The sequence below is a fragment of the Orcinus orca genome, chromosome 4 (genome assembly GCF_937001465.1).
Source record: "Orcinus orca chromosome 4, mOrcOrc1.1, whole genome shotgun sequence".
Classification (NCBI taxonomy): Eukaryota; Metazoa; Chordata; class Mammalia; order Artiodactyla; family Delphinidae; genus Orcinus; species Orcinus orca.
Window position 1 is genome coordinate 103,011,087 of NC_064562.1, and position 117,883 is coordinate 103,128,969.

Consider the following 117,883-nt stretch of genomic DNA (forward strand, 5'->3'; position numbering starts at 1 on the left):
ATCTGCCAGAATCCAGGATCCACTGGATCTTCACCACTATTGGGTGAGGACTTCAGCAGGCCCATTGCATGATGTTGCATAGGTTGTGGACTGCACAAGAGCTCCCCACCAGGAAGGGCTCTGCCTGCCAGACTCCTTGCAAGGCCATGAGCTCCCACCTGTTCCTAATTCATCCAAACGGGCTGGATGAGCCACTGGTCTCTCTGCCTTTGACCTAGCCTATTTCCTTTTGCTCTCACAACAACCCTTTCAGGAAGGTACAGTAGCCCCCCAGAGTTCACAGACAACATTGACAGGCTTGATTATCTGCAGGACCCCCCAAAGCAAAGCCGGTCTGTGATGTGAAATCATTGGTCTCCTTGCTGGGGCTTAAATCTAAATCCTTGTGGGAAGGTCACGGCTGGCGAGTGGCTCGGTAGCTCACAGGCCTGATTCAGCTCTCAGTGTCACTTGGTTGTGTCCCATTGTTTCCTCTTTTATGGGGAAAACTCGATGGAGGATAGTATTCATAAATATTAGAATTATTTAAAAAATCAAAAAGTGTATCATTCAGGGAAGGATGGAGATGGCATACTCCAAGTGTTTAGTTACTATTTATAACGAGCGGGCTGATGAAGGGAGCTAGTGAGCTGGTGCAGACCCCAGAGACCAGCATCAGTGGGGAGCTGGTACCACCTGAGGCCCAGAGCGGTGAGAGGAGAAAACAGCATCCCTAGAAGCAGGCGGAGCTGGAGCTGGCCCAGCAGGGACTGAGACCAAAGAAGAAGGCCGCCTCTGCCAGGAGGGGGGTGGCAGGAATAAACACCTTGACTTCTGTCTCCTCTCATCCCCTGATCTCCTGTCCCAGCCTCTCTCTCAGGTCAAACCCAAGGGGATGGCCAAAAACAGAAAGACAGAGTGATTCGATCCATAGAGATCAGGCAGCCCCACAAAGAGTTCAAGGGTGAAAGATGGAGGAGCAATGGGGCTGGGAGGAAGGTAGAGTGTGGCCTCTGCTTCCCTCTGAGAACAGAAGGATGCTTTCCTCAGCTTCTGGGGGTGTTGCTGCCAGACCGCCATCAGCCATCAGCCCTTGTGGGGGGATCAAGGCCTGGAACCCTCACCTCCCAGGGATGAAACACTTGAGCAACACTGAAGAGTCAGGGAGGATGTAGAGCAACAGGAACTCTTATGCTCTGCTAGCGGGAATCTAGATTGGTATTGACCAACTGGAGACCAATCCGGCAAAAGTAAATGAGGCTGGATATTTGCAGACCTCTTGAGTTAGCAATTCCGCTCATAGATAAATACTTTGAAGAATCTCTAGCAAGAACACAAGGACGCAGTATGAAAATGTTCATTGAAGTATTGTTTGTAATAGCAGAAACTTGCAACAGCCTGAACGGCCATCAACAGAAGAATGGCTAAATAACTTGTGATGTATTAACATGATGGAATGTTTGACAGACTTGCAACGACTGAACTACAGCTCTGTGGATCAACCTGGGCAAATCTCCAAAGCATAATATTGAACAACAAAGAAAGGTAAGTTACAGAAAGCTGCACATTGTAGCATAACAGTGTATAATGTATGTACATACACAGTATATATTATTACATAATAAAAATTTTATGTTATAAATGATATGTAAACTTTAACAACATATACAATAATAGAATTATTTATGGAGACAATATTTGTATTAATAATATAAAAACAAGCCTGGGAGTAATAACCAAATTCAGAGAGAGGAAGGAAAGGGAAGGGAACATAGGGGACTCCAATTATGCCTGTAACGTTTGGGGTTTTTCTTGGGAAATCTGGCAAAATGGGAAAATTTTATAAACCCGGGTAGCAGGTGCATGGCTGCCGGGCTCTTCTGCTTGCTGGCATCGTGCGTACATTTATAAGGTCTCTAATATTTCATGAATTTCATTCTGGGACCCTTGGGCTCAATATTTCAAATCACCCCTCTGATTAACTAATTTCACTCACGTGTCCCTAAACACTTCGACTCTCCTCTAAAACCCTGCCCTCCCAGCTCCGTAAGAGAGCTCTCAGTCCTCACTCCACGGCCCCGGAATTCGGGTGAGTGCACTCTTGTTAAATCCAGCATTTGCTTCAGTTTGTTTTCAGAATCCTCTGATATGCAGGCTGCCCCCAAGAACACTTGACTTGTTTCTGCTTCATCACTGGAGAAGTTTCAGGCTGTGCAAAAGGACTCAGGAAAACACTGCCTCCTCCCCCAGGGAACTCTGCCCAGTCCCAGGTACCAGGAAACCTGAGGACACAGGTCTAGAGGGAAAGGCTTTTCCAGTAATTGTGGCACTCAGAGGGCCTGGTTTCCTCTCCAAGCCCTCAGCTTATCTTTATTTTACCCTCAGGAGGTTTCTGGGGGTTGCCGCCTGCCTTTGCCAAAAGCAAAAACCAACTCCAGAGTTTCAAGAACTTCACAGCGGGGGCAGAGCACGATGCCCTCTGAATTATTTCCCGAAATCTGCACTTAAGAAGGCCTTCAGGGAAATATCTCATCAGACTTGGTCTTTAGTCCTGACAAAAAACCAAAATCGCCTTTCAGTTCACTGCCTCAGAAGCCCCCATACCTCCTCCAGCCCCTTCTAAATACAGAAGGGGAACTCAGCCACTCCAGGGAGGAAAGGGCGGAAGCTGGGAGTGCGGGGCGATGGCCAGTCCATTCCGGTCTTGCATGCGTCGTCCCCGTGCTCCCTGAGGGCACACTGCAGGGCTGCCACTCACTCTCTGCTCCTCACTGGGCACCAGCCGGGCTGCTGTGCCTGCCGGGCAGGCGGCTGTGAGTCAGGCCAAGGAGCCATGTCTGGAGGAGCTTACCTTCCAGTGGGGGAGACAGGTGATTTACAAGTAAACTAACAGTCACACAGGATCACTGCAGGCGGAGACACGTGCTGGGCGGAAAAGCAAAATGGAGAAAGAGGCGGAGGGTGGGAGTAGTGAGAACAATGCCTCATCAACAGGGTCAGGAGGCCTCCGTGGGAGGTGACTTCAGAGCACAGTGGACATCTGAACACGGGGTGGGAGCCAGATGGAGACATCTGGGGGAGAATGGGTCCAAGAAGAGGGGCCAGCAAGGACGTGATGGGAGATGCAGGTGGTGACTCAAGCCAGGGCAGACCTTGTCCCAGGGCTGTGAGAGCACTGTCATGGCTGCCATTTGACAGATAAAGAGACAGAGGGTCCAGGAGGTTATAAGGCTTGCCAAGACCGCACAGCCAGTATGTGCGTTCTAGCTGAAGCCGGGCCAACTGACCCTGAGAGGCGTTACTCCCTCTGCCTCTCTGTCATAGGACACACACAGATCCACAGCCCGTATCCAAACCCTGGGTCAGCTGTGGGTTGAAATCCAGAAGACTCCGATTTAAGAATGTTCACACAGTGCAGTATGGCACGGTCCATGACAGCCCCAGGGAATCCGGGACAGCACACAATTAGACATATTCGTATTTCTGCATCAAAACATACTAATCTTCACTTTCAGTGGACTAAATAAAGAGCTATTAATAGCCTCCATTCAGGTGAGGTTTTTGCCACCAAATTCAGGTCACTTCTTTTTTTTAAATTTTTTTTGGCTGCCTTGGGTCTTCGTTGCTGCACACAGGCTTTCTCTAGTTGTGGTGGGAGGGGGCTACTCTTTGTTGCAGTGTGCGGGCTTCTCATTGTGGTGGCTTCTCTTGTTGCGGAGCATGGGCTCTAGCCGCGAGGGCTTCAGTAGTTGCAGCACGCGGGCTCAGTAGTTGCGGAGTGTGGGCTCTGGGGAATGTGACTCACGGGCTCTAGAGCTCAGGCTCAGTTGTTGTGATGCACCAGCTTAGTTGCTCCGCAGCATGTGGGATCTTCCCAGACCAGGGCTCGAAGCCGTGTCCCCTGCATTGACAGGAGGATTCTTAACCACTGCGCCACCAGGGAAGTCCCAGGTCACATTATGATGCCAAGTTAGTTATCAAAGTAAAAAACAACTTTCGGTTTTCAGAGCCTTTAGGATTTCTACTAAAAGGACTGGGGGAAGAACGTTATAGCTTCTGAAAATGACAGCTCTGTGAAGACAGGAGGTGGAGAAGTCAGCTGGAAAGGAGGTCACCCACGTTCCCATCTTGGCATGGCTCAGACTGCGGGAGCTGTCACCAAAGTGGCCGAGCGCTCTGGATGCAAACTTCCTCCTTGACAAAGGACCCAACAGCAGCTCAAGAGCAGCTGGCAATGTGCAGGAGAAAGGTGATGCAGAAGTCCAGATCCAGGTGAAAATGGGTGACAGGAAAGCCCAGCTTTCCCAATAAGGCACCAAAATGAAAGTTTTCTTTTCAATTCTTCTTATTGTGCCCTTGCTAGACTGGGTTGGGTTTGAAAACCTAGCCAGAGGCAGAGAAGTTAAAGATGGGAGAGACAAGGCTTCCCTGGTGGCGCAGTGGTTGAGAGTCAGCCTGCCGATGCAGGGGACACGGGTTCGTGCCCCGGTCCGGGAGGATCTCACATGCCGTGGAGCGGCTGGGCCCGTGAGCCATGGCCGCTGAGCCTGCGTGTCCGGAGCCTGTGCTCTGCAACGGGAGAGGCCACAACAGTGAGAGGCCCGCGTACCACAAAAAAAAAAAAAAAAAAAAAAAAAGATGAGAGAGACAGAAAAGCATCTTTCTTCAAATTAAAAAAAAAATTGTTGCCTAAGTCTTGGTCCTCCTGCCCCTACCCCTACCAAGAAATGCAAACCAATTTTGGTCCCCCTCCCTGGGGTCCTCCCCGCCACCCTGCCTTAGAAGGGCCAGAACTGGAGTAAGGCTGAGGGCGCTGGGCAGAGAAGCCATGCTCGGAGAGGCCATTTCTTCCTTCTGCCCCTTAGCCTAGAGAAGAGGCCTTGGCCGTCATCCCCACCCAAAGTCAGGTTGAAACTCACAGTCCACGTATGGCCTCCACTTCTCTCCTCATTAGCTTTAAGATTCACTGAGAAATGAATGGCAACAGAAGTAAGAAGGAAATGATACAATCCCAGGCTTTCCTTGGGAAATTGGGGAAATATCCATTCATTCATTCAATTAGTCTACAATGTTTATTGAGCACCTACTATATGCCAGGGGGTTGGGATACATCAGCGAACAGAACAGCAAAAGTCCTCATCCTCACAGGAGCGGGGAGTCAGACTTGGATCCAAAATATCGTGGTGGGCAAATGTGATGGGTGTTTTGGGGGGTAATATCACAGAATAGGGAGATCAGGGTTCCCGGGCAAGGAATCAAAGTTTTAAATAGGGTGTCAAATTGAGCAAAGAGTCAAAGGAGAAGGAGGAAACCACCCCAACAGTCTGAGAGAGAGTGTTCCAGGCAGAGGGCACAGCCAGGGCAAAGGCCTGGAGCGGGGAGTGTGCCTGTGAGTTCTAAGTACAGCAAGGAGGCTGGTGAGGCTGGAGGTGAGTGAGTTCTAAGTACAGCAAGGAGGCTGGTGAGGCTGGAGGTGAGTGAGTAAATGGGAGGAGGGGGAGTAAGTGTCGGGGGGAGGGGGCTCAGACTCACTCAGGGGCCGACCCCTTAGGGTGTTTTCTTTTATTCTGGATGAGAAAAGGAGTCGTTGGAGAGTCTTGAGAAAAGCCCACTAGCATGTTGGTTAGAAGAGTCACTCTGGCGTCTCCAGAGCCTGGGGATCATCATACTTGGGGAACCAAGCTGAGCTCTCAGCTTCCGAGTAAAGAGGTCCACTATGACCCCAGGATTTTAGGACTGTAAGTATGGCTTGGAGAAGAGCTGGGAGGGAGCCTGGAAGCCCCAGGAGGAGGCTGCTGGAGGTTCTGGGATGAGGAAGGCCCACTGTGGATGGGGAGCAGGGCATGAAACCAAAGAAATATTTCACAAGTACAGTTCAGACTGGATACAGTGGATCAGTAAAAGGGAAACAGAAGAGACGAGCCGTAAGCGTTCTGATCTGGGAATCTGGACCACAGTGCATTTTAACAAAATGCCCCAAATTAATAAATTGACATGATTACTCGTTAGATGACCCACCCTCCAACCGTGTCCAATCAAGTCTACCTCTTACACAAACCACGGTGTGGATGAGTTCAGAACTGGGTTCACTCTGCCCGAGTTTGAATTCTGCTGTCTCACAGACAAAATGGTGTGGGGTTTTTGGTGTGTTTTTTAAAATTTTGTTTTAAATTGCAATAACATATATGTAACATAAAATTTGCTATTTAGTCATATTCAAGCACACAATTCAGTGGCACTAATTACATTCACAAAGTTGTGTGTGTCGGGCTTCTTTTATAACTTCAACCAGCCTCAGTTTCCTCCTCTGTTAGGTGGGAATGATGATAAAACCTACCTTCCTTCGAGGGCAATGCAAGGATTACACAGAATAATCCAAGTGACACAGCACAGTGCCCAGCATATAATTGACACTCAACAAATATTAGCTATTTTATACCTTACTGCTTGTCTCTTACTTCTTGCATCATCCACAGGCACACTGGCCTTCATGGTACCCTCATCACCTCGTGCTAATTACCAGGTCCCCAACTCCTCCCTCCATGGGGAGTTATCCTAACAGGCAAACGAGATCCAGGCCAGTTTCTGCCTCACAACTCCACAGGACTCCTCAACCTCATCATCTCGAGCGAGCAGGCAGTGTCTCTCTCACTTGCCCCAGAAGAGAAATCAGATCATGTTCTTCCTCTGCTTAAAATCCTCCAGCAATGTCCCATCTCATTTAGGATGAAACCCACAGGCCTCACCATGTCCCCCAAGGCCCTGTGATGCAGCCTCTCCCACTGTGGGCTGCCCTCCTCCCCTGTCCTCTGCACACACCTCAGGGCCTTGGCAGATCCTGTCCCCTCTGTCAGAATAAATCTATCCCAGATACTCTCTGGCCTCCTCTCTCACCTCCTTCAGATCGCTTCTGGAATGTTCCACCTAACCTAAAACAGCAACTTCTTCCCTCTTCCTTCCTTCCTCTCTAACTCTTTAACTGGCTTCACATTTCTTTTTCTTTCTTTCTTTTTTTTTTTTTGGCTGCACTGCACAGCTTGTGGGATCTTAGTTCCCTGACCAGGGATCGAACCCAGGGCCACACAGTGAAAGCACCGAGTCCTGATCACTGGACTGCCAGGGAATTCTCTGCTTCACATTTCTTTATTAATGGTGCCATTCTCTGAAATTATCTTGCTCACTTATTTCTTTGCTTGATTCTTGTCTACCCCTCCCCCACCATTGGAATGTAAGACCACAGGGGTGAGGATTAGGGTTGATGAATACGTATCATCAGTGTCCACAGCGATGAGAGCATGTTTGGTTGTTTTCGTGTTTTGATTTTTGTAATTATTTCTCTATTTTTTTCCAGTTTTATTGAGAAATAATTGACATTCATCATTGTATGAGTTTAAGGTGTAGAGCATGGTGGTTTGATTTACATATACTGGAAAATGATTACCACAATAGGCTCATCAATCTTCTCATACAGATACAAGAAAAAGAAAAGAGAATTAAATGAATGAGTGAAGAGGAAGAGCAGGAGGTGCAAGAAAACAAGGCACGTGTTGCTGTGGAAATCCTGCATCTCGGGAGCATGAGCTCAACAGTCACGGAAGAAAACAGAAATAAACATCCAAGGCAGAAACTTGGGCCTGAATGATGAGCCACACGGACTCCGGGGGATACTCAGCTGAGGAGAGGTCACTGCCCATCTTCATAAGCCTCTCACGATGGTCCATGGTTGACCTCTGCTCCTCCTCGAAAGCCCTACGCTTGGCTTCCTGACACCCACTCTCAGGCTCACTCCTACCTCCCAGCTGTTCCTTCTTGGTTTCCTTTCCGGATTTGGTCCTTCTCCAGAGTTCCACATCCAGAAGGCCAGTAGCCAGGTTCTACCAAAATCCCATCGTCTTCTCGCTCTCTGCTCTCTCCTTAGATGACCTCGCCACACCCAGGCCAATGTATGAATTTATATTCCAATTTAGACCATTCTTTTGAATACCCCCAGAAAGCCAACAACCACACTTGGATATATCAAGGGCATCTCCAATTCCATGTATCCAATATCAAGCTAAACATAGTTCACGGAAATAAAAACTAAATGCACTAAAAACACACACATAATGTTCACATATATTTTCAGAGACATTACACAAGATACTGCAGATCTATAAGAAGGAGGAGGTGAATGAAGAAAATAATAATAATCGAGGAAGAGGAAAGAGCTCTTGGAAATTAAAATATTCTAGAAAAAAATCAAAATTAATTAGAAGATTAGAAGACAAAGTTGAAGAAATCTTTTAGAAAATAAAGCAAAAGGCTTCCTTTTATTTCTTTTTCTTCTCTGATTGCTGTGGCTAAAAGGAATCCAAATCAGAAAAGAAGAAGTAAAACTGTCACTGTTTGCAGATGACATGATACTATACATAGAGAATCCCAAAGATGCTACCAGAAAACTACTAGAGCTAATCAATGAATTTGGTAAAGTAGCAGGATACAAAATTAATGCACAGAAATCTCTGGCATTCCTATACACTAATGATGAAAAATCTGAAAGTGAAATCAAGGAAACACTCCCATTTACCATTGCAACAAAAATAATAAAATATCTAGGAATAAACCTACCTAAGGAGACAAAAGACCTGTATGCAGAAAATTATAAGACACTGATGAAAGAAATTAAAGATGATACAAATAGATGGAGAGATATACCATGTTCTTGGATTGGAAGAATCAACATTGTGAAAATGACTGTACTACCCAAAGCAATCTACAGACTCAATGCAATCCCTATCAAACTACCACTGGCATTTTTCACAGAACTAGAACAAAAAATTTCACAATTTGTATGGAAACACAAAAGACCCCGAATAGCCAAAGCAATCTTGAGAACGAAAAACGGAGCTGAAGGAATCAGACTCCCTGACTTCAGACTATACTACAAAGCTACAGTAATCAAGACAGTATGGTACTGGCACAAAAACAGAATTATAGATCAATGGAACAGGATAGAAAGCCCAGAGATAAACCCACGCACATATGGTCACCTTATCTTTGATAAAGGAGGCAGGAATGTACAGTGGAGAAAGGACAGCCTCTTCAATAAGTGGTGCTGGGAAAACTGGACAGGTACATGTAAAAGTATGAGATTAGATCACTCCCTAACACCATACACAAAAATAAGCTCAAAATGGATTAAAGACCTAAATATAAGGCCAGAAACTATCAAACTCTTAGAGGAAAACATAGGCAGAACACTCTATGACATAAATCACAGCAAGATCCTTTTTGACCCACCTCCTAGAGAAATGGAAATAAAAACAAAAATAAACAAATGGGACCTAATGAAACTTCAAAGCTTTCGCACAGCAAAGGAAACCATAAACAAGACCAAAAGACAGCCCTCAGAATGGGAGAAAATATTTGCAAATGAAGCAACTGACACAGGATTAATCTCCAAAATTTACAAGCAGCTCATGCAGCTGAATAACCAAAAAACAAACAACCCTATCCAAAAATGGGCAGAAGACGTAAACAGACACTTCTCCAAAGAAAATATATAGATTGCCAACAAACACATGAAAGAATGCTCAACATCATTAATCATTAGAGAAATGCAGATCAAAACTACAATGAGATATCATCTCACACCGGTCAGAATGGCCATTATCAAAAAATCTAGAAACAATAAATGCTGGAGAGGGTGTGGAGAAAAGGGAACAGTCTCGCACTGCTGGTGGGAATGTGAATTGGTACAGCCACTATGGAGAACAGTATAGAGGTATCTTAAAAAACTACAAATAGAACTATCATATTACCCAGGAATCCCACTACTGGGCATATACCCTGAGAAAACCATAATTCAAAAAGAGTCATGTACCAAAATGTTCATTGCAGCTCTATTTAAAATAGCCCGGAGATGGGGCTTCCCTGGTGGCACAGTGGTTGAGAGTCCGCCTGCCGATGCAGGGGACACGGGTTCGTGCCCCGGTCCGGGAAGATCCCACATGCTGCAGAGCGGCTAAGCCCGTGAGCCATGGCCGCTGAGCCTGCGCGTCCGGAGCCTGTGCTCCGCAACGGGAGAGGCCACAACAGTGAGAGGCCCGCGTACCACAAAAAAAAAAAAAAAAAAAAAAAAAAAAAAAAAAGCCCGGAGTTGGAAACAACCTAAGTGTCCATCATCGGATGAATGGATAAAGAAGATGTGGCACATATATATAATGGAATATTACTCAGCCATAAAAAGAAATGAAATTGAGCTATTTGTAATGAGGTGGATGGACCTAGGGTCTGTCATACAGAGTGAAGTAAGTCAGAAAGAGAAAGACAAATACCGTATGCTAACACATACATATGGAATTTAAGAAAAAAAAATGTCATGAAGAACCTAGGGGTAAGACAGGAATAAAGACACAGACCTACTAGAGAATGGACTTGAGGATATGGGGAGGGGGAAGGGTAAGCTGTGACAAAGTGAGAGAGTGGCATGGACATATATACACTACCAAAAGTAAGGTAGATAGCTAGTGGGAAGCAGCCACATAGCACAGGGAGATCAGCTCAGTGCTTTGTGACCACCTGGAGGGGTGGGATGTGGAGGGTGGGAGGGAGGGAGACGCGGGAGGGAAGAGATGTGGGAACGTATGTATATGTATAACTGATTCACTTCGTTGTAGAGCAGAAACTAACACACCATTTTAAAGCAATTATACTCCAATAAAGATGTGGGAAAAAAAAAAAAAAAAGACAGGATCAGGCAGGAGAACAACCATGGACAACCACTTCCCAGAGCCAGCAGGGAGAGCTGCTGAGTCCAGCTTTAAAAATCAGAACTGAGCTCCACCTCCACCCTGGCCTTTAATCTTATCTCCCAGATGGAGGAAGTACCAATCTCTGGGTGATACAGGACTGGAAAACACTGCAGTGCTCACAAGCTGACTTTTTATTCTTATCCTGCACCAGGTCCTCTACAACCGTGGGTTCTGCTTCGAGCCCCTCTTGGGCAGTCGGCGTGGGGCTTGGGAGCCTGGCCCTGCCTCAGCCCACCTGGGCTTGACTCCCTGCCTCATGACTTCCTAAGCGACCTTATGTAAGTCACGGACCCTCCTCTGGGCCTCTCAAAGCCCAGGAGCCTTGGAAGCACAGGCAGCTTTTCCTTTCCCTCCTGTTCCGCTCACAGCTGTCACCGCATCCTCCTCCTGCCCTGGTGACCTCAGCACCCAATGCACGGTAACCTTCTCCACCTGGTTGCTGTCATCTCCTTTCTCAGCTTGAGCAGCCACAGGGATGGATGAGCCATCCAGAAACCCCGGGCACTCAATTCTTGATCTACTGATCCCCAGTGATTTTCTCCTTCCCAACAGCAGCCACCATGGCCACAGTTCCCCTTGTCCTCATCAACTCCACCACCTCTGCACCACTCACTGCAAACGGCCCCTCTGGCTGCCGCCTGTCTCCCCATCCTTCTGGTTCCAAAACCCCATGATCCTCCACCTTCTAACCCACTGGCCCTGTCACAGTGGTACTACCTTCTCTAAGCCCCTCCTCCCTCTCTGCCTTGTCGCAGTGGTTTGACAAAAGCCCAACCCAGATTAAACCCAATGTTCCACCTAATCCACCTGACACCTGAGCAGTGGCAGAAAATGATTCCATTAATTGGACTCTTTGAATTTATGCCACGAATCTCCAGCAGACTCTCAATGCTAACACTTCCTCAGCAAAATTCACTTTCCCGTTGGAGGTCAACAATTTCACACATCTCCTCCCATCTCTCTCTGCTGAGACCTTACCTCTTGGGGGAAATTGTTCTACTACCCACAGTTCCACCACCCACCAGCAACTGTCCCCACACACTCCTGTGAGCATGCGTGGAAGGAACACCGTGCTCCAACCCAAGACAGATCCTTCTGCTGACCAGTGGGTCTTAGCTCTTTGCCTCGAGGGTTTCACTCTCACATATTCCCCACCTTCTCTAGAATGGTCAATTTCTACCCCTTTCGTGGATTACTCCTATGGTTGTATAAATATGCCTTCACAGCACCCATATTTTTTAAAGAGCCCTGATGCCATGTCTCCCTCTGGCCACCACTCCATTCCTCTCCCCTCTTGCAGCAAGATTCTTCAAGACTTGCCTACTTCTGTGGTCGCCACTTGCTCACTTCACATCTATTTCATACCCACTCAAATAGGGCTGCTGCTGCCAGCACTCCTCTGGAACACTTCCTGTCAGGGTCACCACTTTTTTTTTTAATACTAAAAATCATCTTTCTAAATACATCGTCTCTATCCTAAATTCACAAGAATGAAGGCCTTAAAAATTATGTGAAGGCTGAAAACTGGGAATCCTGATTTGGAAATCAAGGCTGATATTTGGATAGAGGTGAGCTTGCAGATCTGTAATTGTTATTTTCAGTAGGTGCAGACCGGGACCAGCAATGACAGTTTTTCTACAGAAAAATAGAAATTAGAGAAATCTAATCTGAGTGTCAAACAATCAGTTTGCAAATTTTGTAATACAGCCCATTTGTGAACAAATTCAACACATTGCAATGTTGTTAAGACTTCAGGATAATTTATCATATTTCAAACCAGTGTCCATTTTGCTGTATATTTTGATAATTGAATCGAGTATATTTTGAGCACCTACTATGTGCCAGGCACTATGCCAGATACTGAGTATAGAGAGGTAAACAAAATGGACATATACTCTGATGCTACAGGGTTTATAATTTAATTTAGACAATAAAATACTAAGCACCAAATTAATATATAACTACAAAATTGTGACAACTGATCTGAAGGGAAGGGGTCAGTAAGAGAGACTCCTAAAAGCACAGTAGGCTTCTCTGAGGAAGAGACACTGAGCTGAGAAATTAAGAATAAGTGTAAATTAACTTTGTGACGGATTAGGAAACAACATCCCTAGCAAAGGGCGTATCCCAAAGCCCCGGAGTAGGAAAGAATTTGGTTCATTCAAGAAAAACAGAAAGCAAGCCCATCTGAGCTGGGGGAAGAGCCCCGAGCTGACGGGAGAGTGCCGGGGCAGAGCCTGAAGAGCCTTGGAGAAGATGTTAAGGAGACGGAGGGTTATCTGAAAAGCAACCACCACCAACTCTCAGCTTTTCAGAGGTAACAGCCAATCCCCCACCACGCCCTTTCTCCACTTGGCAGCATTTCACGCGGCTGACTGCTCTCCTGACTGGGCTTCCGTCAGCCAGTTACCTGGGTCTCCTCCTGCCACGTGGGTCACTCTTTCCAAGTCTCCCTTGATGGCTCCTCTTGCAGTAGGGAGAAAATGGCACCCAGAACAATAGCCTTGGCCCCTTGGTTATCCACATTCTGCCACCCGGCGGAGATCTTGACTTTGCACCCCAAGAGAGCAAACCAAATCTTTTTTTTTTTTTTTAAATCCTTCACATGCCTTCCTGCAGGAATTGGGCAGGACAAAATAAGTGGTGGAAAGGAAAATGGGAAGGAACCTGTTATCAATGTTAGAAAGTTGGGCAGCATCACTTAAAATGTTGACAATCACATCTAGCTGGGCTCCTAAACACCCAGTTTTACCATCTGAACAGTGGGGAAATTTAAAATAATAATGTTCCCTCTGCAACCGGAATCAGGAATCCAGTCTGGTTGGGGGAACATGACAACGTCGGAATTCGGAGGCAGGAGGCTTGGACTACAGACTTATCTCCTTGCCTGAACGTTTAAAACATCTATCAAGCCGGTAAACACAGTGTCATTAAGTCATGTCATGGGACAGTTTTATCATTGGTACAGCGGTAACCACACAGCACACTTCATGTCCAGAAGCACTGTGACTTCAGTCTGATTGCACACACCTGAGGAAAGGTGACAGTTATGAACTGAAATGGACTATTACCAACTCATGGCCCACAGAGACCCAACTGAGCATCTATTACTTGGTTGAACCATACCTTCCTTGGGCTGAAATGTGGCCTTAAGGGATTCATTTATACATGCCATAGTACATAGAGAGTTGGGGTACAATTAGGTCCACCGCCATCTAAATAGACTTAATGGAAGTATGAGCACCTTGCATGTGAAATTCATCACCAGTGAGGGTTATTTTTAAAGGAAAAAAAATACATCAATTTTCAATGCATCTAAGGGAGCAGCTTTTAACCTTACAACAACAACAACAAAATACTAAACATCTAATTACTAAAAAACAGCTTCTGTGGAGAATACTGGTTCTTACCCTTGGTGGGCATAAGATCAGGTGAGCTGGTTAAAAATGCAGACATGGGCCCCACCTTCATATTCTGACTGAGCAGGCCTGTGGAAGCACCCATAAATTTGCATTTTTAATCACTGGCCCAGGTGATTTTTATGTGGTGGCCTGTGCTTCATGGGAAATCCTGTTCTAGTTCACTCAGAAAGTAAAAAACATTGATTATCTACCATATTAACAGTTCACTTCTTAGCACTAACCCTTCAACAACTGAGAACTTCTGATCACAATATTCCTCCTACGAGTTCAAATACTATTTTCTGCTCTAATATTATCGAAATATTAATATCTTACTCTCACGTTATAAGGTTTTTGTGACCCTGACTTTGTGTAATCCTAGGTACCATCTCCCTCCGGCTCAGTGAGAACTAAAGATGATACACGCAGTCAAACATAGATTCTAATAAATGCAAACAGTCTATAGATAATTGTCACAACTTCAAGAGGTGCCAAAGAAACTGATTTGCCCCTGGTGAAATCATGCAAACCATAATTTCAGGTATAGCATCCTCTAGAAGTTTTTAGCGTACATCTGCTTGCTGGGCCTCCTCAAGAATGGAAATTTAGATTAATTCAGATATATACAGACTCCTCTAGTTATGGCATCATAAACTCAGGCTATACCCTAATAGTTTTCTTCACATTTATATTCAAATGTTCTGAATAAAACATGTTTTAGCATCTTTTGGAGGGTAAAATTTTTATTTTGGAAAAAAGTGAACAATAAAACGAAAAAAAAAAAAGAAACCCAGAGACTTAAAAAGACTATTGTCACTGTCCAATAAGTCTGACAGAGGAAGAAAAAAAAAACGGCTATTTAAATTTCTAAAAAACTAACACAATTTAACACAGAAAAGAGCAGCACAGAATACTGTACTAAGAAGTGCTAATCTATCAGGTGTCTCCTACATGCCAACCACAATGCTCTACTGAGCCCTCATTAGTCCTCAAACCTGGGACAGGTTCTCACTTATCCCCACTGTACAAACGTCAGGGCCCAGAGTTCCGCACACAGCCAGTAACTGGTGGAGGCCCACGGCCCAGGGTGCTCACGTCCCCACACCTTACTTGTCATTCACTAAATTCAAAACTCAAATTCAGCATGTGCTGCTAAATACACTAGAAATAAAGTGATAATCTATAATGATCAGATTGCTTCTAAATATTAAAAGCAAAGTTTCTTATGATGTGGAAATGATAGCACGTATCTAAAAATACAATGATAAACAGAAAATTGTTTTATACTTATTAAAACATAAAAAAGATATATGCAGATATCAGTTTAAACTTTTTCACTTTGATATAATACAAACCCAGTTCCAAAATAGGTGATTTATCATGTACATTAAAAGCATTAATGAAAAAACTATACTCCTATAATTAGGAATGATTCACAGTTTTTTAAATTGAAGTATAGTTGATTGACAATATTTTGTTACTGGTGTACAGCAAAGTGATTCAGTTATATATATATATATTTTTTTTTTCATATTCTTTTCCTTTATTACAAGATATTGAATATAGTTCCCTGTGCTATACAGTAAGTCTTTGTTTCACATTTTATATATAATAGTATGTTATCTGTTAAGCCCATACTCTTAATTTATCCCTCCCCTGCTTTCCCTTTGGTAACCATAAGTTTTTCTGTGTCTGTGAGTCTACTTTATAAATAAATTCATTTGTATTATTTTTTAGATTCCACATATAAGTGATATCATATAATGTTTGTCTTTCTCTGTCTTACTTCACTAACTATGATATTCTCTAGGTCCATCCATGTTGCTGTAAACAGCAATATTCCATTCTTTTTTATGGCTGAGTAATATTCCAGTGTGTGTGTGTGTGTGCGCGCGTGTGCATGTGTGTATCATACATATTCTTTATTCATTCATCTGTTGGACGCTTAGCTTGCTTCCATGTCTTTGCTACTGTACACACTCCTGCTATGAACACTGGGTGCATGAACGAGCGACTCACATTAATTTAACTCAATGTTAAGGGACAGCTAGTGCATCAACAGAACTATTTCTGATCCCTGGCTCAAGATAAGGGCAGAGTCTAGGAGTCCCAGTTTCAATCTATCCCTACGCTGGAACCATAGAAAGCAAATATTCACATATCAAAAAATCTTTATAAATTTAATGACGTCACATGAGACAGATTAGTCTAACAAAGAACTGGCTGCTTATTTTGAGACTGTAATTCATTCTAAGAACAATCTGTAATTATTTGTCCCTAAAATCCATCAAAGTTATTTAAATGTTATGTGGTATATCTGTGCAATGCATTCACCCTAATTTGCTCCACATACCTACAACCTGTACTTTCTCTGTAATGTCATCTGACAGTTCACCTTTCTTGCTGACAGAAGTTAATTCAAGGCATTCTGCACCATGCCATCAACACTGACCAACCATTAATAAACATATATATAAACTGTATATTAATCGTATTTAAGGACTGTTAAGTGCAAGGCTGAGGGCTAGCATGGTTGGTCTCCTGAAGAGAGTTCTAATCTCCAAGCTCATGCACACAACAGTGGATTCTCTTCAGTTTTCCCTTCGAAACCAACAAAGATCAGTCCAACTGAGGTACCTTGAGAATCTTAAGTGTGACGTACCTAAAATCAAAGTACAACAGATCCCTATTAAAGAAACAAATGACACAGCAATCTTGCAATTACCCACTTACCTGGTTATAGTATATGTTGCTGCCTAAAGATATTTAAAGCTTTCAAAAGTGATTCTTTTACTTACCAGTGAACTGATATTAGAATTCACATAGGACTTCCCTGGTGGCGCAGTGGTTAGGAGTCCTCCTGCCAATGCAGGGGACACGGGTTCGAGCCCTGGTCCGGGAAGATCCCACATGCCACGGAGCAACTGAGGCTGTGCGCCACAACTACTAAGCCCGCACACCTAGAGCCTGTGCTCTGCAACAAGAGAAGCCACCACAATGAGAAGCCCGCATTCCGCAACGAAGAGTAGCCCCCGCTCGCTGCAACTAGAGAAAGCCCACGAGTAGCAATGAAGACCCAACACAGACAAAAAAAAAAAAAGAATTCATATATGAAATGGGAACTTTGAAAGTCACATGACAGTACCATTCTACTTTAGAAACGAGCATTAGGAAATCAACAAGCGCTCATTTGCACTAATGCTAAATTATGTTTAGTTGATCCCTATTTCTCATGTTCCCAAGGAATCAACCACACAGACAGCCACATATGTCCTTGACCAATTCTGAACAAGGGAAAAATACACTTCTAAACACTGGTGATTCAAAGAATTCAGAGCTCAAATAAAGTAGCAGTGAGAAAAGATAATCATGCAGGTGTCAAGCAATGTTTTTGCTATTTAGATCATAAAGATAGTACCCATCTCTTGGCTTATTTAGGGTTACAGTAAATCAGTATAAAAACATAATTTTGAAAGCATTCTGGAGATCTAAAGTGAACTAGAAGAGGAAGATGGAAAAACAGGAATAAATGTTGTCTGCGTTTTAAAAATACTAAATGCATCAAAACTTCCAGTGATGAATGACTAAACGTAATTTCTTCCTGATACAGGAATGATTCCTGATACCTACCTTTTGACAGAAAAGATTAAACTTTTTCTTCACATTCAATTTATATTTTCTTTAACACTAGTTCTGCACACAGTATTAAAAAGAAATCATGGTGAAAAGAAAATCTATCACAGTGGCTATACCACTAAAACAAGATGACGCAGAACAAAAAAAAATAAAATTTACTGTTTATTTCACAAAGAAAATTAAGTGGTCCAACACATCTTCGATCATCATCTGTGTCCTTTCTGACAAGAGAACATACAAAATAATGGCAAGCTAGATCATGAGTCTAGCTCAGGGTCAAGTTTTTCTACTTTAATGACCATCTCTGGAGCTAAAGCAGCAGTGCCAGCTTGCTGGTTCTCTGCTTCCGACTCAGACAATACTTCTTCCTTTATTTTTACAGGCTTATTACTGGCTTCCTCCTCTTCATCCGAAGACTCATCAAGCTCCCATTCATCATCTATGTCCATTTCAAATACTCTCACATGACGGAGATTCGAGCTTAACTAAAGAAAAGGCCAAATAAAGAACTTTTAAAATGGCTTAACTAATACATTATATATAAAAAATTAGAAATAAGAAATCGGAAAAAAGTGGTTTTATAGGAAAGTTATTTTCCAATCAATTTACAACAAAATCACTAAACTCAGCTTTCATTTTGTATAAAAGGATCTCCACATACAATTTCAAGATTACTAAAATCTAAAATTGTTATTAATTACTTAGTAAGCTTTCTCAGAACAAGAGAACTAAATAGCTAAGGTCACTACCTGCTCATAATCAATAAAAGCTTGACATCACTAAATGTTTGCACTGAGAGGACTTACAGATCCTGTTGCTTCTGTTACTCTTTGCAACAATTTAATACTTACCACACAGGACACTTTGCGAAAACCATTCCCAGCAACATACTGTGCTTTCATACTTTCCAGTAATCTCCAGTGCTTTTCAAAGTGCATGGTACGGGTGGGAATAGCACTACGCTGTTCATCTAGCCTAGAAAGGGGAGAAAACCAATCCAGGAGTGAAATGGGGCTGTTCTCCCTGGTTTACTAGGGGTGGTATCAGGGTTTGATTTCTACCAGTATTCCCATTTCCAATATAATTCTACCAGCTACTGTATAAAAAAGCTGTGATACTATATTCTATGAAAAAAACTGCATTTCCAAATAGTCAGAATACCTTTTTAAGGCAGAAACCTTAGTAAGGTTTTTGATTCACTTTCAAGGTAAGCAAATGGACTCATTTTAAAAATTAGAGATCTGCCTATTTAAATTTCAATCTAAAGCCATCTCTTTCAACTGACCTTGAACCTCTATGTGGCTACTGAAGTCCTAATTCTGAAAGGAAAATACTAAAGGCAAATCTAAAATAACTCTACTACAAACTGGGGTTCATGCTATCCTTGAAAACAGAAGTTCCATTCTCCACACCAAATAATTCCCCACCTTGTTCCAGCAAATAATTCTTGACAGAGGAGCTGTTGAAGCCAGTATTTTTTCAATAAAAAAATAGAAGCATTTCTGCTCAGCTGAGTTTATTTATCTATCAAACCTAAAGAACCAGAATGTACAATATACATTAAAAAAACATTTAACTGTTCTATCAGAAAGACAATCTTACTAATGTAAGTTACCTTGTAGAGTAAGACCCAGTGAACTGATATTCTGCAGAATCTTCACTGTTATACACTAAAGACAACGGCAACTGGACCAAGAGTCTATCTCTTCCTTCACGTCCTACAGTGTCTTTAAGAACTACTGTGACAGTTTCATCATCATAAAACTGTGCATCTAAACAACTGTAGGTGCTAGAATTAAAATAAGTTTTGTTATATCAAAGATGTTATCATGACTGAGAAAATACTGTATATATAACATTATACTGGTACCAAGCAGAAAACTGACAATGAAAATATCAAGTGACATTCTATACAGTAACATTTAAAATATATCATTAGTTTACACTAAAGTCACAGTTCCCTGTTGTACTCAGTAACATTTAAAATATATCATTAGTTTACACTAAAGTCACTGTTACCTGTTGTACTGATTATTCACAAATATAACTAGGCCCTGAAAATAGATAATCATGAAAAAAGAAAAACCTGTGAACTTGGTTCACAGCTCCAGAAAACTCTTGACATCAATGGTCAGGCCTTAAGCCTGTAGAGATTCCATGAATGACACCATGTATATACGTATGTGTGTGTGTGTGTGTGTGTGTGTGTGTGTGTGTGTATATACATATATACATATATATAATAAACAGAGTTTACTAGAGTGAAAAGTAAAAATAAGATTTACATATGAAAAGACACAACTTCAAAGACATTATCATAAAGAACTTCGTTTATGTAAGGAAAAGAGTAAGGAAAAGGTTGGTTTAGGATTAGTGTCAGTTCTTTCTCTTGCAAAAGCCTCAGGATGACATCAAGTATTGTTACCCTTTGTGCCCTAAGAAAATCCCACCCCAGTGAGAAGGATACCACCTCACACCTCGCTGGTCATAAGAAGACCTTCAGCCATCTGCCCCCGACCCACATTACTTTCTTAGTTGACAAAGAGCTCAGAAGTATTAATTGTAGGAAAGCACACTATAAAAATTCCTGCAGGCCAGTAAGGTTCCTTTCACTGTAAGTCAAATCATCCTCTAAGTATAAAATACATAACCAACCCAGCCCCCTAAGTTGCAAATGATGAAGGCCTTCTAAGAATATCATCACTGTAACTGAGTCTAGCCATATTCCTATAATTGTATTTATTATATAGACATCTCACTCAAACAAGATTCAAGATTTACCTTCTTCTCACTTTTTCAGTTGTGGCATATGTGAAGCTCCCAAATTTAATAGCAATTAGTCCATTACTTACAGATCTTCAAGAAAGAAAGGGGGTGGGGGAAGAGACTTTGTAGAACAAGTTGGATAGGCAATAATCTATATATGCTTGAAAGAACATGATTGTTAGTACATTTACCTAATCACCAAACCTCAGACCAAAATACTATTACACTCACTCTAGAATACTGATAACTGATATAAACCCCTGATAGATAAAACTAACATCAAAATTACAGCTTAGTTTAAAATCTTATAGTCACCAAAGTAGCAAGATTCCTTATAAAATAGGGATGTTTGGGACAACAAAATTATTTCTCTCGGGCTACATCTTGGTTTCAAAAACTTTCCCTCAGGTTTAGACTTAAAATCATTTAAGATCCTAGTGACATCCTGAATATGATTTATTTTTCAGAACTTTTATTTGCATTCTCAAAAGAAGTCTCTATATGCAAGGCTTCTTGTTTAATGAAAGGCATACTTAACCTGAGGTAAAAATCCTTTCTATAAGGAAGCCAAAATATAATTTTGAACTTCCACAAGTTGATGAGATATAATCCTGACTATTCTGTTGTTATATTTTTCCTAACCCTAAAAATATCCTACATGTAACAGCTATATACCAATACAAAATTAAATAATCTAGAATTAAAAGGGATCACATAGCTTCCTAATTTGGCATTACCACCTTAAAAATGTGAAAACGAATCCAGAACAGTTAAGTTAGCAAGCCTAAAGTCATAAGGCAGCTTAACTAAAACCTGAAATGTAGGGAAGGGAAGTGGTATGTTTTATGATTAAAAATAATAAAATCTTATCTCCTTGGTTCAAACTTCAGATTAATACTTACTGGGAAATATCAGTATGTCTCCTTAAGATGCACATTTTATAAAGTGAATCTTCTAAAATAGTAAAAAGAAGATAATGCAGATTTGAGGTTTTATTATTCCACCTAAGGAAAAAAAGTTAATGTCAAAACATGATTATTTAGCTACCAATGCAGAGAACCAAACTGTATTATTCACATGAGATAGGGGAGAGACACTTACAGAAAAGGGAATTTGAACAATCTACGTGTGGAGTCCTCACTAAAACAAAAGAAAAAAAAGAAGTAAGGAAAATTTTAATTGGCTGCTGAATTATATGACCCAAAAAGGTAAACAGAATTACCTTCTAGCATCTCTATATAATGGAATACATATTGCTTGATTCATCGATTTTCCAATTACATCCTAAATAAGATTTAAACATATAATTAAAGCATATACATACACAAAAATAAATACTCCACAGAAAGTGACTGCTCGTCACTGTTTAAGTCTAGTGCAAAATCATCTATATCACCAACCTTCATGCAAGAAACTTTAATGACAGTCATGGCAGTAAGGAAGAGAGAAAGTTCTGAGCTGAAAAGGACCCTGGAGATAAGTGATGGCAGGTTAGAAACCACCTCTTCTAGTCCCATAGCATCAATCATCCATCATTCATTCAGTAGTTAACAGACACATCAGCTCTGTAACTAAGACCATTTATAATAAGTCTGTCCTGGGCACAAGTAAAATACTAAAGGACGTCAACACATTCAATAACCATGTATTTATTTTTTAATTTATGTAAGAAAGCAACAATAAGAGGAAATATTAGAGTGAACCATATGAAACTGCCATTTTTGTTAGTCAGAAATAGCTGAATACCAGCATTTTGATATGGTTCATCTTAATAACTACGACCATTTACATAAGCGAGCCGCATATCGCAGATGTTCTTGCTCCTACACAAAAACATGCATTTCTTTCAAACTTACTGCTGGCTTTTGCAAGCAATGATCAATAACGTTCTCCATCCGCCTTTTCACAAAATGCAATGATTTTCGAGGATAATAAGGAAACAGCAGAGGACTTTCTGGTTTGAAACAAAAACAAAAAATAAAAAGCTATAACAAACCAGATAACTAGGAGAAACTGATCTACTGCTAGAGCCAGCCCACACAGCTCATCTGATGGTGGAACTCTCCCTGGCCACTTCATTACACCTTGGCACGACCTCACTAAAGATGACCGTGGCCTTCTGCCTTGCATCATCCCCTGCTGCCAGTCCTTGCAGCTTATTCTATATTTTATTTTTTCCCACCAAAATCCAACAGTATGCTTCTGCTGGCTATAAGAAGAAAGGGATGATTTGGAAACCACAAGACATATAATGAAATAAGTTCATTTTTCTCTCTTCTTTGCCATAATGGTATAACAGCAGCGCTTGTTTTGGAAGAGTGTGATAGTGAAAACAAAAACAGGAGACAAGAAACTGGTGCTATGAAAATAAGCTCTTTACTTTTGAAAAGACTACTTTATCAGTAGAAAGTAATATATAACTTTTCATTTAGTGACACCAAGTATGCTAGGTTCTTTTTATATCTGTTATTTCTATTGTTTATAACAGCTGTATATATTAAGCATCATACTCTTTATATTTTACTGATGAAAACAAGAAAAAAAATGAGGCTTAGGAGGTGTAGGCAATTGCCCAGCGTGAGAATGACTAGGAAGCTAGACTCTGAATCTAACCCAGGTCCAACTCCCAAGCCCACCCTCTTCCACTGTGCTCTGTAGGCCTCCCTCACAGCACCTCATGTCCCAGCTATACTGGATAAGAGGAGCTTTAATCGTGTTAACATTTTAAGCTCCCAACAGGGGACAGATGCTGTGGTATCATAGAGAGATATTTGGTCTTTGTCCCCAGTTCCTGGCCCAGAGCTCCTTAATGAGTTTTAATGAGGCCCTTAGATAGCTTCAGGATGGGGGCTGGTCTCCATAAAGACCAAGCCTTGATTAGAAGCTTGGAACTTTCAGCCCCTTCCCTCGACCTGCGGGTAGGGGAGAGAAGCTAGCGTTGAGTCCCGTCACCAACGGCCCCTAACCCCTACATAATGAAAACTCCATAACGCCCCTAAACAACAGAGCAGAGGGCCTCTGGGTCGATGCTTAAGGTGCTGGGAGGGCAGTGCGCCTGGAGAGGGGATGGAAGCTCCATGCCCCTCCCCATACCTTGCCCCATGCGTCTCTTCCATTTGGCTATTCCAGAGTTGTATCCTTTATAATAAACTGGTAGATGTAAGTTAAGTGTTTCTGAGTTTTGTGAGCCATTTTAGCAAATTATTAAAACTGAAGCATGGGAAGCCCCAACTTTGTAGCCAAGCGGAACAGAAGTGTGGGTAACCTGGGGACCCCGTACTTGTGACTGAACTCTGAAGTGGGGGCAGTCTTGTGGGACTAAGCCCTAACCCTGTGGAGTCTGGTGGTAACTCTGCAGAGTTAGTGTCAGAATCGAACTGTAGGACACCCAGGTGGTGTCAGAATTGGTCTCAGGAGGGAAAAAAGCCTCTCATTTTGGTGTCGGAAGTGTTTTGAGTAAAAACAGCTCAGATGCATACTGCCTGCTTATATGCTATGTGCCGGGCACTATCCTAAGTGCTTCATCTAGGTTAATTTGTTTCATCTTCCCAACAGCTTTTTGAGGGAGGCGCTCTGATCACCCTCACTTTACAGAAGAGAAAACTGGGGCACAGAGAGGTCAGGCAACGTGCCCTCAGCCCCACACCAGGGAGTGGCAGAGCAGGACTTCAGCCCAGGCAGCCCGGCTTCCAGCACGCCGACCTCTGCCCACGTAACAACACCGACTCTCTCACATCCCCTGGGAAGCTATGTGTGCTAAGCAGTTAGCACTTGATTTTTGCAAAGTGCTAGGAAGAAGTTTCATTAAAGGTTTCTTAATAGCTCCATAATGACAGTTGGTATTACTTCATACTAGACTAAGAAACTGGGAGATTAATGAGCTTGTCCAAAGTCACACACTAGCAAACTCTTAAGCATTTAAGAGATGGAGTTAATCTGAAGTTAAACATGAGACCTGTAACTAAGATTACACCTTTCTATTCAGCCATAGAAGATGTGGGGAGAAAAAAGGGTAGAACCTGTTTTTAGTCCAAAGTCCCCAGGATGGATATTAGCCCAACAGTGACAGGGTCCAGGTGCCACACCCCTGCTGGTACACTGCCATCAGCCCTCCCCAGGCATCCTTCCTTACTCCTTGGACATCCTGATTAAATACGGTAAATGAGCTGAGTCAGCTGTACTTTTATTTTCCCTCTATTCAATAGCTAACTTACATCAATACGTCTCTCTCAATGGATCTTAAGACTCTCAAACAATGTAAAATACGTCCTGCTCTGAAAAAGGATTTGGGCTTGTAGGGTTAAATCAAAACAGCAGTAAGCAAAGTTCTGGGCCTGAGATTTCTCTGCCTCCCCCCACTCACTCACTCATTCAGATACACAGCAACCACACAGAGCAGAGGTCACTACTAAGTCCAGTTAAAAACTCAGGCTCTCAAGTTAGCAGAATCCTAGCTCTATCGCTTACCACCTTGGGGCCTTCTCTAACCTTCAGTTTCCTCACTAGCAAAATGAAGATAACAAGTACCTACCTCATAGGTTCTTGTGAAGATTAAAAGAGGTAATATATGTATGTGGCTACTACCCCAAGGATCTAAGAAATAGCTAAACTGTGGTCAGATTATTCTTTGAGAAAGCAAAGAAACAGATGCTTTAAAAATCTTTTCATCTAAAATGGAGACGTTTCGACATATTTAATGGTTGCTATTTTGTGTTGTATTCCCAGTAATGTTGGCTAAATAAAGTTTTACCAAATCAACATCCTAGAGAATGAAAGGCATAACAATTAAAAATACAACCTCAGAAGAATACAGTGATGCATCATTAGAGGAGTTAAAAGCATCATATGCTCTTAAAAGCTAATAAATTGGAACTGGCAAAACAGACTTCTCTGACTGATAGGCTCTACAGTTTTCTTCCCAATATCCTATTTTTTAATACATATTTTTTATAATGGACGATACTTAAGCAATCTTACTACATCACAGTTAGTATCAGAGTGTTTTTGAACATGGTAATGTCATATACTGTTATTATTTTACTGTTTCTATAATCAAATAAAATGGACACAAAAGATAAATCTAAAGAGCTTAGGTAAGTATTCAGCAAGTACACTTGCTGATGTACTGGTCTCAAATAAATATAAACATGGCCAAAATCCATGTCGGTTCATGAAATACCTTTAAGGTGGCTGCTGTTTTGAAGAAAGTCATACCACTGGTTCCCTTCTGTGTTAGGGGGTGACACAAGATCATCATCTTCGTCTTTCAAGTACTAGAAGTACAGAATTAGAAACTTAAGTTTTGTAAACCAAAGCATTAGGCTCCGAAATTGTTTATATTTAACATTATTCTACTTATTTTGTTTTACTTCCAAGTCCTCTGAAAGTGCATTATTCTGTGAGATGACCAAAATCTGCTAAATGCCAAGCAACTGAACTGCAAACATTAGAATGCTGTAGATTTAGAGACTATAAATTGAGTTTAAATTTCATGTTCTATTTTCAGGAAGCACATTTTAAACTTACATATGTAAGTTTATAAATTAATTTGAAAAGTATCAACTGTCAGTCTAATCTATGGCAGTAGTTCTCAAAGTGTGATCCATGCAGCTCTGAGAGTCTTCAAGATGCTTTCAGAGATCCATGAGGTCATTACTATTTTTATAATAGTATCAAGATATTATTTGCCCTTTTCACTGTAATGACATCTGCCCTGATAGTCAAAACACAGGTGGAGAAAACTGCTGGCACTGTCACCAAGAATCAAAGTAGTGGCCCCAAACCATACTAGCAGTCACTATATTCCTTTTTGCCACATACAGTTTCACTAATCTCTAATGAGGCTATTAAAATGATTAAACTAAATCTCAACAAAATCTTTTTAATATTCTGAGTGACAGAATTGGGAAGTATAAATAAAGCACTTTTGCTGCCTACCAAAGTATGACAGTTATCATGAGGGAAAGCATTTATGAAAATGTAGTTGTGAGTCAGGCCAGGCACTTCTTTGTTATTAATGGAATTCCATTTTCACTCAAAAGAACAACTGGCAGACAAACTATGATTATTCATTCTTGGGTATTTGGCAGATATGTTCTTGAAAATAAAGAAAGTGATCCTGTCACTTTAAGCAAAACAACTGACAGGGGTTTCCCTGGTGGCGCAGTGGTTGAGAGTCCGCCTGCCGATGCAGGGGACACGGGTTCGTGCCCCGGTCCGGGAAGATCCCACGTGCCGCGGAGCGGCTGGGCCTGTGAGCCATGGCCGCTGAGCCTGTGCGTCCAGAGCCTGTGCTCCGCAACGGGAGAAGCCACAACAGTGAGAGGCCCGCATACCACAAAAAAAAAAAAACCCACAAAAACAACAACAAAAAAAAACTGACAGTATTTATTACCAATGATAAAATTTAAACATTTAAGCCAAAATTAAAATTTTTGAAAAACATGTATCTGCCACTATGTGCTTGACAACCTCACAGTAGTTAAACATTGTCTGATGAGATTGGTAATGACATTAACAAAATCTGACTTTTGGATACTTTATGAAGAAAGGTGTCAGCATATGGAAGATCGTTGTAATTCAGCGAATCAGTATTTTCCAAATGACCAATACATGATATGGCAAAATCACATGCACAGCGTAGAAGATCCATCCAAAGTGCAAGGTAGATGAATGAATTTTAGTGAATCAGAATGTGAAAAGTCCATGATGCAATTTAGATTCCATACTGAAACTAACCTAAGATACTACCACTTGTCAGGATCTGGTGTAGTATCAAAGAATATTCACAGTTATCTAAAAAGCTATTAAAATACTTTACCCTTTCCAACGACACCCCTGCGTGAAACCAGGCTTTCTTAACCAAAACAACACATCACAATAGATCGAATGCAGAAGCAGATATGAGAATATAGCTGCCTTGTCTTAAGCCAGACATCAAGGAGATTTGCAAACATATAAAACAATGCCATTCTTCACTTAATTTTGTTTTGTGAAGTATAGTTACTTTTCGTTAAAAATATTTATATTAACGTGTAACGGTAAGTGGGTTCTTTTTAAATTAATTAAGAGATAATTCTTTATTCTGTTTAATTTCGAATACCTAATAATATCTACTATTGATAGATACAATGCACATAAAAGCTCTCCGGAGTCTTCAATAATTTTAAGAATGTAAAAGGTTCTGAGACGAAAAAGTTTAAAGCTACTCTTCGGTGACTTTACTCAAAGGGCACGGTTACTATATACTGTGGCATTATACTACTTTCAAAAAGTTTTGTATAATAAAGACTAACACTGCTGAAGTTTTAAAAATAAAAAAATTAGTAACTAGATTCAATCCAGAGCCCATACCTGACCAACTTTTTCAACGTTAAAATATTTTCCTTTTCGATTATAAAGATCTGGAGCCTAGAAAGAATAAATATAGTTTAATTCTTAAGTCAACTCACTGAGGAAAAAAAATCTTATATATTTACACCAAAAACTCTATTGTTTAAGAAAGCTGTTGGTGGCAATTACTCTTTTATATGTAGTAACACACACACAAACAAAAGTTCCATTTATATGCTTTACATTTAATAAATAAGTACTGCCATTAATTAGCTCAATAGTTTAAAAAGCATACAGAATTGCTTAGAACTTCAATTAAATTGGATTAAATTTGATTACTTCCTACCATTATCCCGATTTATTGTGATTGTTTTTTAAGAAGCACTATAGAAATACCAATTTCCTACCTCATTGAAATGTTCAGTAAGAAATTCAGCAACAAATGTGATGTCTTTTTGAGTCATCTATCAAAACCAAAAGGAACAAAAAGAAAACAGATTAAGATAAGAGAAAGCTTGCCAATAAAATTCTATGTAATAATAAATGTGACTTTTCTACTATCTACTAAAAGTTATGGGACAAATAAGCAAAGTTCCTTCAAAGAAAATGTCAACAGAAATTCAGGAGATTATGCAACTCTGAAAATATGAAATCCTAGGGCTCTGAGAAGCATGTAATTAAATATTTTAAACCCATTTTCCAATCAGCGACGCCAATAGCTACAGAACTCTTTATGGCCTAAGGCTGTTTATTATTTTATGCTTTATGCTAAGACTACGTGTGTAGAGTCCCTCCTTTGGGAGTAGGGGACTGTCAGTCCAGATAAATGACCTCAATGTGAGTTAAAGGCTGCAACCCAAGAGCGCTTCAGTGTTGGCCCTCTGCTTCTTTCAATGACCCTGCCTTCTCCCTATCCCGGTTCTTCAGCCCTCAAAAAATTACACATTGAGGGCTCTCCCAACAAGTAACATATTATGTTTCCCCAAATAAAGCTAAGAGTGATATCAGAGAAACAGCTAAGGTGAACGCCTCTGGTTTGCAAGGCCAGTCATCCACAGCACAAAAGATCTACTTTGTGTAAAAGCTGTGATCCTTTACTCATCTGGGCCACCAAGGTTAATCTTTTTTTTTTTTTTTTTTTTTTTGCGGTACGCGGGCCTCTCACTGTTGTGGCCTCTCCCGTTGCGGAGCACAGGCTCCGGACATGCAGGCTCAGCGGCCATGGCTCACGGGCCCAGCCGCTCCACGGCATGTGGGATCTTCCCGGACCAGGGCAAGAACCCGTGTCCTCTGCGTCAGCAGGCGGACTCTCAACCACTGCGCCACCAGGGAAGCCCAAGGCTACTCTTAATGCTCTCCATTTTTTCAGACTCAAAATTACCTAATCTATCTGAATCAGACAGTTTGGGCAGGGGTGAGGATGAGCGAGCTGCAGGAACCAAGTGGGAATTTTGCCTTATTCTGTAAGATTTTTCTAGAAGAAGGTTCCATTGCTACTTGTCACAATCCTTAGAGTCAGAAAGAAACTGGTGTTTGCCAGACCTCAACATAGGTACTAATACCTAAGTACTAGCTTTCCAAGGAAAATAAAAATGCATTTAACATTTTAGGAAGTTAAAGTAAGGAATCCAAACACCCTATGTTACATAGATTACAAAATCTTACACAAACATGAAAACAATAAACTTAGCCATAATAAAGGTGTTCTGTGAGATTAAAAAAAATATCAAACACGCAAATTAAAAAAAAAAAAGGCTTACTAGGATCTGTCTTGTGTCTAGAGCCTAACATCTTGTTAACTAATAACTGCATAAGACTACCAAGATGACCAGCAAAGCTGAGCTCAACCAGGGCAATATTAACATATTAGGAGAGGGGCGGAGTCAAGATGGCATACTAGGAGGATGGAGAATTTCTGTCTCCACACAACTAGGGCACCTACCAGGCACAGTGGGGGACCATGGACACCTAAGGGGATGAGAGGAACCCCCAGCGACCGGGTAGAACGTGGGGTGTGGGGGGAGTGAGGGGGGAGCAGAAGTGGAGGCAGGACGGGACTGGCGCCCCTGAGGGGCAGCTGGGGGATGGGAAGGGATCCCACGCCCAAAGGGGGGAATTGTGGGACCATTGAGAGGGCAGAGGATCAAAAGGGAGCGTGGCCAGGTTTCCCCTGCCCACCGAGGCCCCCTCCAGCCGTGGGTCCTGAGGGAGTAGGAGGGAGGGAAGGGGGAGCAAAAATAAAGGCCAGACCTATGGGACCGGCACCCCTGAGGGGCAGCTGGGGGAGGGGAGGAGTTCCTACAGCCAGAGAGGCCCTCCCATGGTTAGGGGTCCAGTGGGGATGAGGGAGACTGTTGGTGGGGGGGCGTGGAGGAACGGAAGGGAATGTGGCCAGTGCTTTCCCTGCCCACTTAGGCACCAGGGAGCCTCTTGGGCTCCTGGGCCTAATCCTCTGCCCTCAGAGCCTCCCTCCTGCCGTGCAGAACACAAGCCCCGCTCCTACACCCCCACCCAGGGCCCCGCCTCCACACTCAGAGATGCCCTCTGAGAACCCCTCCAACTGCGCTGGGCCTAAACCCCACCCACACTCCCCCACCCAGGGCCCCGCCTCCACACTCCGGAACTCCACAGCTGGAAGGCTCTCCTTTGGAGATGCTGCCTCTCCCCTTAAGGCGCAGGTCCTAAGCAGAGGCCCCGCCCCACGCTCAAACACCACCTCCAACCCCACCTAGGCTCCGCCCCACCTTAAACCCCACCCCTAAGTTCCACCCCTGCCTAAACTCTGCCCCCATAGCCAAGGCTTTTTTTTTTTTCTTCTTTTTTCCTCTTTTAGACTGGGGTTCTGTTTTACCTTTTTGATTCATTTATATTTTATTTTTTTCTAATAAATCTTTTACTTTTCTAATTTTATATTATTCTTTATACTTTGTTATTGTTCTCCTTTTGGCTTGTTCCCTCCCCCCCCCCCCCCCGCTTTCTTTCTGTTGTGGTTTTATTTTACTTTGTTGCAGTTGTTTCAATTATACTTTTATTTTTCCTAATATATTTTTTATCTTTCTAATTTTATTTTGCTTTTTATTCCTTGTTATTATATTGCTCCTTGTTTTATTTTTGTTTTTTTTTGTCACGTCACACGGCTTGCAGGATCTTGGTTCCCGGGCCAGAGGCTGGGCCCGAGCTCCTGCGGTGGGAGCTCCGAGTCCAAACCGCTAGACTAATAGAACCTCAGACCTCAGTGAATATTAGTCGGAGTGAGGTCTCCCAGAGGTCCTCATCTCAGCACCAAGAGCTGGCTCTATCCAACTGCCTTCAAATTCTAGTGCTGGAGACCTCAGGCCAAACAAACATCCAATAAGACACAAATACAGCCCCACTCATAAAAAAAAAAAAAAAAAAAAAGAAACGACAAAAAAATATGTTGCAGACAAACGAGCAAGGTAAACACCTACAAGACCAAATAAATGAAGATGAAATAGGTAACCTACCTGAAAAAGAATTCAGAGCAATGAGAGTAAAGATAATCCAAAATCTCAGAAACAGAATGGAAAAAATAAAACAAACATTCAACATGGATCCAGAAGAACTAAACAGCAAACAAACAGTGATGAACAACACAATAAATGAAATTAAAAGTACTCAAGAAGGAAGTAATAGCAGAATAACTGAGGCAGAAAAACGGATACGTGAGCTGGAAGACAAAATGGTGGAAATAACTGCCAGGGAGCAGAATAAAGAAAAAAGAATGAAAAGAATTGAGGACAGTCTCAGAGTCCTCTGGGAAAACATTAAACACACCAACATTTGAATCATAGGGGTCCCAGAAGAAGAAGAGAAAAGAAAGGGTCTGAGAAAATATTTGAAAAGATCACAGTCGAAAACCTCCCTATGTGGGAAAGGAAATAGTCAATCAAGTCCAGGAAGTGCAGAGAGTCCCATACAGGATAAACCCAAAAAGAAACATGCCAAGACACATGTTAATCAAACTATCAAAAATTAAATACAAAGAAACAATTTAAAAGCAGCAAGGGAAAAACAACAAATAACATACGAGGGAATCCCCACAAGGTTAACAGCTGATTTTTCAGCAGAAACTCTGCAAGCCCTAAGGGAGTGGCAGGGCATATTTAAAGTGATGAAAAGGGAAAAACCTACAAACAAGATTACTCTACCCAGCAAGGATCTCATTCAGATTCAATGGAGAAATCAAAAGCTTTACAGACAAGCAAAAGCTAAGAGAATTCAGCACCACCAAACCAGCTTCACAGCAAATGCTAAAGGAACTTCTCTAAGCAAGAAACACAAGAGGAAAAAAACCCCACAAAAAAATCCTCAAATCAATTCAGAAAATGGTAATATGAACGTACATATCGATAATCACCTTGAATCTAAATGGATTAAATGCTCCAACCAAAAGACACAGACTGACTGAATGGATACAAGACTCTGATATATGCTGTCTAAAAGAGACCCACTTCAGACATAGGGACACATACAGACTGAAAGTGAGGGGATGGAAAACGGTATTCCATGCAAATGGAAATCACAAGAAAGGTGGAGCAGCAATACTCATATCAGATAAAATAGACTTTAAAATAAAGACTGTTACAAGAGATAAGGAATGACACTACATAATGATCAGGGATCAGTCCAAGAAGAAAACATAACAATTATAAATATTTCTGCATCCAACACAGGAGCACCTCAACACATAAGGTAAATGACAACAGCCATAAAAGCAGAAATCGACAGTAACACAATAATAGTTGGGGACTTTAACACCCCACTTACACCAATAGACAGATCATCCAGACAGAAAATAAATAAGGAAACACAAGCTTTAAATGAAACAACAGACCAGACAGACTTAACTGATATTTTTAGGACATTCCACCAGAAAGCAGAAGAATACACTTTCTTCGCAAGTGCACACAGAACGTTCTCCAGAATAGATCACATTTTGGGTCACAAATCAAACCTTGGAAAAGTTAAGAAAACTGAAATCGTATCAAGCATCTTTTCCAACCACAACGCTATGAGATTAGAAATCAACTACAGTAAAAAAACAGTAAAAAATACACAAATACTTGGAGGCTAAACAGTGTGCTGCTAAATAACCAAGAGATCACTGAAGAAACCAAAGAAGAAATGAAAAAATACCTAGAAACAAATAACAACGAAAACACGATGAGCCAGAAACTAGGGGATGCAGCAAAAGCACTTCTAAGAGGGAAGTTCATAGCTATTCAAGCTCACCTCAAGAAACAAGAAAAATCTCAAATAAACAATCTAACCTTACACCTAAAGCAACTAGAAAAAGAACAAAGAAAACCCAAAATTAGTAGAAGGAAAGAAATCATAAATCAGAGCAGATATAAATGAAATAGAAACAAAGAAAACAATAGCAAAGATCAATAAACTAAAAGAATACTCTTTGAGAAGACAGACAAAATTGATAAACCGTTAGCCAGACTCATCAAGAAAAAATGGAGAAGACGCAAATCAATAAAATTAGAAATGAAAATGGAGAGATTACAACTGACACGGCAGAAATACGAAAGATCGTAAGAGACTACTACAAGCAACGATATGCCAATAAAACAGACAACCTGAAAGAAATGGACGAATTCTTGGAAAAGTACAACCTTCCAAGATTGAACCAGGGAGAATTAGAAAATATAAACAGACCAATCACAGGTAATGAAATTGAAACTGTAATTGAAAATCTTCCAACCAACAAAAGTCCAGGACCAGATGGCTTCACAGGTGAATTCTATCAAACATTTAGAGGAGAGTTAACACCTATCCTTCTCAAACTCTTCCAAAAAATTGCGGAGGGAGGAACACTCCCCAACTCGTTCTATGAGGCCACCATCACCCTGATACCAAAACCAGAAAAGGATATCATAAAAAAATAAAATTATAGACCAATATCGCTGATGAATATAGACGCAAAAATCCTGAACAAAATACTAGCAAACAGAATCCAACAACACATTAAAAGGATCATACACCATGATCAAGTGGGATTTATCCCAGGGATGCAAGGATTCTTCAATATACACAAATCAATCAATGTGATACACCACATTAACAAGTTAAGGAATAAAAATCATATGTTCATCTCAATAGATGCAGAAAAAGCTTCTGACAAAATTCCACACCCATTTATGATAAAAACTCTCCAGAAAATGGGAACAGAGGGAACCTACCTCAACATAATAAAGGCCATATATGACAACCCACAGCAAGCATCATACTCAATGGTGAAAAACTGAAAGCATTTCCACTAGGATCAGGAACAAGACAAGGATGTCCACTCTTGCCGCTCTTATTCAACATTGTTTTGGAAGTTCTAGCCACAATAATCAGAGAAGAAAAAGAAATAAGAGGAATACAAATTGGAAAAGAAGAAGTAAAACTGTCATTATTTGCTGATGACATGATACTATACATAGAAAATCCTAAAGATGCCACCAGAAAACTACTAGAACTAATCAATGAGTTTGGTAAGGTTGCAGGATACAAAATTAATGCACAGAAATCTCTGGCATTCCTATATATTAACAATGAAAAATGAGAAAGAGAAATGAAGGAAACAATCCCATTTACCATCACAACAAAAAGAATAAAATACCTAGGAATAAACCTACCTAAGAAGGCAAAAGACCTGTACTCAGAAAACTATAAAACACTGTTGAAAGAAATCAAAGATAACATAAACAGACGGAGAGATATACCATGCTCCTGGATTGGAAGAATCAATAGTGTGAAAATGACTATACTACCCAAAGCAATCTACATATTCAGTGCAGTCCCTATCAAATTACCAATGGCATTTTTCACAGAACTAGAACAAGAAATTTTACAATTTGTATGGAAACAAAAAAGACCCCGAATAGCCAAAGCAATCTTGAGAAAGAAAAATGGAGCTGGAGGAATCAGGCTCCCAGACATCAGACTATACTACAAAGCTACAGTAATCAAGACAGTATGGTACTGGCACAAAAACAGAAATACAGATCAATGGAACAAGACAGAAAGCCCAGAGATAAACCCACGTACATATGGTCACCTTATCTTTGAAAAAGGAGGCAAGAATATACAATGGAGAAAAGACAGCCTCTTCAATAAGTGGTGCTGGGAAAAATGGACAGCTACATGTCAAAGAATGAAATTAGAACACACCCTAACACCATACACAAAAATAAACTCAAAATGGATTAAAGACCTAAATGTAAGGCCAGACACTATCAAACTCTTAGAGGAAAACATAGGCAGAACACTCTATGACATAAATCACAGCAAGATCCTTTTTGACCCACCTCCTAGAGTAAGGGAAATAAAAACAAAAATAAACAAATGGGACCTAATGAAACTTCAAAGCTTTTGCACAGCAAGGGAAACCATAAACAAGATGAAAAGACAACCCTCAAAATGGGAGAAAATATTTGCAAATGAAGCAACTGACACAGGACTGATCTCCAAAATATACAAGTAGCTCATGCAGCTCAATATCAAAGAAACAAACAACCCAATCCAAAAATGGGCAGAAGACCTAAACAGACACTTCTCCTAAGAAGATACACAGATTGCCAACAAACACATGAAAGAATGCTCAACATCACCAATCATTAGAGAAATGCAAATCAAAACTACAGTGAGGTATCACCTCACACCAGTCAGAATGGCCATCATCAAAAACTCTACAAACAATAAATGCCGGAGAGGGTGTAGAGAAAAGGGAACCCTCCTACACTGTTGGTGGGAATGTAAATTGATACAGCCACTATGGAGAACTGTATGGAGGTTCCTTAAAAAACTAAAAACAGAACTACCGTATGACCCAGCAATCCCACTACTGGGCATATACCCTGAGAAAACCATAATTCAAAAAGAGTCATGTACCACAATGTTCACTGCAGCACTATTTACAATAGCCAGGACATGGAAGCAACCTAAGTGTCCATCGATAGATGAATGGATAAAGAAGATGTAGCACATATATACAATGGAATATTACTCAGTCAAAAAGAAATAAAATTGAACTATTTGTAGTGAGGTGGATGGACCTAGAATCTGTCATACAGAGTGAAGTAAGTCAGAAAGAGAAAAACAAATATCGTATGCTAACGCATATATATGGAATTTTAAAAAGCGGTACTGATGAACCCAGTGGCAGGACAGGAATAAAGACGCAGACATAGAGAACAGACTTCAGGGCATGGGGGAAAGGGGAAGCTGGGATGCAGTGAGAGAGTAGCATTGGCGCATATACACTACCAAATGTAAAATGGGCAGCTAGTGGGAAGCTGCTTCATAGCACAGGGAGATCAGCTCAGTGCTTTGTGATGACCTAGAAGAATGGGATAGGGAGGGTGGGAGGGAGGCTCAAGAGGGAGGGGATATGGCGATATATGTATACATATAGCTGATTCACTTTGTTGTACAGCAGAGACTAACACAACAATTGTAAAGCATTTATACTCCAATAAAGATGTGAGAAAAAATACTACTATATACCTTATTCAGCTCAGGAAGTACGTGGTCTTCCGTCATTCTCAACATTGCTGGAAATATAAATTTTAAAACTATCTTTAAAGGGAAACTACAAACATAATTTTAATTATAGATGCATTTCAAAAAATAAATGTATTTCACTGGACTACATTTTCCATTTTCAACAGCTTCTTGTCACCAAGGAAAACTTATTTTTCTTCGAAGAACTAAAAGAATTTAAATTTGATTTATATTTTCAGGATCAAAATGGTTGGGTATAGCCATCCTAAACTATTACTTTTCATTTTCTCCTTCAATTCAACCCACTGCCACTCCAGACAAAGAAACCTAACTGCTGCCTTGAGCTAAGACTACGTGTGTAGGGATTCCTCCTAACTCGGTGATGTTTCTTCTCTTAAAATGTGCAAGCAGTTCTTTCCTCCAAAAGTCTCAGAATACCAAAAAGATGTATTTCTTTCCCTTGGGCTTTTTTGCTACATGAAGATATTTGCACTAAGACTTATGTGTGTAAACACACACTTACATGTGTGTATATATATATTTATATACTTTCTTTAATATTGTGGTTGGTTCTTTTTGTCCTTTCATAGGGGTGTCTTTATCAATACCGTGTTTTCTATACATTACATCCACCTAAGTCAAGAAGTATGCTGCATGTGCTTTTGCATAGTTTTGAATATGCTTATATTTGGCTGAGAAAGAGCACGTTGGACATTATTCTGCAAATATGGATTATTTTAAGAAACTGTTTTTAATTAATTCAAACTTCTAAATTATCTGAAAAACCAGCCATAATCTAGGTTCCACTAATTCATTTATCCATCCAAAAATTAATTATTGAGTGTAATATAGGTACTAGGGATACAGCAGTATAAAAGAAGTCCCTGCCTTCAGGGAGACTGCATTTTACACAAGAGCAAACCAAGGTTAGAGCGCTAACTAGTGGCAGCACCCAGTTACAGTTAGGTCTCCAGTTCTCCAATCCAGTGTGCTTTGCTCTAATGATAAGGACTGAGCAGTAATTCATTTATCTTCTTATGCAGCTTCTTATTACAGTTAGGACAGGCAATAAGAATATAAACTGCCTAATTACTCCAATAATTATCAGTAAAACCAAGCTACTACTTCTGTAAAAGAAAGTCACTTCTAAGGTTCCGTTTAATTTTAACATTGTAATTTATTCTAATTAACTCTGATATTAAACAGGCTGGCCTGATAAACACTTTGGCTCCCCATTCTGGCTAGTGTTGGTATGGTTTTGAGAAAAATATAAGAATTTTAAATGTCAACATCTACAGATCGCTTTCATTTTTTTATTGAAAGCAATTGTACTAGGCTAACAAATATGAAAAGTCTGTTTTAAAAATATGAGAATTAAAGATCTGGGCATTTGTTTCAAGGATATTAGCATATTATAGGTAATTTACTTTCTATTTTACTCTTTAGAATTTTAACAAATATGGGATAAATTCCATTTACGACTAAATTTTGCATATGTTGGAGGGAAATGTATGCTAAATTATTTCAAAGATATTAATAGAGGTCACAAAAATAGCAGTACAAATGGACCTAAATAAAATATGCATATCCTGTAGAGTGAGCATTAAACCATTTAGTATCAAGTCAGTAACTATTTGTTAATTACCTACAAATGCAAAGATACTGTGGAGACATAAAGAAAGGCCACAAGTGGTCTGCATTCTATTTAGCTAGGGCATCACTGTCCAATAGAAGAGATAACGGAAATGTTCTAGCTCTGTGCTGTTCAACATGGTAGCCACTAAACACATGTGGCTCCTGAGCACTTAAAATGTGGCTAGCATGACTAAGGGACTGCGTTTATAATTCTACATAACTTCAGCTAATTGAAACAGCCATACATGACTAGTGGCTACCATAATGAAGGGCACAGATCTAGAGACAGAAGACCAAAGTATAAAACAGGAGCTAAGCTATTCAAGGGCAGAGGTTTTGTCTTATTTTTTCTCCCCCTTTTCCCCCAAATCTAACACCTAACAATACCTAATACAAAGCAGAGATTTAAAGAATGTTATTTTAACCTAAGGAGACATTACAAGGTAAATAAGGGTCAATTCTCAGTGAGTGACAGAGACAATCAATGCTAGAAGGTGTATCTGCGGGGGTGGAGATGGGTGGGTGTATAGAAGAAATAAGACTGGCCATGTGTTGAAAACTGCCGAAACTGAGTGACTAGTAGAAGGCAGATCACTTATACTATTCTCTCTACTTCAATAGGTATTTAAAATTTACTACAGTAATTGAAATATGCTAAACTGATACTCCCACAATTTTTTTAAAAAGTGTTAAAAATACAAGAATGCTTCATTCAATTCACTTACCCACATACAGCCACCGAAAAAATGCTTTGAAGTTTTTCATACTGCTATCTATAACTCTAGAAGATAAAAATAAATCAGAAATGAAATTATTATATGGGGTTCATGTATCATTGTTCAATTACTGTAGAATATAATAATCCTTTCTGTTCTACTATATCCTATCTGGATGACACTTAAGCCTTTACAACAGATTTAACAAATAAAACACATACCCAAAAATAAAATTTCAAAAATGCAAATCCTGATTCTCTTAAAAAAAAAAATGCAACTAACTCAGATTCTAACTGATTATAACAGCCTTGCCACAAACTGTGTAACAGTCTTTCCTTTCCGGGCACCCAGTAAAGTACGAAATCCTTTTCTAACTTTGGAAATAAAAGAAATCAGAAAAAAAGTTTCCGGCACCATTCTCAGTTTAAAAAAAAATACTCACTGATCAGTAAGAAGAAAAAAACATCAAACACAAAAGAAAATCATTATTATAAACTTGTAATATGTCACTACCACTAGCTCTGATATCAACAGACATTACTTTTGGAAGTTGATTTTTTATCCTTACAGTAATGAATCTCAAAATTTGAATTTCCTTGGGCTTTACACAAATGTACCCCCAAGATTAAGGGTTATAAGTGGAAGTCATCTTCCCTTTGATGAAACTGTCTCTGAATATAAAGATGGATATCATTTTTTTAAAAACCTCTTTAAGCTCACATCTGTAAGATAATTACTCTAAGCAAATAATATGTGCACTTTTCACCCCTAAATCTCAAAGTCCCTTCCAAGCATTAAATGTCATAAATACTACTGGAGAAGTAGGTCAGCATCATTAACCTTTCTGTACACAGTAAAACACCTGACATAAAAGACTGTAACATCTCTTGTGTTACCAAGCACTATGATCAAAATTGCCTTGCAGCAAAAATGAAAAACAGAAAAGACGTTCCTTTCTGTCTTTCCCAGTCAATACTCTCACCTCAACCCCCAGGCAACCACTGATCTATTATAGGCTAACGTCAAAGTTCTCACTGCCTCAGTTTCTCCATTATAACCTAAAATAATGCTATATTCTACTTAGCTCAAAGGAGGAAGAAGTTAAATCAAAAACTACCTTCCACTGAAAGGTGATCACAGAAAGCTTAATATTTTATGTTTACTCTCTGCAAATACGAAGAACCAAAAAATTATTCAACATTCAGGAAAAGGAATATCATTTCTCCTCCTGCTTTGTTCTTTGAGTACACACATCTGTAATAAGCTCTACCTTCTAAAAGCCCATTAGGGGCTTCCCTGGTGGTGCAGCAGTTAAGAATCCGCCTGCCAATGTAGGGGACATGGGTTTGAGCCCTGGTCCAGGAAGATCCCACATGCCACAGAGCAACTAAGCCCGTGTGCCACAACTACTGAGCCTGCACTCTAGAGCCTGCGAGCCACAACTACTGAAGCCCGTGTGCTTAGAGCCTGTGCTCTGCAACAAGAGAAGCCACTGCAATGAGAAGCCTGCGCACCGCAATGAAGAGTAGCCCCACTCGCTGCAACTAGAGAAAGCCCGTGCACAGCAACGAAGACCCAACGCAGCCAAAAATAAATAAATAAATTCATTAAAAAAAATAAAAGCCCATTAAAATGATGGTGGATTGGTGGGGAGAGGTGGATGTGTTATAAACTCACACACAAAAAGAGGACACTAGAAAAAAAATTTTTTTGAGTTTCAGAAATGTCAAAAGCCGACAGAAGACTAGTGATTTGGTGAAGGTCACCAGAGGCGGCCACGTGCCAGGCATTGTGGAAAGAGAGCAGCAAGGAGTCATCCACCCGGCAGACGCCAAGGATACTCAGTCCTTAGAAACATCAAGTTCAACAGAAGACATTAGGATGACATCTGGGGCTGGACAAAGGAGGACAAACTGAAACACAGAGCGGCCAATACACTCTTTCCCCCAAAATATGAATGCCTAGGCATTTACTTCCTTCCAGACAAAAACAGAGTTCTTCAAAGAAGCTGAATAAACTGGGAAGAGCCAAGGCAGTTCTGGGTCGGCACTGGCTGCCCACAGCACAGGTCCGCATGCTCTGGCACTCATGCTGGCTTTGGGCCGCCCTGCACCCAGCAATTCCAGGCAACTTTAAACTGCCTCACAAATAAATATGAGTAAACAATCGGGCATCAGGTTTTTAAAGAAAGCTTGCAACAAGAGACCAAAATAAACAGCAAAGTGACACACAAAGAGGAGATAATTCAGGGAGCAGCAGAGATTTTTTAAAACTCTAATTAACGTCCTCAGAGAGCTGTGGGAAGATGTCACATCCACAAAGCAAGAGCACAGCTTTGAAAGATGATTAAACAAATAAGAAAACGCTTAGAAATTAAAAGACGGGACTGCCATAATAAGACATTCAATAGCATGGTTCAGGTCAAAGATCTCGTCCTCCACTCCACCTGGGCTATTTATTCTAAAGTTCACACCCTAGACCTTCATTACCAACGTGAACCTTTTGTAAAAATGTATTTATTTATTATTTTTGGCTGCGTTGGGTCTTTGTTGCTGCACATGGGCTTTCTCTAGTTGCAGCAAGCGGCGGCTACTCTTTGTTGCGGTGCATGGGCTTCTCATTGTGGTGGCTTCTTTTGCTGTGGAGCACGGGCTCTAGGCACGCGGGCTTCAGTAGCTGTGGCACGCAGGCTCAGTAGTTGCAGCTTGTGGGCTCTCTAGAGCGCAGGCTCAGCAATTGTGGAGCACAAGCCCAGTTGCTCTGTGGCATGTGGGATCTTCCCTGACCAGGGCTCGAACCCATGTCCCCTGCATTGGCAGGCGGATTCTTAACCACTGCGCCACCAAGGAAGTCCACCAACGTGAACATTTTAAATCTCAATTTAAAGCACCCTGCTCACCAACAACCAGCAACTATCTTTCCAGCGACTTTTCTCCAGTAGCCCAACATTCATCCCACCAAGACTACCACCTACTAGTTCTACCACCTTTCACTGTCTCACACCCCCTCTGTGTCCTCACTTCCCTCCTAAATCAGTACAGATTTGAGGTTTATCATTTTAATCATGCCCTTGCTTCAATTTCTTGCCTCCCCTTTGCTTCCTTTTACTCACCAAGCCTAGTAAATCAAACTGCTCACCTATTCTGTGCTCCCACTCGAGCAGCTGACCCTGGCTGGAGAAAACCACACAGCCATGTTGGCTGGTCTCATTTTAACGCTCCTGGGAACGCTAACCAAGCAGCCCTTAGCACTACTGACAATCCTCCTGCTTCATCAGCCCATTCACGCTCCTACTGTACTAGACAAATGGCTCACACCTCTTCCTTTATTCTCAAAGCTCAATACCACTTCCCCATCCTTACCTTCAGCTGATGACAGAACATTTCATATTTCCACTAAGATAATAAAAACAATTAGAAGTGAACATCCCCAAGCCCTCATCTGCTCATATACCAGCATCTGTGACCCCTGTCTTGGCCTTCTCTCCTATAACTATGGAGGAACTATTTTTCCAGCCCCTTCCCTGACCCACTAAATCCCATCCCCTTTTGAATCCTCTTGTTCTAGCAATCTTCCCTCTCTTTGCCATCTCAACTGTTCCCCTTCAGAAGAACATTTCCATCATAAATAAATATGCTCTAATTTCTCCCATTGTAAAAAGAAAGAAAAACCCAACGACTATTTTTAAATGCTGGCCATTCCCTTTACAGCAAAACTCAAGAGACTACATTTGTTGTTTTCTTTGCATCTGCTCTCACTCTGCATCATACCTGCTCCCATGACGCCACAGAAGTGGCTCTCATCGAGGTCACCCATCATCTATTCTGATAATATTCTGATCTATTCCACTTCTGGTCCTCACCTTACTTGACTCAGCAGCATTAGACAACCAATCCCTCATTACTTCTTGCAATGCGTCCTTCACTCAGCCTGCAGGACACCCACTCCTTGGTCTTTCTGCCTCTCCAGTTTCTTTCGCTAGCTCCACATCAACCCCATTTCTAACACTGGAAAGCCCATCACCCAGTCTTCAGATCTCTCCTCTAAGCGCACTAACTATCTCATCCAGGTTCGTGGCTTAAAATAATACCAATGTGCTGATGGCTCCCAAATTTACATTTCCAGCCCTCACTTGAACATAATCTCATACAATCAACAACATGCTGGACAGCTCCACCAGGGTATCTAACAGACATTTCAATTTAATATGCCTAATACATTGACCATGTGATCAAAATTAACATCAATAAGAAGAGGTAGACGGACACTGTTTGCCTCTGGATCTGACACCTTGAGAAGGACACTCCACCGATTATGTAATATTCTGGCCAGGGATGTATAACTTGAATCAAACCATGAAAAAATCAGATAAACCCAAATTGAGGAACATAAAATACATATATATTTCCTATATTCTCCCCCAAGCCTTCCCCATTTCAGTAAATGTTAGTCATACTCTACCAGGTGCTTAGGACCTAAACTCGTAATTATCCGTGACTCCTCTATTTTTACCATCCACACAACCATTCAGCAATCTTGTTATTTCTACTTTCAAAACATACCCAGGTTCTGACCATTTCTGATTCTGACCACCATTTGTCTCATGGCTTCTGTCCCTGCCCTCATATAATCTATTCTCAATACCAAGTAAATAACAAGAGGGATCTCTTTAAACCTAAGTCATATCCTGTCACTCCACTGCTAATAACTCCCTAAGAGCTTATTATACCCAGAGTAAAAGCCACAGTCCTTACAATTGCCTACAGGCTCTATACAACCTGTCCCATCCTCTGTGATCTCTTTCAATTCATCCCCTACAACTTACATTGTTGTTCAAGTCACTTTAACTGTAGTGGCTCCTTGAGGTCCCTCATATATACCAGGCATGCTCCAAACTCAAGGCCTTCATACTTGCTGTCTCCTTTGCCCCCAAAGTAACAGGGCTCACTCGCTCCTCTCTCCAACATCACCTTCTCAGTGAGGCCTTCCCTGGCCAAAAAATTGCACCTCTACCTCCAGCATGCCCTAGGTCCTCCTTCCCTCATTAGCTTTTCCCACCACTACTTATCACTATCTGACTTGCTGTATGTTTTAATTATTCATTTCTTTATTGTCTGTCTCATCATGTAAGAATATAATATCTATGAAGGCAAGATTTTTTTTAAAATCAGTTGTTTACTGCTATACCCTCAGCATCTAGAATAGTGTTTAAAACATAGTTAAATGCTCAATAATTGTCTATGATGAATGATAGCATTGGATAATTAAGTCAAGAAAATTTCACAGGAAATAGAAAAGACAAAGATATTTTAAAAAATGAGAGTAAAAATAAAAGACATGGAGGATCAATCCATGAAGTCTAATATCTGACTAACTAGATTTCTAGAACAAAAATCTAGTTAAAAAAAAGGAGAGGGAGAAATTATCAAAATAATAATACAATATAGAATTCAGGTTAAAATGGCATTTTCTTATTATGAGTACAACAAATGAGAAGACCCATATTTAAAACTCTATTGTGAAATTTCAACATATCAAGGATGAATAAAGCTTTTTGAGAGGAGAAAAAAAACAGCACACAAAGGAATGAGAATCAGAAGCACCAGACCGTCCACTGGCAACAAAAAGGCCAAAATACAATGGAGCAAAGCTTTGAAAGTTCTATGAGAAAATGAATCCCCCTTCATAATCTATACCCAGTCAAAACCATCAATTAAGTGTGGCAGAAGGAGAAAAGACCCAAAAGGACACACAAAGCTTACCCTCACACATCTGTTTTCTAAGTTACTGGAAGATATTTTCCACAAAGTGATTAAATGAACCAAGAAACAGAGGAGATCCTGGAAGTAAGGATCTAACCCATGAAAGCAATGAAGAAAACGCCAGGGCGGTGGCTGCACGAGATGGAGCCTGCACGCAGGCTGGTGCAGGCAGGGGGAGGCTAATGGAAGAGGCAGCAGGGACAGAGGCAGTTCCAGGGGTGTGACACTGCCCCTGAGACGGCGGAGAGCCTGAGGATGTGAGCAAGGCAGAACTGTGCAAGGAGAAAGCAAGCAGAGTCTAGGAAAGACAGACATACAGAGAAGAATAATTTCTCAAAACTGGTTAAGTAAAAGAAAGGCAGTACAGTCATACAATTTAGAAAAATGGAAGTAACCTACAGACCTAAAACCAGAAATAGTTAAAAGGATTCCCTCTGGAAAGAGGACCTGGGGTGAGGATGGGCGGGACAGGAATATACCACTTTAATGTATGAAACTGCTGTGCTATTGGACTGTTTTAATCATGTAAAGGTATAATTTTGATAAAAACTTAAAAACTCATTTTTAGAAAATCACAATTTGCTACGTTCTTATTTATAAGTAAAAAGTAAAACATTTTCAAGTTAATGATTCCAATATTCAAGTATCCCCAATACTTACTGAAGAAGTTCATTTGCCTTGAGTATGAAAGAACCCACTGCAGTAATAGCATCTAAAAGGAAGTAAATAAATAAATATCATTTGTCAAATAAGTAGAGTGGATTTAATGCATTCTATTGAGGAATTAAATTACCACCTTCAATTCCTGAAGCATCTAGTCCAAGAGGTTCATATTTTTGCTTCCATGAAGCCATTCCTTTCAGTTCACTCAAATGGTATAATAAAGACTCTGAGCCACTATCGAAAACAGAGCAGAAACACCATCGTCAAGGCGGCAGGCAGCTACTATCTTGCTTGAATATTTCTAAGTTTTCAGAAATAAAAACTGAAAGTAACTTTTTCTTTCTATGAGAAATAATTATTTCTCAAAATTATTTTGAAAAGCTGTAGAAGAACATTTGGTTGTCATGACTAGTGAGATGAATATATGACCACAAGATTAAACTTTGTAAGATCAAATTATGCTCCACAGTTAGTCCTGGCACTTTTAAGATAGTCGTATTGTTCACCCAACAGCTATGTATTTAACATTCAACCAATATTTATTAAGCTCCAACTTTAGGTCTGGCACCATGCTAAATACTGGGGACTTAATGGCGAACAAAACGAAAGGGTCCTCATGACACTGCCAGTCTAATGGGGGAGACAGTCATAACCATACAATCAGACAGTATATCATTCCAACGACCATAAATGCCTTAAAGGAAACACACCAGGTGCAGGTCTAACAGAAGAACCTGATCTAATCTGGGGATTAGGGAAGGCTTCTCTGAACAAGTGAGATTTGAGCTGAGAGCTAGAGAATGCAAGTGAAGAACAGGGTGGGAGTGTTCCAGAAAGCAAAAGGGCTGTACAAAGGCCCCGGGTAGGAGAAAAACTGTCAAGTTTGAGAAGGCCACCAGTGTAGGTGAAGCAGATGGGCAGCCATCCAAAGGTATTAGTCCTAAGAAATGGGAAGACACTGGAAGTTTTTAAATAAGAGTAACATGATCAGATCCACTGTGGAGAATATATTTGAGGGGCATAGTGTGGACTGGAAGAGACCAGGCCAGAGGGTCCTAAAGTGATCAAAACGGGAGGTGATATAGTAAGGCCCAGGGGCTCAGCATGAAGAAATTTATCAAAATTTAAGTCAAACACTGAACATCTACCTGCAAACTGCTTCACTGAGGTAGCTGTAGCTAGAAACAGCATGAGACTTGAAGATCTGGGACAGTCTTGGCTCTGACACTTAATAACTTTGGGTCAGCCATATATAACCATTCTGAACTTCAGTTTCTTCTAAATGAGGATAATCATAACCAACACCTTGCCAAGGAGTTAAATGCAAAAATATATACATGCTTTTACATAACATATAAAATGATATACAAACTTACTTAATTTCACCACTCAAAAAAGGGTATATGCCCTATTCAAGACATACCTCATGGCTGTCTGGGTGAGATAAAAGCCCAGACAGGGCCTCGGGTGGTGAAAAGATGTTGGAAAGTTATTTCATAAAGCAGAACTACCATTATTGATTCTTTAAATCTTGGGCACACCAAGAGTCCCCTCAAATGCTAATGCAACAATTTTAGCCAGAAGAGGCTCAAACAGAGAATGCCAGATGATGAAAAGAAGGTTGCGGAAAGAAGACCAATGCCAAGTACGTGTAGATGCAATACCAAAAGAGTCTACATCACCTTCATACCTCTGTAAGTGACTTATAACCAATTTTTGTATACTGGAATATGATGACTCTATAGATTGGCCAAGCTTTTTTAAGCCCTAATTAAGAGAAAAAAAAGTATTCAGCATACAAGTAAGATACTATATGCCATTCTAAAAAAAATTAAGAATGTGTTCATAGCCATTAAAATACAAAGATAACCGCACCTTTACTGTTAACTGGTTCATTAAGAGGGTCTGAAGTTCAGCACTACAATGAAAAAGAAAGTATTTTTAGTCTCCTCTATTCAAAATCTGAATGCGTCACTTAAAACGTTTAAATTTCAAAGAACAAACAAGATTTTTAAACAAAATTAATAAAAAGAAATAGCCCAACAAAAATTAAGACTTTGTTGTACTCACAAAGAAATGGGCAAAACAGGAAACAATAAAGTCTAGGAACAGACTGAAGTAGATATAAGAATGTACTATATGCTAAAATGGTATTTCACACCAGTAAGAAGAAGGTGTAATACTCAATGAATTATACTGGGCAATTACCTGAACACTGAAAAAAAAAAAGAAGTTAGTCTTCCACAGCATATGACCAAATAAATCACATCTGGAACATGTAAATGGAATAAAAACATAAACCGCAAAAAAATCTCTGGAGGAAAATACAGATCTTTGAACACTTAATATGGGAAAGATCTTTTTAAGAATAATGTTAAGGCAAATACAATAAAGGAAAAGACTGTTTTGGCTACAAAGAATTTTAAAATTTGTATACATTTAAAAAGTACATATATAATATATTTACATATATTATACATACACTCAGAACAATCACATTTATGTAAAAAATAAATACGTGAATAAAAATGCCTAGAAAAATATATACTACTTTTTTGGTCTTTGTGCACCAGAATTTTCTTTCTTTTTTTTTTTTACAATGAATGTGAATTGCTTTTGAAATAAATTACTTTAAAAAGAGAAGGAAAAGCAAGAGTACCTAATATGAGCTCATTACCTTGCTTTCCCCCACAACAGCAAGTCCATGAATTCATCTTGCACTGATGTGGTTGTATTCTTTTCCTAGAGAAAGATCAATAAAATCATAATAGGTATTTTTTAAATTATAAGCATATTTATTCAAAATTACAGGAACATGTCTCCCTTTCTTATTACCCTTAGCCTTCTCTCAAATTCATATTTAAATTGATTATCTGAATAGCAGTTACAGGAAAACAACCAGTCAGCTCTTCCAACTCCTGTCCTTAATCCCCAAGCCCTACCAGCTCCACTTCACAATCCTGTCCCCACCTAAGTTGTACCAAGGGGAAGAGCTGGTGTATCACTCTCTGAGATAACAGTATGAGGTTAGACCAAACCGTTTGAAAGAAATCATGATCTGAGCCTTTTACAAAACAGACTGATTTTTCTCATGTCCTTCATGAAGTAAACAAGGATAACGTGCATTCTTTAACACCTTCCATGGGAAACTCCAGGCATATTACCTGCACAAACTTGGTGAGACGAGAATCCATCTGCATCAATATTTCTTCCCATGCTTCACACATACATGTCAGTGACAAATTTATATACTATTAACAAGAAGACAAAAATATTAAAGTAGCAAAAAATATTTAAGTCTACATGCTAACTAAATAATACATGTTTCTTACTGTCAACTGTCTCAAAGAAATCCAAAATTTACTATAAATCACTTTTAACTCAGTTAAGCCTGAGAAAGAAAAGACTATAGCTAACACTTGATAATCATTTAACTATCAAACTTTCTCAAATTCAGTTTTTATCTGGTAAAACAGATATTTTCCAGCTTTCTACATATAAGATGCATTTTATATACAGTAACTGTCAAAATGCTGACTGGTCAACTATTCAATTTTCAAACAGTATCCTTTTAAAAAGACACTAATCTCCGGAAATCTTTGACATGAAGTACATGTAGCTCCTCTATGCAGATGCAGACTCAATTTCTCCAGTCCTTCAGTCGGGCTGGCTTTGGGGCTTAGTGTGACGAAAGCAGAAGTCTAAGGCCCCAGAAGGTTTTGCATGCTTCCACTTGCACTCTTGACACCCCTGCCGTGGCCACCACTTCATGAACAAGCCTGGTCCAGCCGGCTGGGAGATGAGGAATGTGCAGTCCAGACAAAGCCATCACAGCTATGGGACACTTGGACCAGCCAGCTGACCACCAATGTACGACCAAGCCCAGCCCCGAATAGCTGAACCTGGCCCAGAACAACAGAACCTTCTAGCTGAGCCCAGCCCAAATCGTCGACTAAAACACCAATCACAAGCTAATTTGGGGTGCATTTATCATGTACAAAAGCTAACTGATATGATGTTTTCCATACTACTTTATTTGTAAAAACACTTAAAATTCAAAATATTGTTTTATTTATGAGAATGTTTAAAAAGGTTTAAACTACTTTTTTTCTTTTCCTTTGGAGAAATAGAGATGGGTAAGAGTAGATTTTCAATTAAATTTCTCTTTCTTGCTTTAACAGACATTATAAACTTGTCTATCAGACTAGACACCTCCGCCACATAAAGTTGGCTTTAAGAAGTAAGATTTTCAAGTTTTTTATTTACAGAACATTAGAAATTTATAGTAAACAGTCACATAAAACAAGCTATAAATAAATACCTGTAAAAGAGCCGAAATGTGAGTAAACTTTCTGGCCATTCGAGTTACTTCAGGTAAGAAAGAGTACAATAGATTGGTTTCAAGCTGTCAAATCAAAATAATAAAGTAAGTTACAAGCAGACATATTTACTTCTTTTAAAGAAGAGTCAAAGTCTAACTACATATCAGAAAGACTATGCCAGACTCTGCTCCTTTTGAGCATAATGGTTTGGAGAGCAGAATATAATCTTAGGATTTTCTAATCTGCAGTGTCTATCTATGCACAGATCACCCTCTCGAGGTTAGCAACCCCTTCTACATAGTTAGAATAAATGTAATAATCTGTTTTATAACACTCTTACGAGGAATTTAAAAAAGATCACAAATTTCTGTAAAAATGTTAAAGGAATTATAGTTATTGATAAATACAAGTGAAATATCTATTACAATGGTACATGAATTATCTCAATAGAGTTGTTTGAAAAATACCTATTACAAATTTCACATTAATAGTGAATCATTTTATTACAGCACCAAATGCAATCCTGGAAATCACATTTTCACAGAACCTTAAGATGGAGAGCAAATATGAACAACTGTTCCAGCAAACGTCAGGAAGTTAAGAGTTCTCTGATGGTCTGAATACAACGAATGTTGGAAGGCATCACATGCATCACACCTTGCATCTTTTCACCCTACTTTTGTTTGAGAGTTCATGCGTTCTTAGGCTAAGTGGCTGGGTTATCTGCGATGAAATTTTAGGGAAGGTTTTCTTGAAGACAAGGCTACAATCTAAATAATCTACAGGAGCCCAGTTTCCACAATCTATGATACAAACAGCACACAATGAAAAAGGGTTTTCCCAACATTAAGTAGTCATCTTACACAAGAGGCAATGTGTTAGTTAAGAGCACTAACTCTGGAGCCAGACTGTGCAGCATCACTTTCCAATGCTCACCAAGCAAATTACAGTTTGTACACCCATTTACTCAACTATAAAATGGGGATAATAGTACCTACTTATTAGGTTATTGTGAGGATTCAAATGAATTATACTGAATCACTCAGTACTAGGCACATATTAAACAATTAATAAATATTAGCTTTTATTATTATTAGGGTCAGAATCCTAAGAAAACACTTGGTACAAAGATGGAACTGGTATAGCAATGAGTTAATATAGTCATTAATAGACCATATTAATTATGCTGTGCCATTGGAATAGTAAGGTATTCACCAGTAGGACTCTATATATGTCTTAGAAGCTCCAAGTCGATTTTTTTGCTTTGTTTTGTTTTAATGACCTTAGAATCCAGTGAAATGGATAATAAAAAACTATAAAACCTTTAAAAATATATATTTACCCTCTGCTGCTATTAGGTTCCAGTACTCACCTGAAAGTACGAAACTTCTGGGGCACCACTGGTGGAAACTTCTGTGACCACTGACAATGATTTCAAATCACTTGATAGACATAATGCAAGACAAGTACCAACAATCTGTAAAACAGTCAAATCTCCATTATATGTAGTGTTATTGCTAGACTGCATCTGCTTACAATATAGGAGGCAAATATTCAGAGCTCTAAAAAGCAGAAACACATGCCTGGCTCCTGCCACACATGTGGCACATGAAGGCATGTATCCTCTTAGTTGCAAGGACACAAACACACACCCCCAACAAGGGGCCCAAACTAAGTGTTGGAGAACTAACATTCCCACAGAGCCTATAACATTTTCTATCCATTTAGGGAACTGTAAGAATAAGAAGAAAAAGATATGGAGAAGACTGAGACTGAGCATAAGATTGCTTCTGATGATGTTTATCAAATTCCAATCACAAAGTGTAGCTCTTAAACACAAGACTAGAAAAACATTAAATCATAATCCAGTGTATCATACCAATCTTTTTGTTAAGAAAAAAATTTTTGACTAATTCCACTAAGAGCCCCTGATCTTCATAGACATCGTATCACTATTCTTAGTAGGAAAATTATCCTTTTAACACTTAAGAACAAATAATTCCAATAACTGAAATTAAGAAAAAAAGTAATGTTTTATTCTTTTTCCATAAATCAGTCAGCTGCTATATTCTAAGAGAAACAAAAAGGAAGATTTTAAAGAAAAACTTACCCCAGTGACTCGAGCAATTTTGAACATTCCATAAGCATAAAGCTCAATAAATGCAGAGCTTCCTCCAAGGACAAGAATATTAAGCCTAATTAAAAATAATGCAACAAGCTGAGGACAACAGACAGGAGCGAGTTCTTACACCAAGACATGCTCCTGCCCTCACATAATCTGCATGTTCAAGCTTCCTTGTGGGGGAACTGAATCCCACAACAAATTCACCAAGCCTCAATCACATTGGGCTTATTCCTTTCTTTCAAAGGAACAACATACATTTCATCCAGCCTAAAAAAACATCAGTTTACAGTAAAATAAGAATATATTATTTTAATGATGATTATATTTGTATACTCTCAATAACAAAATCATCTCTTTTCCAGTTAATATAAAGCGCCAACAGTTTTATCATGGCTCTGATGCTAAATGCATTAAGTGTGCTTAAAGAACCTGAACATTTAAATTTAAATTTTAGAAACTCTAGCACTTCCACCCTCCTTTACTTTTTAAAATGAAAGTACATCATAATATTAAACTTGACACAACCAAGTATCATAGAATAAGAACGAGTAAATAATAGATATTGTCTGTTTATTGTTCAGAGGTATTTGTCAGCAATGAAATAACATGACAAATAAGGAAATTGTCCTTGGAACTTTAGTCTAAAAACTGCCTCAAATATCAAATATCAAATTTAAGAAAATAAGACTTGTTAAATATTTAAGATATCTGCAAGATTTACCTGACGTCTCCCAAAAGCTTAATAATTTCATCAGAATTTTCTTCACTAAAATATAAACATAAATTGGGTTATCTTTAACTATATCTTTCAAATAATAAAAGAGTATCTTACTTGCAAGGAAAAAAGGCATATCTTACCTAAATATTTTTGAGGTGTTGTTATAACTAGAAAAAAACCAGAAATGCATTTTTTAAAACACATGAGAAAATTGTCAGTGTTAAAAGGAAAGGAAAGAAATCTGCAAGATTAATTCCAATGAAATTAAACTCTGATACTTACTTTTTGGGCAGTGTAGGAAGTTTCGGTAAGAGAAGATTTGATTCATCCTCAGAATTATAAAAGGACGTTAGAACACTAAAAAGGTGAAAACAAAACAAAAACAAGTATTATAAAAACAAAGATTCTACTTTTCTTTCCATTAAAAAATACTAATTTTTTTAAATGCCCAATTTTATACATCACACATTACCAAGTAAACAGATGCCACACACAGTTTATCACTGTAAAATAGTCACTATAACAATCACAAACAAGAAATAGAAAAGTTGGAATTTCTTCATTTACTTATAACGTTATTTCTGGGGAAAAAAAATCAGCCTACCCACTTTACATTTAGAGGAACAAATATTTATAAACAATTTTCTCAGCATATGAAATGTATTCAAATGTATTCAGTATCAGCACCAGATACAGACTGACTGACTTAACTCTCCTCTAAGAACCAACACTGAACATATGAGTTCCAAGAGTAACTGTAAAGAACACTGCAATTATTATATAATGTAATGATGGCTTCTATAGCTTACATACATATGAAGATGTAAAAACCCAGCAGGTACACAAGATGACACCACGTATTTTGAAACAGTCTTATTTATCCCCCCCCCCTTTTCTTCAATCCTACCTCCGAATATGGCTGGAAATAAATGAGTAAGAAGGTGAAAAAGTAGTGTCCTGAGAGACCCTGGAATCTCCACATAATATTTCTGAACTCTTAATGAAAAGCGTGTTAGGAATACACTTAGCAGGTAACTGGACTGAGATAGAAATTACATGGTATATTCTGTTCCTCTAATCTTCTATGAATTCACATGACCATTTACAACCTTTATTTGATGATGGATTAATCACTGTTTTATCTACAGTGAATTTCAAACCCCAGGCTAGACCTTGTTATCTAATGCTTTACAGTCCCTTTCTTAGGAAATTTGTCAATTAATAATCAGGATTTACAAATTCATTTGATATTAACTTAAAACTTAATTAGAATGAAAAGAAAATTATCGTATTTCCTCAAAAAAGAAACTTTTATTTTCAGTATTCACTAAGCCCATTGATTCTTTAAGCCATCTTTACTGCAAACCTGGCGTAGTACTTGACTTCACAGACTAAGGCAAAACTATTTTCACAAAATAAGGAAACTATAGGGACCATGAACACAGAAAGAACCCATTCAGCATCAAAACAGAATGCTCAATTCAGCACTTTTTGTACTCTAAGGATATTCACTGGGACACAAAAACACAAAGCTCCAGGTGAAATATATGGTGAAAAGGAAAACAGAACCTCAATTTGCTAATCAATGATTTTAATTAATATTCCTTGAATGTATAAGTCATCGATACAAACCGTTAAAAATAACTGAAAAGAAAAATCTTGGCCATTGAGGCGTTACTGCTCCAATAAGAAAAGAGATTTTTTCAAGAGAAAAAAAACCCAACAGAGCATTAAAAAAACTGCATCTTGATAAGCTTAAAACAAAAAGTTAAATGCAATGTACACATACTCAACACCCAGATACTCCTAAGTTTCCACTTTTAAAAAATGAGAATTTCAAAAACATACTACTGTGACTACTGGGGTTTTTCTTTTTTTATTACTCAACCTGCTCTCGACGGTCACTTCCATCCAATGCATACAAGAAACTGGAGCCTCCACAGAAAAAGAGTGCAAGCTTTCAGGTTTTTCTACATCACACAAAACGATTTTCTTGGTGTCAGCAAGAGCAAAGGCCAAAACTAAAGAAGAAATAATCAGAATAAGTTAGTGCAATATTTGAGAAAAATAGGTATTTCATTGCTTCCCCAATTTTACTATTTTAAAGACAACATAATCATAGAAATGATTTAACCCCCAAATCCTTGCTTTAAATAATTAAAAAACTAAAAGATATCTTTGCATATAGTTATGCTGTTACCTACGCTTATTTTCAAATGCTCAAACTTTCATGAGCAATCTACTACTTTCTCGTGTACTGTTCTTAACATCTTACGTATCACAGCCTCTAGACTGGAACCTTGATGCCAAGCAGAAAATACTGAACAGGCATCAACAAATAAACAATAATATCGTTATCACCAAGACATATTGGTCCCCACCCAAAAGCGGAAAAGTGATTCCATCTGCTTGGTTCTTGGAAGGTTTTTTATTCCTTTTTTATTTCTAACCCTTAATGAACAGGGCCATCAAATACCGATGGGTCTTCTTCCTTTCACTGTGGCTGAATTATCTAGTATAGTTTCTCTACATAAGTCATTAACATCGTCCTAACATATCAAATTGAAGAATTTCTAAATAGAGGGCTGTGAGTTTCACTGTATACCAATATATGCAGCTTTGCTAGATGTGAGGCAATCCAAGTCTCCTCTTCTTCAAAACGATTTAAAGCAATCTTGAAATAATCATTACCAAAAAAAAACCCTATTTTACTGTCGAAAATCACAAGACATTTTTTAATGATAAAAATATCATCTACTTAAATACATTTTCACACACACTGACTTTCATAATTTTTGAGATCGTGGCATTTTTGGATGAATAGTGCAAGATCTCAAATTATTACTTACAAAAGTTCTCTAATTTTACACATACTTTGTTTTTATGTAAAAGATGAAACAAGAACGGAGCAAAATGAGTACAGACAAAAATAGTTGTTAACTGTAAAGTGACAGGCTTTCAGGGCATTTTTACATACTTATATTTATCTAGAAAAAAAGTAAGCAATGAGGAGTACATATCATTTTACAAAAACAATTCTTTTTCTTTTTTTAAGCACCAATGATACAGATGAACTTTAAGCTGTATGATTTGTAGCATTTTCCTGTGCTGACTGGACATGTACAACAGCTCAAACAATGACTGTCCTTGTAACAACACATGGAAGAGGAGAGTTCAGTCCTCAGAGCTACAATGCAGCAAGCTACAACATACAGGGCACCAAAAGGAGTAAGATCACACAGAAGTTGCAGGAAGCGGGTCAGAACTGACAGTCCTCCAGGTGAGGCAAGCAAATGTGCAGAGAGAATATTTATGAGCCACACATTTAATGCTAAAACACATTCTGGGGAGAAAAGGGCCATGATGGTACTGAACTGACTAGTGAGTGACAAATGAAGCTTAGGGCAAACAGTGCAGGACAACACGACAGCGAAAGAACAAAACCAAAGTACTCTGTATATTCCTATCAAATTTCTTTTCAGCCTTATCTTTGCCAAGAAGTCAGATTTCGTTTTAGAGATATCTTTGCCAAGAAACAAGATGGTAGAATTAATCTGAGTTCTATGAAAACACTTTAAAGCATTTGAAAAAAAGGCAAAGTTCCCAAATTTAGAATTCTAGTATATAATAAGAACAATAAATTCTTTCTGGAAATAAATTCTCTTTACAGAATACTCCTTCTGAAAAACAAAAATGTATTTTTTACAATACTATCATTACGTTTGCCATCTGGTCTCCAAGCCAGACAGGTCACTTCCTTTCCTGTATTTTCATTTGGTGGAAAACTCCAAACTCGATGAAAACTTGCAAGTCGATGAAGTAAAACCTGAGACAAAACAGATAATAATGGCAAATAATAAAAAATCCGTTTCCAAAAATAAAATATACCTAGATCCCCACTATAAATTTTTTAAAAAATCATATCAAATATAATATTTAGCTATCAGAAGAAATTCGAAGACAAAAGTGTCTGAATGAACTTAAGGTATTTTCAAAGAAATGGCTGAAACAAGGTCTAATTTAACCCTGTACCCTATACATTTCCTAACTTTCATGTCAATAAGAGACTTACCTTTTAGAAAAGGAATAAGGCTGTCCAAGAAGATAACGAAAAAAGCAATAAAGGACACAAACAGAACCAGAAAGGCAGCTGTGTAAGATCAAGTAACACTAAACTTGGAATCAGACAATTTCAGCTGTGTCACTTACTGGCCATGGATCTCAGACAAGTCACTTAGTCATTCTAAATTTCCATTTCCACCGGGTATATTCCCACCTTGGAGGATAAAGATGATGCCCTGGAGCTCCTTGTGCTTCAAAAGTAAAACTGTCCCTACTCTCTCCTCTATACAACCGGTAGAAATGAAGAAAAGGCCTCGAACTGCATGTGCTCCTGAAGATTCCCCCCCCCACACACACCTTCTTAGTTTCCTGTACTCACAGCTTTACCACTCCCTGCCTTATCTCATAGCATCCTTCCTTCACTCTTGGTTACAGGGAAGCCAGGACTCCCAAGGAATCGCTCATCCCCGAGACCCAGTGCTCTTTTCTGAGCCCATCTCTGACTTTCCTTACTTCTGAAACCCTTCCTCTGTGCCCTCTGGAATTCATGGTCAGGTATCAAGATCCCCTGTATCTTCACTGTCTTCCCTGAAATGTACTTCTCACCTGAGGACACTGATTCCCTACAGGATTCTCAGGTGGTGGCCGTTTTGCACACCATGTGCCCTATACTACTACTGGGCTAGGAGATAAAGATTTCCTCCTTGATGTCATTTCTGGCTGGTTTTTCTTCTCTTCTCTAAAATCCTCTAACTTTGAATCATATGCAATCAGACCATACCACCTGCTATCCCTCTTAACTGCAGTCACCTATAGCCTCCTAGGCCCCCCCCGCCCCTGCCCCCCCCCCCATTCCTGGGAGATTTGGACTCCTGTCTGGCTCACTCACGCTTTCCAACACTACTCATCATCATTCTTGGCGATTTCAAGAGATACAATGTCCTGGCTTTTTGGTGCTCAACTACCTCTTCTTCAATGATCACATCCTCTACCTCACCTCAGTCACTCTCAGGGTCATGCCTGTGACCTTGTCATTACCAACAACTACAAATGCTGCCATAATCTTCAGTTGCAAACCTCCCACTTTCCATCACCACCTGTATCTCTCCTGCTCATCCCAACTTCAATTCTTCAACCTCACCAAGACATACAAGCCATTGACTCTACCACCGACCAACTCATTGTCCCTCACCCAACACGTGACCTCACTTCCCTACTTAATCAGGTTACAATCCAAAGTTCATCATTACAATCATTCCTCTTACATATAACTTCAACCCCCTTGCATCTCTCTTGCTTTGTCACAGTTAGTCACAACAACTCTGGTTAAACCCAACCACGCCTGCACCCATACAGCTGAACGGAAGAGACATACAACCATGCTCACTAGTTTCACTACAAAATCACTAACCTCACGTGGCTCTTAATACTGACGAACAATCCTACCAAGTTTCACCAGTCCACTTGTCAGCTTTTTCATACCTCTCTTTTCTCCTCAAAATTCCAATATTTTCTTCTCCATCCTCACTCCTAAACAGCGCCCCTTCTTCTTCACTGAGAAAACGGAAGCAACAAATGCCCACAATTGATTACATCTATCCATTTATCACAGTGATGCTCCTATTCTCTCCCTTCTCTCCTACTGCTGTGGCTGTACTAACTGCACTCCTCTCAGGGCCAGGACAGCGTTCCACAACACCCTGGCAGTGGAGGGAGACTAGAAGATTTCATAGAGGGCCTTGAGAAAGCAGATATCAATACCCTGACAACGAGGTCATGAGAGTCAACACAGTTTTGCAGGCTGCTAAGTTTCCCTGACTGCTAAGTTCTCTTTACCACCTAGTTTCCAAGGTTGGCTGCACACCACACAACTCTCACCCGGCCAGATAACTATCAGGAACCCTGCCAAAAGGCCAAAGGAGTAAAGAAGCCAAGGTGAAGGTTTCCTTACAAAATGGCTGCCAAGTAACAAAACTCTCAGCAGAAAGCCACAACCCGGTTACACCTGATGAAGCGTAATACAATGTGAACTAGAAATGCTAACTGACAACACTCGTGCACATTCCATCAGGAATCCAGTGATGTCTATCCAACCCATTCTGTATAACTTGGACAACAGAATAAAGATTCTTAAACATCCTCTGTGGCAGCTATAGACACGCACATTTCGCAGCTCAAGTCTGACAATAACTCATCTTCCGCCTAAACTGCAAGTAAACTAACTGCAGACTCTGTGGACCTACTACTATGTCTAGCTCATGAGTGACACATGAGCCTTTAAAAAGCCCATTTAACAAATAACTGAAAGTCTTGGGGATGCAGGACTGTATGACTGCGTTAAGCTGCATGAAAACTGTTGTTCTGGCCATAAAATGCGGGAGGTGGGCGTATAAATGACCTTTCCCATATGTGGCCCCTTAGATTCACTTAAAGTTTTCAGCAGGGCTGGAGGAAGGGGCGGGGTACACAGGTGGCCCGGGCTCGGTGTCCTCGGGGCTGCACGCCGGTTCACTCACCTCGCCCGCCGTATTGGCCAGAGCAATGAGATCCCGCTTGGGTGACCAGACCAGGAAGATGATCTCCTGCGGAAGCTGCTTCTCTCCCACCACCCGGAAGGACGGGAAACAGGTCGGGAAACGCAACATGGGGGCGGCCCTGCAACTACACCCCTAATCGGAGGCCGGCAGGGGCCCCCCGGGCCGCCCTGCCCGGGCCCGGCGGCGGAGCCCCCGGCCCTTCGCACAGAGCCCGGAGGGTGGCGGTACTTGCCAGATGCCCCACGGCAGGCAACGCGACCCGGGAAGCCTCTACCTCCAGTTCTCCCCCAGCACGTCGGCTCCCGCCGCCGCGCGCGCGCGCGCTCCGAGCACTTCCGGTAGCCGGACTTCCTCGCGAGAGCACGGAGGCGCGCTCTCGAACCGCCGGAACCTCTTCGATAGTTTCTAAACCAATGGGTCTCAGCCTTGGGTGCTCAGTAGAGAGGGTTGTGGGGTTTTTTTGTTTTGTTTTGTTTTGTTTTAAAACCCTGCCCAGGTAGAACCCCAGACGATTAAAAGAGAATTAATACGGAATGGGGCCAATATTTATTAAAACGCTCTAGGTGCTGCCACTTTGCAGCCAAGGTAGGAGAGTCATACTCTAAAACCTCTGACGTAGGCAAATATCTTGATTCTTTATCCCATGCCTACAACTTATTAGTAGTATTAGCCCCCACCATGATAAATGAGGACTGTGGGCTCAGCCAGGATTTGTCCCGTAGCTATTGGAGCATCTACTATGTGAAGGAGCCTGAGCTACACAAATGCACGGGACAGAGGCTCTGCTCTGTAAGGCTCACAGATCAGCCTGGCGGCTTATGTGAATCAGAACCCATCTGATGCTTCTTGTCACACATATAAATGTGTTAACTTGTTTAAAAGTTTCCACAAGTTATGAACCTGGTTAAGAGAATGTGACAGTATCATCCTGTTATTCTTGATCTTAAAGTCTGTGGTAGAAAGCCATCTATCTAACTTTCACTTCTTTTACTTGTTCAAAGTAGAAAGGAGGCAGGATCTTCAATTTGCAACAAGCCCCGTCTTCCTGCCCTCTGTCTGGATCTAGCCCCTGGGATGAAGGTGACAGGTAGACTAATTCATTCAGCAACAAATATTCGAGGCACTCTTTTGTGCCAGGCAATTTGTAACTCCTCATGTTTACCCTGCTTCCTGAGATAGGCTTTTTCCCTTGCCTTTTCTGCAAACAATTTAGAATGTCCCCCAAATTCACCCACAGGCAATATTCTAAGGTGAGAATGGACTTGCCTTTGTTATTCATGAAATGCGTTTTTGGGTATTATTTAATGTTCTGGGGTGGTGTGTGATTGCTAGCACAACTGATGCCACCTTGGGCACATACAGTTCCTCCCGTCCTTCCACTGCCCTACCCAGGACTGTACTGTGCAGTAAATCACTTCTCTGTCAAGGGCATTGTAGTTAATTGTTTAATAATCATTAGGATCAGGTGGCCTCTATGCTCTGTTAGTCCCCAAGCAATGATGAAGACCTTCCCTGACGTATTCCTGGCACCCACAAGACTACTTACCCATTCATAAATCTTGACTTAACGAATGCACTTCCTGTTTCTCTGGGTGAACTATAAAATTGTCCCAGTGGTCCTTCGGCGATGCCGAGTGCAGCTGTGAATGCTTTCAGACCGTTGTCTGCTTGATCCCATCCTGTAAGTTACCGGATAAGCGTATCCATGGATTATATAATAGCTGCCTGCCTCATAGTCTGATCTCAAGATACCTTCTCCATCCTCCAACAGATAGATAACCTACATGGCAATAGATAACCTACATGGTGGGGGTCCAATATCTTTATCCGCTTAACAATCTTATGAAAACTGAATGCCATTTTCCTGAAACTTATCCTGAATATGAACCCTCATACAACACATGGAAAGGACTGTTAATAGAACTATACACTCAGTGCTACAAGACAGACGAGAGTAACTACCTGCATATTACGAAACCTTCACAGAAGAGTATGAATTACCCAGAAGGCATGTATAACAACACAGGAAACAGCATAGGTGTGAAGTTCCAGATGTGGCCATAGCACTTCATGCGTGTCAGCGGGAGTGGGTGGCAGGGATTGTTACTGGAAATGATCCGAAGTAGCCATAGGACAAGAGCTATTAACACACGGTATTTCCAGCCTTTTCTTTTCCTCACTGCCCCATAAAGGAGACTTTGGCTTTACCCACTCCATTTCTTTGCCTTCCCCATTCTCTAAGGAAAACACTGCTTAGTCAAATTGGTTTACTTGTGCTTATGTGGCACAGGATCAAAAGGAAAAGGGGGAAAGGCCCAGGGATCAGGCATTGGTGCTTTTTAAGAAGGCAAAGACAGGAGATACAAATGTGCAGAGTGGGAAGTGGGAAAGGGGTGAGGGAAATGAAGAGAAAACAGACTTTAAGAATTCCCATGATGTATATTAATCTATCCTCTTCCTAGTGCTTGAAAAGAAAATGCAGGGGCTAGCTCTTTTGAAATAACTTTTTGGTAGCTAGGCTGTTTCTTTGATCACTACACCCCTTGGGCTAGCTCACACCGACGGCACCTTTCCACGTGTTATAACGGTGTGGGGTTAGATTCTGAAAGGCAGGAAGTTGAGAACAGAGGTTGTTGGCGGAGGGGCGTGTTGTTGACGGCATCACACTGGTTCATCAGTCATGCAAGACCTTAATTCTTGTGCCAAGCCTGATGATAGGTTAGAAAGGAAGGAAGACTAGTTGGGTAGAGGCGGAGGGGAGAGGGGGGTTGCAGGAGGTGATTCCAGAGACATTTCTGAAGTAGGATAACATGAACAGATTATTGATTAGATCGGGGGAATGAAAGCAAGGGAGTAGTCAAGACAGGTTGGGATATTTGGGCGCACAGACTCAGGGAGTAGAGAACTGGTTGTTGTTGGGTGGGGTGGGATATGAGGGAAGTATGAGGGGAAGGGAGGGAAAGTAGACCAGAGCAAAGGAGTTCAGTGGGGACTGTGTTCAGGTGGAGGTGTGGTGTGAAAATCCATCTGTGATGGCCAAAAGGCAGCTGAAAAGGCAGGTGTGAAGGGGAAAGGTCAGGGCCCGAGCAGAGATGTGGGACTCACAGTGTACAGGGATGGAAGATGGGAGTTGTGTGGGATGTGACTGATCTAGGCCAGGCCAGGTGGAAAGGCTGTTATTTTGAGAGGCCTATTTTGAAGTCAAAAAGTAAGTGAAACATACAAAATAAGCAAATTAACTGGATTTGCTGGAAAAAGAAATAAATGTTAGTGATAGAATCTCTCTGCCCTGCCGTGGTCCCAGTGGCACAAGTAATAACTAGAATGTGTCGGCTCATGTAAATTACAAGTCCAGTCATGGGGCCAACTTCAGGGTAGACTAGATCCAGCAACTTGGAGTCACCAGGGACCCAGCTGAAGGTGTGCACTACCATAAAGCTGGCTCCCCATGTGTTTGCTGGAAGACTGCCGACAGCACCTGGAGCTACAGGCTTCCTCATTCAGAAGGAAGAATGAGCGTCTCTTCACCAGTCACAAGACTAAAGTACTGAGCTGCGTTGTAATTAGACCAGCCCCTATCCTGAGCCTCGCTGAAATCACTCACAGGTAAAGGGGGTGGAATTATGCCCTATAAAAAGTCCTCCCCAAGAGCGGGAGCGGATGTCAGTCAACCCTCCCCCAAATCCCACAGCAGGCACACGATGGAACGGGTGGGAGTGATGGTGGCGAAGCGGCCCATGCATAGTGTTCAATATGACAATCAATCATTACTACTCAAAGGGTGGTTTTACGTTTGAAGCGCGTCTGGGAGATGTGGGTCTAGACTGTCAGTTCGTGGTGCTTTGCTTGTCTCCCACGACCACTTCAGATGCTGTTCGGAGACCAACTCATGTGACTCCCATCTGGAAAAAGAGTTCTAAGAGCTACAGAGCCAGTATTTGTATGTATAGGAACTTACCTTAAGGAAATAAGAAAAAATTTAAGTATGTTCACCATAGAGTTGTTTACACTAGTGAAAAATGCAAACAATTTAGATGTCCAACCATAAGAGACTGATTAAATACAGTACATGCATACTGAAGAATAATACCGTTGTTATAGGTATAAATTGATGTTCACAATGTTTATGAGGAGAGGATTACAAACAGTATATTTTAATAGTTCCATTTTTGTGGGGGAAATTTTAGAGTGTCTATATAGCTTTTACACAAGAAACAATCTTTGGAAGAACACACACGTAAGTGTGACAGTGGTTATGTCTGGGTGGTAGAATTAGAGTTACTTTTCATTTTATTTGACTCACCTGGCTCATGTATTAATTGTAAAGTTAGCAGGCAGCAACTTTTATTTCCTTTTGTCCTCTAAGCATGTGGAATGTTTAGGCTGTCTATCTCTAGTTTTCTCCCTTTCCTCACCTCCACATTTTCAGATGAAGAAGCTGGCCCATCTAATCAGGCTTCGTTTCTTAGAGATCACCGGATGTCACACTGCTAGTCTGCAGGGCTACTAAGCAACACAGTAGTGTGAGAATCTTGTGACTGTCCAGCTAATGGGATAAAACTCACCCCTCAGATCTCTGCGATCTGCTTGCTTACTTTTGGTGCTTTTTCCCCCCTCAGTCTTGCTGAGTTAACATTTATACTAAGTCACTTGAAATCAAATAGTAGAGTTCTTATCTTCACTTTTTTGCAGTGACTTTCTAGCTGACCCTCAAGTAATTTAACCCATGTCCTAATGTTCCAATTAAAACCGCATCAAGTAAGTCAAATTGGATTTTGCTTTGCATTTTTTTAAGCTTTTCTTCCTTGGGGAGCTCTAAGTGTATTAGTGTCTTACTGTCAGGCAGCACAGCTGGGTTTGGAGGCATAAGTGGCCATCTCCATTCACCCGGTCCGTATTTAGGAGCAGCTTCTACTTGGAGGGTGGAGAACGGTGTTAGCCTGGGCGCCTGCTTCCCAGGCTTGTGGGAGGAGGAATGAGGCCATGCATACTGCAACTGGTTGTCTCTGATATCACCATGTGCAAGACACAGCTCTGGGAGCCAGTGAACGTTCACGATGATGTCCACAGGCCCCTGCCATCAACGAGTTTCTAATCTACACAGGGGAAACAAGCACAAAGAGCTGTTCTAATGCAGGGCATGATTTAAGTACCTGAAAAGAAGTAGAAATGAAAAGACACACAAACACACACCTATTTTTATTTCACTGGTAAGAGACATACTGTTCCACTGGAGACACCAACAAGGACATCACGAAGGAGGTGGTATCAGACAAGCACCTTTTATAAGCTGTGATTTTATATTTAAAAATTAAATATCTTGTTTTATTGTGCTTCGTAGATATTGTGGTTTGTTTTACAAATTGAAGGTCTGTGGCATCCCTGTGTTATGAGATGATGTTTTAGCATTTTTTAGTAATAAAGTATTTTTAAATTCAGGTATGTGGATTTTTTTTTTTAGACAATGCTGCTGCGCACTTAACAGACTACAGTGTGGTATAAATGTAACTTTTAGATGCCCTGGGAAACCAAAAAATTCATGCGACTCCCTTCACTGAGATACTCAATTTATTGCGGTGGTCTGGAACCAAATCCACAATATTTCTCTGATGTCTGCCTATAGTCAAGCTTCTCCCAGATGCCTAGTATTTTATAAATTGCTTCGAAAAGGGCAGAAATCAACTTAAGTGTTTTCCTTAAAATAACCTTGAAAGCTGAATTATTCTAAGTTTAAAGACTTCCAGATAAGGCTGCTGATCTCGCTCACACAGCACATCCCAACATTTAAACCCTCCTGTTGGCTCGGAATTCCTCCCCATATTGTTTAAGTCTGTTTTCCTATTTTCAGTCCTTCTGAGAAAGAGAAAAAAGCAAGTCCTCTCCATATCTTAGGCATGCTTACTGTTAGGGAATGAATTGTGTCTCCCCAAATCTGCACGTTGAAGTCCTAACCCCCAGTAGCTCAGAGGGCGACTGTATTTAGAGACAGGGCCTTTAAAAAGGAGATGACAAGTAAAATGAGGCCATTAGGGTGGGCCCTAATCCAATCTGACTAGTATCCTTATACAAAGAGGAAATTTGGACACAGACAGACACCAGGAATACACACACATAGAAGAAGGACCAAGTGAGGACACAGTGAGAAGGTACCATCTGCAAGCCAGGAAGAGAGATCTCACCAGGACCTGAATCAGCAGACACCTTGATCTTGGACTTCCAGGCTCCTGAACTGTGAGAAAGTTAATTATCGTTGTTTAAGCCACCCAGTCTGTGACTTTTTGTTATGGCAGCCCTAGCAAATGAATACACCTACCACCTGAGAACCTCTAGAAAATTCCATGTTTTCATCAACATTTTACTGAGCACCTACAATACATAAGAAAGACATGAGAGTATAAGAAGTGGGTACTGACCTGAAGAAACTGGAACCTTTCGGGGAAACAGAATCTGTCAATATAATCACAGAATAATACATGAAAAGTGCCTCAAATGTGGCGCAGAATAGCAAGGGGTTTGGAGAGGAAGGTACTGGCTGCTATCAGGGACTCATGTGAGGCTTCCCAGGAGAGAGTGGGACTTGGGCCAGGGCGTAAAGGCTCCATAAGACTTTAACAGACGGCTGTATGGAGGGAAATGTTCCAAACAGAAAGAAGAGAATAGGATGAAAAGATTGGGGCATACTGGAGAAATAAATTAGTCTAAATATCAGACTAAATGTAGGCAAAAAAAACAAATCTGATCATCCAGGGCCTACAAAGTAACTCTGTATTTCATTACATTTTATAATATAAGCAAGAAGTAGAATGAAATTTAGCTGTAGTTATTTAAGAAAAATATCCTTTTAAAAAGCTTAGAAAGTTTTATCTGTCAAATTTCAGGAATTTTTTTCTATTGCTATTTTGAGTATCTTAATGTTCAGATAGGCAGATTTCTAATTAGAACAAATGACTTCATCTCCCATCACACTTTACCTCCCAGAGACATTTTTACATTCTATTAGTTTATCCTCTGAGAAAAGAAAGGGATTAAGTCCTTAAAATTAGTATTAATTGAACAAAAAAAAACAGAACCATCAAATTTCCTATTTTTAACTCTCTGAGGTAACGAAGTTTTTAAGTACAGAATTCCTGATTATAAGTAATACCCTATTTGCTCAATACTAAGATGGACATTTTTTTCACATTTCAATATTTCTGAAAAAAGAGACATCTAAAATTTAATATATACAATTAATGAGATAAAGGTGTTTTCTCCCTGAAAAGCTATGATTACATCGAAAATGCATTTTACAATTGATCGTATCTTAAAACTAAGAAAATATGGTGATGATAAAAACCATTGGCCATCAGGACCCAATTCTTCAGCAGTCATGGTCCCACAGCTGTCTGAGTTTCGGGGGACATTTCAACAGATTTTAACCACAGTATCGTGGACACCATGAAAGTCAGGCAATGTCCACATCTATGCCTGAATCAGAGAGGGGAACTCTCACAATGATTGTACAAGGTTCATATCTCATCCAATCGCATCAAAATCTGCCCCTTCTATCACCACAGGAACCCATGTTAAAGAGGGGGCAAGAGAAGAGTTTTCTGATGCTTGTTAAGTCCAGGAGCTTAGCTCATTTTTTGATATAGCCTGATCTACCAGGACCACACTGATCAGGGCCACATGTGTGTATTCCACATCAGGCAACAAACCATCCTAACTTAAATACCAGATGGAGTGCAGTTCTTCTACCTTTACTCTCAGGGCTCTAGCTAAGCCCAAGCAGAGATGCCTCCAAACCTGCTCTAAAGCAGTCATTTGGGAAAGAGAGAAGAGTCATTGTGCAAATGCAAGCCATTCTAAACTACTAAGAGTTGTGAAATGCAAGCCATTCTAAACTAAGTCTTAAGGAGACAATGAACTGTTTGTTCAAACTACTCCATTCCATGCTACAATACCTGACCACCCGGTGATTACCATTAGTGCTCGTAGCCATCTTCATTTGTTAACGTTTCTCACGGGTAGCAGGAGAGCTGAGAGCCAGGGGCATGTGCCTCATTTAATTTTACCACAAACAAACCTGAGGTCTAACTATTATTGTCCCCATTATAATAACGAAGAAACAGTAGCTTCTAGAGAACGAATGACCTGGCTAAGGACATACAACCAGGAAGTATTAGAATAGGAATGAGGATCACCAAAATGAAAACCAAAGTATCCTGCCTTCTGCTACTACTTGTACAAAGAGAGAAACGTACTGCCTAGGTTAAAAGACACTAAGATGACAGGGCAAGTCATAATTCTAAATACCTCACTCATTCAACAAACATTTAGGTGATTCTATACCATCAAAGGACAACTGCAAAAAGTATTTGAAAAATAAATATTTAATAATAATAATGTAACCATAATCATAATCTTTATATCTTTAGACTGCCTTTGTCAAAATTCTTTCCATCATCTTCAGATTCTGTCTAAAAAAAAATTAAACACTGTATTTCTCTTTACAAGTGGGGTTTAAGCCATTGTACAATACTTTAATATTTAAAATATCGAACTTAACATACTCTTATGTTCAATGTAAACAAAACCTCAGGTTTTCATTCTCATTTTCTTCTTTCTTCTAGCAAAAGGACACTTTATGCCCATTTATCAGATAAAAGAGGCTAAAATAATATGACTGGAAGAGATTTAAAGAGAGAAAAAAGGCACTGAGAGCTGGCAAACCAGCTAAGGATGAAACAACTCCCCAGGTCTCCAGAGGGGCTGCTGGGGGTGAGGAGGTCTATAAACCAGGAAATACCACCTGCCTACTTTCAAGCTTAGAGAGGTGCATACCTTTGAAAGCAACAGAATTTAAGTCCAGTGAGGCACTTTCAGAAAATGGCATCAAATAAATCTATAAATCTTTCTTATTCGCAAGCCACTGGACATTTAAGAGCACAGATATTGATGAGCTCTTTCTCTTCTTTTCTTCTTCCCTGTAACAGTTGTATGATTCATGGACTGTCCTTTAGTGGTCTCCATTTTCATCTTATTGCTCTTTCTTTGCTTCTGCTTTCTGACAGCTCTGAAAAACAAGGTGCTAAATTATTTTGTAGAATGAGCACAGTGAATTATGTAATTATGTTGAAGTTTAATTAACTAGCTAACCAAATAAGAAAACAGAAGGGAAAGAATTTACTGTATTATAAGCATAAATCCTCAGAATCCTAACCATAATAACAAGGAGATAGAGTCCTGACCAAGCAAAATGTTTGAGAAAAGAAATTCCTTTGAAACATGGTGACTACAAATTTAGAACAATCTATTCAGGACAAACACACCACAGAAGTAAATAGTCAGGCCAATGAGTTGGGAAGTTTTTTGGTTGGTTTTTCTTTCTTTCTTTTTTTTTTGGTACATCTGTACTGCTCAGCTCAGCACTTCAATCTCCAAATCCCTGAATTACATTTTTCAGAAAAAAGACCAATACACTGGCAGTTAGCAGTGGTAGAAAAATGAAATAGCACAATGGGAAAAACTGAAAAGACTTAAAGAGGCCCATCTTATAGTCCTACAGCTAATTTTCCTTTCCCAGTAGATCTAAAAGTCCTGACAAGTGCCATACAAGATGCCCACATTTTGTGGTCTCTTCTTGAAGACTAGCTTCAAAATGAACAAGTTGAAGCCACTATGGAGAACAGTATGGAGGTTCCTTAAAAAACTAAAAATAGAACTACCATACGACCCAGCAATCCCACTACTGGGCATATACCCTGAGAAAACCATAATTCAAAAAGATACATGTACCACAATGTTCACTGGAACACTGTTTACAATAGCCAGGAAGCAACCTAAATGTCCATCAACAGATGAATGGATAAAGAAGATGTGACACATATATACAATGGAATATTACTCAGCCATAAAAAGGAATGAAATTGAGTTATTTGTAATGAGGGGGATGGACCTAGAGTCTGTCAGAGTGAAGTAAGTCAGAAAGACGAAAACAAATACTGTATGCTAACACACATATATAGAATCTAAAAAAAAAAACGGTACTGATGAAGCTAGTGGCAGGGCAGGAATAAAGACGCAGATGTACAGAATGGACTTGAGGACACAGGGTGGGAAGGGGAAGCTGGGATGAAGTGAGAGAATAGCACTAACATACATACACTACCAAATGTAAAACAGATAGCTAGTGGGAAGCTGCTGCATAGCACAGGGAGATCAGCTTGGTGCTCTGTGATGACCTAGAGGGATGGGATAGGGAGGGTGGGAGGGAGGCTCAAGAGGGGGGGGATATGCGGATATACGTATATGTATAGCTGATTCACCTTGTTGTACAGCAGAAACCAACACAACGTTGTAAAGCAATTATACTCTAATAAAGATATTTTTTTAAAAAATGAACAAGTTGAAACTCACTCTCTAAAAAAACATTAAATCACACCAGGAAAAAAAACACCCAGATCGGGCTTCCCTGGTGGCGCAGTGGTTGAGAGTCCGCCTGCCGATGCGGGGGACACGGGTTCGTGCCCCAGTCCAGGAAGATCCCACGTGCCATGGAGTGGCTGGGCCCGTGGGCCATGGCCGCTGAGCCTGTGCGTCCGGAGCACAGGCTCCGCAGTGGGAGAGGCCACAGCAGTGAGAGGCCCGCATACCGCAAAACAAAAAAAACAAAACAAACAAAACAAACAAACAAAAAAACACCTAGATCCTTTGTTTCAGGTGCTCTCTGAACTACATTACAGGCAATCTATAGCTGAGGAAGATTACTGGTCTATCCATTCACTTTCTCCAAGCTAGCAGAATCATGCCATTTATCATATCATGAACGAAGGGATGGGCTGGGGCTGCCAGTAATGGCAAACCTGGGCATTTCCATGGCTTCCCAGCAATATCAATTGTTAGATTCACTTCTCCTAAACCACCACGAGTCCTAGGGAAATGCTCCTTCTTGATCTTCCCAGAACCAAAACCTGGGAAAGGAGCTTCATAAACAGTATATAATCTCCTAGTGGACCAAACTCAGCCTCTCCTTTTGTTCATTCAGTATATATGTTAAGTGTTGGGAATACAAAAATGAATGGACAAAGTCTTTGACTTCAAGGAGCTGGGAGACTGAGCCAAGGCAGATGTCACTCTTCCCTTTCCTTCCCCCCATTTTTTTTAGGGGAAGAAACAGAGGCTATGAAATCATCCATGAGAAAGTGGCAGAACTAGTTTGATTCAGGAAATTGTGTTCTTAATTACCTTGATACTACATACTCTACTATAAATTATTCAGGTATGTAAAATGCTAAGCATACAGTAATTAATAAATAAATATTAGCTATTATTAGTAGCTCCACATGACTACTACTCAGAATTTTGCTTGGCAATTTTATATTTTTCCATGTTTAGATTTTTCACCATGGACTGGGGTATCCTATAAGTTCAAAATAAAACAGTCATCTTTATACTGTTTTGTGCATGTTACATAAATCTCCTTTCCCTCCAGCCATTTTTTAGAAGTAGGATAATGTCCTGATAAGTGATGATCTAGCAAATTTTTTTTTTTTCTTTTTTGCGGTACGCGGGCCTCTCACTGCTGTGGCCTCTCCCGTTGCGGAGCACAGGCTCCAGACGTGCAGGCTCAGCGGCCATGGCTCACGGGTCCAGCCGCTCCGCGGCATGTGGGATCTTCCCGGACCGGGGCACGAACCCGTGTCCTCCGCATCGGCAGGCGGATTCTCAACCACTGCGCCACCAGGGAAGCCCAGATTTAGAAAATTTAATGAAGTATAATCTCTTGATGGCAAAGTCAATGAAGCTATGCATGTCTGTATACAAAATTTAAACAAATTTTCTTTGGTTTGTCCACTCAGAAGAACTAAACATGAACCAGATTTCACTAGAAGATACAGTAAACAAAAACAGAAAGAAAATGTTCATTTGTAATATGAATAAACAAAACTTTCCAGAGATAACGTCTCTCAACAGTGATAAACTGAGTATAATAAACTGATTGTTTCATTTTGCCTTAAAATTAAATTGACCTAGTATTTGTCCTCTAAATTATAGGTATTTATGTAACTGATAAAATGAGCTCTAACCACAAGAGGGAGCCAGCATCATTCCAGATCACAACCACAGGAAAATTAATACCAAGGAAAACCAAATTAACATGACAGCTATAAAACATATAAGATGAAAAGATCTTTTATGCCATATATGCTAAAAAAGCTATTAAAATTATTTTTTACTATTATAAAGAAAAAATTTTGCATTGTCAATTTCATTGTAAAATTTTTTTGAAAGCAGTATCTGAAGATCACTGTTCACAGTTTAGGAGTCTTCTCTAAGAGAAGAAAGTGGTACTATTTAATAACTATCAGGTATACCACATCCTAAGGAATTTGGTCTTGAATTAAAATTGATAAAATCTAGTACTAAGAGATACTACATGATTTCCCTCAATGAAAACAACATATTACTATCAAATAGACTAGTCAGGGCTATTTAAGAACCAATAAAGAGCCTACATTGTATTACCAAAATGCAAATTCGGTTTCCACATGTCATAAGATCACAGAATCAAAGGCTGAGCATGTTGTTTGCAAGCAGAATTACATTGTAATAGTGCAACAACCCCAGATCAATCCTTTATTAGGTTGTATTCTATTCTTAAAGCTTTATAAAAAAATATTTTATAAGACTCTTCAATACACCTCTTTAATTAATTTTTAAAATTCCACTTCTACCCTAGATTACTTAGTGGAAATAATTATTAAAGTAAATTTGATAAAAAGTAATAGAAAAGGTAGTTTAAATACTAGGCAGAATTCAAGTGGCTGGGCTTTAATGGAAAAAAATGATTTCTACTGACCAAAAATAAAACAAATGGAAAAGAATTCTAATACAATCACAAGTAGCTACTAAACCATCAGATACTTCTAATAATAATAGATTTTTTTTCATCACAAGTCATATGATAGCTCAAAATTTTTATCCTGATCTCAACGGTCATATAATGTTAAACTTGGCTATCTGGTTTTCACATCAGTAAAACAAGAGGACTCAATAGCTATAAGCCCTTCAGTTTAAAAGGAAAAAAGTGTAACATTCAAGTTAGCCCAGTTGAAATACCAATAGTTTTTCTAAATATACTATTGTCATTGGTGTAACCTTGCTCTGAATTACACAGCTATATTACACAAATATATAGGAAGTGAGTCACTTTCTACCTTATATTTTGGTTATTTTCATGCCTTACCTGTAAAATTTTTAGCTCTTTGACTCACCTTCATATCCTCCCTCTCCCCATCTATGCAAACAATACCTAACAGTGAAAGCAACAATTAATTTAGCATTTAGCATTTCTGGATCCTCTGATTATTGTGTACTTCTGTGGATTGCTCTGTACAAATACACAAGGAAAATTTTTTCTAGTAAATAAAAGAATTCAACTAACTTGTTAACTTTCTTAGACGTAAAGATGTTAGGACAAGTACTCCGTTTATGATCTAATTCACCACAAATAAAGCAGCCATCTTTAGGGCCGTTGCAAGAATGATCTGGAAGAGCACAGTGATTGCAAATGTTACAGTGGATCCAGGCTGTAAAATAAAAATTAGGTATTAGAAGAGGTTCATGTAATATAATTTTTCATTTGATTAACCTTTATGATAAGGAAGCATGAATAGTGTTTACTTCAAATACTGTGATTGCTTTGCATAGCTAATTATAATTTGGCTAAAGAGGCCAAGGTTAAGAGGTTGGAATTCCATGTAAACCAGCTAACTTCTTTCTGATACATGGCAACAAATTCAGCCCTTCTGCCCTGAGTCATGAGCTTAGAGCCACTGACAAAATGGGGGCTGGCTGAGTGATACAAAACCCTGTTAAAAAAAGCCAAAGCAAATGCAACACTGAAACAGGGTTAAAGTCATGTCTCTCTTTGAAGGAGAGAACGTACATTTTGGCAAGTGTAAAAATTAAAAAGCAAGTAAATTAAGGCAAGTCTCTATTATTTTTTTCTTTTGTAAATACAGTTAAATAAAAACCCTAATTAGATGAAGAAAAAGTCAAATATTTTCAGAAGATCTCAAACACTTAAGTCTGAATACTTACAAGGCTTTACACACTTTTTGCAGAGAAAGCAATGATTCCACTTCCTGCCATCCTACAAAAACAATTTTTAAATTATGTTTAACTTGTCACTAAAAATCAAATTTCCACAATTAAAAATTAAAATGTCTTATTAAAATCTGTGTAAATTATTCATTCCTTATTTCTCACTTTCCTGGGCTTTACTATTAAATACTTTGATTTTAATTTATGCATTTCTCTACTCAACTCAAACGCCTCCTTGATGGGCCCCAATTTCCTTAACTCTAAAACTGGAGGATTTAAATGATCTTGAAAGTCCACTCCAGATCGAGCAACCCAATCTGCATAAAGAAGGACTCAATGAAAATTTCAAGAGAATTAATGATTCATAGTTTTTATGTGTCTAGCTGGTATAATCCTTAATAACATTCATATTTGAGAACTTAATGTAATTTAGAAGGATAGAGATTACTATTTGAGTAATTTAAAAACTGTGAAATAAAACATACCTAAAGAAGTACATGAGATGCATATGTCCAGTTTAACGAGTATTATAAAGTGAACACTGATGAACCCAACAAGTCAAGAGACAATACCATCAGTACTCTAGACACTTCCCCACATGCCCCTTCCCAACCCAGCATTCCTCCTTCCTCACTGAAACACCTATCTTGGTTTTTGTGATGGTCACTTCCTTGCTTTTGTTTATTTTTTCCACTTACGTGTGCATCTCTAAATAATAAAATTTTGTTTTCCTCATTTTGTACTTTGTATGATCTGAGCATAATTTTTTTTAATGAAGAATACAGATAATTTCTAAACTAATTGGAAATATATAATCAGATGTGTTACCATAGTTAAAAACCAGTATAACCAGTAATATAATTATAAAGTTATAAAAAATGTACTTTCCAATAGTTTTAAAAATATAGCCTTTCCTCTGGCAAATAATACGTGCGTATCAGCCAACTAAACTTCACGTGTTCTTTCTGACTGGATTTAGTTAAAATAACCGAGTAACCTAAAGGTGATCCCACCTTCCTAAAAAAATAACTAGGAGGTGTGTCCCCTGTAGTCCTTCCTCATCTGTAAAAAGCCCTGTCTACTAGTGATGTGAGGAGTAAATACACAGCACATGTTATTAATTATTGCTTCATCAGAACAGTGATGGTATCTAATAGTTCAATTCCTTATTCGAAACACCTTAATTTTGCCCTCAACAAAATTTAGCCCTTATTTAGTGCCTTATTTGAAACACTAATAATTTTAGCAGTCATACAGTACCATATAAAAATAACTCAAATAGTTGTTAATGATGATGAAGGCAACTAAGTATTTTAAAAGCCTGCCATACTTTATAATTAGAGAAAAAATATTATATTAAATTATAATTAATAAATGATAATACATAATACAAATTAAAATATTAATAAAATAACATTAAACAAATGTAATGAAACTAGTGACCTAAAATAAAACTAATATGTTTGAGTAAAAACACATTCTAAAGAAAACTGTACCTTGGATGTGCAAGAATTACAGTGTTCACAGTGCTGATTCTCTAGAGAAACATATCGTTGACAAAGAGGGCAAAATCTAAGGAGAAAAGAAAAGACTCGAAGAAATCAGCTGCATATACTTATTGAGATTCACAAGGTAGATAAAAGTTCACAAGGCATTTGTTACAAAAGTTCGGTGTAATTCAAATTAAATTCAATATAACATTATAGGCCAAATTTAAAAGTAATAAAAGAACTACATGAGTCAGTATGAAAGGCATTTGGTGCTAGATATATGGAACTTTATTTTCAGTGACTTGTGTACTTCAAGGTCTCTCTTACCTGTACCCTTCTTCAATAGGAAGGATTATTTTGTTGGGTGGGATATTGGTGAAAATACGCACAGGAGACTGTTTCCGTCCTGTCTTTCCATGTTTATAAAGTGCATGATTATCATAATCTACCTAGAAAGTTTAAAAAAATTAAAAAGGAAAAATTTCTCAAATGAGTCAACATTCGTTAAGATTCTTTAACCAATAAATGAACAAACTGATGCCAAGGTACAAATTAAATCAGAGTATTTAATAAGAAGTTCTCAAAAGCAGGAGTTTACTTATTAATCAACAGCCTCAGAGGGGCCTCTATGAGAGTAAAATTTCATTATAAAGAAGGTAAAATTTGTTATGACACATTCATGTTACCTAGGATTCAAAAAACAACTCTAATCTTTTATCCAATGCAACAGACTTTGCAGGAAAGGCTTTTATATAATTAAGACTTTAGCTTTGGGCATTAAAACATTCCACCTTTGATGATCTGTGCCAGCTTGTATAGGGCTTTTCATTTTTTCCCTGTGAAATTCACTGCATGCCCGTTTTCAATTCCCCAAGGCTCAGTGCAGCCTCAGTGTGGCCCTCCACCATCACTCTCTGACACAGCCAACCCAGCATTCCTCCTTCCCCACTGAGAAACACCTATCTTGGTTTTTGTGATGGTCACTTCCTTGTGGGGGCCAGGCAGTGGCTCTGCCACTCACTTTTTATGTGACCTCAGGCAAGTCTGCATCATTTTCATCTGGAAAAGGAGGTTACTGATACTTACCTTAGAGTTGTTATGAAAGTTAAATGAGACAATGTATGTAAAACACTGAATTCAGGACCCGGCATATGGTGGAGACAGATAGAAGGATGGAGTGCAGAGGGAAATCAATAACTATAGTTGTTTTCCCCACAATGACTATTTCGAATGTTTACCTCTCTCCTCAAGATCCCTAACTCAACTTTCCATTTCTGCAGATTATCTGGAAAGTAAACTGAGGCCAACAAGCATGATTTCTATTAGCTTCTTGCTCCCTTCTCCTCCTCCACCCTATCATCCATACACATTCTCAATTTGGTTTTAAACCTGCCATGAATCCACCTGGCCACTGAGTCCATCCATCTTCAGATCAGTAATTCTCAAAGTTTGGTGTCTGGATCAGCAACGTCAGCATCACCTGGGACCTTGTTAGAAATGCAAATTCTTGCCCCACCTGGGACCTAATAACACAGAAACTCTGGAGGTGGGACCCTGCAATCTGTTATTTTTAACAAGCCCTCCTGGCACACTAAAGTTTGAGAGCCACTGCTTTACATGACCCACAAGAATACCATGAGATTTTTATAAGGTTAATACAGGTAGATCGCAACTTTTAAGTAAGTTGTAATAAATTCTTTAGATTCTAAATAAGGTTACACTTAAGAATTTACAACAGAACTGACTTGCAAAGTAGCTATTTAATGAGAGAATTACAAAAATGTAAGGAATCGGTGACAATGGAAAGAGAGGACTTTAATGGGAGGGAGATTCCTAAGCTCTCTCTATGGCTATGCCAATGCCTGCTAGATTTACAGGTGAACAAATTTAGGAAGACTGATTAACAAGCTTCAGCAGTGGGAAAAAAATAAGTACAGGATGAGGAGACTCAGCTAAATGAGAGACAGTGCGGAAAAAAAAAAAAGCCCTAGGGCGTTCGGCATGTGAGCACGCACAGTCCAACGTGGGGAGTCCACAGTCTATCACAAAGGTGTAAGACTGGTGTGGGCTCACAGCCGGCTTACACAGAACTGTAATATTGTAACAAGGAAGGGAGACGAAGTTAGATCACATTTGAAGCCCTCCATTCAGCTGCTACATTTTAAGAGAGACATTAATAAAGCCAGTTCATTTCTATTGAAAGTAATGGGAATAAATAGGGCTTATAGTTTAACAGATTGGGGGTGTTTATTCAGAAAAGAGAAGACTGGGAGGATCTGATAGCTATGTTATAACTGAAGGGGTGTCATGTGGAATAGAAATTAGACTTATCCTTTATTGCTTCGGAAAACAGAAGTAGGACCAATGGTTAGAAGTTAATAGGGAGCATATTTTATCTCCATATGAGAAAATTTTCTAACGATTAGAGCTATTAAATAAATTGAGTTGCCTTGTAAGGCTGTAGGACTTTGCTCAGGGAAAGCATTCAAGTGAGACTAGATGACTGCTTGTCACGAATTTAGTGGAAAGGATTATTACATTGGGAAGTCAGCCTACGTTAAGGCTATGCATCTTTACAACTTTAAAATTCTATGAATATACGTTACCTATTAGAGGCTAAGATACAAAAGTAGATTTTACTTCAAAATCACCGTAAAATAGTACCTTAAGTAGTTTTCTTTTAAAATGATTTAAATTCATTATTTTTCCCTAATGCACCTTCTCTATGTATTCAGTAAATATATGGTACCATATTAAATTCAACAAAGATATTTTGAACATTTATGAGTGTCATAAGAAAAAGAATTCTTCCCAAGAGAATCTTATGAAGATTTTCAAATGCTGGAAAAGAGTATCTTAGAAAGATTTTTAGTAAATGGAATAGTCCATGCAATATAATAGATAGCAGATGGAAGAGAGGGAAAAAAAAAGAATTTCTTTATGGTTACCTAAGGAGTCAGAGAATATGTGCGTCAGGGAGCTGGTTGATTACTTGATCTTGCATAACCTAATTGAGATTATTATTATTTTTAAATGTGGGTTTGTTGTGCTAATTAACTATAAACATATGGTACGTAAAATGCATGCTGCTAGGGTAAATTAATGTACCTCTAACATACATCCATATTTCATAGCTTCATCCACACAAATAAACCTCCTATGGAAGTGCTGTAAAGCAAACACAATTTTGCAAATTGCGTATCACTAGTGGTAGAGCTGATACACCATTTTCCCATCATTATCCCTGACATTTCACTCACAATGATGATGAGAGGCATTTTTGAATAGAAAATTTCTCCCATGGAACTGATTAATGTGATGAAGTACTGTATAGAAATGAGGGAAAGCACAAAATCTCTGCAATTCCTAACTTTTAATTTTATCTATACACAAATTTCTTCTGCAACATGAGACTGAAACTAGTTATACGGAAAACAAGACATTCAAGTCGACAAACATTTATTATTCTGCACCTACTATGCTCCAGGTATCATGCTAGGAAACAAAGCTTAAATAAAACAGAGTACATGTTTGTATTTTCATAAATCCCTAAAGTGTGTTCTGTTTAATTTCAATATATTCAAAAGATTCCAAGTGAACTCTTCAGCTCCATCAATCAACTTCTACCATAGCAATAAGGTTTTTTAGTCACACCATATTCCATGTAACCTCTTATTTTAAATATCATATGTGTTACACAGACATACACATACATATATGTGTGTGTGTTATTCCTCATCACTTCAAATCCATTAAATGTTTTATGTTTATTGTATATTGAATTTTGAGAATTTCACGTGTCACCTTATAGTTTACAATCATTTCTCAGAAATTCCTGTCAAAACCTCTTCATTTCTGAACATGAAACCAGACTCGAAAAACAAACAGTTTTCTAAACAGGATGATTTTTTTAAAGACAGCTTAAAAAAAAAACAAAGATCTCTACTTTTAACAATCCAGACAAATGTCCCAGACTAAGCAGAAACAAGAGATCATAGCATGTTCAAGGTGGAAGGGAAGTGTGAAGATCTAGTTCAGATATGGTAAATACAGGACCTGAATGCCATCACTCCCTGACCCTGACCCTGTGGCAGACATCACTAATCAGTCACGCTACTCTTTGCCACTGAGCCTGGTATTCTCAACAAATTCTCCAGAAAGTCACTACCAATTTATCAGGCTTAAGTCTAAAAGTAAAACTTATCTGGCATCCTTTTTCTGGTTTAGTCATTTTATTTTATAGGTAAGGAAACAGAGACCTGGAAAGATAAAGTGACTTCCCTCAAGATTATATTTAATCTTCTAAAAGGCAGTGCTAAGACTCAAACTTCTTCTGACTCTAAATCAGAATTTCTTTTCATTACCAAATCCTTCCTTTCTAATCTGCCCTTAATAAAGCTCTTGGTTTTCTACGTCTTTGATAGCTATTTTATTCTGTACTCATCAAGTGCTTTATCACTGAAGAGTCTACATGATTTATAGTTTATGAAGATTTGCAGCATTTCCGCCTTCCTCTTACCTATAAAGTATTTCCAAAAAAAGAGATTTAGTGATTTTTTTTTTTTTTTTTTTTTTTTTACTGCATTGTGGTTTCAGGGCTTATAATCATCTCAGGCAAAGTCAGAAAGAAGGCCTAATCAAGGTCTATGGGAAAAGACCTGTGAAGGAGGAGAGGAAACTTTCAAATTTTTCATTTGATGAAGGTGGCTAATATAAAAGGAAAAAAATTATCACAAAATGAAGTTAAAGTAACAAAAGAAAAAAAAAGAATGCAAAAGGCTCAGAAAGGATAATAAGTCCAGAGAGAGTTTCAAAAAAAAAAAATAGTAGAAAAATCATCAAAGGGGAGGTACAACAAACAAAGTTTACATATACCCTAGGAGATCTGGCAAAATCAGTTTCTCCCACTGAGCATGTAATGGGCAGTAGTGTTCTTATCTTTAATAGGAATCATGAAAAAATGAAGATTTTTTTTGTTTTATAGGTTTTATTCTAATTCTTCTTCTCAAAGGTTGGCTTTCTCTTTATTGGAAAGACTGCTTTTCACCCTGATACACATGGCCTAATTAGAACATTTTCCACCAATGCACTGAATCATATGATTACTTTCAGTAAGCTTGGACCTTGGAACTAGTTCTTAAAATTAAAACTACAGTATTTCGAAAAGTTCTTTCCTAGTAACACAGGCTGTCTAAACAAACAATAACTGGTTACTACACATTAATAATCACTCTCATCTGCTTTATTCTGGATCTGCCTTCTTCTGCCTCCTCACCAACTGAAACTCTTGCCCACAGTGAAAACTCATCTCTAAATTGTGGATGAAACAGTTTTCTGAGGAACGATGTGTTTTGCAGTTAAAATAATGTGTTTTCTGACATAAAAATTGAAGAAAAGTTTTACCCCCATTCTGGGGCCATCTGAATGATGACTATAGTGATGGTTACGACAATGCTTATAGCAATAACCTTTTTTCTATATTTGCTGTGTGTCAGGGATGAGGCTGAATCTTTTAATGTATTATCTCAAATAATTCTTAAAACCTTATGAAGCAGATATATTATTACTATGCTCATTTAACAGGTAAGATGAGTTTCAGAGAGTTAGATAAAATGTGTAGGACTAGCTAGTAGGTGGCAGAACCAGCATTATAACCTAGTTCCTTTTCAACTCCAGAGTTCGTGCTCTTTTTCATTCAAATATTCATTCAACATGTACAGGGCACCTACTACGTGCCAAACATTGTACTAGATGATTATTCACTGTCAAAGGCAGCAGGTGCTCCTGGAAACCAGAAATAGTTTACTTAGTTAACGTCTTTAGGATATGTCAGCTATCTCTGCATTGCAAATGTCCATATTAGAAGCATCCTTCAGATAAGAAACAGAAAACTGGATGCCCTAAAAAGGAAAGTAAACCAGCTTTGAGAAGATATATGGTATGGATTTGCCTAAAGCAGAGCTCAAGAAGTCAAGGTTAAAATGACTTGTGCTACACACTTTTGGAAAGGACACTGTTAATATGGTTCAAGAGCCATAAAAAAGTCCATTAAATTTGATAATGTAACTTTTATAATTCTATTTTAGTTTTGGAAATTTATTTTAAGGGAGTTATGGAAAATATGGAAAAATTATATGAATAAAAGATGTTCATGGCAGTGTTATTTATAGTACCTTAAAGGTGGGAGCAACCTCTAAGTCCAAAAAGAAGAGAATGATAACATAGCCTATTGATGGAACAATTTACTTGTTAAAAGCATAAGATTATGTAGCTACATTTTAAAATATACACTTATATAAGGCAGAAATGAAGAAAGCAGAATTCATATTCATCTTCTATGATTACAAATATGTAAAAGTGTTTTTTAAAAAGACTGGATGTGAATACAGCTGACCCTTGAACAGCATGGTTTGAACTGCGTGGGTCCACTTATACGTGGATTTTTTTCAATAGTAAATACTGAACCAAAGTTGGTTGGATCCCCAGATGTGAAACTGCAGATATGGAGAAACCTCACATACAGAGGGCTGATTATAAGTTATATACCAATTTTCAACTGCACCCATAATCCTCCTGTTGTTCAAGAGTCAACTGTACCTCAAAATTATAATATTTGCTATGTGAGGTAGAATCACAGGTAGGATCTATCCCCTCATTTCTGGTAACACTGTTTCATTATTTCTAAATAATTTTCATAATACTGTATATCTTCAAGACTAGAAAGATTAGAACCAAGTGCTATAGGGAATTATACCCATTATCTTGCAATAGCATATAATGGAATATAATCTGCAAAAATACTGAATCACTATGCTGTACACCTGAAACTAACACAATATTGTAAATCAACTATATAAAAAAAAAAGAAACAAGTGCTATCTTGGAACAACTAGTGAAGACGTTTACAGTTCTAGAGCTGAAAAGCCTGAATCAGAGGCTAGTCAACTGCTCAGAAAAATCAAACAGAAAAATGTCATTACAAACCTGGAAGCAGTGCCCACTTGGTGACCACACATAGTGATGGCGACAACAGGGTTAACCTCAGAACCCAAGGAAATGAATCCAGGAGAGTGGACATTGAAACAGAAGGAGTTGAAGGACAAGGATGCAAAGGAGGAGGTCCAGTCAGTCTGCCCTGAATCAGCACACCCACACCTCAGCATCTCTGCTTCTCTGACATGCCACAACCTTGGGCACACCCCTCCTTAGAGCTCCTGGCATCCTCTGAGCAGCAAAGTTAAGTGTACGTGGCATTCCACCCACCAGAAAAAGCAATTTACTTCTCTACAACCTCTGAATGGAGAAAACCCATGTTCATAATGATGATCCTGGGGTGCTGCACAATCTTCTGGTGATGATGAAAGATCAGATCATTTGGTCTAAAACCTGGCTACAGTTCAGAATCACCTGGGAAACTTGGTAAAATATTTTTTCTTAGGGCTTTACCCTCTGATTTTGATTTAGTAGGTTTATTTTGGTACCTAAGAATCTGTATTTTTAATAAGCACCCTAGAGATTACAGACGTTTAGGAACTACTGCACTAAGTTACATATGATATAGTTTTAGTGTTTCATACAGCTTATAGTGTTTGCATTTACTAAAACTGATGAATCATCTTATCAGAATATTTATTTAAGCAGAATATCCATTCCCCAACCATGTCAGAAAACAAAATATTTACTATACCTGGTAATCCAGCATGCAGAAGCTCGGGAAAAACTGACAAATTCGGGATTCAAAAAAATAGGGAAAAATCCAGAATATGGGTAGTTCTTTGTGACTGTTATCTAATGGATCACAAAAAAAGAGAAAAGAAAATAAGAAACTGATATTAAAGAAAAAAAATAAAGTAGAAAGCTGTTACTGAAAATATATGGTATTGGGAGAAATTGTAATCCTTCAATACATTTAAATCATACAAACGAAGAGATGATTTACCAGAGTACCATTTACAACTTGACCTTTCCCAGAAGTCAATGGAAACATTCTTTTATATCTAAACACAGCTATACATGGTATGTAAAAGTTATCTTTACATGCATATCACTACAGTCTAGGTAAAGGCAAAGATATTACAAAAAAAGTGGGAGATAAAAAATGAGCATCACTTTGAAGCACAAAGGTGGTTATGATATGGAAGAAGGAAACCTGGACCAAAATGCAGAAGGCCTTAGGTCTGAATCTTAGCTCTGCCATAACTCACTATGCCAGCTTTCAGGGTGAATCCATCTTTTCTGAATCATGGAAAATTCTTATGAACAATTTTATCCAAATTAATTTTTATGAGAGACAGGGGACACAGCTATTAATTACAGAGCACCTGATACAGGCTAGTACAATGCTAGGTGCTTTCTGTATGTTATCTCCTTAAATAACCCCTGGAGTTAGATGTTAATATAGTAATCTCATTTCACAGATGCGGAAACTGAAGCTGCAAAATTTAAGCAATTTGTTCAAATTCATGCAGCTAATAAGCAGCAGAATCAGTTCAAGCTCACAAAGCTTTTTATTGCTTTCCCAACAACAATGACTTTATCCACTCTGATAAGTAGACTTCAGAACCAAAAATAAGTGGAATACTTAGCACTGTGAGTCACGTTTTAAATTTCATTTGCATCCTGTCCCCAAAGCACACTATTTATATAGCACAATTAATGGAGAAGCTTGATCACAAATTCCTGACACTCTTACATTTATCAACTTGCAGGTTGGAAACTGAAAAATGATTATACTGACTAATTAGATAATTACATAAAATACTTTGAAGTTCTAAGCCATTTTAAGCTGAATATCCCCCAGTCATTAACCCACTTCTAAGCTTGGGTATCCATGTGACGCTGATAACCACTGTTAGGCGACTGGACAGCCAACCTTCCCACACAAATCTTGGCACAGTTTAGAGCTGTGGACCAGGGGCTGGGTGCCCTCCTAGAGTTCTGGGCAAGACTTTTGGAAGAGGAAATGTAAGGTCTAAGTGGGCAGAGATAAGTGTCTGTCTTGTTCACCCTTCCATTCCCAGCACCTAAACAGTACCTGGTACATAGTGGCCATTCAGGAAATATTTACTGAAGAAATGCCAACAGTTCACGGCTATTCTTCATAATGTCCCCTTATGCCCACCAAAAACAAATACTTTACCTATGAGCCATTTTTAAAACACATGATTAGAATAATACGAAGTGTATCATGACGATAAAGTTATTATCAAATAAGCCTATTTTTAAAAAAAGAAGAGAACGCAAGACATGTATATTTTATCAGTGCTCTGATTCACTGAGCTCTGCTAATATTTGACAGGAAGTATATACATAGATACATGTTTATTTTGCAGTAAGTAATAAATTACACACCTTGGCTTTGACCTTCTTTCCACATAGCAATTAACTTCTTGAATGTAACAGCCAGAGGTTCAACCAAGCCACCAAAAGGAGGATCTGTCACCATAATGACTCCTTCACCTTTATCCTTCTGTAAAAATGTTCTGCATACTTCAAGGGCAGCCTGGAACAAACAGAAATTCATTTCTAAATTAGGACTAAAGGGAGGTACTTCATCCTATTGGGAGGAGAATGCATTAGGCTCAGTCTCACTCTTCGGACTGAACTTCACCCATCCTGCCACCCCAGAGTCCCTCAGTGACATCCTGAAGCCTCTCTCATTCAGCTCCCATAAGATTTTATCTTTGGGTTCCTTGATAAGTGGGTTTTTAAAATTGCAAATTCAAACACCATCACTATCAGAGGACTACACATTCAAATGGTTAAATTAAAAAACTAAATTTAGTAACCTAAAAGAGAGAAACTCATTACCCATGAGGACTATCTAAAATGCTAAATTCAATTGAACAAATAGAAGTAAGGACTGTGCTAAACACTGGAGACACAAAGACGAATAAGACATATTTTTTCCTGTCTGGTTTGTCCACCACCATAAGTTCAGGTTAATGAGAGCCTAATTACCAGTTAAACATGCACATGTTTTTGAGTGCCAGGTAAATGACAGGCACATTTGAACATGCAAAGTAAATAAATGAAAGCTCACAAATAAAGCTTACCCAGGCCATGAAACCATGCCATTAACACATTTTCCCAGCAAGCTGACGTGTTTTTAGTGATTGCAAAGTTAACATTAAAAACTGTCTAGGATATTTATCACTTTTTTGCTTTGGGAGAAGTCAGTAAGAGACAGACCTGTAATATTAGCTCTAATCTACTGACTTTGTAGTTGCTTTCAAGTACTTATCTATAAAAGCAACTCAACACTTACAGTATACAAAATGGCAGAAGATTTGAAAGCTTAATGGCATTTAAACTTTAATAAACCTATATGTACTTTATAATAAAATATATATTACTTTACTACTAAATCAACTTAGAAGACCCAACTGATGAAAGGAAAAAAAATCACAACATCCTAATCCCTTTTCTCTAGTAAAGTCTTTATTAACTTCCTCCTCAAAGTCCTACAGCAAAGGATGGTGTCAAGAAGGTTAATCATTTTTCAAGTGCTGCCTGGCACTTCCTTAACCTGCCTACACGAACAAGGACTAAAAGTACAGATGATGTTACTGAAAAACTTCAAATTCCTTGGAGTAAACCAGCTATACTCCAATACAAATTTTAAAATAAATTAATTAATTAAAACCCCTTAGAGTTAAAAGTAGAAAAAAGAAAATAGGTGAACGAGGCCTGAACTCTTAACCAAATTAAAAAAGAAATTAAAGAATATCTTCCCAGGTAAGAATCAATGGTGGGATGTTCCGTCCTAGGTTGCTGAGGGTCCTAATGTTGACCACCTATGGGAAACAGACACTTGCTTATGCCACCAAGGTTGACAATAACTTAACTCTGTTCTTCATCTCAGTCATCAATAAAAAAGTGCTCGGCATTTTAAATAGCCACCCTCTGTACACACTTTAACCACCTTACCAATAAGGCGTATGACATTTTTTATTACGCAAAAGACTGTATTATTTGCTATGAAAAAAATCCTGTGCAGAAAACTCCTACTTTTTAATCCCATGAACTGTGAAGAGCTTCTGTGCAGTGGCAGAGGCTTAGATCCTCAAAGGCACATGGTACCTCAAAGGCTTATATGTCTTCACAGACAGACACCTAGTAGACGCTTAAATGCTTTGGTGATTGATTAGTAGATGGTAATCTCTACTGAAAACCCTGACTCCGTAAGTAGGTAGAAAAAGGGGAGACAGTAAAATCATTAAACAATAGTTTTCTGTAGGTCACTCTCTACAGTTGCAGTGCCATTTAGTGGCTGCTCTTAAAATACAGAGAAAGGAGAGCCTGGGCTGGATGACTGTTTTCTTCTGTGAAACAGAACATGGAGCTCAGTCTTGGCAGCTTATTCCAACCGTTATTCTAGAAACTTGTAAGGTAATTCTATAAACTCTCAATAAAAGTTACATAGAATTTCCTAGAAAAGGCTACTTACATGTTACTTTCTTAAGATATATGAAATTGCTAGCCAACTCTTCGGTATGTAATTTTACTCTTGTCTTTATTGTTCAAATTAAAAAGCAAAATCATGGTCTGGTATTAAAAACAAATAAACAAATACCTGACCCACTACTGCAGCATCAAGCAGTAATATGAACTCAGTTCCTTCCTCAGCTGTGTCACCAGTGCTGACAACCCCCCTGAGCTCAAAGCCCCACAGTTTCAAGAGACCACACTGGACATTTGCACGTCGATGTCGTGCCAGCCCCACAAACTCAACATTTCCAAACGTCGCTTCCACACTTCCCTACTCTCTGTTTTGAAGAATGGAAGATGAATCCAGGTCACGGCCCCAAGTCATCTTTGATTTCACCCCTGGTACACTTATCACCAAGTCTTCTTTTTTTTTTTTTAATTGAGGTATAACTGACGTATAACATTATATTAGTTTCAGGTGTACACAGAGTAATTACACCAAGTCTTCTGGTTTCCATCTGGGAAATGCCTTCAGAATCCACTTCTTTCCTCTCTTTTCTCCACTTTCACTGTCCGAGGTGAGAAGCCCCTCTTCATCTTCTGTCAAGCGGTCTTTCAATTCCTCGTTCTCCTTCATGCTCATCGAATCAGTTCTCAAATTCTAGTGTTTATCAACCACACAAGCGCTCTGGGAAACAGTGAAGTCTAATTCTGTTATTTACTTCAATACTCGGTTTTCATAGCTTTCGCGGCTGAAAAATATGTATCCCCATGCTAAACGGATTCTGATGGAAGGAGTACATCACTGGCTATACTTACTAAATCTCACTTTTCAATGAGTCTCATTTTTTCAATCCCAACCAACAATTTAGAATCTATTTTCATTTCCTGAATGCTTAGTTTTTTAGTCTTGCTTGGTTTTCATTCTATCATTAGCTAATATCTTAAAGCACAATATATACTTAAAACATGACTCACAATTCTTTAAAAATTGATATATACCCATCATATGTATGTATGGATATGCTTCAAGCAGTCTTGATAATTTCAAACATTTCTGACCAACCTCCTGTCAGGTGTGATTACTTGGTTGGTTATAGATTTTATTTTGTAATGGGACTGACAAAGAGCTCAAATTAGGAGTAGAAATATCAGCTCTGCTATGTTGTTTATTCACAATGATGTTATTAACATCATATTGAAAGAAGATTTTTTTAAACCACTCTCCCTTTATTACAAGGCTATTTTTTTTTAGAGTAGTTTTAGGTTTACACCAAAATTGAGAGGAAGGTACAGAGGTATCCCACATACTCCCTGCCCCACACATGGATAACCACTCCCACTATCAACAGCACCACCAGAGTGGGACATTTGTTAGAAGTGATGAACCTAAACTGACACATTATCACCCAGAGTTCATAGATTGGAGTTAACTCTTGACACTGTCTATTTTTTAAGGATTAGTTTAATAAAACCATAAATCCCCTTAACTGGGACATGAAATTTATCAGGAAGGCAAACAGCAAACAACTAACTACAGAATTATTTAATTACAGCATCATAAATCTACAAAGGAGAACCTGACCTTGTCTGAGGGCCAGGAGAGGCTAAAGAAAGTGACTTGGAACAGGGTTCTGAAGGATGAGGTGACATTAACAAGGCAAAGAGAGAGTAGAAGGTGGAGGGAACAGCATGGGCAAAAGCCCCTGTGCTGGAAAGGCCAGTTTGAGATGAAGGTCATATGTCCTGAACATGAACAGCAAAGCAGGAACAGGGAGAGGACAGGCTGGAGAGTGGCAGGGGTCAGATCACAAACAGCTACGTGAGTCTTGGTGAGAAAGTGGCTCTTCACCCAAGAAGCAGTGAAAAGTCATGAAAGATGAATAACATGATCACCTCTAGGTGCTCAATACACACTCAGTGAATGAACAAAAATAAATATCAATAAATGGTAGAAAAGCCACCATTTGCTCTGAGGGACCCTAGAAAAATAATGAAGGAAATACAATAAAAGAAAGAGATAATTGTCATAATTCTTACCTTTCCATCAAAGAAGTGATGGTTAAACATGTTATAATGGCAAAAACTATCTTCCATATAAAACTGTGAATACCTGTAAGATAATTTGTTTATTACTGCAGTTACTTCTCTGGTCATAGTTATACATAAATAAATAAATAAATGTAAACTAAATTTTAAAACTATGAAATCACACCTTTAATAAAATCAATTTCATCATCCTTTAGTTTTTTGAAATAAAGAATACTTTCCCAAAATCTCAAGAAGTCAGCAACAGAGGATGAATAACAAACTTAAATTATGGTCCCAAGTTTAATAAACCAGTGGCAAAACTACAGAACACTCATATGTAAAAAACACATATAATCTTCTGGTTCCTACGGACCAGAAGATTCTACATAAATAATCATGTTCCTGATAGATTATTATGCAACTTAAGCTTGAGATGGGCTGGCAATTAAAATACATCTCTCATAGTTAATAATTTTAAGGAAAATACTGAATCAACATCTCTTCTCAACAGCTGTTAATTATTTTCTTCCGTGGTTAACAAAAAAAGGTATTTAATACAGAGTATTTCTTGTCCATTGTGAATTAGCTTAATAAAATATGCTTCTCAATATGTAAGAGAAAAGAAGTACGCACATTTCATATATACTGAATTAGTGCCAGGAAAGAGGATATTTATTTACTGATTGAATCATTTTATTCTTCTAACATACTACTTTAAAATGCAGTCAGTAATGAATGAGAGTACCAGCTTCGGGTATTAACATTTTATAAATTTTCACTAATTTACTAGGCAAAATTCATACCACATCATGGCTTAAATTTGCATTTATTTGACTTCTTACAAAACTGAGTTTTCTTTATTCCTTAATTTTATTTGTACTGCCTAGGTCTGTTTTTCCCATTTATGTCTATGGGCCTTAATGTCTTTCTTGCTGATTTCTGAGGTTTTTTTGTATAATATAGAAACCTCTTTTACCTCAATAGGATTTTGAACTTCCACAGTTTTGTCATAAACAATTCACATATGAACCACACCATCCTTCTACAGAATTCATAACCTAGTGGAAAGACTGAGAAAAAATCGGGGACACATCCTTACTTACACAGCTTCTTTAACCAAATCACGATACGGTGCTTCTTTGCTTCTACTTCTACTCACAGTTATTTATGACCATCTATAACTGATCACCGACCATGCTGAGTATTTAATACAACGGACAAGCCTAGTTTATCCTCTTCCTATTACACTGAGGCTAAGAGTACAGCTGTACAGTCGGGTGGTCTGGTTTCAAACTCTGGGTCTCTCACTTATTAGCTGTGTAATCTTAGTAAGTTATTTAACCTATCTGAGCCCCCATTTCTTCATCTACAAAATAGGAAAATAGTTTCTATAATACCTCATAGGACTTGGTAAGAATAAATAAGATAATGTATGTAAAGTGCTGAATACAATGCCAGCTACAAAGCATATAATGAAATGTCAGGTATCATTATTTTAATAAATACCAGCTATAAAGATGTATGTCTCAGTGACTCTAATGTTAGGGAATTATGTTTATGCCCAATCAAAATATCTCCTCCTATAATCTAAATCCATTTCTTGTTATTCTGTGGAGATGGAAGAACAGCTGTTTGCCATTCTCAGTACAATATCCTTTAATACACTTAAGATACTGTTAGTACATCTGATGATTTCATAAAACAAATTTTCACTGAAGAAATAAACAGGTTTGAATAACTGAAAAATATTTAAACTATATACTGTAACCCAAGGAACATTCCAAAACACTGTGGGACAATGTAAATTACCATTAATAAACAAATGTCTTCCTCTTTAACCAAATCCCAAATAGCTGATAATATAGCTATATCAGTTACTTAATTTACACATATATATTAATACTAGTACAGCTGTAGATCAACCATCATTTGAGAGTGTTTTTCGCTCTTGCATTGCTTTGTGTAAGCAAGGGAAAATACAATCTCTTTTAAAATATATTTCTACCACCCTCCATTTATTTTCATTGCTTCATGATGCAATAGTCATTTTTTAAAATTAAAAAAAATTTTATTTACATAAAATTCAGCATAGCACACTCATCCAAAATGTTCTGGGCAGCAGTGGGCAGAGCCAGAGAGAGAAAAAAGCCAAGATTTCAGCTCTAAGTTTCGATCAAACACAAACAAGGAAGCATAATTATTCATATTTTAAATTATGGAAAATCACTCAACATCACCCTCTTAGAATGAAAATGGCCACAAAGAATTATTCTCTCCATTGAATAAGGCAAACAAAACCAATCAGAAATGCATGCACTTGAAAACTGCTCAAAAGGACATTCATTTAATTTGGCCATTCATTCTCTTTAAATCTGAGTCAGTTACCAAGTATGAAACATGTTCTACACAAAGGAAATGTAATCAAGAGCTGAATAAAACTAGTTCATGAAATGAGCCTAAGAAATACATTTTTTTGATACAACTTTATTTGGATGATAGTTTGCCAAACAGAGTTTCATATCTTTCATGCCAAAATCAGAGCATATAGAAATCCATCTTAGCAAATGTTAACTTCATATCTTAGACCCCCAGAAAAGGACATTTACCGCACATCTACATATAGCCCTGGATTTGAGGCAGTTCTCTGTAGCCCTGCACAGACCTTACATAGGGCAACAACAAGCCAAAGTCAAAGTGCCAGAAGGAACTATTCAGTACCACTTTATACCACAAAGGAATGTTTCCCTGATTTAACTGTGGTCCTTGTGAGAAATCTGAACCAACCCCACACTCCATCATAGTGTAAATACAGGCAACAGGCTGAGTTCATTCTGGCTACAAACATATGTCAATAAACCAGCTCTATCTTAGCACCCAACGTTGACCTTTTACAGAACTGACTCAGAAACAGAGTAGCTATCAAGGAAGCTATGCTAGGATACCACAGTACTATACCTTCAGCTTTTGTCTGAAACACACACACACAGGTTTACACACACAAAGAAAAAGAGCATCTGTGTATTCCACAGGTTATAAAACAACTTTATCCACATCCCCTACTCCCTATTCTGACCAGGGGATTTGAACTACAAGCTCAAGAAAGGTAAAACTTCAAGGCATGGGATTTAAGGCAAAAGAGTTAAAGGGCCATATAAATCTTTCAAATTAAAAGTACATCAGGTAAGATGCAAAGAGTTCTGGAAAATGTGTATAACGATATGAATGTACTTCACTTACTTAACACTACTGAACTATACACTTAAAAAATGTTTAACATGGTAAATTTTATATTTACTATGTATACTTTATTGTAATTTTTTTAAAAACAGGGCAGTAGCAATGAACACTAGATAATAAAATTTTAAAAAACAATTTATTTACAATAGCAACAAAAAGAATAAAGTGTTTAGGAACAAATTTAACAAAAGAAGTACAAGTCTTGCACACTGAAAACTACAAAATATTGTTTAAAGAACTTAAAGAATATCTAAATAAATGGAAAGACATCTCATATTCATTAACCAGAACACTTAATATTAAGATGAAAACACCCCTCAAATTGATCTATAAATTCAATGCAATCCCTATAAAAAGGCCAGTTGGCTTTTTTGTAGAAACTGAGAAGGTAATTCTAAAATTCATATAGAAGTGCAAGGAAACCACAATAGCCGAAACAATCTTGAAAGAGAATTAAGTTGAAAGACTCACACTTTGTAATTTCAAAACTCACTACAAAGCAACAGTAATCAAGATGGTGTGAGACTGGCATAAGGACAGACATAGATCAATGGAATAGAATTTACAGAGTCTACAAATAAATCCATACATTTATGGTCGTTTGGTTTTCAATAAGGTTCCAAGACCATTCAATGGGAAAAGAATAATCATTTTAACAAATGGTGCCAAGGCAACTGGATATCCACATGCAAAGAATAAAGTTAGACCCCTACCTCACACCATATATAAAAATTACTCAAAAGAAATCAATGACCTAAATATAAGAGCTAAAATTAAAAACTCTTAGAAGAAAACAAGTGTAAATATTCATGACTTTGGATTAGGCAATAGTTTCTTGGTATGACACCTAAAACACAAGCAACCAAAGAAAACAGAATGACTGGACTCCATCAAAAGTGAAAAAACACAAAGAACGGGAGAAAATACTTAAGAATCATATATCTGATAGGGGTCTAGTATCCAGAATATATTGAGAACTCTTTCAATTCAACAATAAGACAAATAACCAATTTTAAAAATGGGCAAAGGACTGAATAGACATTTCTCCAAAAAGATAAACAATTGGCCATAAACACATGAAAAGATGCTCAACAACATTAGCCACCAATAAAATGCAAAACAAACCACAATGAGACACTACTTCAAAAAGACAGAGAATAACAAGTGTTGACAAAGATGTGGAGAAATTCGAACTCTCATACATTGCTGTTGGTAAAATAAAACAGTGCAGTCACCTTGGAAAACAGTTTGGGAGTCCCTCAAGAAGTTAAACATAGAATCACCACATGACCAAGCAATTCTACTCCTAGGTATATACCTGTTATGGCCTCGGTTGTGTCCCCCCAACTAATTCATATGCTGAAGCACTGATCCCTCAGTCTCTCAAAAGGTAACTATATTTGGAGAGAGGGCCCTTAAAGAGGTAATTAAATTAATTTTTAAGCATTTATCCTTTTAAATTTTTTTTATTGAAATATGATTGATGTACAATGTTATGTTAATTTCAGGTGTACTAAGAGGTGACTAAGTTAAAAGGAGGTCATTAGGGTGGGCCCCAATGCATATGACTGGTGTCTTTATAAGAAGAGGAAATCTGGACACATAAAGAGATACCAGGGATGTGCACACACACAGGAAAGACCATGTGATGACACAGTTAGAAGGCAGCTATCCGCAAGCCAAGGAGAGAGATCTCAGAAGAAACCAAACCTGGGACTTCCCTGGTGGTGCAGTGGTTAAGAATCCACCTGCCAATGCAGGGGACACAGGTTCAAGCCCTGGTCTGGGAAGATCCCACATGCCATGGAGCAACTAAGCCCATGCGCCACAACTACTGAGCCTGTACTCTAGAGCTTGCGAGCCACAACTACTGAGGCCGTGTGCCACAACTACTGAAGCCTGCACACCTACAGCCCATGCTCTGCAACAAGTGAAGCCACTGCAATGAGAAGCCCGTGCACCACAACGAAGAGTAGCCCCTGCTCTCCACAACTAGAGAAAGCCCGCGCACAGCAACAAAGACCCAACACAGCCAAAAATAATTAAATAAATAATAAAATAAATTAAAAAAAAAAAAAGAAGAAACCAAACTTACTGACACCCTGATCTTCGACTTCTAGCCTCCAAAACTGTGGGAAAATAAATTTCTATTGTTTAACCCACCCAGTCTGTGGTATTTTGTTATGGCATCCCTAGCAAATTAATACAATACCCAAGAGAGATGAAAACGTATGTGCTGCTGACAACTGACATATATTGTCTTGAATAATTCAGTTGTGGACATCTTTTCTTTTGTTTTTTTTTTGTCTTTCTAGTACCTATATCTCCCCTCATTTCAGTCAAACATCTATTTCCTATGGAGAACCCACTCCATAGCACTCTATCTGCCAGGCCACAGTGATGATTCTGGAATGGCTATGTAACCCCAGGCAAGGTAGGCAGAGTACTCACTGGAGTTTTGCTGCTGGAGCTCTTGGGAAAGATTCTTTTTCTACTGGGCAGTTCAGCTGAGACTATGTAAGTTTAAAGCTGCTGCCCACCAAAGTCCTTGGCAGAATGAAGGAAGCTGTCTGAAGAATAAGGCCAGTACAGACAGAAACACAGAATGAGAGGTAGAGAGAGAGAAAGACAGAGCTCTAAAAAATTATGTGAGGCCCAGGATCTCAACTGGACTGAAGCCTGTTATACCCTAGACTCCAGCAGTGTGAGCCAATACATTCGCAGTGACATAAATGGATTTCTGGGACGCTAATGAAAGAAAGATTCCTGACTAATATGAATGCCTGACTCTAAATACATGAATAACCTGGAAACCAGTTATTAACGCATTTGCAAACTATTGTGGAACAAAGCAGGGGGATAGGTGGAAAAAGGGAAACCTAGAAGGATGACAAGAGAGAAATACAGGCTATATAAGAAAGGCTTATATACACTTCCAAAAGCAAAGTTATTTCCAGAGGATAATTTAATTTTGGGGGCCAGACTGACTGGGTTTGAATCCTGAGCTGGACATTTATAAACTGTGACTTTGGTCAAGTTATTTAATTTCTTTGTACCTCAGTTTTCTATTCTGAGGAAAAGGAGAATGTTAATAGTATCTACCTTATAGGTCTATTGTGAAGATCAAAGGATTTAGAATAGGGTTTGACAAGTGACAAGTATTCACTAAATACTAGTTATTGTTAATATTTTTATTATAAGACCTCAAAAGTTAAATTTCTGCCTTTAAAATAATACATTTATAATAATTTAACAATAATACTTTCCTAATACTTTAGGAAAGAAACATGGTAGTTAAAAAAGAAATTGATATATTCATACAATGGGATATTATACAACCATAAAAGGAAGTACAATTATATGCTATGACATGGAGGAATTTTGAAAACATTATGCTAAAGTGAAAGAGGCCAGACATAAAGGTCACACATTGTATGATTCCATTTATATAAAACATCCAGAATAGACAAATCCATGGAGACAGAAAGCAGATTAATGGTTATTAGGGGAAGTAAGGAGTTCCTTTGTAGTGTGATTAAAAATGTTCTGGAATCATGGGTGATGGCTGCAGAACCTAGTGAATATACCAAAAACTGCTGAAATACACACTTTGAAATGGTAAATTTTAGTGAATTATAACTCAATTTAAAAAAAGAATTTGAGTTTAAGAAGAAGTCCATATTATCACTTATGGAATTCCATTTTCCCGAGGATTACTCCCATCAAGCAGGTATTTGTAAAGTGTGTGCTAGTCCTGTTAATAAGGGATGAGGGTTACAGAAAGTGTGGGTTATTTCTGAGAAACATATGTGCTTATATTAGATAACCTAAAGTTGACTTGGAAGTCTAAAGAAAAATAAATAACGAAAGCTGTACATTTTATTGTGACTTTCTACACTTTAAAAATCTGTCTGCCTGTTTTTAGGGAGAAAAAGCATATGTAATTTCATAGAGAACCTGAGTAATAATACTAGAGAGAATCCAGGAAATGCTGGAATATTGGCCAAATAGACTCTATCAGATTAAATAAAAAGAAACTCAAAGCCCGATTCCTTCAATACACTCAAGAACAAGTAAAATATACTAAGAACACGGTGTCTTACAGACTCACCATGAACTCCTGGAAATCAAACAATTACAGAAACTAGGAAGAGTACTTCAAGTTTACAGAATCAGAGAGTCTGAGGATGGACACATTTGCCATCCTGTGTTGTAAGTCAAACGTCTGTATCTTCTCAATTACCACCAGAGGGGGGACTCAAGATGTGGTCCACTGTCTCACCTGTTTGTTCCAACACATCAGGAGCCATTTAATTCTGACCCTCTCCCACAAGCTTATCTGTTTGTTTATCCTCTGCCTCGGGACTTTTCTATTTCCTAGTTAGCGCTCCCTTCACTTCAGGTCATGTCCAGTGAAAGACAGTATGCATATCATCCAGTAAAAATATTAAAATACATGTCTTATCACACTTAAAACATCATGATGAAACAAAATTCTGGAGGAAATTTGGAATTACCCTTGAAAAATAAGTATATTAGAAGAAATTTCACTCAATTGAAATGTATCTCTAAATTATAAGCCAAAGACAACTAGACATATTCACAGAGAAAATTCAGGAAGCACACTAGCAAAAGGAGAAATCTACCACCTCCCTGTCTGAAATATGGAAGATTACATGTTGAGTCTATATGACTAAAATGATACCTTATAACCAATCACTACTTCTAAATGTTAAGTAAAGGACTGTAATAGGATTAATAAGACGAAAACATTAAAAAGAAACAGAACACAATGAAGGAGAATAAATATTATACTTTGTAAACCTACCGAAAATCAATATCCAATAAAAGGCTTTTAATGTTAGACTTCTTGTCACCTGATGCTTTCAACCTGATCAGCTCATGCAACCTAAAGCAATGAGTGAAAGCAAATTTAATAAGAAATTAGAAATGCCATAGATGACAAGCAAACAAAAAACCCATCAATGTTCTCCTGATATTTCTAATATTTCAGTGAAACACTGAGGAAAATTTGGCAAGTATAAGCAAGGTTTAAATTTCACAAATATTTTTAAAACAGTGGATGGATCTCATCTGAAACAGAAAACTCTAAAATAATAAATAACTTAAGAATCAAATCAGAAAGAATCTCCTATCATATACCAGAAATCTACAAAGATTTCTCTCAAATGGAATAAAGATTACAAACTCCTCAGAGAGGGACCATGTCGTAACCTGCACATAGTATTGGGTTGGACAAAAAGTTCATTTGGGTTTTCCATATCTTATGGAAAAACCTAAATGAACTTTTTGGCCAACCCAATAAATAACTACTTAATAAATTTTCTTACAGTTTAAATAGTGGTGATAGGAAAATGTTTAAAATACCATATAACATACCTTGGTGTCCCGACACACAGTACTCTTCTGAACCCAAGGGTAGAGAGTAGGTCTACCAAAAACAGACAGCTCCTATCAGCAAACAAATACTGGGCATTTGTCTTCTTGTTTTCCAATGGATAAAGGAGTTGACTGGGCCTTTTTAACTGGGTGATAGAAATATCACCCACTATCTGATGCTTGCGATGCTTTTCCTCATCATCTGGCAACAGCAACTGCTGACATCTTTGACAAAACTTCCTCTGAGACAAGGGCAACTCAATAAACTTCAAGTACCTTCAAGACACAACAAAACACAAAGGAATACATTTTAAGTTTGTTGCTTTAAAGACAATTGATTTTCGCCAGGTTTAACATGCAAAAAGTATTATTACTTCCTAAAGAGTACTGCATGAAGAAGCAAAGGTACGAAACAATCTGTGGAATGTTGGCTAGGATTTATGTCTGGCTGCATACCTACAAAGTGGAAAAGAATCAGCGATTTCTTAAAAATTGAGATGCTCCAATGTAGTCACTGGCTGAAGATCAATATCCATTTAAAATGTGAATATAAGATATTATTCAAACAACTTAGTAGTAATGGAGACTACTATCACCTTTAAATTTATTGACAAATCCATGTGTTCTAACTTGGAGGTGTTAAACAGTCTGGCTCAGTAAGACAGTCATTTTCAAACGAGAAATTAAGATCATTCTTCAATTTCTTATGGCATACATAGCAAGAAAAATTACCTCCTAAAAGAAAAAATGTTCCCACAAAGTTCCTCTATTCTTAGCAGTACTGATGGAGGCAGTTCTGAGAAGCTCACTCCAAAGCAGCAAAACAATAATCAAAGCCTTAAGAAATACGATACCAGATAGCCTATTTGATCCCTTTCAAGTCATCTTTATATCTGATTTCAAAGCCACTATTTTGGGTTTTTTGCCCCTCTCTTTCCATTTTATTACTGATGATTAAAGAGAGAAGACAATCACAGTATGTTTTTAAAACTGCTGATTTTGTATATGCAATCCAGCTAAGAATTCACAGTAAGATGGACTTCCCTGGTGGCGCAGTGGTTAAGAATCCGCCTGCCAATGCAGGGGACATGGCTTCGAGCCCTGGTCCAGGAAGATCCCACATGCTGTGGAGCAACCAAGTCCATGCACCACAACTACTGAGCCTGTGCTCTAGAGCTCGCGAGCCACAACTACTGAGCCCGCGTGCCACGACTACTGAAGCCCATGTGCCTAGAGCCCCTGCTTCGCAACAAGAGAAGCCACTGCCATGAGAAGCCCGTGCGCCACAACAAAGAGTAGCCCCCGCTCACCACAACTAGAGAAAGCCCGCTCACAACAATGAAGACCCAAAGCAGCCAAAAATAAATAAATAAATTTTTAAAAATTTTAAAAAAGAAAGCAGAATAAGAAAACAAAAGAAAAATAAGTAAGATTATCATGGCTCATAGAGGGTCAGAAATGTCTAGATCTAAGCATGTCAAATAGTGCACTAAAGGATTCTTAAGAGTTTGAGAACAGTCATATGATTTCAGTTGAACTAAACTCTGAACTGCACTGTAAAAACTGTGAACTTAACACAGAATCAAGGTGGATATTAAAACTTTCTGTATATAAGCACAGTTTCACTTCAAAGCACCCAAGGCAGTGAGAAATAGGTATTCTGAATGGCGATAGCAAGAAATAAGCTCATCATGCTGGTAATTTGTTTCTATTTCTATGATAACTGTTCTTTTGACAGCTTTATCTATGATTGCAAAGAAAAAGGAGCATGATATTAGAAGAAACTTTAATAGTAATTCAAAGTAAGAGTGTCAGTAGAGAAAAGGGCCCCTAAGACATGAGATGCAAGTGGAAGGAACCAGCACCCTCCTTGGCAACAGACACACTGAATTTACTCCTATTACCATTCATTAGTAACTGTTCATTGTTGAAGACTTCCACATTCAGCCACGAAAAAGCAAGAGAGACCAGATTTACCATCCTGGCCCTCAAAAAATTGATAAAATATATGAAACCACAGTTTTAAGATACTGGACAAAAGAAAAAAGTAGGAAAAAAGAAGATATCGGACAACTGGCAGCCCAAACAGTGAACGCCGAGAGAAGGGAAGAGGTGAGTGAGCAGTACAGCTGCTCAGCTTCCTGCCTGTGGAGAGCTGGCTGCACAGGATGGAGGCCCCAAACACAGCACAACAAGTTGATGAGGTAGAGTTGAGAAATCGTGGAGGCCAAGGCAGCTGGATCCACAAGGCAGGGCACTGGATGGTACGCATGGAGTACACGGAAGGCAGACAGCAGACACTGAGCTAGTGCTCCAAGGCTTGCTGAGATTCCCCTCCAGTCTATGCTGAGCACTGACTAGCAGGTGCGTGAAAAGACTACCTACCAAGAGAGAGAGGACTGCTGGAAATGAGCAGGTAGAACAATCACCCAGGGCCCAGAGTGAGAAACCTCTGAATCCACAAGGATGAGGTAGGGCGCTCAGGACATACAGCCTCAGGAGTGGGAAGAAATCAGCCCTACCCCAAGGCTGCTCTGGTCCTCCAAAAGGCTTAAAGATAAACCTTCAAAAGCAAGGGACTATAAAGGATCAGACAGTAAATATTTTGAGCTTGGCAGACGATCCATTCTCTCTGTCACGACTATTCTATCGCTGCAGCACAAAAGCAACCACAAGCCCGAACAGAAATGAACAGGCATGGCCAGATTTGGCCTGCAGACTGTCGTTGGCCAAATCCTGCTCAAGAGTATCAAACATTAGCCAAGTAACTTAACTGTATCTTAGAACAAAGCTCAAAAATAGGTAAAGGAATAAAAAATATCCAGTATACAGAAAGGTAAAAATCACACTGCTAGCACTGAATCAAATATAACCAGGTATGCAAAGAAACAAGAAAACATGACCCATGATTAGAGGAAAAAAAAAACCAAAAAACCAATCAATTCAAACCAACTCAGAAATGACAGAGATAATATAATCGGTAGGCAAAAACATTCAAGCCATTTTATTATAACTATATTCCATATGTTCAAGAAGGTAGAGGAAAGCATGAGCCTAAGGAAAGCCATGGAAAATATAAAAGGACCCAAATCAAACCTATAAAGATTTTTTAATTGTCTGAAATGATGTGACTAACAGCAGTTCAGACACTACAGAAAAAAACATTGGTGTACTCGAAGGCACAGCCTTAGAAACTATCCAAAATGAAACACCAAAGGGCCTAGATACATGAAAATGGACCCCTGAAAGGGGGGAGGGGGAAGAAAAATTTTTGAAAAAATAATGGTTAAAATTTTCTAAAATTACATTCAAAGATCAAAGAAGCTCAGTGAACCCCATGCACAAGAAATGAAGAAAACTATAAGATACATTATAATAAAATTATTTGAAGATCAGTTGATAAAGAGAAAAATCTTAAAAGAAACCAGAGGGAAAAAAGACACGGAAGAACAAAGATAAGAAAGATACCAGATTTCTCACTGGAAATTAGAAAACAGTGGAACAATACCAATTCTGTACAAATTCTTCCAAAAAACAGAAAGGAGGGTATAATTCCCACTTCATTTCATTAGGCCAACATTACTCCAATACCAAAACCAGAAAAAAATTATAAGAAAACTAAACACCAATATACTTCATGAACACAAACTCAAAATTATTAACAAAACTTTAGTCAATCAAAAACACATATATAAAGACAGTAAGTAATACATCATGACCAAGTGTAGTTGACCCCAGATATGCAAGGTTGCTTTAATGTTTGAATTCAATCAGTGCAATGCACCATATTAAAAATCAAAAAAAAGAAAAAAATGATCTCTTTAGATGCAGAAAAAAGCCCTTGACAAAAATCAAACATCCATTTGTGATAAAGAATCTCAGAAAACTAGGAATAGAAGGGGACTTCCATAACCTAATAAAGGGCATCTAAGAAAAACTTACAGCTAACACCACTGATGAAAGACAGAATGCATTCTTCCTGAGACTGGAATAAAGCAAGGATATCTACGCTTACCATTTCTACTCAGCACTGACCAGGGATTCTAGCCACTTTGATAAGACAAGAAATAAAAGGCACAGATTAGAAAGGAAACATTAAAACTTCTTTACTCACAGACATGACCATGTATATAGAAAGTCCTAAGAAAATCTTCAAAAAAGCTGTTAAATAAGTAAGCTTATCAAGTATAAAAGATAATATACAAAATCAACTCTATTGTTAGACTAGCAATAATCAGAAACTGAAATATAACAATTTAAAATAGCATTAAAAATATAAAATATTTAGGAATAAATCTGACAGGAGACATATAACCCCAGTACACTGAAAATTACAAAATGTCATAGAGAAAAATTAAAGATGACTTAGTAACTGGAGAGATATACCATGGCTATGGATTATAGAACTCAGTATTATTAAGATGTCAATTCTTTCCAATTTTATCTATAAATTCAACACAATTTCAATTAAAATCTCAGCAGGACTTTTTGCAGATACTGAAAAACTGGTTTTAAAAAGTTCAAAAGCCTGACCCTATTTCATATCATATTTAAAAACTAAGCAAGGACTTCCCTCCCGGTCCAGTGGTTAAGACTCCATGCTTCCAATGCAGGGGGCATGGGTTCAATCTCTGGTCAGGGAACTAAGATTCCACATGCCATGCAGCACAGCCAAAAAAAAAGAAAAAGAAAAACTAAGCCAAAATGGATCATAGACCTAAATCTAAGAGTTAAAACTATAAAACTTCTAGAAGAAAACATAGGAGAAAATAATAATGATTGGATTTGGCAAAGATTTCTTAAATAGGACTTAAAAAGCACAAAGTATTAAAAAAAACCCAATAAATTGGAAATCAAAATTTTAAACTTTTCTTCAAAAGACACCCTTATCGTAAGCAACAAAAGAAAAAATAAATTGGACTTAATCAAAATTAAAAACTTTTGTTTTGCAAGGGATACCACCAAGAAAGTGGAAAGACAACCCAAGAACGAGAAAATGTTAGCAAATCGTGTATCTGGTAAAGGAACTGCATCCACAATACATAAGAATACTTACAACTCAACAATAAAAAGAATTAGACCAACTAAAAAATGGCAAAGGAAGTGAACAGACATTTCTCCAAAGAAGAAATACAAATAGCCAATAAGCACATGGAAAGATGTTCAACATCATTAGCAATCAAAGGAAATGCAAATCAAAACCACAATGTGATACTACATCACACTTAATATGATGACTATAATTTAAAAAATAATAATAAGTGGTGTGTAGAATGGGGAGAAACTGGAACCTCATAAATTGCTAGTGGGGATGTAAAATGATGCCGCTACTTCGGAAAACAGTTTGGTAAGGTTAAACACATTTATCATATGATCCAGCCATTCTACTCCTAGGTATTTACCTAAGAGAAATAAAAACATGAGTCCATACAAACCCTTATACACAAATGTTTGTAGCAGCTTTATTTGTAATAGGCAATAACTGGAGGCAACCTGAATGTCTACAAACAGGTGAAAATATATCCATACAACACAGTATTATTCAGGAATAAAAAGGAATAAACTAATGATACAAACACTTAAACATGGATGAACATCAAAAATATTTATGCTAAGTAAAAGAAGCTAGACACATATCCCCGCAAAAACTACTATATACTGTATAATTCCTTTATATAAAATTCTAGAAAATGCAAACTAATCTATAGTGACACAAAGCAGATCAGTGGTTATCTGCGGCCTTTAGGGATGGAGGAATATAGGACAATGGTAGAGGAGGAAACTTTGGGGGGTACTGGATATGTTCATATTCTTAATTGTGGTGACGGTTTCATGAGTAGATGGTTTCATGTCAAAACTTATCAAACTGTAATTTTAGATACATGCAACTTATTGTACACAAATTATTGTACTTCAGTAAAGCTGAAAAACTTGGGGAAAAAATGTTAATTTCCCCCTAACAACCCACTTTCCTCCAGGGTGCCCATACACCCCTGTTTGCCCAGAACAGTCCCAGTTTACATCTGCTGTCCTGGAGTTCCATCTAGTTAGTGCCCCCTTTTACTCTCAGAAAGTATTCTGGTTTGGATTAAAATTATATGGGCACCCTACCTATAACTTCCATCATACTGTAAAAATTAAATCAAATTCAAAAAGTGCTATACCAAAAAGAATAATTTCAATTAACTAAAAAATAACTAAAATTTTAAAATACACGTTTTCATAGTGATAGTAAAAATAAAAGAACAATGACCCTGATAAGTCAACTCTGTAAGTTGCTGGGGTACCGAATCATTATTCTGAAAACAGGCTGAAAACAAACAATAAGAGGGGAAGAATTAAACATTTATCTTGACTTCCCAGATGAACTGTAAACACGGTTAAGTCAACAGCTGATGAAACAAAGTTCTTCTTTAAAGAATCGCAGCTAATAAATGCATGAGCGATGACAGGAATTTGTAAACCCTTATAACTCTAGGCAATGATCATCAATTACTGCTGAAATCATTACACGAAACAGTGACATAGAACTTTATAATGGATAGTATAGGCTGGCCTATACCTATATGACCTGAACACACAACCAATCTTATAACACACTAAGTGAACAGCCAGACATTATCTGCCTTTTGATGTGATATAAAAGGAAACAGACCACACAACTTACAGAAGAGGTTGCTCCTAAAACTGAACTCGATTCTGGGGACGCCTCTACTTTCCAAGAAATACAGGGGATAGAATAAATGTTAGCTGACACTATAGGATGCAATCAACCAAATTCAGAATATGGAAATTTCTATCAGACAAATGACTCTGTTTCTTCAATGAATAAAAGATTAAAGATATCAACCAATTGCCATGTGTAAAGTCTCTATGGATCCTGATTTGAACAGACCAATTATAAACTGGCATTTATGAGGTAACCAGAGAAACGCTGAATGCTAACTGCATGCTACGTAATATTAAAAAATTGTTTATGTTTTAGGTATTTTAATAGTATCGTGATCATTTTTTTTTAAAGGCCTTATCTCTTAAGATACATAGAGAAGTGTTTCCAGGTAGAACTATATAATGTCCAGATTGGAGGTCGGGGTAAAGGGTACAGGGGAAACAAAACTAGCCTCGTACTGATGACTGAGGAAGCTGGGTGTGGGTGCAGGAGGTTCTTAGTATACTGTTCTCTCTGCTCTTGCGTATGCTTGAAATTTTCCTAAATAAAAGGTATTAAGAAGTGCTTTAAAGGAAAGGGAAGAGTTAAACTCAAAGAAAACAAAGACAATTCCAGAAGATCACTAAGCAAGAACTGGGTTGTACTCTGCCCTAAAATCTTGTGAGACTTGGTTTTTCATTCTTTGGCAATAGGGACATAATCTGGGAAATTTCTCAGAACTCAAGAACATGAGTTTCCAGTTTGAAAGGATTTACCTAACACCAAGCAAAATAAAATAAAACAAACTTACATCAGATAGATCATCATGACATGTGACATCCCTAGGAATAAAAAGATTCTAAAAAACTGACAGAGGGATTAAACAAGTCACAGGTCACACATAAGAGATCAAGAATGAACTTGTTGAACTTCAACTTCTCAACAGCTATAATGAAGACAGAAGAAAATGGAGCACTGCCTTCCAAACCCTGAAGGAAAGATATTCCCAACCTAGAATTCTATCATCTGTATAGGTTATAAATCAAGTATCCGCATAAAGGTATTTTCAGAAATGCAAGATCTCAAAATATTTACTTCCTTTTAAGCATTCAGGAAAAAGATCAAGTCAACTGCTGGGTGGTCAAAATCAAACTGGCCCCAGACATCTACAGTACCTACTTAACTCTAGAACAGTGCTCTGCAAAGAGGGCCATGCACTGGAGCTGGCCGCCAAATGTTTCCAGTTCCTGATGAGACAAAGACAGACATCCAGAGTACATGTTTAGAAACTTTTATACCAATTAGACAGAGTACTTTTAGGTCTGTTCAATCTAATAACAAAAAATGTGGGCTTGTATTTTGTATGTCTTCTCTTTTTTTCCATTTTATTTTCTAGTTATTTATTTCTATTATATTTACAGAAGTATCTGATCCCAGTGGACTAGAAATAAAAATAAAAACATAAAACAAGCAAACAAGCAAAAGACTGACCCTTTAACACAGATCATTTAAGAAGTACTGCTCTGGAGGACATGAAGCAATCCTGCAAAGTCCCCAAGTAAAACATACACCCAAATAATTTTATACTTAAGTACCATGCCATTCAAGAATAAAGGAGTTACACAGACATAAAAAACAAACTTACGGTTACCACAAGGGAAAGGTGGGTGGGGAGAGATAAATTAGGAGTTTGGGATTAGCAGATACACACTACTGTATATAAAACAGAAACAACAAAGTCCTACTGTATAGCACAGGAAACTATATTCAATATCTTATAATAAACTATAATGGAGAAGAATCTGAAAAAGAATATATAACTGAACATATATATATATATATATACACACACATACATATATATATATAGAGAGAGAGAGAGAGAGAAAGAGAGAGAGAGAGAGAGAAAGAGAAAACCGAATCACTTTGCTATACACCAGAAAATAACACAACATTGTAAATTAAACAATACTTCAATTAAAAAAATATATATGTAAAAGAAAAAATAAAGAGATCAAATTTCTAATTTTCAAAAAAAAAAAGAATAAAGGAATTAAATATTTCTGGACTTGGAAGAACTCAGGTTATATAGTTATATTACCTGGATCCTTCATGAAGAACCTGCTGGACAGCTGGATGCCAAGGAGAAAGGGCAACCATTACAGATGGGAACATTTCTGAAAGCTCTAGGACAAATTCCTCCAAGAAGATGAAACCAATAGATTATGCTACACTTGAATGTTCTGAAAGGATTCAGACAACAGGCAGAGAGTTTGCAGTTGAATCATTTCTGAAGCACATAAATAATTAAGCAAATAGTCACTATAACAACAAATAAATTCAAAATTGTTATTAACTAGGAGGAAAATAAAAAGCTGTGTAGGAAAGAAGTTATTATGATTTATACATTTTTATATAAATGGAATCATACAATAGCCACACAGATATTTTGATTTAAATTTTTTTGATTAATAAAAGCCTTTCTAAAAAAATTAAAACTGCTAGAGGATGAATTTCAGCCAAATAGGAGATGAGTGAAGAAACTACAGCAAAGGGGCTATCAGTCAGCACTAAATCTATTTGACCACAGACTGAAAACAGAAAAAATATGGGTATTACAGTTAGAGTACAAAATGTAAATAATATAAAACCAAATAAAACTGGTATGGGAAGAGAAAGGGAAAGGGAAATCAAAAAGTGTATTGATTTTCTCATACTTTAGAGCCATCGGCCAAAAGATATAATTTAAAACTGAAAAACCAAGTAAAAGAGCTATAAGCAATATTTAAAGGCATAAAGGTTAACCCTAAAAAGAAATAACCAACTAAAATCAGCTAGTAATTGAGCCCGAGTGCCACAACTACTGAAGCCCACGAGCCTAGAGCCTGAGCTCTGCAACAAGAGAAGCCACCCAATGAGAAGCCCGCGAACCGCAAGGAAGAGTAGCCCCCGCTCGCCGCAACTAGAGAAAAGCCTGCGCGCAGCAACAAAGACCCAAGGCAGCCAAAAATAAAAAAATAAATTTAAAAAATAATTATTAATAAAAAAGAAAACAGATAGTAATTATAGAGAAGGAAAGAGAGAGGAAGAAGAAACATATTAAGTAATCATTTCTCATTTTTAGATGGAGGAAGGCAATCTAAAAAAAAAAGAATTATATATGGTTTAAAAAGTTACAAAGGCAACCATTAGAACAAAAATACAGAAGAAACACACATTAAAAAAAGAAAAACAGGGCTTCCCTGGTGGCACAGTGGTTAAGAATCCGCCTGCCAATGCAGGGGACACAGGTTCGAGCCCTGGCCGGGAAGATCCCACATGCCGCGGAGCAGCTAAGCCTGTGCACCACAACTACTGAGCCTGTGCTCTGAAGCCCGCAAGCCACAACGACTGGCCCCGCGCGCCACAATTACTGAAGCCTGTGCGCCTAGAGCCCGTGCTCCGCAACAAGAGAAACCACTGCAACGAGAAGCCCGCGCACCGCAACAAAGAGTAGCTCCCACTCACCGCAACTAGAGAAAGCCCGCGCACAGCAACGAAGACCCAGCGCAGCCAAAAATAAATAAAAATTAAAAATTAAAAAATTAAAGAAAAAAAGAAAAACAGGGCTTCCCTGGTGGCGCAGTGGTTGAGAGTCCGCCTGCCGATGCAGGGGACACGGGTTCGTGCCCCGGTCCGGGAAGATCCCACATGTCGCGGAGCGGCTGGGCCCGTGAGCCATGGCCGCTGAGCCTGCGCGTCTGGAACCTGTGGCCCGCAATGGGAGAGGCCCCAACAGTGAAAGGCCCGTGTACCGCAAAAATAAAAAAAAGAAAAGAAAAGAAAAACAAACACAGACCACAGAGTGAAAGAGCATAAAAAGAAGCAATAAAAACAGGAAGTATAAAAATAATAAAACTAAGACCAAGCATATCTGTCATATCCGCTATAAAAACAGGCTAAACCCACCCATTAAAAGAAAGCCTGGGGGCTTCCCTGGTGGCACAGTGGTTAGGAATCCACCTGCCAATGCAGGGGACATAGATTTGAGCCCTGGTCCGGGAAGACCCCACATGCCGCGGAGCAACTAAGCCCGTGAGCCACAACTACTGAGCCCGCGTGCCACAACTACTGAAGCCCACACACCTAGAGCCCGCGCTCCACAATGAGAGAAGCCACCGCAATGAGAAGCCCACTCACCTCAACGAGGTAGCAGCAGTAGCCCCTGCTCGCCGCAATTAGAGAAAAGCCCACGCACAGCAACAAAGACCCAACGCAGCCAAAAATAAAACAAATAAATTAATTAATTAAAAAAAAAAAGAAAGCCTGTCAGATTGGATCACAAAGCAAAATCCAATCACTTCTAAGATGCAAACATTTTCACATTTTAGCATCTAGGATATTGAGACATGATTTATAACTGCCATCAGCCAGACTGTAGGTGGAGTGTCACTGCTATTATCCTATGACTCAGTCCCAAAACAGAAAGTTATTGTACATGCACTCAGGGTCCAAAACAGAGAAATGGAGCAGAAGCACACTTTTGATATTAGAGAAGTAAATAGTTGTCATTGAATGAATGATGAAAACAATCAAGGGCTTTATAGGAAAAAGGAGGAAGGAAGCTCCCCAAATAGATAATGCTGTGCCAGCTTCTGCTACTCAAATATGGTCAAAAGGACTGCCTATCACACACCAAGTGAAGCCAACTGAAGGCAGCAGAAGCTGCAAAATCACCAGGAAGAGATGAAAGTTCAAAGCGAGGGGCTAGTGTGGCAATTCACTCACTACATGGGACTATCTTAAGGCACTAAGTTTAATTATTTTTAAATGAAGGAAAAAAAGAACAATGTTAAATGAACCTCCACTGATGTATTTTGTGCCTGGTCAAAACTGTCCTTCAGAAAGCTTCCACTGCTAGTTTATTAACCTTCTCTTGACAAAAGATCAACTGAGATCTTGCACATATTTCTATTCAAAATTATGTCATTATCATTCAACTGTATGGCTTTAAACGTAACATTCAGACAGAAGGGGTTTTTCTTAAGTTTGGTAGGAAGAACTTGAGACTCTCAGGAACTAAGGATTACTCAGTGCTCCTTCCTCATTTGTACTTACTACACATACCCAGGGGGGAGAAGAAATTCATTCTGCTGCATGGCTCAGCATGACTCACAAATTGCAGGCTAGCATTTTGAAATGTCATTTTTATTGATCTCCATTTGATGTTCCATTTGACTTTCCGGGAGTAGACAAATTATGTTTATGGCATTTCCCTAATAGCAGACCTTGAAAATCTGAGTTTAAATGAGCTCTGAAAAAAACATAACCGAATGAAATATCAACTAAACAAAACTATCGGGATGCACATAAATTAATGCTGATTTTAGCATTAAAATATATCCTCCCTAAGACTTCAGCAGTCACGATAAAGATGTCAACATACTACATAATAGAATAGCACATTTCAGGGCATGACAGGCAGCTAAAAACTATAAGGAAAGTCAAGTCTCAGACACAAAATGTAAATCTGTCAACTGAACACATATGAAATATAAAGCATGGTTGAAATTAGAAAAATGAATATCAAATCCTATTCTGTAGAACCTAGAAGTCTGTGCAGCACTGCCAGTTCCATAATAAAAATCAAGTAAGAAAGGTCAATTTATCTCAATAGCTACCATTATTCCTTTCTAATAATTTCAAAACTAAATCAGTCAATGAAAAGCTATTGCTATGTCACAGTAACAGATAAAAAGTTTGCTTTATAGAATAGGTATAATGTTTTAATGCATTTTAACACTTTCAAATATAGTAGTTATTTAATAAGATAACATAAATGAGTTGTATAAAGTTAAATTAGAAAATAATTATAATCTCAAGTAACAGTACGTCATCCTTACATCCATTTACACACAAGAATAATCTGCCAGTCTCAAGCTGAAGACACCCTAAGAGAGTAATTAATAACACAGAAGAGGTAATTTAGTAAGCCTTTGGTTTTAAAAAGGCAAAATTTTTAATTTTGAGAAATGACTGATTTCAAACTTTTCACTCTTGTCGAAAGCATGTAAGAAAGCATGAGAGCACCAATTATAAAATGATCCAGTGAAATCAGTGATATTACATTTCAAAAGCAAAAACTTTTACCAATCCTCCAAAACCTGTTCGAATACTATATCCTTAAACTGAATTGATCAGCTAAGGCACGAGTTAGCTGTAAAGCTTCTGACCTTCCAGAGTACTCAATCTTTTCTATGAATACTGTCAACACAAAACATTCTTCTTTTGCACTGTATTATGTTTAAATATATCTCAACTCCATTACTAGCATTTTAAGTTCTTTCTGAACCCTCAACAAAGAATGAATAAATGACTGGATGGATGGAATGGATGGAGGCTTGGACAACAAAATCTGAGGTTTTGGGTCACAGATGATTTAGGATGTTGAAAATGACTTTATTAAGACATGCTCTCAAGAATCAGCACTAAATAACAGATGAAATTATGGCCCCCAAGAAATAACCTTTTGAAAATTCTTTAATATTCCATAGTCCAGCCAGTGTTTTTAAATTCTAACTAACATGAAATGTGAATTTCAAAAATTCTTCAGTATCAAAAACCACACTCTGGTAGTACAAAGTCTTGCACAGTGGTTTAGCTCCAGACTAAAATCTTATTACGCAAGGAAAGAAGATCATCTAAATTTTCTTATAGAGTGTAACTGCATCACCAATATCCTTATGTAATAATATGAAGTACATGCTTATCAGCTAAAAGTGATACGGCAGAGTACAAAACTATGTCCACATTATGACCACCATCTTGTACAACAAACCTCTGCATAGGAAAAAAGGCCAGAAGGAAGACTACAAAATGACCAAGGTGATGGGTTCAAAGGGAGAAACCAATAGTGGTATTTTTCTACTTTCTGCATCTTCGATATTCTATCTCATTATAATAATCTCATAATAATATATCTCTATATAACTCTTTGTTTTATATCCTTATATCTCCTTAAATTAAATCACTACACATCATATATTAATTACTATCTGCTTATATGCTTAAAAATACTGTTTTAGAATCTGGGAGACATAAGTTTGAGTCACTGCTCATTCATTCTAATAGTACGAAGTTGATGAAGTTACTTAACTTCTCCAAGTACTCAATTTTCTCATCTAAGTAAACCACCTTGGCAGGATTTAAACAATATATCACGGAAAACACCTCACATAGTGCCTAGCTCAGTGGTGCTCAGTTTACATTAATTCCTTTTTCAACATTTTTTGTTGTTGATTTAATTCCCATAAATTAAGTAGACTTAATCACTGATTAAGTACTGCAGTTAAGGGGCAATCAAGTTATCTCAAGAAAAGCCTCCCCTATCAAAGGACTTTAAAAGCTACTAAGAAGCTCAAAAAGACATTTTTAACAGATCCCAATATTCCTTTACACTTAGCCTAGTTATGACCTCAGAATCCTTCTAAACACAGCAGCCCAGGTAACCAGCAGGAGTTATCATGAGAGTGAAAACCTATTTGTCATCAGCAACCCAGACAGAGGCTTCTTAAGAAGTCTCTCCCAGCACACAAAACACAACGCCTATAACAAAGGAGAGGGATGAATTCTTTTCACAAGTTTGCCAAAAAATTAAATCTATGACTCAATTCCAGTTCACCCAATAAAACATTTTAAAAATGCAGATTTTTAGGGACTTCCCTGGCAATCCAGTGGTTAAGACTTCGCCTTCCAATGCAGGGGGTGCAGGTTCAATCCCTGGTCAGGGAGCTAAGATCCCACATGCCTCACAGACAAAAAACCAAAACATAAAACAGAAGCAATACTGTAACAAATTCAATAAAGACTTTAAAAATGGTCCATATCTAGGCTTCCCTGGTGGCACAGTGGTTGAGAGTCCGCCTGCCGATGCAGGGGACACGGGTTCGTGCCGCGGTCCGGGAAGATCCCACATGCCGCGGAGCAGCTGGGCCCGTGAGCCATGGCCGCTGAGCCTGCGCGTCCGGAGCCTGTGCTCCGCAACGGGAGAGGCCACGACAGTGAGAGACCCGCATACCGCAAAAAAAATAAATTAAATAAATAAATAAATAATTTTTAAAAATGAAGATTTTTAAAAACAGATGTTGACAGCTTTTAAAAGTTTTTTTTGTTTGTTTGGTTTAGTATTTCAAAAAGGAACATTACAGTAACTCTTCATGAGATTGGATTTGGCAATGGATTCTCAGCTATGATACCAAAAGCACAAGAACAACAACAACAAAATTGAAAGCTGGACTTCATCAAAGTTAAAAACTCTTGTGTATCAAAGGACATCATTGAGAAAGTGAAAAGACAATCTACAGAATGAGAGAAAATATTTTCAAATCATCTGATAACAGTGTAATATCTAGAACATATAAAGAACTCCTGCAGCTCAACTACAAAAAGACAAATGACCTTATTAAAAATGGACAAAGGACTTGAAGAGACATTTCTCCAAGAAAATATACAAATGGCCAAAAAGCATATGAAAAGATGGTCAACATCATTAATAATGAGGGAAATGAAAATCAAAACTACAATGACATACCACTTCACAACTGCTAGGATGGCTATAATCAAAAAAACAGAAGATGATATGTGTTGGCAAGGACATAGAAAAATTGGAACCCTCATACATTGCTGATGGGGATGTTAAATGGTGCAGCCACTGAAGAAAACAGGTTGGCAGTTCCTCAAAAAACGAAGCATAGTATTATCATATTATCCAGTAATTCCACTCCTAGGTATATATGCAAAAGAAATGAAAACAGGGGCTCAAACAGATACCTATACACCAACATGTGTTGAGTATTATTCACAATAGCCAAAAGGTGGAAACATCTGAGTGTCCACTGATGGATGAATGGATAAACAAGATGTGGTACAGGGACTTCCCTGGTGGCACAGTAGTTAAGAAACTGCCTGCCAATGCAGGGGACAGAGGTTCGAGCCCTGGTCCTGGAAGATACCACATGCCACAGAGCAACTAAGCCCATGTGCCACAACTACTGAGCCTGCGCTCTAGAGTCCGCAAGCCACAACTACTGAGCCCCCACGCCTAGAGCCTGTGCACCGCAACTAGAGAAAGCCCGCACGCAGCAACGAAGACCCAATGCAGCCAAAAAATAAATGAATAAATAAATTTATAAAAATAAAAAGATGTGGTACATGGATACAAAGGAATATCATTCAGCCATAAAAAGGATGAAGTTCTGATACATGCTACAACATGGATGAGCCTTGAAAACACAACGCTAAGTGAAACAAGCCAGACACAAAAGGACAAATATTGATGATTCCGCTTATCTGAGGTACCCAGAATGGTCAGATCATAGAGACAAAAAGTAGATTAGAGGTTACCAGGGATGGCAGAAAGGTGGAATGGGGAGTTATTGCTTACTGGTGACAGAATTTGTTTGGGGTGATGAAAAAGTTTGGAAACAGACAGTGGTGATAGCTGCACAACACTGTTAATGTAATTAATGTCACTGAATTGGCAAATGTTATCTTATATATATATTTTACCACGATAAAAAGAAATTAATTACTGAAAGTAAACTTAAAGGCACTGAGGGAAAAAAACAATAGGATAATAAATGAAAATGACACAGCATCAGTACCTTTCCACACACTGCGAACGGGATAAAGGAGGCTGACATTTTCGGTTATGAGCTTCTCGGGCAGCCAGTCTGGCTCCTGACAACTGAAACAGAGTACAAAATGAACTTAATAAACCATCAAACTTGCTACTATCCTAGAAAAACTGGTATCGCATTCTGCCATCAAGAGGCCAGAAATTCGAGCAACTCTAAGCTCTAAACAAGCATTCATTCCACGGGAAAACAAAACACATTAACCTGGGAAAATTCTAGAGCAGTTTGAAACAATAACCAACATATTAAAGCACTGAGGGATTAATTCACACATAGTGATCTTAACGAGTCTACAGAAGAGTGGCATACAGACTGTTTTCCAACAAACCTAACAAAGCTGAAAGCTTTCTAGTCAAAACTTTCAGGGCTTCCCTGGTGGCGCAGTGGTTGAGAGTCCGCCTGAAAAAAAACTTTCAGAAACTTTAACTGGAGCTGAGTCCAAGAGAATTCCAAGCTCATAACTGTATCTCTAAGTGCCTTCATCAGTCACCCAGTAGCGGAATAAGGGATGGTCAATGCAAATGCTTCCCAAAAAGTGTTTTTCTAAAGCACTTCCTGGAATGGTAATGACCTGCACTCTTTAGGGAGAAATCTATATTGGCAAAACGAATACTAACACCTCAGAAAGCCTTAAAGGGAACTCAGACTTTGAGACAGTAGTTTAAGACATCAGTAATCAGAGTAAGTTCAGAGTAAATATAAACTCCAGTCTCTCAAACCAAAAAACATGGTATCTTCATCTCAAGAGATTTATCTCATACATTCTCAATGAAATGTCACAGACATCAACAATTTAAAATTATATATATATATATATATCCAAAAAGTTGATATACCTTTTCATCTTCCCATTGAAAAAAATTACAATCTTTTCTATCTCTACAAGCTGAGCAGGCATAAAACCTCCGTGTTTCTTCTTTCCCTTGGTTCACCTTTACAAACAGAAGAGTGGGTCCTAGTTCCAGAATAGGAAAAAGTAAGTCAAACAGTCATCTACCTCAAGTTCCTAGTTTTCATCGCCTTTAAATAAAATTTGTTTCAGTTTTACGCACAATTTGTCACAATTAAATGCACTACTCTGTTTAATAATTTTTTCCCCCAAAGTCACAACATTCAGGCAAAGACTACTTAAGAAATAAATTTTGAAAACTGGTCTCTCCAGAAGGAAAATGCTATTGTCAGTACAGTTGCAGTCCACATGGTGAACGGCCTGGGTCCTGACACAACAACAAAGACGGAGTGCAAACAACTGAGCACTCTGCCACCGCCGCTCAGTTATCCTTTCAGTGAAAATCTGAGCTTTCAGAGTTGGACGCACTCTCTCTCCGCAAGAAAAACTGGGTCTAGTTAAGCAAGAATTCATTCTATCGTGCTCCCTAACGGTTTTTTAATTTTAATGGAAAAGACAGTAAAACAACAAATGAAATCTTCAAGTACTTGGCAACGGGAATTACTCAATAACACATATCCTTTTTGCCTAGCCTCTGCCTCATCCCTTCAAAAAACATGTAACAGCCGTAAAGCCAAAACCACAACAGTGGGGACTTTCTATGACGGTTTCTTAAGTAAGTGGAAAACCACAACTTCCCGAGGAAGGAGCGTTTTCTAGATATCACACTCGGTGGGAGAGAGAGAGAAGGGGATCTGAATCCGAGAGCCCTAAAAGCCCACGGCACGTTCAGGCTCACCCACGCCCCTTGGCTCCCGACAGCCAGGCTCAGCCCAGACGCGGACCCACCGTGAGGGCACAGCGGGGCGGGCGGGGCGGGATCGGAGGAAACCACCACCTCGACTCCCGAGTTCCTCTGGCAACCCGAGCTCCCCTCTGCCTCTACGGTTCCAAGCCGCTCCCTGGGGGCCGCCATCTTCCCGCCGCCGTCCCGAAAGCCTCAGTCCGAACCAAAGAGGCTGAGAAAGAGCGTCGCCATGACCCTCCGTGACTCAGAGCGCCCCCGCTCGCCTAGGAGGAGCTTCGGCCACTGGGGCAGAGGTCACGCCCCGAAACCCAACTTCTGCTGGAACGTCTGAGAAAGAAGCCGTAAGATCCATGTTGTCATCTCAGTGATTTCTCATGTATCTGAGGGGTTCAGCTCTCTAACCTTACCTGAGCTGTCATGTGTCTAGTGACCGGCTGATCTAGGTTCACCTTGGCAAGAGTAACTCAGCTCTGCTCCATGTGTCTCTCAACCTCCTGCTGTAACCAGCCGGCCAGCCTGGGCACATTTCTTTCATGGGAATGGCAGAAGCACAACAGAACTAGGAGAAACAGACAAGGTTCTTAAGGCCTAGGCTCGGAGCTGCCACTGTCACTTCTACCTCATTCTTTTGGCTCAAGCAAGTCATATGGTCAAACATTGCAGAGTTACATGGCAAAGGGCATAGGTCAGAAAGGGGTGAAAAATTGGAGCCAATGACACAGTCTATCACAAAAGCACTCTTCACTGGGACAACCAAGTGTCTGGTGGTACTGTTTCCCACCACTTAAGGAGCACCTGCCTCAGCAAGAAGGCAATAAGGAGGAAGCAAAACTAGGAGGTAGGAATGTATGACGATACCATGTGAGCACCTAGATCCAACCATGCCTGAAGTTTCCAGTTACATGAGTCACAAACTCCTCTGTCTACTTAAGACAGTTTGAGATGAGGTTGGTTCTATCTATCACAACCAAGAATGTCCACTAATGTTCTGTGGTCACAGCACAATATTGGATGGATATATCTGTTCATTAATATGCCTGGATTCCCTTTTCCAGTCAAGACCAGCTAACCCTGCTCTCCATTCTCCCTGCTACGATCCCTGTCAGTCTGCCTGCTATGCTCCCCTCTATCCAATCTGTCCCTTCTGGCCCTTGCGGTGGAACCCAGTCTCCTCAGCTGCCTTTTGCCTTGCTGCCCAAAAATCAGCACACAGACCTACTTCTCTTTAAGGGGAAAACTGTCAGTGGTGACAAGAAAGGAATCCTACAAAAGACTTTACCATGTCAGTCTCTGCTCTCTTGTTCTGGATCCTGACTCCCCTGCTGAAAGGGTCACTTCTATGGACTGAATTGTGTCCCCCTCAAAGTTCATATGTTGAAGCCCTGCCCCACAATGTGATGGTATTACAGGTGGGATCTTTGGAAGATGATTAGGTTTAAAGGAAGGCATGAAGGTAGGCCCCCAAAATGGGATTAGTGCCCTCATAAGAAGAGACACCAGAATGTGCATGCTCTCCCTCTCCCTCTCCCTCTCCCTCTCCCTCTCTCTCTCTCTCTCTCTCCCTCTCTCTCTCTCTCTCTCTCTGTCTCTCTGCCATGTGAGGGAGGACACAGTAAGAAGGGGGCCATCCACAAGCAAGGAACAGTATCCTCACCAGGAACTGAATCTTCTGGCACCTTGATCTTGGACTTCTCAGCCTCCAGCACTGTGAGAAATAAATGTCTGATATTTAATACACCCAGTCTACAGAATCTTGTCATAGCAGCCTGCACTGACTAAGACACTCATTATGCCCTTGACTTCTGATCTCTGCTTTAAATTCTGAGAGCAGACCTCTCCCCACCTCTGAAAAGCCTTAACTGTTAACAACTTGCTTGGGGAAGGACTTGGACACAGAGGGGCTTTGTGTAGCCTTCCACACATCTTTGAAAAACAGCAACAACCCTGCTGGACCAAACACCCCGAAAGTAAGTACACCTTTCAATAAGCTACTGAGATTCACTGGTCATTTCTGATGTGCCGGGCTTGGCGTGCATCCCAGGACACGACAGACAGCAGTCCTTATGGAGGAGGCCTTTTAGAAGCCAATGCAGACCAGAGGACATGGACCCCGGCAGGCATACCATCAGTGCGCTGAAGGGACTGGCCCTCCACGTTTCTTCCTGCCTGCATATGTCCCTCTAGTGAGAAAGGCAGGAGCAAGGTGCAAAAAAGAGCATGCATTTATGTGCGTGAAAGTGACCGTTCCTTGCCTACACATACAAATGAAACCTGGAGATAAATAAATCTTCTGAAAGTTAAAATCCTATGGGTAGTGGGCTGAATAGTGTCCCCCAAAGAGCCATGTCCAGTCAGAACCTTGAATGTGACCTTATTTGGAAATAGGGTCTTTGCAGATGTAATTAGTTAATGATAAAGATGAGGTCATACTGGATTAGGGTGAGCCCTAAATCCAACGAGAATGTCCTTATAAGAAGGGGAGAGGACATAGAGAAGAAGGCCACGCGAGGACAGAGGTGGACAGAGATTGGGGTTATGCTGGCACAAGCCAAGGAATGCCTGGGGCCACTAGAATCTAGGAAGAAGCAAGAAAGCCTCCTCCTCCCCTAGAGACTTTGGAGGGAACATGGCCCTGCTGACCCCTTGATTTTGGACATCCAGCCTCCAGAGCTGTAGGAGAAGACATTTCTGTTGTTTGAAGTCACCTGGCTTGTGGCACTGTGTCACAGCAGCCCTAGGAAACTAACGCACCTTGTCTGAGGCTTGGTCTTGAGACCTTCTCGCTCAGAGCCCCACCGTTTACTTTCCAGGTGACCCTGGAGAAGTCACTATCTAAGCTTCAGGTTCCTCGTCTGTAAAAATAGCACTGTTGGGCTTCCCTGGTGGTGCAGTGGTTAAGAATCTGCCTGCCAGTGCAGGGGACACAGGTTTGAGCCCTGGTCCAGGAAGATCCCACATGCCGCAGAGTAACCAAGCCCGTGCACCACAACTACTGAAGCCGGCGTGCCTAAAGCCCGTGCGCCGCAATAAGAGGCCTGCCCACCACAATGAAGAGTAGCCCCCATTCGCCACAACTAGAGAAAGCTGGCGCGCAGCAACGAAGACCCAACGCAGCCAAAAATGAATTAAAAAAAAAAAATAGTACTATCTACCGTCAAGGAGAGGGAGTGTTTGAGTACATGAGAAAATGAACACAAGAGCTCTTTGTCAACAGCCAAAT

The 117,883-nt window shown here is 39.0% G+C and overlaps 2 protein-coding genes across 9 annotated transcripts; both read right to left on the reverse strand.

The window, feature by feature from the left end:
• Positions 1-17,958: 17,958 nt before the first annotated feature.
• ANAPC4 (anaphase promoting complex subunit 4) lies at positions 17,959-59,288 on the reverse strand. 6 transcript variants are annotated; one of them, XM_004266207.3, is made up of 28 exons: positions 58,944-59,288; positions 56,086-56,191; positions 54,254-54,386; positions 52,648-52,722; positions 52,506-52,532; positions 52,369-52,413; positions 51,633-51,717; positions 50,895-50,999; positions 49,522-49,605; positions 48,365-48,451; positions 47,878-47,942; positions 47,076-47,118; positions 46,891-46,967; positions 45,334-45,434; positions 45,198-45,249; positions 38,785-38,840; positions 36,428-36,474; positions 28,315-28,371; positions 27,929-27,985; positions 25,755-25,848; positions 22,432-22,529; positions 21,798-21,859; positions 21,677-21,715; positions 21,478-21,579; positions 20,591-20,665; positions 19,425-19,598; positions 18,661-18,784; positions 17,959-18,294 (listed from the first exon to the last, which is right to left on the reverse strand). In XM_004266207.3, the coding sequence occupies exons 1-28, from the start codon at positions 59,070-59,072 to the stop codon at positions 18,067-18,069; spliced, it is 2,427 nt and encodes an 808-aa protein (XP_004266255.1). In that variant the 5' UTR covers positions 59,073-59,288; the 3' UTR covers positions 17,959-18,066. The 6 variants fall into 6 exon arrangements, with proteins under 6 accessions (XP_004266255.1, XP_049564933.1, XP_033277503.1 ...); XM_049708976.1 differs by having other exon boundaries at positions 59,197-59,220; XM_033421612.2 differs by lacking the exon at positions 20,591-20,665.
• Positions 59,289-67,321: 8,033 nt separating this feature from the next.
• Positions 67,322-114,869, reverse strand: ZCCHC4 (zinc finger CCHC-type containing 4). Of its 3 annotated transcripts, none has more exons than XM_033421610.2 (13): positions 114,705-114,869; positions 113,803-113,921; positions 112,934-113,016; positions 96,644-96,919; positions 96,072-96,152; positions 88,016-88,088; positions 83,897-84,047; positions 82,233-82,333; positions 74,873-74,994; positions 74,552-74,627; positions 73,053-73,104; positions 72,394-72,538; positions 67,322-68,037 (listed from the first exon to the last, which is right to left on the reverse strand). In XM_033421610.2, exons 1-13 carry the CDS (start codon positions 114,829-114,831, stop codon positions 67,887-67,889), a joined length of 1,557 nt encoding a protein of 518 aa, XP_033277501.1. In that variant the 5' UTR covers positions 114,832-114,869; the 3' UTR covers positions 67,322-67,886. The 3 variants fall into 3 exon arrangements, with proteins under 3 accessions (XP_033277501.1, XP_004266253.1, XP_033277502.1); XM_004266205.4 differs by having other exon boundaries at positions 67,322-68,022; positions 114,705-114,865; XM_033421611.1 differs by lacking the exons at positions 112,934-113,016; positions 113,803-113,921; positions 114,705-114,869 and adding an exon at positions 104,472-104,587.
• Positions 114,870-117,883: the final 3,014 nt, after the last annotated feature.

What these genes read in the sequence shown, in the direction of transcription:
- ZCCHC4 (XM_033421610.2), bottom strand. Translation starts at nt 114,831, where the DNA reads ATGGCGGCCCCCAGGGAGCGGCTTGGAACCGTAGAGGCAGAGGGGAGC. An exon ending in CGTTCGCAGTGTGTGGAAAG is followed by an intron (nt 96,920 to 112,933) that starts GTACTGATGCTG and finishes TGTGTCTTGAAG; the next exon opens with GTACTTGAAGTTTATTGAGT. An exon ending in TCTGCATGCTGGATTACCAG is followed by an intron (nt 74,995 to 82,232) that starts GTATAGTAAATA and finishes TAAACTTTCTAG; the next exon opens with GTAGATTATGATAATCATGC.
- ANAPC4 (XM_004266207.3), bottom strand. Translation starts at nt 59,072, where the DNA reads ATGTTGCGTTTCCCGACCTGTTTCCCGTCCTTCCGGGTGGTGGGAGAG. An exon ending in AACACCTCAAAAATATTTAG is followed by an intron (nt 52,414 to 52,505) that starts GTAAGATATGCC and finishes TTTATATTTTAG; the next exon opens with TGAAGAAAATTCTGATGAAA. An exon ending in AGACATACTGATATTTCCCA is followed by an intron (nt 20,666 to 21,477) that starts GTAAGTATTAAT and finishes TCTTTCTTGAAG; the next exon opens with ATCTGTAAGTAATGGACTAA.